Source organism: Oryzias latipes, chromosome 13, assembly GCF_002234675.1.
Source record: "Oryzias latipes chromosome 13, ASM223467v1".
Classification (NCBI taxonomy): Eukaryota; Metazoa; Chordata; class Actinopteri; order Beloniformes; family Adrianichthyidae; genus Oryzias; species Oryzias latipes.
In genome coordinates, this window is record NC_019871.2 from 25,229,809 (window position 1) to 25,371,306 (window position 141,498).

At 40.4% G+C, this 141,498-nt stretch overlaps 8 protein-coding genes and 1 long non-coding RNA gene across 23 annotated transcripts in view; 4 read left to right on the forward strand and 5 right to left on the reverse strand.

The window, feature by feature from the left end:
* The first annotated feature begins 7,223 nt into the window (after nt 1-7,223).
* On the forward strand, nt 7,224-9,052 carry LOC111948466. The gene is made up of 3 exons (XR_002874484.1): nt 7,224-7,381; nt 8,105-8,299; nt 8,391-9,052. It is a non-coding gene; the product is annotated as an uncharacterized LOC111948466 (long non-coding RNA).
* An 87-nt stretch (nt 9,053-9,139) lies between these two features.
* Nucleotides 9,140-10,576, reverse strand: LOC111948465. Its single transcript, XM_023961735.1, has 2 exons — nt 10,339-10,576; nt 9,140-10,067 (listed from the first exon to the last, which is right to left on the reverse strand). Exons 1-2 carry the CDS (start codon nt 10,483-10,485, stop codon nt 9,306-9,308), a joined length of 909 nt encoding a protein of 302 aa, XP_023817503.1. The 5' UTR covers nt 10,486-10,576; the 3' UTR covers nt 9,140-9,305.
* A 5,590-nt stretch (nt 10,577-16,166) lies between these two features.
* LOC101168065 (immunoglobulin superfamily member 5) lies at nt 16,167-37,431 on the reverse strand. Of its 5 annotated transcripts, none has more exons than XM_020708441.1 (11): nt 37,322-37,431; nt 34,387-34,479; nt 32,078-32,383; nt 24,730-24,857; nt 22,187-22,361; nt 21,574-21,705; nt 20,278-20,302; nt 19,672-19,771; nt 19,052-19,114; nt 17,570-17,634; nt 16,167-16,608 (listed from the first exon to the last, which is right to left on the reverse strand). In XM_020708441.1, the coding sequence occupies exons 2-11, from the start codon at nt 34,430-34,432 to the stop codon at nt 16,278-16,280; spliced, it is 1,371 nt and encodes a 456-aa protein (XP_020564100.1). In that variant the 5' UTR covers nt 34,433-34,479; nt 37,322-37,431; the 3' UTR covers nt 16,167-16,277. The 5 variants fall into 5 exon arrangements, 4 of the variants coding, with proteins under 4 accessions (XP_020564100.1, XP_011481169.2, XP_011481168.1 ...); XM_011482867.2 differs by having other exon boundaries at nt 34,387-34,491; nt 37,322-37,423; XR_002291570.1 differs by having other exon boundaries at nt 16,560-16,608; nt 19,052-19,145; nt 19,689-19,771.
* A 7,796-nt stretch (nt 37,432-45,227) lies between these two features.
* On the reverse strand, nt 45,228-60,404 carry LOC101175670 (SH3 domain-binding glutamic acid-rich-like protein). Of its 8 annotated transcripts, XM_020708445.2 has the most exons (11): nt 60,135-60,404; nt 57,537-57,722; nt 57,290-57,370; nt 54,760-54,822; nt 52,429-52,602; nt 51,953-51,982; nt 50,613-50,636; nt 50,308-50,334; nt 49,367-49,393; nt 46,598-46,657; nt 45,228-45,831 (listed from the first exon to the last, which is right to left on the reverse strand). In XM_020708445.2, exons 1-10 carry the CDS (start codon nt 60,177-60,179, stop codon nt 46,640-46,642), a joined length of 675 nt encoding a protein of 224 aa, XP_020564104.1. In that variant the 5' UTR covers nt 60,180-60,404; the 3' UTR covers nt 45,228-45,831; nt 46,598-46,639. The 8 variants fall into 8 exon arrangements, with proteins under 8 accessions (XP_020564104.1, XP_020564105.1, XP_020564106.1 ...); XM_020708446.2 differs by lacking the exon at nt 50,613-50,636; XM_020708447.2 differs by lacking the exon at nt 49,367-49,393.
* Nucleotides 60,405-63,549: 3,145 nt separating this feature from the next.
* Nucleotides 63,550-68,551, reverse strand: wrb (tryptophan rich basic protein). Of its 2 annotated transcripts, XM_020707955.2 has the most exons (6): nt 68,418-68,549; nt 68,222-68,349; nt 67,186-67,351; nt 66,746-66,813; nt 65,619-65,733; nt 63,553-63,856 (listed from the first exon to the last, which is right to left on the reverse strand). In XM_020707955.2, exons 2-6 carry the CDS (start codon nt 68,309-68,311, stop codon nt 63,768-63,770), a joined length of 528 nt encoding a protein of 175 aa, XP_020563614.1. In that variant the 5' UTR covers nt 68,312-68,349; nt 68,418-68,549; the 3' UTR covers nt 63,553-63,767.
* A 229-nt stretch (nt 68,552-68,780) lies between these two features.
* LOC101155623 (non-histone chromosomal protein HMG-14A) lies at nt 68,781-71,472 on the forward strand. The gene is made up of 6 exons (XM_004075845.4): nt 68,781-68,986; nt 69,870-69,899; nt 70,395-70,424; nt 70,535-70,573; nt 70,660-70,779; nt 70,870-71,472. The coding sequence occupies exons 1-6, from the start codon at nt 68,972-68,974 to the stop codon at nt 70,930-70,932; spliced, it is 297 nt and encodes a 98-aa protein (XP_004075893.1). The 5' UTR covers nt 68,781-68,971; the 3' UTR covers nt 70,933-71,472.
* A 2,650-nt stretch (nt 71,473-74,122) lies between these two features.
* LOC101168313 (bromodomain and WD repeat-containing protein 3) lies at nt 74,123-104,980 on the forward strand. Its single transcript, XM_011482869.3, has 44 exons — nt 74,123-74,365; nt 74,473-74,531; nt 74,645-74,674; nt 74,896-74,955; nt 75,526-75,676; nt 75,837-75,935; nt 77,292-77,452; nt 77,533-77,754; nt 79,683-79,783; nt 81,065-81,135; nt 81,213-81,313; nt 81,401-81,441; nt 81,567-81,668; nt 84,017-84,170; nt 84,260-84,394; nt 84,551-84,679; nt 84,767-84,915; nt 85,195-85,271; nt 85,351-85,575; nt 85,663-85,846; nt 86,287-86,377; nt 87,332-87,454; nt 87,535-87,605; nt 88,107-88,338; nt 88,462-88,578; nt 88,682-88,789; nt 89,781-89,905; nt 90,092-90,174; nt 90,343-90,454; nt 94,897-94,958; nt 95,047-95,202; nt 95,297-95,417; nt 96,060-96,185; nt 96,288-96,354; nt 97,173-97,223; nt 97,334-97,459; nt 97,538-97,690; nt 97,785-97,939; nt 99,048-99,214; nt 101,452-101,574; nt 101,657-101,806; nt 101,882-102,196; nt 102,268-102,411; nt 102,498-104,980. Exons 1-44 carry the CDS (start codon nt 74,329-74,331, stop codon nt 103,865-103,867), a joined length of 6,636 nt encoding a protein of 2,211 aa, XP_011481171.1. The 5' UTR covers nt 74,123-74,328; the 3' UTR covers nt 103,868-104,980.
* An 809-nt stretch (nt 104,981-105,789) lies between these two features.
* Nucleotides 105,790-136,112, forward strand: mipep (mitochondrial intermediate peptidase). Its single transcript, XM_004075846.4, has 19 exons — nt 105,790-106,391; nt 106,459-106,632; nt 108,347-108,435; nt 108,514-108,600; nt 109,007-109,070; nt 109,153-109,335; nt 110,159-110,315; nt 110,455-110,503; nt 111,007-111,067; nt 111,251-111,303; nt 112,206-112,359; nt 112,449-112,526; nt 113,268-113,475; nt 114,875-114,984; nt 115,085-115,159; nt 115,452-115,568; nt 120,330-120,451; nt 124,131-124,204; nt 135,858-136,112. Exons 1-19 carry the CDS (start codon nt 106,245-106,247, stop codon nt 135,956-135,958), a joined length of 2,103 nt encoding a protein of 700 aa, XP_004075894.1. The 5' UTR covers nt 105,790-106,244; the 3' UTR covers nt 135,959-136,112.
* Nucleotides 136,113-138,266: 2,154 nt separating this feature from the next.
* The window catches only part of tnfrsf19 (TNF receptor superfamily member 19), a 19,753-nt gene continuing 16,521 nt past the window's right edge, over nt 138,267-141,498 (reverse strand). For 2 of the 3 annotated variants that reach the window (XM_004075894.3, XM_011482871.2), the window contains exons 8-10: nt 141,105-141,207; nt 140,173-140,423; nt 138,267-138,826 (exon numbers count right to left, since the gene is read on the reverse strand). In XM_004075894.3, the coding sequence (XP_004075942.2) occupies nt 140,177-140,423; nt 141,105-141,207 (350 nt within the window). In that variant the 3' untranslated portion in view covers nt 138,267-138,826; nt 140,173-140,176. Of the gene's footprint in view, nt 138,909-140,172; nt 140,424-141,104; nt 141,208-141,498 lie in introns of all 3 variants that reach the window. The other variant, XM_011482870.3, reaches the window with a different exon arrangement.

The following is a 141,498-nucleotide window of genomic DNA, read 5'->3' on the forward strand; positions in this document are numbered from 1 at the left end:
CACCTTAGTATGCAGTGTAGTAATGGTATAAAACTGCAGATAACAGGCATTTCCAAGTAATAAAGCTTTGCATGTACCTTTTCTATTCACATTTAAATCTTTCTGTTGCGTTATCAGGATCTCTCCTTAGATTGGTATAACCGGCTGCAGATGAATTTACAGTACAGACAATTTCTTGCCTGTACAACTGCACAACAGCAGTGCAGACAAGAAACTGTAGGATCCATTTATTCAAAGAGGTTAAAGCAATGATTGTTGTGTTGTGCAGTGAAACGTGTCACAAAAATACCTCAACCTAAAGCTATTGTTGGCTAGTTGTAGGAACATTAAAGTGGAGATATGGGTGGGGGGTCTTTTTGTCCCTTGCCCAGGACATTTCATGTCAGCATGAATGTTAAACTGAAATACTTTTCTTCCTCTTGTCTCTAACCTGCTTTTGATTATTCACACAAACCATCAGGATTATCACTTCAGAAGATTTTATCATGCACATTGATAATCAGACTCTCTGGCCTCAAGTTTTTAAAACCGTTTAAATTGAATCAATTCAGTTCAACAAGTCAGTTTGCCCACGCACCACAGGAATCCCACTCTTAACCTCATCATCACTCACACTCTGTCTGCAGGTGTGACGTCTGCTGAGTGTGTGGGCAGATCAATCCTGTGCTTTTTTTTTGTTTTACAACTAAAGCTTTAATTCAACATGAATTAGAGAAAGCAAACACTATGAGATAAAAAACCTTAAATAACCAAAAAATGTCAGCCTTTTTGTGTTTTTTGTCATAATAACCCTCAATAGTCAATTATAGGAACTCTGAAAAAAGTTGCCGATTAAAACAGAATATTTATTTGGATATAAATGCATATGGTACACAAAAAAAGGATTTCTGATTTGAATTATTCCAAACAAGTAGTCTTACTTCTCCTAAAACTCAACAAGAAATGTGAACAAAACCAAAAATAAAACAATCCTCACATCGTCATCTGCAGAAGGTTATACTTAAAATAAGGAGAGATCTTGATAATCCAATTGAAAGATTTATATGTAAATAGAAAATGTACATATATAGGTATATCTTTGGCGAGTTTGGGCTTGTGAGGTCTTGCATGCAGGGTTATGACCTCTGACAATAATCAATAAACCCCCGAATCCAGACGCAGATGTTGGTTGAGGCCAGACAGAGGCAAGGCATCATGCCAGGTGGAGAAGGGCGGCAGAAAACATCTGGAAGGTGAAAAAACAAACATCTATGAATTTAAAGGCAAGAATATGATTTGGATTGGCTAAGAAGAAATGTGGGCACTCTAACTAAAGCTTAAGAGTGAAGACAGGTAGAGTGACGTAATCAACAATCCAGCATACCTGGAAAAGAGGTAAATCTTCCTTAGAGAAAATAGACCAAAGCTTCTGAACATGCTATCGCTCAGCTGGCACTGACCTTATGAAAGGTTGAAACATCAATAAGGTTCCTTTGATGAAACAGAGGTATGCAAAATCTATTCTGAGTTGCACTGAGAGTGCTCTTCAAAACTGATGAAGAAAAGCAACAAATGTCTTATAAAAATCCAGGAAAGCCCCTGGTACCACCCAATGCAACACTGCTGTAATACCCTAGTCATTTCACCAGGTAAAAACACAGTGGCTTGTTGCTAAAACAAGTCATTTACTCCAAACTAAAAATGTCATAAATTTACAACACAATCTAACAAACCTGCAGTCTTCATTGTTTGCTTTTTAGTTGGATGCCCATGCAAAACACTGGCCCCTTCTAACTTCTGTGGAAATAAATGGGCTTCAAAAGTAATTTTTTATTTTCTACTTTTGCATGAAGGCTCCTTTTCTGTTTGTAAATGATGGAGGCTTTTAAGTACAACCCAAGAGTTGTGGCAATCTCTCATCTGGTTTGATTTATGCTGTCTTTAGTTTGAAAATATAAGTTATTGAGAACAGGGGCTTCATTTAAAATATCGTCTCAAAATTCTCTGTTGCATGCCCTTTTTTATATTTGGGCATGCAAGCCTCTAAAAGCATTTTCTCCATCGTATTTTCTGTCTTCATTCTCTTCTCTATAATCAGATTTAATTCTAATCCAGTAATCCTCCTGCAGCTTAATCTGCATTTACGGTCATTTGTGGACTTTGTTTACTCAAGCACATCTGTTTTTTAGTATTACTTTAGCTTACGTTGATTGTAACAGTGGTGCCGAGTCAGGAACGCACTTTGTTTCTAGATTGCTTTGCTCAGCTAATGTAGAGGTTGTCAAATTGAGCAACGAGTAGGTACTGGATTTTACGATAGGTGGTTTCTATTAAAGGGAGGCTGGTCCATAATTCTTTTTACATACCCATTCAGTGACAGCTGAATATCATTTATCATGACGGTGCTATCAGGGGACGGGGTTTGCAGATGGACCAAACTGCTGAACTTCTGCCCACTCGCTGCAGGCTTTACTGCCATCTGAGCCTCCCCTGATCGATGGGCAGGTACTGTGGGGAATCGCTCAAAGTTTGAAAAGAGTTTCAGCCGCCTCCAAACCCCTGTGGGAGCCACACAGAGCCTCTGTGCGCTTTTCCCATCCTTATGTATCTGAGTATTCTGAATTTGGGGCCAGTAGGCATCGGAACAAGAAAAGGGGTGCAATCTGGATATCTTTTAGACTTTGAAGAAAGAGGTAAATTCAGACATGTTGTCTTTTCCCAACCCCAAAGCAAAAGCAAAAAAGGCAGCAAAAAAAATACATTTCTTGATTTTCATTAGAAACTTTTAAATCCCCAAACACAATAAAATGTATTAATGCTATTTTTGTATATTAACTCAACAAGGAGTGGAGTTTTTGGCCCGAGATCCTCATCAAAACAGCACATTCAGCCTTCTCAAAATTTGTTTCACTATTTAGGAATCCTCTCTTAAATCATTTTAACTCTTAATATATTTAAGACAATATCATCTGAATATGATGTCCCATTATGTCTCTCTTCACTTACATTGCATTTAGGTGCTAACTTTATTGCAGTCTGCTTCATGGTGGTGAAGCACTACACTGTGGTGTAGTGGTTAGCACCCTCGTGTCAAACCCCAGCTGGGTCCTTCCCTTTGTGGAATTTGTATGTGTTCCCCAGTCCTTAGCATGTGTGGCTTTTTTCTGGGAACCTTGGCTTCCTTCCACAGGTTAGCTTCATTAACAATTCTAAATTGTCCCTACACGTGAAGGTAAGCAGGGTTGTGTGGCCCAGGGACAGACTGATGACCTGCCCAGGGTGTACCCTGCCATCACCCTAAGGAAGCTGGGATAAACTCCATGACCTCTGAAAGGTTTCAGCAGATTTGCAGGATGGAGGGGTAATTAGAGGCATGGTCTGCAGAACTAATTTTGGGTCTTTGTTTTGGGCTGTTGCACCCCTTTGTCATTTATTTTAAAATGTTCTTTAAAGTAGACGGAATGTTTTTATGACGATAAAAATGAGTTTCTGAACCTTCCAATGTTAAACTGAATAAGAACAAGAACCAAGGCACCTTCTTCAAAATCAAACTTTAAAGATCCACTCCATTAAAAATGATTTTTTTTTGGTGTTTAACAAGTTCTTGTATCATTTTTCTCATGAAAAGCCTGTAGTTGTTACACACAAACAACAAGCAACAGGCCACAATCTCCCTGCTCCGTTCCATTCTGATGCATCCACTTGCAGAAAATTTGATCATAATGTTATGTTGGGAATGTGAGGGGCTGTAAACTAGCGGGAGAGAGTATAAACAAAGGCATGATGGGAAATGACCCCTCATTTCCCATCCACAAATCAGAAGTAATATTTCTAATGAACACCTGTCGCTCTGCAGAAGAAGTTTTTTTTTTTTTTATGTTGAATTAAAACAGCCTAATAATAACTAAAAGACCACTGAGAACGCTCTGAAAATAGATAAAAAAATGATCGGAGTGGCACTTGAATTAACTTAAAATGATGTCATTGTTTTAAAATTCCTATAAAATCTGTGTGTTGCGTACCAGTGCAGCTAACACAGGTTTTGTTGCAAGCCTGGGATGATACTCCCCATTAATCTGCTGCGATTAAGCTGCCGGATCACTTACTTACTTGGTTGCATTGACCTACAAAGATACAGGGTCCCGTCTGCTGAAAAGGTCAAGCAAAGGATTCTGGACTCAATAGGCTATATGCACACTCACTTCCGCATTCCAAGTCGGCCAGCCAGGTTACATACGGCGTCGACGGCGCACATAGCGTCAATAGACCTTTTTCACACTTCCGCATTTTTCGACCGGAAATACGTCAATGACGTGTAAAACAACTTCCTGTTAGCGTAGCAGCAGATATGAAGAATGGCAGAGTCGAAGAGTTGCAGTCTCTGTTGCGTTCCAGGCTGTTCGTCTTCCAACCAAAAACAGCCTTACCTTTCATTTCATTATTTTCCTGTGGATCCAAACCTGAAACCCAAATGGATATAGGCGATCCGAAGAGATGAAGGGCATAGTTTTAATGTAAACACAGGTAGCACCCTCTGCTGCCGGCACTTACTAACTTCGCTCCGGGATTGTGGTGCGGCTGCGTCGTTCGTCGCCTGAAGAGTGGTGTTGCCCCGAGTATTTTCCCTTGGAACAACTTTACTGATCCTTTGAGAAGGGAGTCAGAATATGACAGAACCTCAAACGTCAGGCTATGCAGCTAAGCTGTGAAGATACTAGCGACATGGTGGCTAAGCTAAGACAGTAAAGATGGATCACGACTACGTGACACACCCACCTGCAGGTAAGGTTGTTCATAATGTGTTTGGTTAACGTTAGTCAACTATGTGTACCGTTATTGGATACATGCATTTCTACCTGAACAAATTAATATTTATAATAAAAGATGTTCATGCTCTCACCTATTTTAATTACATGTATTTAATCACTTTTGAGCATTTTGTCATTTTGTAATTTCCTTAACAAAAATAAATGAAATGTATTTGTAATTAAATACTTAACATACTTTTCAAAACATGATTACTGTGTTGTGTTGAAAGGTAGCATTAATATATTAAGACTGATTTTTAATTTCTTTATCTTCACAGGTGCTCTGGATGAGGCTTTGGATTACATCCATGACTTAGAAGCCAAGTTCCTTTGCTGGAGCCAGGAGACAATGTCATGGCGGACAAAAGTTCCTCGTTCAAGACCTCCTTACTGACACTGGATCTAAGATCATTATTCCACCTTTTAAGCTTTCAGCTCAATTCAGCAAGGAGGAAACAGAACAAACCGCAGCCATCACCCGCCTCAGAATTATGGTGGAAAGAGTGATCAGTAGGATAAAGTCCTTTCACATCAGGAACTCTCTGTGCCGCTCACACTGATGGGCAGTGTGAATCAGATCTGGCTTAACCGCCGTGTTTTGGCAAATTATCATGGACTTTTTTGTTTTGAAGAGTGAATTAATGTTTGGTATGTAAATAATGTATAATGTGCAAATAGTATGGAAAAATTTAGTGTTTCCACATATTCTTAAAATCTAATTAAATATAATTGTTATATTCGTAATATTTTTCTGTTGAAATGTGACTGACTACACAAAAAAATTAGATGAACAAATAAAACAATTTTGGTCAAAATTGTGCCTCGTTTAATTTTTTGGTATGCAAATAACATCAAACATTTACAATAAAAAATAACATTACAGATCAACAGTAAGACAGAAGGCTGAACTGATTGTTAAAGACAAGATAAGTGTAATTTAAGGTATGCATTCATGCATTTGCCACAATATATATCCAAGTTCTCTTTCATTCCATCTCAGAAACCCATCCAACACAACCATGAGAGGTTGGGGCTGCACCTGGCATAATCTGCTTCCAGATGCCATCATATGGATCTGGCTGTGGTCCTACACAAGAGAAACACAACACACAAAAGTTAGACATAAGTGCATAACTACATTTCAATTTAATTCATTATATCTGCTGTAACCATAATTTGGTTAGTCATAAGATTAAAAAAAAAAAAACTTAACTTGCTCACAAAGCAACAAAAAGTTAATCACCTGTATGCCTTGTACAGTGTGGACCTCTGACCGTCCCTGCCAACTGTTTTGGGTTTTTGCACCATCAGCTCACTAACCGGTTCAGGATGGATTCCCTTATAAGTAAAAGGCAGAAAGCAATTAAAGTCTGTAGTAACTACTTGGGGTGTTTTTATAATAATTTAGAGTTGTTATGGATACACATACGTTCTTAAAAAATAATGACAATATGATCACAAACCCACCTGTGCCATCTTTGCAAGCCACTCGTGCAGGCCAGGGGGGTGGAGCAGCCTGCAGACCCAGCTGTGAATAATGTGCGGTCTGGAACAGGATGGCAACTATGTGATTGCAAAATCTTTTAGCAGCCACACAACTGCAGACGAAAGCTTTCAGGTTGGCACTTTATGCGTCCAGTGATATCTAGACACAATAAATTATATAGGTTAAAATTAGGACATACTTATGTTGCTACATCAATGTTCAGAATGACATGAAACTATAACTGCCAATAGGGTGACCAGATTTGAGTTTGTAAAAAAGAGGAGTGAAGTGAATTTGTGAGATATTTCATCGAGAGTAATTGGTGTGCAGAGCTGCATACATGAAGCAAATATAATTACATTTCATCTATGTTCAATGTTATTTTATTATATAAGTATCAAAAGAGAGGACATGTCCAGGAAAAGAGGACTTCTGCTCACCATACTTTCAGAAAAATAATACTAGTAAGTGAAGAAAGTGCCGCAACCGCAGCAAAATGAACACGCATACGGGCAACTTAACATTTCTTATTTACAGCTTCACCAAATTTTTGGGTGTTATGTTAATCTCATGCCTTTTCACTTAAACATACACACAACATATTCACTGCGATGCCTTATATTACAAATTAATAACACCAGGATTTACAGTTGACGTAAACACACAGAGTTACCGGTGATGCGGCTATGGCTAAAGCTAGCTGAAGCTTACCTTGGTAATGGTGGATAAACTCTTCGTGGACGAATTTATATCCCATGTCCAATTTGTTTCCTTTAGTGGACGATTGCATCTTCACACTCTTCATCACATCGGTGCTGGTGAACTTCGGAACACAACTCAGGCTCTTCGAAAACACTCTAGGCTCTGCCATTCCTCCGCCAGCGAAGCACAAACCGGAACTAGGTTTACACGTTGATGACGTACTTCCGGTTTTTGCGAAAAAGGTCTATAACAACTATGGCATTTTTCACTCGGTCCCTTCAAGATGTCCCAAAGGTAACGGTCAACGACGTGAGTCGAATCATACAAAAGTTATGTCACACTTCGACAACCAAGAAAGAGAAGGGCTTCAAATTGTATGTGTCAAGCTACATCCACAATTTTGAAGGTAAGATCTGGACGAGTTCTGTGTTTACATGCCCATAGCATGCATGCTATCTAGTGCTAGCGCAGCAGGTGCAGCGTAGGCTATGTTTACTATTATGTGTCAATCACAGCCAATTTTCCTAACGCCTTTGTCAATGTCAGTTTCAAACAAGGATTCAAGCACAGGAGAGGTAACGATTAGGGCTGAGTGCTACAGATCTATGAGGAAAAGCCAAAAGCCTCACAGCTTAAGAGTAAGAGAAAGTTATACTGCAGGTTCAGCGCAGATTGGTTCATGGTTCATGAGACAGGTTACGTTTGGCAGATCAAAGTTTCTGTGAATCATTGCATCTAATAATGCTAAAGGTTATTTTAAAGACAAATTTCATTTACCATACCATAAATAACACTGGTGTGTTGGAATATTTATCGATATTTAAATATGTACGCTAATCACTGGGATTCACAGAAACTGAGTTCCGTTTTGTCACTGCATTGACACACGTTCTGTGTCCACTGTTGGGGATGATGAGTAAAGTGAGATAAATAATAATATAAATAATATTGTGGCTACAATTTTAGCTCATACAAATTGTTTAGTAGTTATTAATTGTTTTAGTAGTTAATAATTATATGTCGATGGTTCAAATTTGTTTGTTTTGTTAAACATTCTCACTGTACTCATGTATTCTCTTTTTAAAAAACTGCACTTTTATTCTATTATAACAGATTTGTGTATTTTCAGATTGTGCTTGGGGATGCCCGTCCTGTGCAGCTACAAAGCTGCCAGTGTACCTGTGTGGCAGGTACAGCTGTGTGTAATCATGTGGCAGCACTGTTGTACCAGACTGCACATTATTGCCAGCTTAGCATCACCTCTGTTCCCCCAACACACAGCTGCACAGAGACTGAACAGAAGTGGCATAAGCCAAGATCCATGGTAACTAATGTTTTTAACAGGGTACTTTTCTACTTAATTTTCTATTTATGGATGTTTGTGTTTATTGGAAACCTTTTTTGTTCAAATGCAGGGTGTTAAACCTGGTCTTGATGGGGTCATCACCTGATGGCATTGTGTACGATCCAAAGGGGCAGACAGTGTTTGGCCTTGTTGAAATTAAATGCCCCAATGTTGCAAGCTATGTTGACTGCCCATATATTAAGATCAGTGAGGGCACACACACATTAAGGAAATCTCATTCCTACTTTTGGCAAATCCAGGGCCAGATGTTGATTTCTGGTTTAGACTGGTGTGACTTTGTTGTCTACACACAGGAGGACATGTTTATTCAGAGGATTCCCAGAGACAATGAAATCACCAAAACAATGAAAGTAAAAATTGATTTTTTTTATTTTTATTGTTACCTCTTTGCTTCCCTAAATAATTAGATTCTGATTGCCTGTCACACTTCTTTATAGAGTGCTGTTAATTTCTCTTTTCTCCATTTCTCTTACTGGCAGTAACTCTTATTAGTTCAATCCATTTCAAAATATTTGTACATATATATTGATTCAAGTTTTTATATTTTTTCTTAATTGTATTACTATGTTTCTTGTTGTATTAATACTAATCTATTATTAAATTACATGTTACATGTTCTTCCGATTAATTTTTTTGATAATTGGTTACCTAAAAATATTATTTTATAACTGTTGTTTGTAAATTGGGAGCCCTAAATAAATGTTATTCAGTAAATAATTCACTGTGCATGAAAGTATTATTCTTATATTACAGATGGCTTAAAAGCATTGGTGAGGTAAAGTACATATAACATGCAAATAATTCAGTAGTTCTTTATTCAAAGAGTATGTGCAATGTACAGCAGTGCATACATAACATTAATTATAAAATTCAATTTATACAAAGTAATTTACAAAGGTACATTTAAAGAAAGTAGTTATACAAATGGTCATAGGTTATTAATTTTTATTTTTTTCTACTGCTGCTACTCTGGCTTCTTTGCCCAAGCCTTTACAAGAGGCCCGTTTTCATAGTTCGTCAGAAGACATGCAACAGTATACAGCTGATTAATGTTGCCAAAAAGCCGAAGTGGAATCTCTGTGTCAAAGAACTTGTGTTTCTTAACACGCCGTATGAAGCGCTCAACATGCACCCTGAGGGGTGCAATTGCTTGGGTCTCCCTGACCTCACAGGCAGACATCTGGGATCTTCCAGAGAGAAATGCTGGCCTATAAATCTTGCAAGGTACAAGGTCATCAACCAGAAAACCTCGGTCGACCATGATGGCCATTCCAGGTCTCAAAAGGGAGAGAATTCCAGACTCACGCGTGATCTGTTTGTCACTGATGGAACCAGCGTACAGTTGAGAAATAAATGTGACCGCCCCATGAGGAGCCACTCCAAGCAGCCCTTTGAGAGTACAGTGGGACTTGTATGCTGAGAACATTTCACTTTGGAGAAGAGGTGATGAAGGGCACTGGCACCTTAGCTCTGTGCAGTCCAGGATGACTGTAGTGTCTGCATAGTCCTTAAACTCAGCTGGCAGATGTGCCCTTATTTTCTCCTCTGGTATCCAGATCCTCACAGACCCTAGCACAGTGTACAGAAAGTTGCTCCATGTTGTAATGATCCGACTGACTGTGGACTGGTGGACTCCATACCGGTCAGCAAGATCACGCTGTTTTGAACCCAGTGCCAGGTAATTGAGAAACATGAACATCTCATCAATGGGCTGCAGGAAACGAGTCTGTTCAAAAGAAAAACAATTTGCGTTATGTTTCTCTCAACCTCTATTAGCCCTGATCTTTGTTAAAGGGATAGTTCACTTCAAAATGAAAATCATATACTCAGTGAATTTCTTTCTTTCTTCAAAATATCTTCCTTTGTGTTCAGCAGAAGAAAGAAATTCATACAGGTTTGAAACAACTTGAGGGTGAGTATATGATGACAGAATTTTAATTTTGAAGTGAACTATCCCTTTAAGTTTTATTGTATGGGCCATGTAAATAACTACTTACTACAGTGGAACTTGGCTCTGTAAAGGTGCCTCTCTGTGCTTGTGTCACACTGACCATATTTGGCAGTGATGGCTCTATTAAGGCCCAGAATCTCATCAGCAGGTCATAGGATGCAAATCTAAATAAATACAATTCAGATATAATCATTTAAATATTATATCAGTGTATACTATGATATTACTTGGAAGCATTTCAAATATACAACTCTGTTAGCCTTCCTCTCTCCCTCTCTCTCTCACACACACACACACACACACACACACACACACAACTATATCTGTTGTTGCAAAAGTAACGTTACTACAGAACAATCTGATATCTTACCTTGTGTAAAAACGTATGTCCTTGTCTGAGGCAGCAAAACGATGAATTCCAAAGCGCTGATTCATTGTCAGCTTCTCGACGTGTTCCCTCAGCTTGAGAATCTCATCTCTGAGAGACATGTTGTCATCAAGGGCTAAATCAACAACTGCAGGATCTGAAGCCGAAGCGTAGTCGTGGTCCATAGGGATATCAGCTTTCTCGCCTGCGTCGCCGTCATCCTCCGTCATCGGAGGCGGACGCTCTCTCCTCTCCCACACCCCCGGTCGTGAAGTGGGAAGGGTGAAATTGTTCCACTCAAACAGTGCTGGGACAGCTCCCTTGTTTAATAGCCGCCTCCCCGTCTCTGATAAGGGCTCACGAACATCATCCTTGTTTAAATGTCGGCTACATACTCGGGTATGGGGAGTAACTGTGAATTTGTCCCTCCGGATAGCTACAAGCCATTTTCGCCTGATTTCCGCGTCAGATGGAAATGTATGAAAACTAAGTAAACTGTTGTACTTGCTCGAAGCTTGACACAGAGGCACACAGCAATGCTCGGCTGTACTATAGATGGTTCGCTGAAATTTGAACGTTTTCTTACTAGTCATATTGTAGTTGCTGTTATATCGCTTTGTAAACAATCGCCTCAGCGCGAGCGGAAATGGCTTAGCAGGCTGAGATTTTAGCGGAAGTACGTCATCACCTCCGTGTGCATATAGCCTATTGTCAGTAATGGCTTTGGACACATAATACAGTGGCCCCGAGTAACTTTTCAAGGCCTTTAAATTAGCAGCGCAGCCCCACGCCATGATTCTCTTAAAAGAATTGCCTTTCAATGATGAGTGGACATGTTAAGTTATTCATCAGTGCCGCCCCACCAGTGCTGGCCCACAACAGCCCCAACAAAGCACTGACCACTTAATTCGCCCCAGCCAGTGCCAAGAGCATTTACCTAATTCAAGTGAGTCAATAGTGGCTGTTTGAGAGCTTTCTTTCCTCGCGGTGCTGGAATTATTGCTGATAAAGCTCTACTAGTGTTTATGGTTTCATTGCATTGAGTTGTTTGAATAGAAAAACTTTTTTTAAACAATGAAGAAGGAGAGTAGACCTTGATTATTTTCTGTTTTCAGTGTCTTCATGGAACATACACTCTGATTTACGCCTAAAAAAAAACTTTGAGGAGGAAAAATGATTGAGGAAAGGCTTGATTTGATGGGTTTTGTTGATTGTTGATGTTCTTTCATGACTTTTGCTTACAACCTTTGTCATGGGTGGATACAGGCTGTCTGCAGGTAAAAATTTTGGAAACCTGTTTGGGGCATTCAGGTGGCCTGCATGAAATTTTAAGGTTGTAGAACACTGTGTACCCGTAGGGTGAAAATGTTCATGCACATGTGTTTTCTACGTAATATGCAGTGGGTGACAGGACATAGTGAACACTTAAACAACACCCAAGGTTAAGCAAAGGTGATGTAGGTGAGACTCAAGCTGATTTTTCCTGTGTTTGACCCCCTAAAATCATTCGCACTGCGCAAGGAGCCTAATAGTGCTGTTCAAGTGATAGGTGTGCACTCCTTGCCCGCTCCTAGCATACAACCTGACTGTTGGTTAGTAAGGAGCCAGTGGTCGTACCTCCCTAAAGAACCAGAGTGTAGCACAAGTGCACTGTACAACAGCATCACCCATACGCCATATCCACCCATACAGCCATCTATTTTTTTCCCCTTTTTTCCCTTATGGACTCTGGACAGGTCGCCAGTCTGTCACAGGGCCACCCGCACACTTTAAGTGTGTGCAATTACAAATACTTCCCCAAACGCTAACCACACATACGACAATAGTACGTTCCATTTTCATGAAGTCCTTTAAGAATGGTCGTACCACCCTCAAAGGAATTGCAAGAAAAACCTGCACTCCCCTGAAGCTGCTGCTGCTCCTCTCTACAACCCAACCATACAGTAGGTCAGCCCATATGGGTGCATGCGACAAAGGCCTAAAGAAAGCACACAAGTAGATGAAGGACTGGTGTATGCTCAGAATAACTGTCGTACTTAATGATGAAAGTCGTTTGGAAGGTAGTCTTTCAGCTAAGATCAGAAACCTTTGTAAATGTATCCAGTAAGAATTTATCAGAATTGTGGTGTTTTTGTCACGAACTTTCCATTGTAGAAGAGAGCCTCAGCTCTGCATCAACATACTCCTTCTCTGCTATGAACAAGGGAACTGCATTTAGACCCAACAGCCCACATCCTTTTTTTTTTTTTTTGCACCAGTATGAATAATCACTACTAAAGTGCCAAGTGTGTATGGATATCAGCAGCTAAAAATATTCCCAACAGATGCACAACTCACCCTTCCTTGTTTCTTAAAATTGCAGAATACATGAGATTGCTTTTTAGTAAGACAGACCACTTCAGATAGGACAAATAGTTGTGACATTTATAATCCAGATTCTTCACAAATGTGAACCCTGTATTTGTAAAAGTGTAGGTTTTATGTGCCCTGCTGTTCAAACAGCACTTTAGTGACTGAGCTCCAATTGGACCCTGAGCAACAGGAAGTGGAAAGAAGAACCTAACAAGCCACTGGAGATGTCACATTCTCCTCTAGGGAACCATTAAACAGTTTCCATTTATTTATCCACACACCAAAAAAAATAAAAACGGGTGCAGCTACTTCTTGTTAATTGCCTACAGAAAACTATTGAGGTAGTTATGGAGCGGCACCGTACCAGGAGACTTCCCTTTTGCCAGTCCCTGTGGTTCTGTTCTGTGATGCATGCAGAAAGAAGGAGGTACATGCAGCTCCAATAGGCTGCTACTCTCCACACTTAGTGTGTTAAGTTAGTGGCCTCGGGGACCGAGCATGTGCAGTGAAGCTGCAGTGTCACGCGACGAGATCAGCTTGTTGCAGCCGGGAGGAGTTGCGTGCATGTGGAAAAAATGACAGCGACATCTGCAGATGGAAAGTGAAATTCGGGGATGTTGTTCAGGCCAAGCTGCTCGAAGGCGGATGCTGAATGGCACTGGCTCAGACAGCGCTAGATGCCTCCAGGGGACTGAGGTACTCCATTTTGTGGGGCGTAACTGACACCCATCGAGTACCATAAGTAAGCCCCAGGGAAGGGTAAGGTTAAACTGCCAAACAAAACACTAAAGCAGGCCATGTAATAGGCTTCTCACCTTGCGGACATCTCTGTCAAGCACACTGGAAGAAACCTCATTTGTTTAATAGCCTGCCGCTTCAACACCAGACATTTTGGGGCGATAAAACAGAAGGCAGTGACGATGAAAGCATAGCGGGGAAGGCAGAGAGGAGACGAAACACTTTCCTCACATTTGCTGGCGAGATGTGATTTCCAAATTGAGGATCTGTGTCAGCCATCTGGTGATGGAGACGAGCGGGGAACTTTGTCAGCATGCTACTTTCAATAATGCAAGCATGCATGCTGTCACTACATAATTGATCATTCAAGGGGAGATTTCTCTGAAATGTCAACTTCACTGAGTTCATCTGACAGTGATGTAAAAAAGGGCTTCCTCTTAACCGGGTGATGCCCTGTTCATGTGCTTTCCCAAACAGTGAAATGAACATTTGCTCTTTTTCTTTTTTTTTACAGCAAATGGAAAAAGGTTTAAATTTTACATACAGATGTTCCTGCCCTCAAATTATAGAACAACCTCACAAGCTACTTGCTTGTAACTCAAGCCTTACACCATTATCTTGTCTAACAAAGACTAACATTGTATTAAATCATTTAAACTTGATCTGTTTAGTCTCATTTCCTACAGATGAGTTCTTCCAGTTATGTTGGATCATAAAGCCTTTTTATTACAATTTTATATGTACTTTTCTCAAAGTCGAGGTTACCTTTAATAGAAAAAACAAAGTTTAAACTCCTGCTTTCTTGGGATCAAAAACTGCAAAAGCTTGCTCTTTTTAGACAACATGTGCGCCATTGCATTTTTTTAAAAATGTAAACGTTTTTCACCATCATTTAAAAATGTAATAGTCAAATGGTCTGCAACTTGGGACCCCGGAGCCACATCCGGCACTTTTTCATGGGCCTCCATTGTGGCTCTTTGTTTAAAGAAATATAAAAAGGTTTTTATTTTCTAAAAGTAAAAAAGTAAGTAGGTAATAAAGTAAAAAAAGAAAAACGTAAGTAAACTAACTCAAACTTTTTGAACTTATTCACAAACAGTTGAAGGACAGTATGTATCAGTCTGTGAGGCTCCTGACTACAGTACCCATAATGCTCCAACAATCTATCAAGTGGTGCGGCGTCAAAGTTTCCCAAAGCCCTGCTTAGATATTATATATTGAAATATTTCTGTTCCGTTTAGCCAAAAAAATCACTTTGAAATCACCTAGCATAACCAGAATTCATTTATAAGGTGCACGGGATTAAGGTGAATTTTTTATTTTTTTATGAACTCAAGGATGTTAAGTGTGCTTCATGGTTAGGAAAAAATGGTAAGGGGTTCCTTCAATAGCTTTGTTTTAATTTGAGCTTGTTATATTTCTGCCTCAGATGCACCACAAACAGTAAAATGAACTGTTTTTAATGTTATTACCACTTACATAATACTACCTACTGCTGCATGGAGGAGGTGATCCTGTGTGACACTGGGTGTCTTTTATTTTGAAAGGAATTTATGTGAACCTCTGTCAAAAGTTATAAACTATTTCATATTTCGGAAAAAGGTTGTTTTTTTGTTGTTTCATTTATGTTGAAAAAACTGATTTATATTTATGATTTGGGTAACAATAATATGAACACAAATGAGTGCTTTATTGTGCTAAAAGGTGAAATAAGACTTTGTGCAAATGCTTATATTAAAAGCCTTAAACAGCATAATTTAATAAAAAAAACCTTCCTTCCATCAGCACAGGACGCAAACAATAATAAGGAACGTATCTAATTAACATAGAACGTTTTTGCGGTGGGATTTCCAAGGTGGGAAAAACTGTTATGGACAGGAAAAATGAAGCTGCCAGACGCATCGTAGTGGTCGGCAGATTCATGCACCTTCCTCTGCGACGCTGCCCTTTACCAGTCTGCTACTATTGGGAAATGCAAATATTATGCGAGCTGCAACGCATGGAGATCAATCCGTTACTGCACACTTTGTAAGAAAGCCTCACAGTCCTGCTCGCCATGAAATGTTAAAGGTAATTCAAATGTCCTTTACCACTTTGCTACTGTACCTCTCTTTTAGAACAAGGAACCCAGTTGAACATTTATAAAAATGTAACTAAAGTGCAAAAGAGAAAAGGATTAAGCAGGTTCAGTCTATTTTGATGGAATCTTAAAGTTTTTTAAAGAAAAACAATGTCAAACAATAATGTGGTATAATATAATGTTTTTGAAAAAATAAAAAGGGAAAACTAAAACAAGACCTCTAAGAAACTAAACCATTTTTTTACAAGGACTTCCTGGTTGAACGTTTACATTGGTTGTGTCCAAATTCACTAATTTCTCACTAGTTAGTGTACTTTATAGGACACACACTATGTTGTCAGGGTGTCAAAATCTTTAATTCCAAAATCCAGTAGAAATCATCAAGGTTTTCATTATCAGAACATCATGAAGTCTTAATAGAAATGTTCATATTTAGTGCATTTTTACTTCAACAAATGGGCGATGTAACATTTGGCATTAACATTTTTTTCTTTTCACAATTGTACTTTCTTCCCCAGATCAATTCCCCCACACTGACATAGAAACTTTTGGGTAAATAATATTCCAGGGAAAACATTATTTTGATCTCACAAGGTTTAAAAATAGGCATATAATCCGAGCATGTCCCAAACACATAGGTGCAAACATAGCAAAATAAAAACATTTTAAACTGTGGTAATGGCCCGGCTGCTATTGCTCCGGCTTTCCTGTTGCTGAAACTTTGTGGCATGCCTCTTGTATGGCGGGAACATGCTGCTGGCGTCCACAACATCCGGTATCTGAGGAATGACATCAGACATTTGATTGTTTTTTGATTGTTCCTCCTGCTGAATGAGTCACAGGAAGTGAGTAAACACAAGGGCTTGTGGGTTTTTGCAATTGATGTGACCCAAAATCAGCCACTGGAGCAGAAACCCCTCCTAGATAGTCGGCTTAACAGCCTCACTAGGATACATAAACAAAAAACAGAAAGATAACCTTTGACCTAAAACCATCCAAATACGGTAGGTGCTATCTTAGAAGATGAAGACCTAAAATAATCAGTTATTTCAGTCAAATCAGAAGAGAATGTGAGTTTTTCTATTTATTTGTGAAAGGCTGTGGCGCACTGACTGAAAGAAATACTCAACAGTATTGGCGGTTGTATACAATGAATGGAGTATTGGGGCAGTGTGACGAGGATAAAATCAGAAATAATTTTTGGGGGAAAGTCGCCATTTTACGACAAATGGGAATAAACTCATAAAACTGTGAGTAAAAAAAGACATTTTACGAGAATAAAGTTATAATTTAACAAGTTATAAATTGAGAATTTACAAGAATAAAGTCATACATTTCTGTGGGCAAAAGGCTGTTTACAAAAAGAAATAGAACTGACACAAAAAGAAGCGCCAAAATCCCTGTTTTAGTAATTTAAGTAATAGCGCATTCTAAGCTGTTACTTCAGTATTGGTTACACAAATAAGGAAATAAGTCAACATTTACTTATTAGAAGAATAAGGACATTGAAAAGAAGTTGCAGGAAGCTGGGCCTCTGCAGAAGAAGAGTCTTGACCCATAAGGAGTGGATTTCCGGCGGTTCACGCTGTAGGCAGTATACTTGCATTGGTCCAAATACATGATGACACATGGATTACTTACTACTCCTGTCAATTTAATTTTTTCTTTTGCTGCCCTAATACTCTGTCATAGTTGCAGTTAAAAAGCATCAGATCTTTTTTTTCTAATTTTCAGCCTTACGTGATGAAAACTGGCATAGCTTGATTGGCTGTGAGCTTCCATGTGACCCAGGCTGCCGTCCTCATCTGTGGAATAGAAAGACAAAAACACTTCAACCAGCAGACCTTGACTGTATAGCTTAGTTTTGTTTAGAAATCAACATCAGCAAAGTGGAAATCTTTACTTTTTTGTGTGGGAGAAACCAAACAAGTAAACTCAAAATCCTATTGAAACATTTAGGAGAACTTTTTTCTATGACCAGTCTGTAAAAAGGGTAAATTTAGGTGCAATGGCACATTGATAAAAGTTGATAACTAATTTATGGTGCACTGCTCCATCAAAAGTATCTCAAAATCTGCAGAAATATGTGTACACAAGGAAACAAACCAGAAATATGTCATACTGCACATAAGAACGTTTAAAAGCTATTGCAAATAAAAATAAAATTAAAAGAAACATGGAAAACACTTTGTTTGTATTTGACTTCATTATATTATTCTATTCAAAACCCTTGCAATGTCATGAAAACCAAAAAAAATGTGTGCTTTTTCTTTAACAAGGTCTAAAAATCAGATGATTATCCAAGTAATAAAAGAATAAAAAGAAAAATCAAATATCAAGAAAAGGAAAAAGAATGTGAAGGCTTTTGACCGTCCCTGAATTCCTTTGAGGTGGACTGTGTTGATGGGAACCTGTGTTGCATTTGAGCAGCAGCATGAAAGAGTTGGACAACCAAAATGAAGAAACTTTTTGTCTGGATTTTTAAAAAGATATTTCCAACTTTAGAAAGAAAGTGTCACCCACTGAAAACTATTTTTTGACATGAAAATAATTGGCAAGCACAAGGAGCTTAAATCCTGTAACAAACAGGGAAAAGACATCTTTCAAATCCTTGTATTGCAATTAAAGACGGCACCAGACATTACTTTGCCAAAAATGTTGGAATGCTTGCTGAACTGTTTGGATCCATGGTAGTATTTCGCTTTTCTAGTTTGAATTTAGAGTTGAAATAGAATGTTTAAAACTGAAGTCTTTCCACTTTTCCCCTGAAGATTCTGTGCATAGAAACTTTATTTGTCAATATTTATAAGTCTACTGATGGAAAAATTGATGCATTTTATTCAATGGGAAACTTTTTACAGTATTTTTCATAGCTTTTAAGTATTGAATTAGTAAATTCTTAATGCAAATAAAAATGAATGACAGAGTGCTTTTTTTTTTAAAGATAAAAATAAAACTGAACATTTAAAGGGAATTTTAACCAAAAGATTTCAGAAAGTCCTCAAAGAGTGATGTGTTTGAGAAAGAAAACCATGCTCTCATTTTCCTATCAGTTAATGTAATTGCAGTTGAACCAGTGGGATATTGTTTTTCATTGACATTGGAGCAGAATAGGGGTGTGACGATTCATTTTAACAACTGTTTGATTAATATCATAATTTGTGGTTGCCGATATGATTCATGGCGGATATTGGTTAATTTGAAACAATTCACTTCACTGACCTGCCGTGGATCCAGGGAGTCTGTAGTCAAAAACCAGTGTGACTCAGAGATAAATACCTGGTACTGAACAGTGAAGGAGAAGTTTTCCAAATTCCTTGTATTTGCAAAAATAATTAAGTTTAAATTAAATGTGCAAACAAAAAACAAGAAAACAAGAATTAATGACAAATCCATTCACATTTTAGTTTCCTAAAGTTCAGCCCACTGTTGTTTTTCCACATCTAAATAACCCAAAGGTAACATTTTTAGAACATTCTAGCACACTGTGTGGTCACATGACTTTGCTAAATTTAACCAGAACGATGGACTGATCCGTTTTTGCTGTCATCACGTATGTTGGAACTTGGTCGTTTTTACGTCATAGTAGAATAATCGGATCTCAATCCAAATGGTATTTTGAAAGATCAACAAAATTGATTTATTTCATTTTGAAACTATTTTTTTATGGTATGGGTCAATTTGATGAACAACTTGCCTCAGACAGATTGATCTGGTTGGATCGTATCAACATAAATCAATTACCGTAATCCATTAAATCGATTCATTGTTACACCCATAGAGCGGAAATGTTCTTATACAGTATACAAACTAACGAATATCATGTTGTAAATCATTGATACAATCCTCTGCCTCTTACTTGCTGTGCCTTCACTGGAGTACCCCAGGTTCAGCGTCCCTCCTGTCGCCCCAGTGATTCCCTCAGGTCCTGATTGGTCAAACCTCCAAGAACAGAGGGAGAACTTTTGGTGAAGAAACAAGATTGTCCGTGTTCATGCTGTTCAGCTTTGCTCTCCATCACATTGTTCTCATCTTAAGTCTTTTGACAAATAAAAATAAGCATCAACATTAGAATTAAACACGTTTAAAAATGACATGGAAAGAAGCAGAAGAAAAGAATGCAGACAAAGACATTTGATGACTCAGCCGACACCACTTTGATCTTAATGTAGCTGTATACCATAATGGATTTTCAAATGAATGTTTTTAATTATCCGTACTAATAATGATCGATAAAGACTAATTCATTCCCATGAACAAAGATTAATCCGGTGTCCTCATTATAAATGTTAATGCATTTAAAAAAGACAATGCTGTGAGGCTGTGATTACAGGGAAACTCATCCCTCCATAGGAAAAGTCGTTTTTATGATGTGAAGAGATTAAAGGGATTTCAGTGGTTTAAAAAAAATTCTAAATAAGTTTAATAAAAGAGCTTTTGATTCTTACCTAATCACTTCCTGCAAGTTGTCCTCTGAAAAGACGAGAAAGGAGTGAATAATTAAGAGCCATTTCTCCTCTAACCACAGGAACACACAGCACAAAGTCTCCATGCTTATTTGTTAGAGGCTCTGCACTAATAGCTTCCAGTATGGATGTAATTCAGCCGTGAGGCTTTGCAGAACCAAGACATCGCCACAACAACACTGATGGTGTTTTCCACTGGGAAGGAACATAAACACTTTCTTTTAACAGAGTAACAAGTAATGCACACCATTAAATCTGCTATCACTGTGGCAAAAGTCTTGTAGGGTTAATGTGCAGATTCTTTTGTTTTTTCCCCCACTAATTACAAGGCATCCATCATTCCCTGTAGGTTTACTGGGAGAGGGGCTCGGTGGCTGGAAGCCATCCTCGTGAAGTTCATCTAAACCCCTGAGGGATGTGGTTTTAAAGCTGAAAGCCTGGAGCAAGGAGAGTACTGCAGGAGGTATCAGACTTTGTAGGTAATGAAAGGTCACTCATGCTTTCCCAAGGATCCCCGAGTCCCGAACCAAAGCTGTGATTTGCTGTGGTCTAAACTCCTTCAAATGAGAAAAAAAGAGTGTTCTCATGGAGAACATGTATCAAGAAATTAAGATGTAAGCTAGGGGGATGAACAGATGGATAATGGGAAGGGGGGGCAGGCTTACTCCACGCCAACTAGTCCCACCAGAAACTCAGAGGTGAATTTTTAAAGAAGTACCGGCAATGCTGCTCTGCAGAAACTATGTCCGAGAAAACAACACAGGTTTTTTTTAAATTTTATATGCAAACAGAATTAATCAGAATTAATCAGAATTAAGACGAATGGAGTTGACTTTAATATAAGCTAAAAACCATCTACACTCGTGTTTGACTGCAAATAGAAAACTTCAAAGGTGTGTCTTTTAAAGAAAAACACTACGAAATCACATACATTTTTCCGTACCTCTTCTCCTGTTCTATTGGATTTTCAGCTTTAAGATTAGATTGCATATTTCATTTTCACATTTCTGTCCTCAGCACTCCTTTTTGCATCGCTGCACACTCCTCCCCTACTCGTTCTAAAGCAGTTACTGGACAATTTAAGCTCTCTCCTGATAGGTAATGTTCTGCTTTTGTCAGAAAAAAAAAATACTGTTTGCCCTTGTTGAAGCGCCCCACAGGGCAGTCACATCATATATCTCTTCATTATACTGTAATCACAGTTTCCAGGGTGGAAAATTGTGAACAGGAGCACAGTTTGCTGCCGAACAATGAAGGAAGAAGAAGAACAGCGCCTACTTGCTTGTGTCCTTCGTCTGTAGCAGAGGACAGTAGAAATGCAGACCAGCAGAAGCAGCAGCAGAGCAGCGAGACAGGCGGATAATATCATCAGGTCTGTGCGGTCCGCTGCTTCTCCCAGCACCTCAGCAACTAAAGGAAAAACGAACACATTTTGGTGCAGAACTGTTAAAGAAGAGTTGATGGAATGAATATGAGTAAATTGTCCCAGTTTGTACTCAAGAGTTTACAACCTTGCAAGTTCACACAATGTGTCCTTTTGCTTCCACTTACACATCTATGGCTTAAAAATTCAATTTCAATTCAATTTTATTTATATAGCCCAATATTACAACAAGTTGTCTCAACAATTATACAGGTAATTGTAAAAGAAAATGAAATCAGTCATAAAATTCAATAGGTAATTGCTAAACTAAACTAAACAGACTAAGCTAAACTAGCCATCCCTGCCTTTTCCTTCTCTATAAGGAAAAACCCCTTTAAAATAATGGATTCTGGTGAAAAAATACAACAAAACCATGTCAAGATGAACTTGATCAATATCCTTCACTGAAAACTTGCTTGAATTTGTTCTAGCTCACACAAACATGCTGTACTGTGTGCGTTTCCTCACCCACTGTCAGATTGACGCTGCTTTTCAGCGGTGCAGGAAGAGCCGAGACGGAGGCCAGGCAGTCTACACGAGTGCTCTTCACAGCCTTGACAGTGAGGTTGGTGGTCACAGTGAAGAGGCTACCCACCATCTCAACAGAGCTCCAACTGGATTCACTGTGTTGCTTTTGCTTCACCTTCACACAAGAAAAGAAAAGAAATATCGTTTACAGTTTATTCTGACACCAACCTGTCCTTGAGGTTTTTTTAATTGGAGCTAAACTGCAGAGAAAAGTAAAAATCCTTTTCACATGTCAGTTTCAGATGAGGTTCAGCTTTAGAGATAAGCTGAAGTCTAATGGTGGTGGTGACCCAACCCCAGTTTTAGAAACATCTGTTCAGAATTTAAAGTGACTTCTATTTAGAAGAACTGTCAGATTCAGAATTATAAACAACATGCTACATTCATTATTATCCATTTTTTTAATTTTAAATTATATATACATAATTATTGCCTATGTGTTGTTTATTTAAGCATTTATTGACTTTTTGAAATCAGCAATTTTTTAAATTAATTTAAAGCTTAAACCTTTGTAATAATGAGCACTTTCCATTTTCAAATTTAAATCTACTACATAAAAGTTAATTTTATAATTAGTCCTCCATCATACTATTATTTTTATATTTAATAATATGAGTGGTGGGATTCTGCTCTCACTAGCAAGGCAACATAAACGTATTTTCTTATTTAATTAGTTGGACATTAAAAAATGTCTAATAAAATGATCCTGATGTGTATATGAGTGCATATACTGTATATACAAGTGTGCGTGTGTGCATGTGCGGAGATGTACTGCATATCTGTTATTTTAACTATTTATACTTTTCTAACTTCCATTTTTTTATCTGCAATATATATTTGACTTAATCACTGGATGCACATAGGAAACATGTATATTTTTTGCACATATGATTTTGCACATAACAAAATGTTTAGTATTTTGTTAAATTTTTATTATATTAATATTATTCAATTTTTTGCAACGATATGGCGACAGCTTTTGATTTAATTGTACATGTGGACAGTGACAATAAAGCATATCTTACTCCATCTTATCTTATAAGGTAACTCTGAGGTGAAAAGTTGAAAGGACGTCCTTGAAATCTATCTTTGTCTCTTAATTGTCTTTCATCATCCTAATGAATACAAAAATCATGTGGGAAATATGAGGCCTTTGACCAAATTATTATTTTTATTATTATTATTATTATTATTATTATTATTATTATTATTATTATTATATTAAGTCATTTGTACAAGAATCCCCAAAACAAGGACAATTAAAAAACAGTCATAAGGTTTCAACCCCTTTTTTTAAATCTCCCATGTTGCAATTTGGCTGATTGGATAAGCTGCACTAAAGCAATGACAGCCTGATATCAAAATGTAAATATATAATTAAAACATTCCAATCTCTGACAAAACAAGTCTTATCTGAACCTTTTTTTTGTCAGAGTCTGCATTTAAAAAAAAGAGATGAAACGATGAAGGAATATCAAGCCACATATATAGAAATAGAAAACTATATTTTAGTATAGCCACTACATTTTTTTATGAACCAAATTGTTTTTTTGTGAAATGTTTTCTTAATCGATTTTAGCAATCAGATCATAATCAGACAGAAGGGTTTGAAATAGGGGGATTATTGTGAATTAAAAATGCAAGATAAATCCTTAATCATATCAGCTTTTTCAATTTTCTCTAAAAGCATTGTGGACGCCATGGCGTGCTGTTTCCTGCAGGGCTGCAGAACCTCTCGGTATTATGTGGTTGACTATAGCTGCAAACACGATTAAAAAAGGAGTTGGTTATCTTGTAGACTTAATGTATAATTAGCAGGATGGAGACAAAGCTTTTGTAACTACACAGCATGTCAATAACACTCTGAGGAAGCAGATGAAGATGCTTTCGTCCAAATAATTGATCAGGACCTCCGAGGCTTACCAGCAGGAAGCAAATCCCCTGAAACACTCCACCTAGGTGAAATAATTCAGGGGTCTTCAACAGTTTTTTACCAGAAGAAAAAAAAATATCCACACATACCAAAATAAGAAATGTTATATTTCAAAAGTAAAAATTATTTTCCATCCATCCATTTATTTTCAGAACCCATTTTGGGGTCATGGGGCTGCTGGAGGCAACCCAGCTACTGTGGGGCAAAGGCAGGTGCACTTGGAACAGGTCAGAGTCACACACTCACTTGTTCTCACATGCACACTCACATGCACACTTACAGGCAATTTAGAATCAACAATTAGCCAATGAGAAAAATACCCAGAAAAATCCCACACATGCATGAGGAAAACAGGCACATTTAACACAGAACGCCTTCAGCTGGGATTTGAACCAGGACCTTTTTTCCATGAGGCGAGTGTGCTAACCATTACACCATAAGATAACTGTTTGTTTGGGAAAAGGTACCTTTATTGTAATAATTTGTAAAAAGTAAATTCCTTTGTAACATCAAAGAAAAAGTGGAAATCTTCAACGTGACACATTATTACCTTTTTACCGTCCACTCGCCATTCCACAAAGGGTTGAGGGAACCATCCTGCTGCACGACACTGAAACCAGACTAGTGAGTCTATATAGGCCAACCGGCTATCTCCTTGGATTATCACATTGCCCTTTTCTGAAATGAGAAAATGTAGTGTTGATATAAAAGTGCACTTCATATTTATGCTGTAACCCTTGTGTTATCCTATAGGCACTTTAACATTGGGAGTTGGGTCATCTAGACCCACTAGACAGTGCTCTGAACCATTTTTCTTCAATGATTTGTGATCTTCACTGGTGTCCATGGATTACATGAAATCTTTCCACCTTTATCCACCTTTGTCATGGTAGGGAGAACACGTCAATGTAAGGGTGGGGTCATCTAAGATGGCACAAGGAAGGGTTAAGCCTTAGTCACAATGACCCTTGCGAGTGGATACAGACACGGGAAATTAGCAAAATTGGGTGCAGGAGGCTCGTACAAAATATCAAGGTTGTATCATGGTTGTAAACTCCTCGGTGAACCAGAAGAGCGAAATTGCAAATGTGCATTTTTTTCCTATGGGTACGCTGTGAGCAGAAGGTCGTGGGAAACACTAAGGCTAAATAAGGGTGAAGTGACGCTTGATGAAGACTTATCATTTTTAATCCCCCCAAATCCTGTGTACTGCACAAGGTGCCTTTTGGTTCTGTTGGTGTGCGCTCCTTGCGTGCGCCTAGTGTGCGCCTAGTGTGCAGCCCGACAGAAATTGGAAACAATACACTTGACACACACATGGCAATGGTATGTTCCATTTTCATAAAATCCATTGAGGTGGCCACAACACACCTTCGCCTTCTTCAAGATGCGGCTGCTCCTCTCTGTGACCCTCCACACACCCGGACAGCCCAAAAACTTGCAGCATCTGCATGGGTCAAACCCTCATACAGCTGCATGTGACTCAGGCTTTACATGCATTGGTTTATGGATGTTACAAAGCAGGAATATGCTCTTTGGGGGTTTGTTTGTACGTATCACCATCCACAAATAAGCACCTTCATTGGACTTTATTATTTTTGAAAGCTGACTTCATGCAGGGGTCACATCTATGAGAGAGAGCCTCAACTGAAGAATCAATCTTTTTTACTTCCTGTATTCATCCCTGTACCTTTATAGAGACAGAAATGCAGCAGTTTTTCTTGTTTGAAGTCCAGCAGAATGACGGGAGCAGGATGTAACTGACAATCGCTATAGACAGAAAAGAATTGCACAGGGTTTGGTGCTTTGTCAAAGTGAAGGATGTGTCTGTGTCGATTTGTAGTTCAGTCCTTTCAAGTTTTCCATGGATTATTGCTTCTTTTCTCTGCGGGGATGTTTCTTGGATGCCTGTTTTACCATCATGAACGCCACACTTTCCCATTTTTACAGTTACTACTTTTGAGAGTCATGCAGGTCTTAAAAAAATGTCAACATTGTCAAATTGAGGTTGGCAGAAAAACAACCGTTTTATTTTGGACTGAATGATGAGGCATTCTGGGTAATTATACCAGAATAATGCATCTAAAAAATGACCTTCGAGTTTTTACCCAATTCTCCAACAAACTAGGTTCTACCCAGAATAGTGTGGAATGCTACGAACACACCTGGCATGTGACACGCGTTCAAGAACCCACATTTAGCCCAAGGTGTTCACACTAGACAAGCAGGGAGGGGCCTCTTCTTCTTTCAATTTTTACTGTTTACTAGCGCATGTCCTCCCGCTACAGTTGGAGGATGACTTGAGTGAAACTTAGAAGTGGTGCAAATCTCATCAATATTTCTCCAGGCTTTTTCTTTCTCTTTCATGATCCATTTTCAAATTTTGGCCCTTCCGTAAATTCAAAGGGACGCCATCCATACTTCACTACCAAATCCAAGTCCCTGATTGGTCAAGTTTGACAGATTTTGACTTTCAATGCACATTCTATGGCCGTGCGTCCGAAAATGGTCTTACAAACGCGAAAGGGAGAGTTTTAAATGCTGACACCCGAAATGTGCGTCTACACAGACTTTTCATTGAGGGTGGCTGCATGACTGCGCATTTCGGAGAACGTAGCTTTAGGAAAACAAAAAATTCACAATAAAAGTTTTCCCCCTTGGACATCAACACATTTTTGCTGTAGTGATCGATATTTAGACCTGAGGTTATGGGACTTTTCTAATAGGGGCACAATAAAAATTGAGAAATTGTATTTAAACATACATTTTCTAGTTTGCAATACTGATGCTAAATTTTTTAAAACTGAAATCAAACATTTGTCTTAATAGGCTTCAATGCCTATATGCTATCATTTCAGGTATATTAACACCTAATGATCCAAAATAATCTAAAAGTGGATCCTAAATTTAAAAAATAGGTGACACTTGCTAATCATGGATAAATTTATTTACATGTAAAGTTCAACCTGTATTTCTATTGAACTTTAGGAAGCTGCTTTGCTGGTCTTTTAAGGGCACTTTTTGCTGTATTTATCCTATATGAAACGAGAGAATTGACAGGAAATTCTTTTATTTTTTTCAAAACACATGACTCTTCCAGACATGACTTCTTAGAGATGAAATTGTCCATTTAATTTGAGGAAATAAATAGTGCAGAACAAGCTCTCTGAATGCACTCATGTGGGTTTGACTGTGTGCCAGTGATGGTCAACGCAGTGCTTATAGCAAGTTCTTTGATTTATTTCAGCTTCTGCCTTTACTTCAGATCCATTTTAGTCAGCGACCGAGGCAGCTGTATTGACGTGCTTAAGGGATAAATTTGTGTTGATGTTCTGCATTTGTGAGCAGAGATGGAGCAGCCGGCGTGTGGTCACATCGACACCATCTTCATATGGGACAATTAAAGCAGGGAGTGGGTGATGGCATGCAGAGTCAAGCGTCCTCGCTGTAAATTTGTGGCTCCATTCTAACAGTATATTTGAGGCTGCAGCGCACAAATCACAGGCAGAGTTGCTGACTGTTAACCGGGCGTGCCAGGATGCGCAATTAATCCGAAGGCTGTGTCAAGCCACAGTGATCCTCTGCATCCACACTGGAGGGCCTACTTCAACATACACTACTGATAATTGGCTGCAGAGATTTGTGGGTAGAGCGGGGATATAAGTTAGGTTTGTGATGTTTGGTTTTTAGCAGAGCTCTAAATTTATGCCCAATCGCTGTAGAAGAAATCAAAAGAAGGTATGTTATAATACTCCCTGTTCACTACTACATTTGTTCAGTTTTTATTCAATTAAAAAGGTTTAACTATGATAAAAAATGGATGTTCACTTCTAATAATAAAGCTTCATTTTTATGTGGAAGTTTAAAAAAAATGTAATTAAGTTAGTAATTTTTTTAAGAGTTAAAGACCCACTCTGATCATGTTTTTAATCTATTTTAAAAGCATTCCCCAATTGTCTTTTAATTACGCTGCTTTTAGCCAAATATACTCTTTGTCGAACTGCATTTTTTTCGTCTGCTCCTGATTCACAACGATTTGAGAAAATAAATACACAGAAATGCAATTTTGAGCTTAATTTTCCTTATATATGTCTTCAATAGGATGCGCAGTGGCGCTGTCGTTAGCGCTCTTGCCTCACAGCAAGAAGGAGCCCCGGTTCAAATCCCGGCTGGGGGACCCAAAACAGAAGAGTGGAGTTTTGTCCGGGTCTCCAGCTTCCTCCCACCGTCCAAAACCATGCTTCATGGGTTAAATAGTTACTTTCAATTGTCCCTAGGTATGAATGTGAGTGTGCATCGGTGTGTGATTTCTGGCCCTGTGACAGACTGGTGACCTGTCCAGGGCGTTCCCTTGCCTTCGCCCTCGATTGGCCGGAATAGGCTCCAGCAGCCCTTTGACCCCGAAAGGGGGAAAAACGGATTTAGAAGATGAAGGAATTTCCTCCATCATCAGAAAAAGGCCACAATAATACATTAAAAACACCAAAAACACAATTATCATGAAAGTGGGTATTTAAGTCATTAGATGAGCTAAATAGGGCTTTTATTGAGAAAGTCTCTGCAGCTATGCTAAACATTATTTACACCAGAGTGTCTGTCTTATAGCTTCAGTTTGCATGGATGCACATTCTTTAAATTTTAATTTTGCCCCTCTCATGATGTAATCTTTCTCAAATACTGAAGACTTTACTGCAAAAGCCATCACTCTCCCTTTTGAATGTTTTCTGCTCATTTTGATCCTTAATGTCAAGATTTCAAGAATAATTTTTCAATTCCTTTATGCCTTTATTTTTAATTACATGAAATAATGTTCTTCATTGCTATCAAAGTGATACTAAATCAAGTGGAGTCCTGAATTAAATGATGCATTCAAAATTGGAGACATTTAGTATGAAGGGGTTGAAATTTGAGTTTATTCCAATAAAAATGAACAAATAGTAACCAATAACTTGAAATTTTAGCCCTTTGGGTGAAAATTTGGTAAGTTGGTAAGTTTTTTAAAAAAATTACTCATAAAGTGAAATTGCTGATGTGCTGAATCTTTTTGTGCTCCGGGTTTTTCAAAGCTCACTGTTTTCCAACCTCTGAGGTTTTCTGCTAAATGTGTGAGAGTTATCCTGCAGGTAAAAAAAAAATGAAATTCAAATTTGGGATGTGACTAGTGATTTTCAAGTCCTGAAGTGCAGAGGAGAGGAGATTGGTTGCAGCTGCAGCCCGTAAATCCTGCTATGCTGCCTGCTCTGACTGGCATGGAGTCCAGCCATTTTCAACTTGTATTTATATCTAGGGACCAATTAATTCCCATCCTCAACCTACCCTGCTATTAACCGTTGTCAGGGAGACCATCAAACATACCGGCTCAGCTTCCCTCCACCAGCTAGGCCCTAATGATTTCCCCACCCATGATGTACAGTGTGATTAATCACTCGAGCACCACTTCAGCAGCTTTCATCGAAAGCGTTCACTCTGAAGTCTCCCACTTTAAGGGGCAATAAAACAAAGAGAATAAGAAGTGGGATGCTTGAAGGAGATGTACCATTTTGCAGGCAGTGTGTGGGTGAGAAAAATCCAAAGCTTTTCTAACTAAGTCGCCTGATTTTACTTTTTTCTGTCTTCAAAACGTGCTGCTTTTTGCTTCATCAAGGTTAAACTCATTGTGTTGCATGCGCTCCCGTATACAGCAGCATTTCCTAGAAACCTCTGTTGCCATCTGCTTGTTTCCAATGGCTGGTTAACATGTGTGCATGAAACCTTTTCATCTGGCAAAGATGTGAGTCCTTGAACGCGGCAACAAAACCCTCTGAAAATCTCAACTACAGAAATGAGTGTTGCTGATCCAAGCGTGTTTATGATTTTTATGCATGTTTTTTTTTTATGATAGAAGGACAAAAGGACAGTTTGAAAAGATTTCCCCCTCTTGGTGCATTTCTGATTGTTTTCCAGACAGAGGTGGACAAACCATTAACCCTTGTGCTATCTTAGATGACCCCACCCTTGCATTGACGTGTTCTCCCTACCATGACAAAGGTGGATAAAGGTGGAAAGATTTCAGGTAATCCATGGACACCAGTGAAGATCACAAATCATTGAAGAAAAAAGGTTCAGAGCACTGTCTAGTGGGTCTAGATGACCCAACTCCCAACATTAACGTGCCTAGGATAGCACAAGGGTTAAGCAAAGGATCGCCTGAGGCCCCCAATTCTTTAAGGGCCCCGAGCTGAACACTTAATTAAAATGTCTGAAATTATTAATTTTACGTCCATCATTATTTAACTCTGTCATCAAAAAAATACAGCCTAAATCACTGAACTGGCATAAGAATAATCACGTAAAAGGGTTTGGTCCTCCCCTGTCTTTCTGCAGCAATGGTATATTCCAATAAACAGCAAGTTAGCCAGCAGAGGCAGAATTGCCAGTCTGGGTTGAGTAGGGGCAAAAATTGCTTTAGGTGGATGGACATTATTTGGGCTGGTTTGGGATCAGTTTGAGAACTTTTAGTTCCTGCGAATGTGCGGTCTGGGGAGAGGCAGGTGACAAACTCAAACTTTATTTATGTAGCACCTTTCATTTCAGTTAAAAAGACAAAGTGCCTAACATAAAATCAGATGAAATAATCATAAAAAATGAAAATTATTAAAAACAGAGACCACAGGACAATCACATACAGGTGGGACCCCTCCCTCACCAGGAGGCGTTGCTTCTTTTTTTTTCCCAGAAACCGTTTTTTTTAGGAGTTTTTCCTTACCGAGATGGAGGCAGGAATGCCCGGTTAAGCTTAGTCTGTTTAGTTTAGCCATCACCAGTTGAATTCTATGACTTCATGTTCTTTATGATTTCATTTTATTATTCAGTGACCGGTATGAAGCCCATTTAGATGATTATTGTTGTAATATATATCAATAAAATTGGATCGAATTTTCATTCATTCATTCATGAAAAGTAAAAATACAAGAAACATTTCCACTTTAGTTCATGATAGGCTAATAAGTTAAACAAAAATTTAAATTTTTTTTTTTTTTTTTTTACTTTCTTTTTTGTATTGTTCTTAATATTTGAGCAAAACATTAGTGGTTGTTTGTAAAGTTCAATAGTAGTCCATTATTGCATGTTTTTTCTCTGACTGACTGTAAAAATGGTGGATTTAATATCATTTAAAAGTGGCAAAGTTTAACTTTCAACAAAAGCAGGAAGTAAAAACTAATGGATGATTAATTACCGTTCATTAATCTCTGATTCATATTTTGGGTGTTTTTTTGTTGGGTGTGGTGGTTTTTGGATGACTTTTAGGCTTGAAAACCACGACTATCTGGGAACACTGGCAGATATTAAATGATGAATTAAAGCAATTTTTAAAAAGTGGTCAAAGGACGCTTAGAGATCTGAGGGACTGTGAAAAGAAGAAAAAGCAAAGAGAAAGCAAAACATTTGTTACCAAACTTCCAAAATGGCTGGAAGACAGTTAAATTAGGGAAAAAAGAACAACATTTAAGAAAACTCTGTTTCTTTTGCCCTCTTTAGTAAAACCTGATAAAAAAAATAGAAAAGACCGAAAATCATCATTTGTTCCTTCTTGGAAGTGGAGGATTAACAAATTAGTGCATTTAATAAACGTAATGTTTTTCAAGTAAAAATAATGTATATAATATAAAATAAATTTCTTTAACATTTAAATATGATTTCAGTTTTCAAATTCCTATCAAAACATTTGGATTCTTGACATAGACATTGTCTAAAAGGGGACCAGTGAGTTAACTTTTTGACATTTTACTATAGATAAGGATTTTTTATTTAAATAACTAATACAATTGCTGCAGAAGGCGCCATGTTATGGTTTGCCTGGGGCCCCGAAACTGTGAAATCCGCCACTGATACCAGCTTTCTCACACAGGTGCACACACCTTGTACAAACAGGAATGTTGTTTGAATTTCGACGTGCTGGACATCACAGGTCACCTGACCCTGGTTCTCCTTCTCCGTGCTCTTCAGGACTAACACCCAGCTGTCCTCCTTTGACTTCTGCGCTGTCACATTTGGGTTGAGGGAAGGCAGAACACCTAAGTTCTTGGAAATGGTGGCCACCGATCCGCCGTTCATCATCCAGGTCATAACAGTCCACTGTGTGTTTTGGACCGTGCAGGTGAAACGGGCCTCGTCCCCTCGCACCACCGTCAGGTTTGTGGGCGAAAGCGTCACACGAGCTCGAGCTGGTGAACAACAGCACAAGCTGGTTTAGGATGCTCTTAAAATTGTCTTAAGTTTTTTTTTTTTTATTCAAAAATTTCATCTAAAAAAAAGTCTGATGTTGAGCTCTGCCCTCACTAAATCCAACTAAATAATTGTTGATTAGAAACAAGTATAAGTGTTTGGTCATTTGAGATGCAACGATATGCTTTCAATTCGGTTTAAACCTTGGTTTTGTGTCAGTTACATACATGACATGTGTATCACGAAACAACAACAACAAAAATTCAGAGAATCCCCTTTTTTATTTTTCTAATTAGCAAGTAACGATGAAGTTAAACCTTTTAGTTGGCTCATACTAAGACTGGTGTAATGTACTAAAACAATAAACAATTAATCATTTTTAACTTTAGCACACCACCTGTTTTAAACTGAGAATTGTTTGTTCTATTATGGAATAGTCAAGTATTTATCTTTCTCATTACATGAGCGTTCAATGAACTTCTAAAACTGTGGGGCTTCATGGGATATTTGACTGCTCCCATGGTGATGCAGAGAGCATAGAAGATCCTGGTTAAAAAGTAAAAGTCTAAAAGGAGGTTGGGTTAAGTTTAAGGCATTAATGGCATCAGGAATATACTGCACAAAACACATCTGCATTAATGCAATTTTTTTCTAATAAAGAAACTGGAGATGCATTTGTCTTTTTCCAATATAACAGATTATCGACTAGCCTGACCTCAAGCTTTTTGTTTTCCTGTTTAACAACGTATTCACTGGAATTTTTAGTTGAAAAGACTGATTGTGGATTTTTGTTTTTTTTTATTCAGCTTCCTTTGCCCAAAATGTACTTCAAAATAAAAGCTTTTCTGTACTGTATAACAGGCTCAGAGGCAAAAATGTGGACAGTGTCCCACATGTGCCAGAAACTTAGACCCTCACAGTACAAATGCAAATGAAAATACATTAGTCTGCAGTAATAGATCTTTAAGCAATATGTGGGTATACACACATTTGCTATGATAGGCAATGTTGATTAGAGCCAGACCAATCACCTTCCTGCAACGAGGTTGGGGGTTCGCTTCCTGGCGATTTACATGTTTGTCACTGGGCTGAATGCTGCCAATATTGGGTTGTTAGCAGACATAGCCGCTCCATCATCAGTGTGTATATGTCTGCAAGTTTGCATTAATGGCAAAATAGAAAGCAGAGCAAAACCAGTAAAAAAAAATTAAAAAAACTCTTTTACTACAGGCACGTTCTAATGTTAATTATTATTTCTTTTTGCAGATTTCCTGAGATGTTTTCTAGTTTTCTTGTTTCAGATATTTTTGGTTTTCTGTGAGAGAAGAAAAAATAGCAGCAGTGCACAGATGGGAGGGTCTCAATGCATCACAGTTCAGGCGCTAGCTGCAGCTTGAACACTCTCAAAGAGCAAACAATCTGAACAAATGGAGATGAAATAAGTGGATAAAGTAAAAAAAAAAAAACTTTCTTCCAAGGAAAACATAATTGACCCAGTGTTCTTTGAACGATAGTGCATTTTCCCCAGCCAAGCAGGCTCTGTTCACGGGGGCCCATAAATGCTGAGTTTAAATACTGGCATACATTTGCAGCCCTCTGTGGTTGACAAATGAGAGCGAAAGGAAATGTAATCAATAGCCAGACTTGAAACGTCTGCTAGCAGGTTCGTGGCGCAGTACTCAGGGTGATGTAGCTCTAACTTGTTTGTGGTGAGCTGAACGCATTACCTTCTCCAGCCAGCTTGCAGAGTTGTAAATTATGCATCCGTTTAGGAAATTAGGTCTGAGAAATATCTAGGCCAGCACATGCTTTCAGAAAACTAATGAGCACAACCAGTGTCTCCTCCTATGAAATGGTCACTTTAAAGCCTAAGAAGTGGATACATCCATCCGGGAGAAGCTTCTTCAAAGCTTACTTCGAGATCAAAAGTGTCCTGGCTGACGGACAACGTTATCATACATGATTACAACTAGAGACGGGTTTGTTCTGATCAGAATTGTACCTTCAGTCGTGCAGAAAAGTAGGACGACCAGAGGAAGGATGTCCATGTTTAACACATCTGTTCAGTCAATCCATTCTTCAACGCTGAAGGGTCCTGAAAAAAAAGCTTAAAGTGCAGTTTAAGGTTTTCTCAAACTGTTGCTTTATACATGACATGTTAAAAAACTTACAGATGTCACCTTAGAGGTTTTTTATCAGGTCTGAAAAACACTAGTTCTAGATTATTTATATACAAGACATTCCTGCTAAACTTAAAATCTTTTCTTTGCTTCTTTATTTCGTTGTTATTCACTATGGGTTGACTGTCAGCTGTCAGGAACGTTATGAACATTGTCTCAACCTCCAGTGCTGGGAACGTATCTCCTTTATGCTCATATTTAAATTACACCTCATCCCAGCTCACAGTCAGCTCTAATCTTTGTGGTACTTAAGTGGTTTTTTTTTTTTTGCAGAACTCTGGCAACATGAGCTCACACTGCAGACACACTGTGCTCCAGGCGGGTTCATTACAAATCTTTCATCTATAGAAATCCTAGCTCTTCTACTTCCAAAACACATTTCAGTAAAGTCATAAATCCAGCCTTTTGTTTCATTAATACACCAAAGGAGTGATTGTCAGCTGCCTCATTCTAATAATTTGAGACCAAAATGTGCAGAACAACTGGAATGATAATCTCAAAATGCATCTTAAAGACCTACTTTGATGAACAGTGCATGTTTGTGGTGTTTTTAACATGTTCTTGTAACATTTTTCTGATGATGGAGGACATATATAAAGACATTTCAGCTCAAACTTGCATTTCTGAGAATTTCTTCGGTCAAATGGTTCAAGAGCAAAAGAAAAATTATTATTTGAAAAAGCCTATAGTTGTGATGTAGAAGCTACAGTCGTCAGACCATAATCTCTCTGCTCCACTCCATTCTGATTCATCCATTTGTGGAAAAATAGATCCATGAACGTCTTTGTTTTCCTCATCGTGGAATTTGGATCAAAAACTGTACGACTGGATAGCTCCAACATCGCCCACCATTTTTGTTACACCGATATTGTCAGGTTGACGGTTTCAGGGGCTGTAAGCTAGCAGGAAAGCATGTAAACAGAGAGCTCTCAGTTATGGGTGACAGGAAGGGAGTTTTGCATAACAACAGTTCCGCTAACAACTCAGAGGTGATTTTCTAAAGAACTACTGCTGCTCTGCCGAAATATGTCCTCGAAAATGACAGTTTTCTTTCTTTAATTTTGACTAAAAACAGCATCATTATTAAAAGACCACTGGGAACGCTTGGAACATAGATGAATAGATGATCGTAGTGGGGCTTCAAGCTGATCCTAATTTGACCCCATAAGCCTTGTCCTTAACCCTTGTGCTATCCTAGGCACTTTAACGTTAGGAGTTGGGTCATCTAGACCCACTAGACAGTGCTCTGAACCTTTTTTCTTCAATGATTTGTGATCTTCACTGGTGTCCATGGATTACATGAAATCTTTCCACCTTTATCCACCTTTGTCATGGTAGGGAGAACACGTCAATGTAAGGGTGGGGTCATCTGAGATAACACAAGGGTTAAGAGAAACCAGGGTCACCAGGTCAACAGACAGCCTAAAGCGTCACCACACCACCAACTTAGATCAGAAACACAAAACTATACCCTCACTCTGATGCCCTACATGAAGACTAACCTTTGACAACATTATTTGCTAAGAAACCAAGACAAAAGACACCGGCCCTTTCTGAGTGGGTCTCAAAAGCAGACATTTGATCAACAAAATGGAATCACAAAAATGGAGCACAGAAGTGTAAAATTTCTGCCAGACAGATCATTTCAAAATTTAAAAGATCCATCTGATTGCTAAATGAACACTATCTGAATATTTCCTCCATATTCCTCTGTGATCTGTTGTCTTTGCCTTTAACCAATATGAGCATGGCACACTCAGTGAGCGGCTATGAATATGGCTGCAGAAGAAATGGGTCTCCATTTCTGAACACTTAGAGCGCAGATATACAAATCCTAAACGGATCTGTCCAAATAGATTGATATATTTAAAAAGAAATCAAATGCAGGTCAACATCTTTAGTTTTGGTGTGTTACTGGAATTTCTGTGATGGGCTATAACTATTTAAGGTCTTTAAAATCTAATTTCATTTAAACCCTTTTTCCTCGATGCATTTTTCACGTCCTCAGAGATAAAAAGTCCAAACTGCTACATTTTATAGATTTACGCTGATGTTAAATATAAATCAGCCAACAGAATGCAAAATACCATAACATCAAGGATTCACCGTCCAGCAGTGAAGTCAATAATTCCAGTTCTGACTGCAACATTAAAGTGATGCACACATCAGAGAATCAATAAATTCCTCCGTCCATTCGTTTTCTCCACCTGGCCCATTTTTTTGGAGGGCGGGAGACGATCCCATGAGTGGAAACTCATCTCAGGGCAGAGAAAAGTCAACTGTGCAGGCTCACGTTCCGGGTGTCATGTGGTCAGCTAAAAGCAGTGAATTTACCAAACAAAGAAAAGTTTAAACAATGTAATATTCACAAACAAGTTGAACAAATTATGTTTTAACGTTTAGCTGCAAGGAAAATAATGTCATCCAATTTAACCCACTTGAGCATCGCCTTGAACCAAAAAAATCAAAGAAAAAATAAATAATTTTTTTATTATTGGACATAAATTCATCTACTGTGTTCGTCTCTATTTCCTTTTCTTGCCATTTCCTGATACCTTTTTTATGTTTATCTTACCACAACAATACAAGCTGTCATCCAACAGTTATCCCACTTTAAAAAGGAAGATCCCATGAGTCAACTATGCCATGCAGCTGTTATGTATTTCACTTTGGGTTGAAAGCTGAACAAACGCATTTCAAACTAAGAAAACTGCTGGTTACATTCACAGTAAATCTTCAGAATCGTTGTGAACTCACCTCTGCCTGTTGTTTGAGTGAATTTGAAGCAAACGTCAGGAACCGTGGATGCATTTCCACCGTGCAGCTTCCTCATGCCAGATATTCAGCCATCAAATCCCCAAATCTCCTGTTAATTATTACCAAACTCTGTGGGAACTTTGTCCCAAGCTGGCCTCACACCAATGTAGTGACTAAAACAGCAAACACTGTCTCCAATAGGACTGCAGGGGACATTCCCAAAGAGCTTCTTTCTATAAACTTCTTCTTTCTATAAACAGTTTTGGTAAATTGATATTGGGGTGGTTGTAAACAGGATTTGCCAAAACAATCCTATATATTTTAATATCTATGAATGTGTTTCGCAAGTCTTAAAGAACTAACTTTGGTTTGTTTTGAATGGAAAAAAATAAAATGTTCATTTATTCATTCATCTTCTTCCATTTTGTCCCTTTCACGGGTCACGGGGCTGCTGGAGCCTATCCCGGCAGCCTACAGGCGAAGGCAGGGGACATCCTGGACAGGTCGCCAGTCTGCTGAGGGGCCACATATCACACACTCATTCACTCTCACACCTACGGACAATTTAGAGTTGCCAATTGACCTATGAAGCATGTTTTTGGATGGTGGGAGGAAGCCGGAGAGAACCCACGGAGAGAACATGCAAACTCCACACAGAAAGGTCCCCCATTGATGTTCTGAAATGTAAAATATCAACATTATGATCACTTTCCAAAAAACGAATTAAATCTTGAAAGGTGCAGTCTCACGCCCGTTTTAGGCTGGTGTGAAAAAATGGTGCTAACAAAGAACGCTTTCAGAAAGGGAAAGATTTGACATTTATTTTTGTCAGTTTACAAAATGCACAGTGAGCGAACAAAAGAAAAATTGAAATCAATCAACACTTGTGGTTTCTGCCTTTTGCCTTAAACCAGCATTTCTTGTTATGTTCCCTTCACTCTGGGCATGTGACGCACGTTGGGCATACAGTGTTCGCAATGGACTTTCGCTCCCTGATACTGGTGCATGTCCACCACCTACAGTTGGTAGAGGCTTAGTGAAAAATGTCAAAGTGGGGCAAATCTTCTGAATCTTGCTCAGGCTTTTTCCTTCACAGCTCTATCTCTACATATGAGAGACTTGGTGTCATGGAATTTTGTCAGGGCACAAGCAGCAATTGTTCATTTCTCCTTCATGACACATTTTCAACTGGTTGGTACCACAGGAAATGACAAGGGTTGCCATCCATGCATCACTACCAAATCAGAGTCCCACCAATGCGTGTTAAATGGGCGCATTTTGTACGTAGTCCAAAAAAAGTTGTAGAAACTTGCATGGCCACATGTGAGCCTGAGAGTTTTGAACACAGAACAATGTGCATTTAAGCTTGTTTATATGGACTTATCTTTGCAAGGGGTCCCTTGAACGGGCATTGCAGAAAATGGTGTGAAGGTATATTTATAGGTGCGCTTGCTCAAAGTCATGGATTTAGTATGGTGTACTAATTTTGGTGTACCAATTTTAGCAAGCAAGTGATAATGATCAGTAATCTGACTGGTGGGTTAAAACCCAGTCATGAACTGAAACAGGTACAGGTGTGTAGGAAGTTTAAAACTGGGTGAGGAAGATTGAGCCTTTAGCGCAGGCGATTCGTCAAGATGACCAGATCGAGGAAATTAAATACGGGGGAGGGAGGATACGTAAAATATCTCTTCTTGCGGACGATATATTACTGTTTTTGAAAAATCCTCAAACCCCAATTCCAAAACTTGTGCAGTGTCTAAATAATTATGGTAATAATTCTGGACATAAGATTAACCAAAATAAATCAGAAGCAATGATGACATCTGGATGGTGGCCCTCCCAACTTGATGAAGCAGTACTTTTCCATTGGTCAAAACAAGGTTTCAAATATTTGGGAGTTATTTTGACACCCCAACCCACACAACTTTATGACGCCAACTATACAAAACTACTAAACCAGATAAAGAACGACTTGACCCGCTGGGAAATTTTACCTTTGTCTTTATTGGGCAAAGTAGAAATGGTGAGGATGAATGTGCTTCCTCGTCTTCTGTTTTTGTTTCAATCTCTTCTAGTAAACATTCCTGTATTAACTTTCAGCATGTTGAACAAAACGATTTCTCAATTTTTACGGCAGAGAAAAAGACCTAGAATTAAAATGACAACATTATTTTCACCAAAAAATAAAGGCGGCTGGCTCTACCAGATCTAAAATTATACTCCTGTGGTCCTCTGCAGCCAAAGCAGTAATCCTGGTAGAGCTCACAATCCCTTGGGAGGGAAGAATGGATGCTGCATATGAAAGGAAGAAGGACAAATACACAGAGCTGGTAGCTGAGTGCCGAGATGCTGGGTGGTCAACCATCATCTGCCCGGTGGAGGTCGGCTGCAGGGGCTTTGTTGGAACATCCACCCAGCTCCTCCTTAGGAAGATGGGAGTGACTGGGTCGAAATGGAAGAAGGCATCCAAGGACTTGGCGGAGGAGGCTGAAAAAGCCTGTTTCTGGCTATGGTTGAGGAGGAAGGACAGTTCGTGGGGAAAAGATGGGTCCTAAGGGCTGCTGCGGGGGGCGGCAGGGAGACGTCTCTGCCGTTGCTCCACCACCGTGAGATGTTCCGGGATTCCGGGGAGACTAAAGGGGTGCAGTTGTCTACTCTTCCATTTATTGACATAAAATCTGTCAACAAAGGTAGAATTGGAAATGATTGGATCAAACATACTCTAAAGACGTGGAATGTACTGTAGTTAAAAAATGTTACTTGACACAGGGTCAATTTCCAGAGCAATGCCTATTGTCGGTTATATGGACTTTCCGCCTTCAACACGGGACCCCGGTTTTAGGACATGGGCCACTAAATTCCTTATTATTCTTAACCAGCTGTTCGATGGAGCAGAATTTAAGTCTTTTTCATAGCTTCAGTGACAGTAGGTCACTGAAGCTGACCTACAGAAGCTGACAGTGGGTAAAAATAAAATAAAAATAAATGTTTTAAATAAAAATAAAATAAAACTTTAAAAATAAAATTCAATTCAATTCAATCAATTGGGGTCCACTTCACAGCCGTGAAGCTGCAAAGTTAGACTCCAGCCGCCCCAGCAAGGGCGACAACTGCAGCAACAACCAACAACCAAGCCGGCAAGCCCTGGAGGAAAAGATCCCCACAAGAAACACTGGGGCTAAAATCATGATAAGATACTAAAATTAAAGACATAAGATGTAAATAAAAACATAAAACTGAGAATAGGATGCATAAAATGAAATTAAATACATAAAATAGCCTATACTAAAACTAATAGAATAAATTAGCATTTAAAATCAACTAAAAGCTAAATTAAAAAGGGGTGTCTTGAGCCTCTTCTTAAACACATGTCTTTGAACGTAGATGGCACACTGTTAAACTTTACCTGGGGTTGTAACTGTAATTTGTGCCTTATAAGTACCTGTTTAACTGAGCTACATGTCTCATCTTGCCTCAATGCAACTTTTTGTTTTAACTTGAAAAAATATTATGGTACACCTTATTTTGGATGTGGACTTATGGTCAAATGTATCTCAGGAAATTGTTGTTTGTTATTTGTTGTGATGAGAAAGCAAAAATAAAAAGTTCAACAAAAAAAAAGGGTGAGGAACAGCCAAAACCTGCTACCAAGCAGAGGTTGGCAGCAGGTTTTTATAGAGTACAATTTTAAAATAAGGTACTGAAAGATACCTGCTCAGCTATGTGATCTGTGTAGGGAAAAGTGCACAATTGTCATTTTTAATGTAAACAAGTAATTGTCAAAATGACTCTTCACTTTTTTATAGACTTGGAAGACATCAAAGCAATGAAACACTGGAAGATATTTATATTGGTACAATGTGCTGCAGGCGTAATCAACAAGAATCAAGTTTAATACAGATAGTAATATCCCACAACTTTCATTACCAGAGTGCTGAATTTAGTAACCCTTGTGCTATCCTAGGCACTTTAACGTTGGGAGTTGGGTCATCTAGACCCACTAGACAGTGCTCTGAACCTTTTTTCTTCAATGATTTGTGATCTTCACTGGTGTCCATGGATTACATGAAATCTTTCCACCTTTATCCACCTTTGTCATGGTAGGGAGAACACGTCAATGTAAGGGTGGAGTCATCTGAGATAGCACAAGGGTTTTAAATTAATAACATTGAATGTTGTCATCCTGTTGCTGTGAGGATTCTGCAGTTTAGTTTGGTTTTTAGTGGTGTTTTTGGTCATGTTCTGTCCTCTGTCAGTCACTCAGGTTCATGTCAATCATCCACAACTCTCTTCTATTCTGTTAATTGTCTTCAGTTGGTAGAAGTGTCTGGTTTTCAGATCTACATTGTCAGCTCATCTGCTTTTTGTGTCTCCATGGTTTTTGTCCAGTTTAGGTTTATTTCTTAAATGTTTCTGCCACCAAGCCCAGTTTCCTGCATTTTGGCTCTTACACCTTCAGTTCCTGACATCTGTATCCATTGTGATTCTTGTTTTCTATGTTTTTTTAAGGACTATTATTATTATCTTCATGTTTTTAATATTCTACTCTGTTTATTGTTGTTATTATACTCATATATTATTTTATTTTTATTGTTGTTATTTTATTATCATTTTTATTCTGATGTTTTTTACTCCAGTGTTTCCTCTTGGGGATCCATTGTTCTGGTTACTACCGGCTTGACCTGTAGGGGGTGCTGTTGCTTCAGTGCCCGTTCTCATTGGGCGGGCTGGGGTCCCGCTCTATGCTCTGACAGCCATGGAGTGGGCCCTGGGCTGCTCTGTGTTGGGCGGGCGCTGTGGTAATGACCCCCGTGGTCGGGCTGGGCCTTGGAATGAATGGATCCCCATGATATCGTTTCCTTCACAGCAGAACCAAGCCAGACCTTCTTTTAGCTGCAGTTCTTTGTTTGTTCAGGGTTCTACTGGGGGAACTTGGTGGGTGGAGAGAGTAGGAATCTGGTGAGGGTGGGGTGCTATCTGTGTGTGATTGTCCTGTATTTTCTGTTTTTAATCATTTTCATTTTTTTGTGATTATTTTATCTGTGTTTATGTCAAGCGCTCTGTGTTTTTCACTGAAATGAAAGGCGCTAGATAAATAAATAAAGTTTGAATTTGAGTTTGTGATTCACAGTCAGCTAAATTCTCTTATCCTCTAAACACAGCTTTTTTCTGTGTTTGGCAAGATTTAAATACAAAAAGATGGTAAATCTGAATAATACAGTTTTTAAAGAAGGCAATTCTAATCAGAAAATATTACAATGAACAGATATATTTAGTGTTAGACATAATTTATTAATGTTAATACAAAAAAAACAGAGGGCACTAGGACACTTTTTAATATGAGGCCTAAAAAGGCAGGTGCTCTAGCCCCCCTAGGGTCCTATGTGTGCACGTGCCTGATGTAGAATGTTGGGAAAACCCAGTGATGAGCCTTCATTCATCCAACCACATTTCAATGAGTCGCTGTCTCATCATTGTTCCACGTTTTTTTGCTGCTCATGCTTGCTTACTTCCTAATCTGTTTACATCCCATAATGCGCAGCTCCGGTGGATGTTTTGGTCTAGTTGTACTGAGCCTTTTCAGACTCAGGAAAGTCAGAGGGAATCGGAGCTCAGTCCAATTGGAAACAAACCGAGACCACCTCAAAAGACGGGTCCGAGATCTGTTCCTGGTCCCGGACCAGGGTCCGCCTGGGTGCATTCAGACTGAAAATGTGTTCTGGATTATTGGGGGAAACAAACTATGGTTCACTTTAAGGAAACCAAACGTGTCCAGTCTGACTACAACCTTGCATTCTTATATTGTCCATTCACTGCACTTTGTTGAATGATGATAATAAACGATTAACAAATATATTTTTAGAGAACATTCTTTGCTCAAAACACTTTTTTACTCCTGTCCAAAACCTCTGGGTAAACTGTTGGTAAATAGGAATGGGACTGCTTTGAAAACCCTCTGTGATTCATCACACTGCACGTCTGCATTTGTTTGTGTGCCGTGAAAACCCTGAGCTCTTTAGGTAAAACCATACCTCAGACGGAGTTAAGGATGCTGAACATCCTCCAAGGACAGACAGCTGAACATTTATGTAAATAGATGCTATTCTTTGTAAAAACTTTTAAATAGGTATATAAATGGACACATAAAGTGTGGTGTGAAGACTACTGTCTGTGTAAAAGTATTTTATACTATCTTCACTGACAGGCTGCACTTGGCTGATCAGCTCACACTGCCATTAAAAATTGATGATGCATCATAAAGTGAAAAATGATGCAATAATGCCTGTACAGCAGCCTAAAGCCAGCATGTAGCAAAAACATGATAGGTTTATTTAAAAGCTGGTGTGACGCAACTGTAAATATCCCACATTCCTCTTATAAACTTGAATTATTTTATAGTGAGTCTTATAATAATTCAGTTTTTGTTAAATTATAGTTGGGGTTTGAACTCCTTGGTAATTGGAGAAAAAAAACATTCATTATTCTACTTTTGATAGACTTTGTCTGTTTTCTTCCTTCACTTCTGAAATGCTCTGTTTTTTCCCTTTTAAGTGTTTACTTCTCAGTTGAGTCCCCCAATATTTGTTTACCGGCCTCAGTGCTAACAATGGAGAAAATAAGTATTTGATCCTTTGGGGCCAGTTGTTGAAAAAGTTTAATCTGGATCAAAATGATCCGGATTTGGAAATCACATTTTTTCCTATGCAGGATCAGGTAATCCGTCTTACTTTTATGCCGGTTTTTCAAAGCAACATTGGACTGGATCACCCTGATCCAGATACACAGTTTTCAAGATTACCAAATCCAGATTACCTGTGCTCTAAATGGGAGAACATATCACAAGACGGGCTACCAGCTATGTAAAGAACAGGTAGAAGAGCCAACATGGGGTCACTGTAAGAGTTTGTTATTCTGAGACAAAACACAAAAATAACATCCACTTCCATTCATAATTTCTTTTATGACCCCTCATCTGAGTCACAAAAAATAAAAAATAAAAAATACATTAACAAATACATTGTGGATATTTTGAAAACGTCTTAGATAAAATGGCTAAATGTCCAATAGTTAACAAAATAAAGAATGTTTAGGGAGTTTTTTAATCTGAGGAGGAGAGACCAGCATTTCCAAGCTCTGCTTTTAGGAGGCTGATCTGCAGTTCTACTTTGGTTGTTTTTACTGAATAGCTTAACTGGTAGCCTATGTCTACTGTATCTACTTCATCACTGTTACAAAGGTTACACAAGTCAAGTGCAAAATATAAATAAAAGTATAAACACTACATGAAACAAATGTATTATTTGACCAATTTTAAAGTTTTTCTACATTTTCCTCCTGGAATCCACCTTTAAATCCTACCCCCTGTTGGGATCAGGATAATCCAGTTTTTTTGGATCAAAGTTATCCAAATCCTACTGACAAGTTTTGAACAACACAAACTGAAGGTTTGATCCAGATTAGAACTAGGATTGGATTCTGTGATCTAATCTGATTTCAGATTCCTTCTTTCCCTTTTGAACAACCCATTTTCAAGATTTGATCCAATCCGATCACCAAAATCCGATCAGCTTACCTTTGAACAATTGGCCCTTGCTGATTTTCTAAGCTTGCCCACACCTGTCTCCTAATGGTGGGTTCATTTACAGAGTGAGAGTTAGAAAATCACATAGAAATATAAAAAAATAATTGTTTTAACTGTATTTGCATTTTAATTGAGGGAAATAAGTATTTGAACCATCTTGCCAGCAAGACGTAGTACTTGGTGGCAAAACCCTATTTAGGCTTTTTAGGTGGGCAAACCTACAAAATCAGAAGGGGATCAATTATTCCGTCTACTGTAAATACCACAGAATCACTTAAAAATACACAATCAGTATGAGCTTAAAATAAAAACCATTTGGAATCTGTTTTTATGTCTGCTTTATTTCAGTTACAGCCCTGTTTCAGTCTTTGTTCAACAAAGTGCAATTTTTCAGACAGCAGCACTGGACTTGTAGTAAGGTAGTTCTCAATATCACAGCAAGAGCTTCTCTCCTTTCTCCAGAGGCTGTTATAGTTGGCATTTCTACATTCAGCTGATAAAAGGAGTCCGCGAGGCACCACGGTGGTGTAAAACAGCAGAACTGTAACCAGAGCGAGTACTGTAGTCAGGAGCCACAGGCTAAGCTATTTCAGTGCATGACTTTTTTTTTTTTTTTGAAAAGGTCACTCCCTCTTTGTGTTAGAAAACTAGGTTTTCTAGAAGAGAAAAACCCTGCAAGATGTGTTTAAATGCGACTGTGCCTTTTTACAAAAAACTACGCTACACCATTTTTGGATCAGGTCCTAAAGCATACAATATAAAAATAGTCAAAAAGGGGACAGTGGTGGGTCAAATTAGGACTTCAAGCACATGGCCAGCGGTTTCCAGACGTGTCCAGCGCAGCATCAGGGCGGAGCTGTCCATTGGTTTGGGGGGGGTCACGAGGCTGGGGTTATGAAGAGGTGGAGCGGGGAGATGCTTCAAGCTGCAAAACAAGACAAGCAGATGAAACAAAAAAAAAAAAAAAAGATGTCACATATTTTCCAGCTGTCTGAGGCAGCCACTACCACCACCTCAGTGCCTGCGCCACCAAGCGCGCCCACTCCTCCTCAGGCACATCTGAAAGCTCACTTAGCAGCTTCTTCTAACCAGCCGTGACAGGAATTTGCCGGGGCCAGAAGAAAGATAACAGAAAAGGACAGTGGCTTTGCCATCGCCTCAAATCCGGTGTCCTAAGTTGTCCTGCAGCAGGACTGGGATGCCATGACACACTGGGATGAACTAAAGGACAGGCTTTCTACAGGGGGAGCCAGAGGAACTGTAAATGTGATGCATTATTTGTACCTCTACTGTTGCACCTAAAAGGGTAAGTCAGCAGTAAACAAAATGCCCATTCAAACACTAAGGTGAAGCAAGGTGAGTTTGAGTATGGGCACCTAAATATAATCCTAAGGTAGAGTCTCTTTAATGCAACCAAAGAATAGCCCTTCCTCTCAGGTAATTTGTGAATCCAGCTGTTCTGACAGGATAAGTAATTGTGCTTTTTTTGCACTTGTTTTTGATTTGACAGTAAGGTCAAGCAGGGAAATGAAAGGGACACAACAGAACAGTGAAAACAGATTTACCTCTGAAAGGAACCTGGTTGCATGAATTATAAAATGCACTGAAAGTTGGCCTACAAAATGTTTTACTGCCCTCTAGTGGTAAAACAGCAGCACTGCTGAACGAAAAGTCCCTTTCATGGGTTTTACCTGGACAGTAGTCAGTTTTCATCTTCAACCAAGATTCTTAAACTACTCCGCCTCGTCCTCCTGTAAAAAAATAATAATAATAATAATGTGAAATGTAAATAATATAATAATGATACAGTGGGGAAAAATGCAGAATGCACAGATGCTGTTATCATTTTTCAACACAACTTTCACAAATGGTTTTGTCTTCAAGTCAGTTTGTTAAGTCCACTGCAGAAAACTAACTGTGTTTAACAGAAGGAGGTACAGTCGTCTCCTTGGAGTCTGTAGACTGAAGCAATGAGAGAAAGCTGAGATTTCTCCACATATGACAATTTGGACACACAAACCGAGGTTTCCATGTACTGTACCAAACACTGAAGTGCTATTTTTCTTTCTCCTCCATTGAAAGAAGAAAGGCGTGAGCTGGTGTAAAGGAGGCTGTTGGTGTGTGAGGAGGGAGATGGTTAAAAATGGCAAAGGAGTAATGTGAGAAAGGGGAGGCTTTGGCTGTGGGAGCAGGGTTACAACTAATGACGGGCAGCTCTTTCAGATGATGTGTGCGCTTTAGATGGTGAGAGAAAAACTAGGTTTCCCTAGAAAGTTTTTATGAAATGCATCTAGGAATCAGATAGACATGATAAGACAACTTTAATATTAACCTTTTTCATTAACTCACTTAGCTGAAAATTGTGTTTTTAGTGTTCTTATCATGTTCTTGTGGCATTTTCCTGATGATGGAGCACACATACAGTGAAGGAAATAAACATTTGAGCTCTTGCCGATTATATACGGTAAGTTTGCCCACTTAAGAAGAAACTGACTGTCACCTTAATGGTTTTTTTGAACAGTGAGAAAAGACAATACTTTTACATAAATGTATTTGCATTTCATTGAGGGAGTATTTGATCCTTCTTGCCGGATAAATGTAGTACTTAGTGGCAAACACCTTTACTAGCAAGCACAGAAGTCAGATATTTCTTGTGGTTAATGAGCAAGTTTCTGCACATATCAGGCAGAATTTCAGTCCATTCTTTTTGCAAATGACTTCTAAATCACGGCAACTCTGAGTTTTAGATTTCTCCACAAGTTTTCTATGGGATTGAGGTCCAGAGACTGGCTGCAGCACTCTATGACCTGGATGTGCCTGTTCTTCAGCCGTTCCTTGGTTGTCTTGGCTGTTGGTTTTGGGTCATTGTTCTGTTGGCAGACCTACACACCATCCATTTTAAGCCTCCGTTCAGAAGGAAGGAGGTTCTCACACAGGATGTACATGGCTCCACACGGTGAAGTAGCCCTATGCAACCCCCATCCCAAAAGCATAATACCTCCACCTCCATGCTTGATGGTGGGGATGGTGTTCTTAGGGTCTTAACCAGAATTTCTCTGTTTTGGAGCCTCAGACCTGAAGGGGGTGAAGCAGACACCACCAGTTGTCTCCTTCACCCCCAGCTTCACCCCCAGCTTCTTACTGATGGTTTTTTAGTCCATTCTGGTCTTGTGCAGGTCTACAATCTTCTCCCTTATATCACCTGAAAGTCTTTAGTCTTTTCCATGTTGAAGAGTTTGGAGTTTGACTGATGGACTGATTCTGTGGACAGGTGTCTTTTTCTACATGTAATAAGTTTAAACAGGTGTCTTCAGTTCATTTGACGGGTAATTATGAGAGTCTCTGGTCTGTGTGAAGCAGAACACTTAGTGGTTACTATGGGATCAAATTTCCCTCAATGAAATGCAAATAAACGTTTATACATTCTTTAAAGTTGATTTCCTGATTCTCTTTGTGATTTTCTCTCACTGTTTAAACGAATCTGCCATTAAGATGACAGGGAGACTGTCAATTTCTTTTTATGTGGGTAAACTTATAAAATCAGCAATAGATCAAATATTTCCTCCCCTGTATTAAGAAATTTAAGCTCAAAATTACATTTCTGATTTTTTTTTTTTATTCAAATTGTACATCAGACAAAAAAATGCTGTAAAAAAAAAAGCAATTTGTGATGTAGATTAGAACATACGCTGGGAGGACCACAAACTCCCTGCTCTGAGGTCTCAGCAATGGGATGGGGAAGGGGGCGGTGTTGCTCTACGCCAACAGTCCCATCCACAACTCAGAGGTGAAAAACTACTGCTGGCATAATCATATTTAAAAGACCACTGGGAAGACTTAAAAAATAGATCAAAAGATGATTAGAGTGGAACTTTAAGTTATACCACAACAACTTAGAAGCACAAAATACAGCTTTTATGAACAAACACTCATAGCATCACACCTATAAGTGTCACTTCCTGAGACATTTCCAAATATAAAAACTGTTCTTTGTCCACATGTTGCGCAATAAAATGATGTGCTTCCTCCTTCAAACCTTGTCACATCAATTTCCATTCCCCTTCGCTCCTAGTGCTCTCGGCAAAGACAAACACAAGCGCCGACTTTTTACTAAAATAAGAAAAAGACAAGGCGCCCATGTCAAGTCCAGTGAACCTACATGCCCTTCCATGCAACATAGCGGAACAAACCAACTCCAAGTTCTGTTCATGTCCTCCAAGTACATGAACAAAGTTTTCCCCCTGCTCCAGTGGCAGCAGAACAGTGAAAATGTCTTGGCAGATGTGGAAAACGTCCATGTGCTTAAAGTTCACTTCAGTGCTGAACGATCACAATGTGCATGGGACGGCATGACATGTGGCGACCAGTATCATGTTTTGTCATCATGCTCAAAATCCCAGTCCTAGTAGGGGTCACACCATTCCAAAGACAGACAGAGCTCGTCCAGTCCGAACATATACCTCTTGCTCCTCTGCGTCCTCCTCTTCCTGAATGGGAAATAAAGTCAGGGGGGTGTTGGGTTCAGGTTTATCTTCACAGCTGCTATCATTGCTGTCACCATTCTAATTCCAGCATTTAATTCAAATGTAGTCATCATGCTGCACACCATTAGGCACCTTGGAAAAAACTGAAACGTAGCATGCAGCACAAGGAAAGAGAAAGGAAAGGGAAGAACATCTGATGTCTACGGAGCCTAAAAGATTGAAGAGGCCACAAACAAAGCAGCTACCTCACTGCCTTGGTCCTGGAAAAAAAGAGGGTGCAAAGACAAAACAACGGTGGGGGGCAAAGCCAGCGGCAGAAGCTCAGGCAGAGGTTGGAATGTGTCAAAGAGATGAAAGCCCTTTCACAGAGCTCTTACAAAGCTGCTCTCTTCTGTGAACTGACGATGGTTTGGACTTAATAGATTTCATTCTGTGTTTTGGTGGAATTTCTTGTTTTGTTTTGGGAATGCCGTGTGAAAAGCCGGCCGAGCGAAATCTGCAACCCTGGAAATTCTTTGGAGAGCACATCTTGTTTCCTGATAGGCAAAACTCTGGGTAAACAGAAGCTTCAAAAGCTCTCTGTTGTTGCTGTAGGGCCGGCAGAGAAAACGAAATGAAATGAGTTAACATTACAGGGATGCACTATCATGTGAGCACTGTCATTACAAGAAAATATCAAAATTCGGGAGGTCAAATTTGGCAATTACTGGAGTTATATAAGGCGGCTAGATGTCAGATTTGTTCCACAAATACTGCAGACCGTCATGTGCAGATGGCTATGAAACAATCTAAAGGAATGCTTCACAATAGGTTGCAAACATTCCAAAATATGATAACTGCAAGGGATAGATAACTGGAGAAAAGCAGGCAAACTCAGAGGGCTTGAGGCAAGAATAAAAATACCACAAATCTACTACCTCAAGCTGCTGAAGCTCTTCCTCCTCCTAGAAGCAAAAACAAATAGCCGGTCAGCAGGCTGCAATGGGGAGCAAAAGAGCACCACAAGCATGGGCTACACCGCTACATATCCAGCAAATACGTGAGGATGTCGTGAGGCTGTTACAGCTGGGAAGGAATGAAGATGTTAGCTGAAAAAGAGGGAATTAAAGAGAGCTGATGGGGAGGGTGAGAATGGCTGAATGAAGAGATTTGACATGAGAACAGCAGACCAAAGCCTCCATCAAACTCTCAATGCTGTTTAGGAGCTGGAGATGACCGTTACCTCGGACTGCAAATCCTCTCGTTCCTGGAGGGAGCAAAGCAACAAGACATGGACAACAGCGCTAAGAAAAAGGGTTCGAAACCCACGAAATGTGTGCATGTTGGAAAGAACAGACGATGACACTGATGGGCGCAGTGAAACACAAACAAGGCCAGTTCGGGGGGCTAAATAAAACATTTCATTGAGCAGAAAGTCAATTCTTTTTGTGACTTTCTCATCTGAAACATGTGACCCCTCATACGATAAAACCACAGGATTCTGCACAAATTAAAACACTACCTGACAGCTCTTAGGAGGCATGAACAGCATCAAAGATAAAATAGGTCCCCACTTGGGTTAAAGCGTGATTCACTGTGGTGTATTTTTACTGTTGAGAAATACCTTCAGTGAGGTTTTTCATACCCGTATAGAGCTACAGTATCTCAGCAGGCCATGAACTTTGAATGCAACGCTTTTAAAATAGAGACTATGTCTTATATTTAAGGGGAATGTTTTAAATTTAGCATATGTTTTGTGCAAAAATGATTTAACCCCGGAGAACCCAAGAACGATTTAACAACTTTTTTTTCTTCATTTTGGGTTGCAGTAAGTACAGCAGCCAATAAAAAAATAAAATACAACAAAATACAGCAACCAAATTTGACACAGTGGGTCCTACAGGGTTATAAAGCATGTTTCATTAAAAATGTGATCATAATGTTCCGGTAGGTGCAAATAAATGCTGATGTTAGCTGTGGGTTGCTTTTGTCAAAGACATGATGTAATGCTGGAGGATTTCCTTTATTTATTTGTCTATATTGACAAGATTTTCTGCTTTTTGAAATAACTGAATAGAATTGTATTACAGAATTGAGGTTCAAATGTCAACAACATAAGAATAACAACATAAAACATGCAGAGGAATTAAAATACCAATAAAACATTTATTACAAACCTCTGCAAAATAGGTTTGCAAAATTTTAAAACTAAATTAGGAAATAAGGTCAGGATTTCCTTCTTGCAACAAGGTCAGCTTTCTACGGTGGACCAGGCCCCACATTTGCATGGTTTGAAAAAAGGAAAGGGTAGCTGCTTGACATCCCATAATATCTGGCTATTCAGCTGATTTGACTTTAGGGAGTTCGGTGGCCTAAAGGGGGATGGGTGCTAACATTCAAGTTTGAATACAAAAGGCAACACAACGTTTTTTTACACTAAATTCAATGATACATAACGGTTCTCTAAACAGAGCATGCATAGCTGTTATGTGACACTTTTAGTTTACCAAAAGAAAAAGAACAAATAATGGAACATTTAGTGAATGAACAAAGTCTGGAACCTTAAATGAATGAAGTGCTTACCTGATCTTCCTCCTCCTCTGCTTGTGCCTCCTAACAGACGAGAAAAGGTCCAATTAGAAAGAGTAGATGTTCATGAGCCATAGACCCATCCACACAGAATTCCAGGACAGTTCAAGGTTAAATGTGGTTTATTGCATCAGAAAGAGATATTATTGTAAAAAGAAAAAGAAACTGAACATTTGTAATAAAACCAGAACAGTCCATGTTCATGCAGTCATAGAAAGCAATAAAGAAATGGAAATATCTGAAAACTGTTTGGAAACAGTAAAAAGGTTTGTTAGTCATTCCAGCACGAGAGTCTAGGAAAGGTGACCTGGAAACAGCAAAACCTTTAAAAGAAAATGTTAAAGTGAAATTGGAAATGTGTTAAAGAAAAGAAAAGAAAGAGTGCTATGTAAGTCCAAAAAAGAAAAACATTTGACGTTTCTCATGAAGTTAGGCCGTCGTTATGCTGTAAAAACGGCGTCTTCTGTGACCTCATTATGGTCTTCTTCCCCCTCAGCCTCTTCCTCATCCTCCTCTTCTGCAGGGGGCGTGTCTCCTTCCGTCTCCTCATCATCTGCCTGACCACTCTCACCTTCTGCCTGTCCTTCCTCCTCCTCCTCCTCCTCTCTGTGTGAACCCCCGTTCCGCTCCTCCACAGGAACCTCCTTGTGAGGTGGAAACAACAACGTGCCATCAAAAAAGACCAGCATTGCACCTTAAATAAAAACGTGATGTGTTGGCAGCTGAAAGATGGTCAGCTCAGCTGTTAGATGACGTTAGGAACATGGAAGAGAAGGAGTTAGTCTTGAAGTCGTCCATTTGAGTCAAATGAAGAACCTTAAAGAACAGATGGAGACGGTTTCCTAAATAAACCAGGAGTTTGGCGTGACATGATGAAAACAAAAATTACATTTCATTTCCACTATGGGATTTATTGAAATTTACTGTATGTACAATAAAACAGATGTTTCTCATATGGAACTAGTCTACTTGACAGATTATTACAAAAAGCAGGGATTTACGGAGCCCGAGACCTGACAAGGCTAAAAAAATAAAGTAATTCGTTCTGACTAAATAATTGTGACCTTTCACACACCCCGTGTTTTTAACCAGAAATAAACGTAAATGCTTCTGGTTATGGTCCAGGGAGGCAGCCAGCTCAGGCCTCCTAAATCGTATGATATTTTTCCTATTTTTATCATGACAAAAATAAATGGATCCCCTAGTTTGATTCTTGTTTTCATTTTTCCCCCTCGTTAATGTGGGTCACAGAGACACAGGAGTATCGACCCAAAGCGGCTTTTGCAACAGGACGGCGTGAGTACCCGGGTGTGAATGAACCTAGACATGGAGAAGTGATTACCGATGCTTTTGTAGAGCTTTTTAAAATACAAAAATCCGACCTTTAAACATCCTCCGTGTCTTCCATGCATTGTCATGAGACATACACAGACAGAAATGTGAAAGAATCTGCTGTAAATCCAAGTATTGCTCATATCGGTGTTTATGAATGACTTGAATTAAATAATAATAACGTGAATTATTATGTCGTGGGAATAAATTAATTATTATTTTACTAATGTCAGGTCAAGGGCCCTGTAGAGATGTGTTAATAGTTAGAGGAAAGATACTGAAAATGAGGAAAAGTAACACATTTATGAGGTGTAACCTTAAGGGTAAAAACAGTGCATCGTATTTAAATTTTACCGTAAAGGCCCGTACACACCGGGACGAATATTCGCCAGGCGTTATTCGCCAGCGTTTTTCGCCACGTCTTTTGTGTTCACACCCAGGCGATTTTCGCTGACGATGAGCCGAGCGAACATGCAATTTCCTTCCCTGACATTAGATGGCGCTTAATGTAAACAGAAATACTCCTGTACACAAGGTGGCGCTGCGCAACTTTACGATTCTTAAAGTCGCTTTTCACTCAGAAGAAGAGAGCAAGTATTTACGCGCTTGTCAGAATCATACAATGAAAACATGAATATTTCAAGCATCAGTAGCTCCGACTGGTACTTGGTAAGGGGATATTTAAGAATGTAGACGCTACTTGGCGTCTATCTTCTTCGCTGGTATGTGTGCTCAGCAAGGCAGTTTTGTGTTTGAGCACCCCCAAGTTGTGTTTTACTGTAACTTCAGAAGCTCCAGACACGTGTGCAAAAGCGCCATTCTCATTGGTCGAATAGATTTCGACGCGACGCGTCGAAAAAAAAAAACGAACCCGGGGCGTTTTTTTTTTTTGACGCTTTGGCGTTTTTTCGCCTCGGTGTGCACACTCACATTGGTGCCCTTTGTTTAGTCACGAGGCGTTAAACGTTGGCGAAAATCGCCGGCGAAATTCGTCCCGGTGTGAACAGGCCTTTAGTCAGTGAGACTTTTTGCTAAAAATTCTTTTTTTTTTACTGAATATTTTGCTACTAGCTATAACATCTAACGCAGAAAAAGCTTTTTTGAGTTTTGCAGCAAATATAAAGTGTTCACAGTGGTTAAGCAGGTCTTGTTGAGAATCTTTTAAAAGAAAAGCAAAAAAGTGTGTCAAATCAGAAAGTAAATAAATAATCTCTAGAACAGTCGCTGATAAAGGAATGTTAGTTCAGACAAAAAGCAAACCAGAGGTTCATCTGAGGTGAAGTTTTTATGCAGAGACAAGATTAGTGAGGGGAGGATGTTTGGCCACCATATGGAGAAATTAAGAGTTTGATTCAAGCCACCAGTTTAGGATGAACGAGTGAGGAGGCCAGGGGATGAGAAAGAAAAGAGGTAGAGGAGAAGTTAAAAGAATAAAGCATGATGGGAGATAAAAGGGACATTGGCATTACTGCTGCGTCGTCTGGATGTTCTTCCAGAGTTCCGTTGAGCTCCTTGTCAGCCTGCTCTGCTTCCTGCATCGAGGAAACCATGAAGCTTAACACACATTAAAATAAATACACTTTCAGAAAACATGAAATGCTGCTAATCCTTTGTAATGCTGTGTTTTACAGAATAAAATAACAAACAGAAGTGTGTACTATTGTATTTAACACAGAGAAAAACTACAAAAACGTTTATGTGAATTTTTTGGCCCAGAGAAAGAAACCCTGTTGAATATTCCAGTTTTAAAAAATGATCCAAACGTTGATATTTGTTCATCCTCCTAATGAAAATACATCCAAAAATGTGCTCCTTTTTTCAGGGAATCAATAAATATTTTTGGAATTCTTGTGATGATCTGAGTCTTCTCTGGGTTTAAGAGCCAGTGAAGATAACTGTTGATTTTGAAAACCACAGCAGTATAAAGAGGTGATGAAATGGTACAGTCCAGCCAGCTGTTACAGTGCATGTAAAATCCATTGACTGGACATAAGAACTGGACATCACCCATGGCAAATGGCTCACTTCTGGTACCACCCAAATGAAGTCAATTCAGCTGCCATCTTTTGCAATACAGACCCCGCCGCCATGTTGGAGCCAGATGTTGTCAGTAAGGAGCGGCAGGTCCAAGTGGGTCTGAGTCTACGTTTCTATGGCATCACAAGATTGAGCATTTTGGAAGGCCACGCCCCCACCATTTGAAAGTGGTCCAAACGAAATCTGTCTCTCAAACATTTTAAATGTCCAAGATGAGTCCACATACTTTTATTGAGGCAGTTTTTAACTTGAATAACTTTAACTACAGGAAAAAATATATCATCAAAATATAATAAAATCGGCAAGAACATGTTTTAAATAACAATGTCAGAGCAAAAATGTTTATTCTGACAAGCACAATAGATGTTTGTTCTCAATAGAAGTCTGTGGCTGTGTCCAAATTCCTGCCCTAACCCCTAACTACAAAATAATTATATAGTGCTGGACTATCTAGTGCCCTGGATTTATAAAGCACTTTGGACTCCATGCTTACTACCTTTTTTTTCTTTCTAAAGGGCGATTATGACGTCATCGATTTCACAAAGTTAAAATCTAATTGATTGCGATGATCATTTATGAATCCACTGAGTTCTGAAGAGGAAAACGTTGATGGTTTATTAAGAAATACATTTAAATACAATTCTTTGGCAAAAAGTGTTGAGACGCAATGCACTGTGGTCCATATTCGCCAATCTAGTGAGCATCGATGCACACTGGTTTTTTGCAGGAACTTCTGGGAAATTTCTAGGGCACTCATTTTGGAATTGTGATTCGCACAGCACTGCAAAATGGTGAACGCAGTAGTAGAGGAATTCGGACATAGCCTATGAAATTTTGGCTTTTTGGATCCAGCGAGCACTTCCTGTTTGGAACACAAGGGGGGAGGGGTCACTCAGTCCAGGTCTCATATGCAGTCTATGGCAAAATCTAATACAGCAGCTGTGCCACAACTCAAACAGGGTCATGGCTTAATTGTTTTTTATCATTAAAACAACGATATGTGAAGATGACATCATTTATTTTATCTACTGCTGAAAACATGGCAGATTCAGAGTCATTAGGGGGTTCATTATGCTATAAAAGGGGGTTGTTGTTTTTTGTTTTACAAAAAATGCACTGATTCTTTAAATAATTAGGATCACCTTTCAATGTCTTGCAACATTCCTCCAAAAAAACACTCTTTGTAAATAAATGGTACATTTATCCATTTTCTCAATATTTTACCCCAAAAAAATAATAAATAATTAAGAACTAATTTTATATCTAACTTTAGAAGCCCTGGGTTTACTTTGCTTTGAAAATGGGTTCAGTTCAGTTTTACACATTGGTCTGTGCAGAGAGGTACAGGTGTTCCCAATTTATGATGACCCTTCTCTTTATTAGCAATAATGAAAAAACTACAACAGCTATCATTTAAAAGGCCTATATCTTGCTTTTCTTAAGCCTTTCAGAGTAAACTAAATCCATTTTTTAGTTCTTTCTTATTTTTGTGTTTTTTTTAACATGTTAGCCATTCCGTTTGTGTGTTTAGGTTTTAATCATGGACACCAGGATTCAGACAGATTTGTTATAGGGCAGAAAAATTAGTTTTTGATGTATATTTCTCTATTTTTTACTTTTCTTCGTGAACATCTTAGTTCTTACAAAGGACTTCTTACTTTTTAATAAAAGCATGGGAGTTACATTCTTTTAGATACTATTTCTGCAGGTGTAGCACTTAACGCACAGACAAAATCATGTTTTGCATGTAAAAAAATAACTCTGATGAGTATCTTAAAATTATTTCTACAGGCTTACAAAAACATGCTGGTTTGCTTAAATACTCAAAATTTAACCAACAAAATATGATCTATGACAAACTAAAGACACATTAGTTATCAAACCACAACTGAAAAACGGCAATTTATTAAAAGTACTTTTTTATGTGTTTCTTTTTTTTTACAAGAAGAAATTAACTCCAACCTTTGACCCAGGTGGGGGAGGCAGGCCTAGAAAGGTGTACACTGCGTTGTCTTCTTTAGCATCAAAGAAGGTGTCATAATCCTGCATCAAACAGAAAGGAGCCACCTTCAAAAACAAACTTCTGCAGATGATTCACCATCAAGAACATTTGCCTCTGAAGCCAAATCCTCTGGAATGGTTTGATGACCCCGGAGCAGATCACGGGCCAATAAAAGCAGCCGCTTGTTATGCCTGCATCCATGCTCACCCCACAGTAGCTCTCTTCATTAAAAATTTGAGGAGGGAGGGGGATGCCGTTGGGAGGCTTTTTCTCCTCTGGGACATTTTGCCTCATCCACATGCGGTTCTGTTCATTGCAGGCGATGTCCAGCTCTGTGTAATCCACCTTCAGAGCGTCCAAGAATGAAACCACATCTTGCTGTTTCTTCTTGATCTGTTGGACAGTATGCAGGTATTATATCTCACGTGCATAGTATAATATGCAGTAAAATGTAATGCACGATTGTACAGGCCTAACAGCAGTTAAGAATGAAAAATAATGAGAGTCAGACATTTTAATGACATATGTAATTTAAGGTCACAATTCTACTTTCTTAGTCTTTTCCAAATGGCCTATTCACTTTAACATTGACCTTTTCATGTTTTTATATATTTTTTATTTAATTGTGTATTTATTGAAATTGTTGTTGTTGTTTTAACTGTTTATTGTATTTTATACTGTATACATGCTGTGCAGCAACCTTGAGTGCCCAGAAAGGCGCCTTATAAATAAAATGTATTATTATTATTATTATTATTTCCCTAATGTTTAAAGGGCCTATATCATGCTATTCTTAAGCCTTCCATACTAAACAATATCTATGTACATGATGAATACATCAATTTAATTCATTTTATTTATATAGCCCAATATTACAACAAAAGTTGTCTCAATGGGCTTTATGACGGTAATTGTATAATAAACATGAACTCATAAAGAACATGAAGTCTAAGAATTCAAAAGGTAATTGCTAAAAGAAAATACAGACTAAGCTAAACTGGGCATCCCTGCCCATTACCTTTGACACACAAAAGAACACATTTTTTATTCAATCTTAGTTATTTTCCTGAGTTCTTTTCCAACCCAAAAAAAGACGCCTTGATCTCTGAGGCACCGGCTTTCACTCTGTGTGGGTGACGCCCATTTCATGAAGTCAACCTAGAGGAAAACGAACAACATCCGAACTTTTGCAAAGATGGACGTTCGTATCATGCGTGTAAAAGGAAAGCGTTTTCGCCAAATGCCGCTAGCTCCATGGAGAAGAGCGCAGACTCTTCCTGGAAGGGGCGGTTCCTCACTTATCTATGTCACAGTGTGAGAACCCGCTCGTTTGTGTGGATTGGGAGGGGCTGGGGCTCAGACAGCAGGTTTTTAGAGGAATAATCAGAAATTCATGAACGGATCAAAATACCGATTTAGGATTGTTTATAGTGAGGAATGAACATTATAAAAGACTTAAAAGCTTAAAAAATGATTTTGCATGATATAGATCCTTTATGGACAACAACAAAGTATTTTTGCCATCCTTTTCCAACTTTGAACACCTCCCCTTCTAAAATCCTAAAACAACACTGCTGTACTTCACCAATGTCACACACAACCTGCATTTGTAAGATTTTTTTAATTTTAATTTTAGGCAATTTAATATTTTGGAGTCTAGATTAACGTAATAGCTCTTTGATTCACTTGATTTAAATTTATTTTAAAATTAAATTTACTTTTTAATCTTTGTAGTTGTTTTTTTTGTTTGTTTCCCCCCAACATTAACCAAATTATTTTCAAGCGTAAAATACTAACTATAATTTAGAAGATAACCCAGCCAAATGGGTCCAGTTTAAGTAGTGATCACAAAAGTAATTTGTTTATTTTATTTATCTTGCGGTTAAAATTTTAGACAAAATAATATGTTGTCAATTTTATAAGAGAACAATAAAACTGTGAAAAGTTACAAAAGTTTAGAAATACTTTCCAGTATTAGTGTAAAGCTGAAAAATCACATTTTTAAGTAGAGTGCTATGCACAGGCGTAAAGACCTTTTAAAAATGACATCCTATTGTTGAATTACTTTTAAAGAATAAAATCTGACCTTAATTTTAAAATAGTTTAAAAAAAAACTGTCAGCTCCTTTTAGACACATGTTTTCTTATTTCTTTGATTTGGGGTTTAAACATAAGCCACATAATGTATGTTCAACGCAAATAGGATGTTTTGGTGCAGATCATAATTAAAAGAAACCGCACAGCAATAATGAGTAATGAGACTGTTAATTGAATCCAACGTTATTAGTCGTGACTAGAGTTCATTTATCTGGACAGATTGTGTTAAGGACCAGAATGCAAACAAGTCTAGTCTATTGGTGGTGAAACAGGCCTGTGAGCTGGGCCAACAAGCCAGCTCTGCTGACCAGCGGGGTTTGCCTAAAGTAGATCCGGGGGGTGGCTTTACCCTCCCCTGTGCAGCAGATCCCCATACGCACGGTCAGGAACTTGCCTTAACATAAATGAAATTGAAATTCCATGTTCCCTGTGAGAGTAAAACGTTGTGTACTACCATTTCTGTCTGGGACCCCCTAAGTGGAATTCCTTTGTTTGGAAAAGTTGAGGAGCCCCCTGTTCAGGAAAGCTCCACTCAATCGGATTGATTGATCCGAGACGTGAATAAACAGAGCGATTACGCACAGGTAACGATCCAAAAAGCCTTTGCGCGTCACTTTAGCACGAATTTAAGTTTAACCTGAAATAACAGAACAGAACTAACAGAAAGTTCGCTCTAAAGGTCGATTTCCATCAGTGACCGAAAGCTTACCGCCGTGGATCCAGAGGAGGAGGCGAGGAAAACTTTGATGACCATTTCGTTACGATATGTGGTTAAAAATGCAACAAAAGGGGGTCTTATGGGCGCGGGCGGTTTCCTCTATTATTAGAGCGCTCCCAGGACGAACTCGAAGACATGGCCCGAGATCACGCACACACGCGCGCACGCCGCTGCGGTTATTTTTGGTAAGGGGTGCAGCCATGCGCAGATTGGCAACTTCAGCTGCATGCAGAGAAGCTGCTCCATCTCCTTCCCGGGAGGACAGAAATAGCACCAGGACTGTGCAGCAGGGACGTGCAGAGACCTGTGGAGGAGCGGGGGCTGAAATTAAAAAAAAAAGGGGGCACGGGGAACACAAATGTAATTACTTACCAAAACAAATTTTAGGATAACAGACTGTTATATAGCAGCTGTGGTGGTGAACAGGGGTTCCATAATATTTTCTATGTTCTTGTTATTATGAATTTAATGGATTCTATATTTGCATGTATATTGTATTGCAGAAATATGCTTGATTCCTGCCTATAGTAGCAGATAATATGTGCCAAGGTCACCAGTAGGCCTGTTTTTGACTTGTGGTCTCTGTTTTCTTTCTGTACTGACTTTTTGACTTGTGGTCTCTGTTTTCTTTCTGTACTGTAGTGTTTATGGAGCCACAACACCTGCAATGTAGACTAGACAAAAACACACCATTCTAATGACGTATTTTGTAAAAAAAAAAAAGCCTTTTTGCCTTGAGGACGGAGAGAGCGGACAGCCACAAAGCCTAACAGGTCGTGTTTCTCCACCTCTCCCCTTTTGCAAAAGGTCTAAAAAATTCATGCAAACTCTTGTGTCTTTTCGTTTCCCAACTGCACATTTCATTTTTGGACGTCCTGAACCATCCGAATCTGCGAAGGTTGGAGAAGACGGCAAGACAACCCATATTCATAAAACTTTGCAGTACTTCTTCAAGGTTGCCAAAGTTTGGTCACTTGAAGCTAGTGTGGCAAAAAGCTTTAATCTGGCTGTCCCTTTCCTTCTTCTGGTTTGTTCTGGAACCCCGATACCCCAGCAGGGGGAGGGGGCTGATGCAGCTTTCTCTGTGGCCTGTTCACACAGCTTCATAAACTCTTCTAGTTCTGCAAAACAACATCAACAAGTTTAAATCCTGCTGCTGCTGCTGCCAAGTCTACATCTTTCTACTGTTGAGCATCAGATGCAATCACACTCTCCTTAAAAATGGGACAGGTCATCTCCAATAACACAGGACAAATTCAAAGCTGATGCTTTTGACAAGATTATTGCAACGGCTGCTGAAGGGTCTGGAGGATCTTGCAGTCCTTTCATCAAAAAAACTGCATAACCTTACTTAAAGTCCCACTTCATCTTTTGATCTATTTTTAAAGCGTTCCCAGATGTCTTTTTAATTGTGATTATACCGTTTTTAGGTAAAGTCCAAAAACCTGTGTTTGTAAAGCGCGGCAGGAGTTAGGAGCAGAGCTCCATCCTGGACTCTGAAATCCTTCATCTTACTCTGCAGTGTGAGGAGGCTAAACCATGGGTTCAGCACTTCCACGAGGTCACCACTGACCTCCAGGGACGGAAACAGACCAACTCTAAATTCATGGAAAACAGGACCACCTTAAAAAAAAAAAAAAAAAAAAAGAATATCTTGAAGTAAAAGCTCCTAATTTGGAAAAACAAAAAGAAAACCTTTGCCAAAGAAACCAAAAAGCTTCAGGAAAATCTGAAAAAAAGAGCAGGGACAATTTTTCCAAATGGAAAAGAAATATCTTAAAGAAAAATCTAAAGTTCTGAAATTGGAACAGCAAAATGAAAACATTATCAGTATTGTAAAACGGAGAAATCTGGCTGTACTAAAAGACACATTTGCTGTAATAAAAGCCAATCGGAAAACTGCCAACGACCAAAACCAAACCCTCACCTCCAAGCTAATTAAAATTTAAATTAAAAAAAAGAAGGAAAAAAAAAGTGAAAAGACATCTCTAAAAAAAAAACTTAGTCTGTCTGGGGTCTGGTTAGATCCCATGAGAGACAGGTCCTAGGTGACGAGCCAGACTAAGAGCGGTTCAAAACTCCCTTATGAGTGTGCAACAGCAAGATTCCACTAGAAAAGTTGCATTTCCTGTCTTGAAGTGAGATTGGCCAGGGCCACTGAGGAGCTGAGGGAGGAGGACATGAAGATAAAGGTGAGGAGGAGGAGGAGGAGGAGGAGGAGGGGGAGGAGTATCATTTGGAATGACACTTTTGATGCTGAACTAATTCATGAATTCATGTAGAAACAAAATAGTTTCACAAAAACAAAAAGCTATCAGGGTCAAAAATAGTATCAGCCCCCCTGATGCTAGCAGTCAGTTGTGGAGGATTTTTCCAGGATACCAGCCTGCAGTCGTTTGTTGTAGTCTTCATCAAGTCTCTGACACATCTCCTGAGGAATCCTAGCCCAATCTTCTTAGGCGAATCTTCCTGGATCCTCCAGATTTGGACTGTGGACTTCAGTTCACCCCACAAATGTTCAAGTCAGGGCTTGTGCAGGCCAGTCAACAAGGTTCACTTTGGTCTTCTGAAGGTAGCTCCCTGTGCTCTGGGTCGATGCAGTGACGGTAGACAAAGTGACTAACCTCACCCAGGTTTGCTGCTTAATGCTTGAGGTGTTCTTTCAAAATCTTGACAGATCCTCTTCTCTTCGGGATTCCCTTCACCTCGATGAGATTCCTACTGAAGCATCCCCACAGCATCACACTTCCACCACCATATTTCACAGAGGGGACGGTGCTCTTTGGGTTGTATACCTACGTCTTCTTTCTCCAGACATAATCAAACCAAAGAGCTCTGATTTGCTCTACGCCGACCAAAGGACATGCTTGTTTCTCCAGGTTGTCCTTCGCGGACTTCAGTCTGGCTTGACGGTGTCTTTTCTGCAGAAGGAGTTTTTCTTGGTCTGTAACCTCACAGTCCATTCCTGTGCAGAGCTCTAGTGGTTGTCTTCTTTGAGACTCCAACCTGGATAACTCATTCACTGGGGTCTTTAGACACATCTCTCACTAGTCGTCTTTCTCCCTCTGTCAGGCTTGTTCTGTACTGTGTGGCTCTCGTTGCATTTCTTGACCATTCTTCTCACTCCAGTTCCTGACTCCTGGAAAGACTGCGATGACTTTGTACACCATCTCCTGGTTTGAGAGCATCAATAATCATTGTTCTTAAGTCTAAACTGATTTCTTTTTGTCATGATGATTAGTTGTTAAGGGGGGTAATCATTTTGACCCTAGTAGTTTTTTATTTTGAGGGAACTAATAATTTTGCCTTTGAGTGTGTATTAAATCAGTTAAATAAAAAAGTGTGTTTGTGTTGTTTAAGGAAGGCTGGAATTTATTGGATTTAAAAAAAAAAACATACAAAATTCTACCTTTTTCATTTTTTATTAAACAGCTTTAACATTTTGAAACATTTGTATACAAATGAAAATATGAAATAATATGCAAACACATAATTTAAAACAAACACTTTTAAAACCAACATTCAACATGTGAGTCTTGCACTTAAAAAGTGCTAAATTGGGCCACATTTTTAAGTTTTCTGGTAATTCAGCTCCAGTTGTGAAAATCCATATTTTGCACATTTTTACAGCTGAGATCTTTGGTTAAAGACATTAAATCCTAGCGTGACGACTTTGTTGCAGACCACGAGCCAACAGGTGATTCCCACTCCACCTGAAAAGAAAGAGCTCCGTTATGAACGCTCTAGGAGACCAAGAAGGGTTCAAAGTGCACAGTGAAAAGGAAAGTTCAGTAAGTTAAACATACTCTCTGCTACGGGTTCAAACATTTGCATCAATAAATATAGAATTAGAAGAATTCTATCCTCAAATGGCTGCAATGTTGGCAAAGTATTTTAGGTTTTAGAGCTTCCAGCATCTGTTCCTAAATGCACAAATCACTTAAATGAACATCTGGATAGTTATTGACTCAGAAACTAAAACACAACAAAACATTAAATTGTTTATCCCTCTCTGAGATCTCCATTTTTGATACGTGTTCCATTTTAACAGTAAAAACAAGAGATTTGGTTTATTGGATCAAGATTTTAATAAATACAAACACAAGTTAGCTATAACTTGGAGCCATTGTAACTGATGGTCTGCTGTGTTTCAGACCAGAAAAAATTAAACATGAAATAAAATAAAAATATGGGGAGAGAACAATATGAGCTATGGTAACAAATCAATTTATTGATCAATTTCAACTGTAATCTATATAAACTCTCTTTTATTTGGGTGAAATCCTAATTTTAATAGACTCTCTTACAAGGCTTTTTCACCACACAACCAAAACAACTGACAGATAAATAATCTATGGGGAAAAACGATCCCCACTCCAGACCATTCATTTGTATAAAATGCCAGGATTTGAACTCTCAACCTCCCAGAATCAGTGGACTGGTCATGCAATGCAAAATCACTTCAGCATCTACCGTATTTTCAGGACCAGACTCAGCTATGGGGCCTTTTTCTGTATTTAACACATACAAAGGTCCGCCGGGATTTAGGGCGCGGGCACCTGAACACATACTGGAAAAACATGCATGCTAGTGTGCGTTTTAAAAAAGACGGGGGGAGTAAAACTGAGTTGGTTGTGATTGTTTTTTTTTCTTCCAGTCATCAATAATAAGCATCCAAGAATCCATCAAAGTCCTCATCTTCTGTATGTGAAATGAACGGCTGGGCTAAATTTCTATCAAACACGCCGGCTTCCCTTTCGTCATCGTCAGAGTCCGTCTCGTTTGTGTGCGGCTCCTTTTGCAAAAGCTTGAAAAAACAGTGCAAGCAGACACGTTAGCCCAAGCAACTACAATTCATTCACTAATTGTGGTTTCACTCGCCCGGCGCTGCCTCCAAGTCTTAGTGAAAGTTTTTCGGTCACCCATCGCTCCCACGCCATTCGCTACCTTACTTTGAACGCCCTGTTTACACCGATGTCTGGCGGTTGGAGTTCCTTCGTCCAAAATGACAGACAGCTCCAAGTTCATTTGCTTCACTTGTCTTTTCCCAGCGGCTGTGAGATGTGCGCGCATGGAGTCACAGACTAACACGGACGATGACGCGTGGAAAAAAAATAAACCATCTGGTCTCATTACGTACACCTCACTCAGCCACTCTTTCATTTTCTCCTCATCCATCCAGCCCTTCTCATTGGCCTTAACGACGACTCCGGCTGGAAAACTCTTTAGGTAGAGTCTTCTTTCACGCCCACACTTCCCTCCTTACCGTTCTCATGCTGTCCTCTCCTACGTCCTCTTTACTGAAGTCACACAACAACACATTAGGCGCACCGCACCACATTTTGGAGAAAATGTAAGACTTTTAAGTGCTACCTATGGTCGTGGAAATACTGTAAGCAAATAGTAGTGCACACCTCCAGTATTAAAAAGTAGCCCAACAAACGTGTTCTGAATGTAGCTGGTGGTAGTTTCTACCTGGAACTCCTGTTGGGAAAGCCACAAGTCGTTCCACCGGTGCGATCCATCGACTCGGGACCACAGTCACTGGATCGGAGTAATACTTCCAAATCAACGACACCATCAGAGCGGCCTACAACACAAGACCTGAACTTTGAGTCCTCAGATGCCTGGAAATAAAACTAACAATGTCATCCCTTTCTTTGTTCCTAAAATCCTCAGGAGCAAGTTTTCCCATCAGCATTAGCTCGTGGCTGAAAACTAGGCGTCTAACGAATAACTGACTTTATCGATGCAGCGATTTTTATTCCTATGATCCAACCAGATCCATCTGAGGCAAAGTTGTTAATGGAATCGCCCTATATAATCAGTTATAGGGTGGGAAGTGTGAAAGGAGTGGGGGTGATGTATGGGTACGGGGAGGGGGGGACACTATATTTTTTTTGGTGCTTGTTTATTTTAATTTTCATGCTTGTTTTTACATTATTTATTTTGTTTTGTTTAATGTAAAGCACTTTGTGTTACGCTATCATATGAAAAGTGCTTTATAAATAAAGTTTGATAATAATGTTCCCTTTGGATTATTTGGATGTGGATAAACAACAGTAGGCTGAACTTTAGGAAAGTAAAATGTGAAGGGATTTGACATTAATAATTGTTTACTTGTTTGTTTGTACACATATTAAATTTACACTTTATTTTCTTGCAAGAAATTCAAGGAATCTGGAAAATTTCGCCTGCTCCGTTTGGTTTGACCCAGGTATTGACCTCTGAGTCACACAGGTTAAATTTTGGCTAAAGATGTGTTGGATCGATTTCAGGTCAATAAATCCAAATGTTCAAATTAGGGCTGGGCGATATGGCCTAAAAATAAAATATCCGATTTTCTTTTTTTTTTAATTCCCCCCGCTCGATTTAGTTTTTTTTTTTTTTTTAAATCGCCCGTAACAAAAAATTCGAATTAATTCAATCAATCGATTTTTCGCCCAGGCCTGGTTCAAATGAACAAATATCAACTATGAATCAGTGACCACAAATTATGATATGAATTGAATTGTTGTTCAAATGGATCGTTAGACCCCGACTGAAAATCAAAAGAGAAAATGTTTGGCTCAACATCAGGATACTTTGAAGTTGGCACTTACCTGTGCTATGTAGAAAACAATGTTCACGACCCATTTCACCTTTGCCTGTTGAGCAGTTCTCGATTTCACTGAAAAAGTAAGAAAACGTTTAAATATCACAACAATAAACCTTGAATTGTCAACATTTGAATATATTTAACTACTGCTTGTCATGATTTAAATACACATCTTATGAGCTGAAGGGAGTCGATAACGTCAAAATATTGAATAACTTGTTAATTTATGCAGATGTTTCTTACTGAGACTGAAGAAATATTATTTAATGCAAACAAATATCTTTTAAAACTGTAATAAATGACAAACTTAATGAAAACAGGTAAATAACGGGAACAAATGACAGCTGTTCACAATCAAACATGTATCACAAATGTGCAACATGTAAAAACGAGGCTCCGCACCAGCGCGGATTTGGCTATCCCGTACACCCATTTGCATCTCACCGTGTGTTTTTAGCTTGTCTGTTGTTTTGTTGATTTTGCGCTCCAGTCTGGCGTATTTAGCAAACTCGTCCATCATACTGATGGAAGACTGCTCCATCTTCATTCCCTGGATTTCAGTCCTCATCTCACTCTCCTGCTCAGCATCTTTTTGGATCATTTTAGAGAGCTGGGAAGAGTTTAAAACAACAACAACACAGAGGTTAACGAAAATACAAACAATAGATAAGAAATTGTGAGATGAAAGATTAAATTATCACGAATTAATATTGTTTAGCTGCCTTTCTTCTCTCGCACGCCTCATTTGCTTAAGTTTAGCTGTAAATCCAAATAGTTAAACAGTCCCAGCGTTAATAAAACAAACATAAATAAAAAAACGGCACTAAAAGTAAGTTGATGTGTAGACTCAACATTTTATCCCCATGTTGCGTTTTTGTTATTTTAACTACTTTTTAAAAGGTGACACATTAAGCAACAGCAGATCCTGGCATGCCAGTTGCGGCCATGAAAAACTTGCTGATTGTAGTTTGGTGGAGGCAGTGTGATGGTATGGGGCTGCAGACTCCATGAATGAAGAAAAATATTAAGATGCGGCTCTAGTGGCAATGCCACATCTAATCTGACCCGGACTGGACTCTCTTCCAAGAAGAAGACAACAAAAACCTTCACATGGACGTCCTACAGAATTGCACAATTGGGAAGATCACAAATGCACTGTGAGGTCAGTGTGATAGCCCTGACCTCAGTGCATTTTCTTTGCAAACATTGAAATCAAGATTATTTACGACATAAAAATATATTTCCAACAAGCTCCGCGAAATCACATAGCTATATAGACACATCCCTACTCTAAGTGTGGTTTAAGCGCACGCGGAAGATGCCTAATTAAATACAGCACTATTTATTTACTTTAGCGTTAGCTAACCTGGATGCTAAGCTAATCTGCAGCTATTCGAGGGATAGTATTAAATTTAAGCCACAATGTTGAGGAAAAACGTTACCGAAATTCATGTTTCTAAGGTTTTACATTCCTACTTACGAGAGACGACAGTGTAGACAAGAAGGTTTTCATGAGGTTGCAAAGAAAAACTGAGCCGAGCACCAGAAACCAGGCGTAGCCGGCCGCCATCTTTCCTCCTCTTTGCTGCAGCTAGGAAGCTCCTCGGCGGAGGGGAGGGTCTATTAGACTTGTTTCATAAATATAAATCAGTATTTTAATAGTTTTCATTTTTACCTGACAAAAAATAATGTGCATTATTTAAATAATTCGCTAAAACATAGATACAGCGTTTATGGAAGAGCGGGGCTTTCTTTTCTGCTACTGAAACAAACAAGTTTCACAATAATGTGTGGTTTCGTCCGCTTTTTAATGCGTTTCTTCGCAGATTCTTATGTATTACTTTGTAAGGAACACGCCCTGCGAGCCATTACAATCATGATTGAACAGTGAGAGTGCGCTGATTGGCACGCCGTCCTGCCCACACAGGTAAGATGTTTTCTTTTGAAAAATCTGCTGCCCCGAGCTCGGAGCCAATCAGCGAGGCCGGGGGGCGGGGCTTCGTTTTCCCCGGTTGCTTGGTAGGATAAGGAATCAAATATGCCGAGCCGGGGATCCAATCCGGAATGAGCTGGTTCTGGCACTGCTCGATCGTTGATGCAAACGTGCCACTCTGTTCTGGAGGTGTGGGAAGAAGGTGTACGCCTGACCTGAATTTCTTTGCTGACTAAAATAAAAAGAAAAAAGTTTTTTTTCCTCCTTTGTGCCTTTTGTCGCACAATCTCATCGACAATGGGAAGAAAGAAGGTAAGTAGGAAGGTGCATGTCAAATATGACTTGACATTCACGTGGAAATTGAAATGTCCTCCTTTTTAAATGGCGTCAAAAAATGGCTTTTAGGAAGAGTCGAATTAAAACAGTTGAAGGGGACGCAGATTTACTGTCGTTCGGCCAGTGGACGCGCTGATTCCACGCGCTCGTGTTGATATAGGGAAGTGGCGCCTTTTTTCCTCCGTCCTCGGTTCAGAGGAGGGAAAATGCCTTTTTTTTTCGTTCCTCCTTTTTTCGATCGAGTGGGTTCCCGCGTTACACAACCAGCCTGGCGTGACTTCATCATGTTGCTAAAACACTCCGCGCATCATGTATGTCGCGTTTGCTTAACTTGATGTGCAGACACCAAACAAAGGGGTGTAGCCTCAGGTGGCTTCCTTGAAATTACCTTTTTTCAGGGAATGTGGATTTCATGCACTGCTGGAGCCAAAAAATTGCCGCTCCCTAGCTCTGCAAAGTAGGGTTTTTTATTTCGATTATTTATTGTTATGCACCACTCCAGTGCAATAAATATGCAGTTGCTCTCGTGCAAAAAGAAAGCGGTCTGGTAATGCCAGATTTGAAAGAATAGCCACAAAAGGAGGACCGTGTTTTCATTTCCTGTAGGTAAAAGTTGGCGCATACCAATAATGTCTGAACAGAGGGTGGGAGGGGGGGAACTGCCCGTTGTCTGTACACTAAACCCCACTCGCGACGGAGCCCACAGATTGCATAATTTCTTTGTGATTTAAGGGGAGGAGAGGTGCCCATCCCCCCACCCCCGTATAATCTACACACCCACTTTTTGCTCACCCGTGAACGGTTATGGTTCATTCCAATAAAAAGTCTAATTGCTCTGCTGTTTTCTTTATGTTCCCAGGCTGTAGCTGATGGTGATGCGAGTGCAGAGGTTTGTAGCGAAATATTCATTACGTCACATTAAAGAAAAATGTAGAAAATGGATGCATTTGGGTTCTTCTAACCTTTCTGTAAAGTTTAATCATTGATTTAGGATGGGAGTGTAATTCGGTTTTATAAATGCTCAGATTTAGCACATCGTGCCTTGTACGCCTTTGTCCACTAGGGGGCGCCAAGATACACAGTAAAAGTACATTCTGGTAGCTGCTTAGCATGTTTTTATATTTTGTCAATTATCTTAAATAAGACTTTTATTTGGCATCTATGTATAAATGTATTCCATTTTTGTTCTTCATATCTGTGTGTATATATATATAAATATTTATTTATCATTTGACAATAAAGAGGTAAATCTCATGTTACCTTCTTGTAACTGTAGTGAATTTTAAAGGGAAAGCATTTCTAGATTACACCTGAGGTGTTTCTGTCGACCTGTCAGTACTTGATTGCAATCAACTTTTTCCTTTTTTCTTTTCTTTTCTTTTAGCCAAGGCGAAAGTCCCAACGGTTGTCAGAGGTACGTTTGGCAAAATCCACCCGGTTTAAGCCGTCCAAGAAAATTAAATGGCACTTCTTTTTTTTTTTAAAGAAATACTGATCAATGCAATGAATGGCTTTGTGTTACAGAAAGAGACGCCACAGAAACCACAGCCAGAAAAGACAAAGGTAAGAAATATGTAGATAGCTAAAGCTTGAACCAATCTAGGTGTGTTTAGAAATTGTATTTGACTCATTTCTGGGGTGTTTTTAAGGCAGCCCCAAAAGCCAAAAAGGTAAAGGAGGCAAAAAAGGGAAAAGAAGAGAAGAAAGAAGAACCTCAGGCTGATGACCAGGAAGTCCTTGCTGAAAACGGAGAAGCCAAATCTGAGGAGGTATATTCTTCTTTGTTTTCAGAGAAATATTTGAAGTAACCAACAAATTATTACAATAAGGAAAAAACCTTTTTTTTTTCTGTATTCCAGGCTGCAGCAGAAGAGGAAAAAAAGGAAGATGATGCCGACAAAGACAAGAAAGCAGCAGAGTAGTGCTCCCACTACCTCATGTTGTTGTAAAATGCAGAGAATATTTTTATCAGCTATTTTCTTAAGTCAACATTGTTTTTAGGAACGTGATTGCTTTTTTTTTTGTTTGTTTTTAAATATAGCTTTCTTTTTTTTCACCTAAAGTTTTTTGTTGTTGTCGGGATTGGCGAGCAGATTGTAGCCTCACATGCAATCATGCCTTATTAGAAACGTGCAAGCTTATCCCAAGAGATTTTCTGAGCATTGCTTACCTGTATAAGTGAGGATGAACACCTTAAAGTACAGCGTGTGATTAAAGCCTCATAATTGCAGGGTTGGTTTTTTAATTTTTTGTGTTTCCACAGGCAGAGGTAGGGTTTACTTTATTTCACGGTACAGCTGAAAATCACTGATGTCATTGGTGCTCCAGATGTGTATTACAGCTTTTACCCGGATAGGGCGTGTGGTTTGGGGGTTTCTTTACCAATGTACAGTTTTCTTCTTTTAACATACCTTTTTGTGGATGGTATAAAATGCCAAATAAAATGGGATTTCTTTATAGACTCCATTTATTTTTTTTCTGCATTTCTCCTGTTCAAGGATTAGCATGGGACATATTTATGAAGATTATATGTAAAGGTATGAAAGCAATTAGTATACATGTGATAAAATACTGAGGTTTTTAAACCTGTGTGACTTTAACCTTCAACCCTAAATGAGCCTGTTTCCAGTAGGAAATGCAAAACCCTACTTTACTCAATAGAAAAATAAATAATATAGTAAAATTCCCTGTTCTTTTAATCAATAAAAGCTTTAAATGTGATTATGAAAGTAGCATTTTTCTCTCAATATAATTGTGTTTTTAGACTTAAAAGTAGGTTGCATACATTTATTTTAATCCTGTGCCTCGGGTTCATCGACCTGAAGAAAAACTCCCAATTAAAGATATCAACATTAAGCAAAAACTAGCATTTCTCTATTTAGTACTGCTGGTACCTTGAATGTGAACATGATTTCTTTGGTTAATTATCTAATGGATTTTGTTTGTAAAAAATAATAATGAATCAGATTTAACTGCGCTTTTCCAGACAATGTGCTTACAATGTGTTCATTTTTCGTTCATACTTGGTGAGAACAGAGGTGTGGCTGCCAGTTCGTACCTGCGGTCCCACTGACCATCACCGGGACATTCACACACCAGTGGAGCCGCGCAAATATAACATTTTAGCCTGTGACCATTAATATTGTGGTACACTTATATAGGCCAAAACCGCTTTCCAGTCACATTCACACTGATGGCGGCTCTGCTGGCGCCAACCTTCCACCAAGGCTGGAATTGAACCTGAATCTTGAATCAGAGGTCGAACGCCCTTCTACTGCTCTTTGTGCAGGAAAAGATTTGTGCTTAGAAGTAATCATAAGAAAAATGAGAAAGAAAGAAAATGAAACCGACCTTTTCTCATTATTTATTCCTATTATCTTAATTTATTGTAAAGGGGTACAAAAGATTGGTGGTTCATTTTACTGGTATAACTGTGCTTCAGTCATAAATTAAACTAAGATAAATTAAGGCAACCTTAGAAATGTTCTATTTGGACAAAAACCACGTGTAGCTCTGGAGCCCCAAATTGCAGACCAAATGTTACAGTGCTTTTTCATGAAGGGACAGTGTTTAAATTGTTTTCTATGTTTAAATAAGATCACTTTTGATGGCCTTTGCACTTTACATGGAAGTTGACTCATTTTGTTCAGTTGACAGTCAAAATTTGAGTTCATCTGTGTTGCAAAACCGAGTTCTGCCTTAAGAAAATGAATTCACATTGGGAGGTTTCTATACTTCTATGAATAAAAAACATAAACAAGATGCCAGCACTGTAATGATTTACTAAAAACGAACAAACGTCATTATTTAATGTTTTTAGTGTACGTGGAATATAGATTTAGAATTTTAGAAGAACCTTAAATGTCAGTATTATGGGCAAAAGCAAAAAGCTGAAGTCAAGAAATACATTTTATTTATTATTGCTTAATTTGGACACGTGGTTAATTTTACATATATTTAATATACAGATATTATTTATTTATTTTTCAGGCTAAAATATTCTTCAAATCCTTCAGTAACTTTTTGTGTATTTAAAAAAAAAATACTTTTTCTGTCAGAGGACTTTGGAACAAAATCAGTAACGTGAACGTCAAACCACATTTAACTTTAATATTGTTCTAAAAGAACAAAGAAACAAACTACTCCTGTTTTTTTTTTATTGTTTTATTGCATTTTATAAAGTTTTATAAAATAACAACAAAACATTTACAGGTGAAGAAAACATCATAAGAAGATGAGGGGTCAAAACCAATTCTAACTGATAAAAGTTTGCATATTTGCTCAATGTGAGGAACACTTCTGTGTCAGTCTGCCCCCAAATACCCTATTTTCAGAATACTGATCATGTTTTTGATAACATCTGGGGAAGGGAGTAATTCAATCATGGGCAAAGAATTAGAAATTGGACGATATCTTTTTAAAAGTTGAATATCAGGATATTCTTTTGTCATAAACAACAATAAACAGAATGTTGTTGTTTTGCAGAATATTTTCATCCATTTCTCCACCTGCAAAATAATATTGGAGGAGAAAAATAGGGGGAAAATGATTCTTGTTAAATGGTGAACTTAGAGGAATAGGAATTTAAAATGGTTTACTTTTCTTTATGTACAATAACACATTTGGAAGTAATTCATCCGGCTGTGTTACTGTAAACCACTGTCATAAGGGAAATCCATGCAAAATTTCCAACAAAGTGAGTCTCTTTCGATAGAAAAAGTTATTTCTAGTTCGCTCATTTTATTTAATTTCCCGTACAAATTGATTAGTAGCTTCGCATACATTATAAAACGTTTAAACAGCTGTTTTAATCCACCAGAATGCCAACAAAAGCCCTTCAATGCCCTACAACAAATGTAAAATGTTGAGTGACAAAGATCTATGACGTGATGCGCGCCCTCGCAACTTGTTCGTAAACGCGGGGGGGGGATCCACTGCATTAGCGCTGCGCAGACGTTACGTTTAAATGCAATTTGCCCACATAGGGCTTAAATATACTTTGATAAATACAAAATGCGTGATTTTCGATGGAAACGGGCGGCTGCTAGCTAGCGGTGTTTTTGCGTCTTTTGTTGGGCGCGCTCCTCCCTCCCCCACCCCCTTTTTCCTGTGTTCCTCCGCTGTGGCGGAAGTAAGTCGTACAGCCGAGGCCTCATACTTCCAATGGCGGCTGCAGACAGGCTGAATAGAAAGCGGGAGCTGCCGTGGAGGGGGTCAAGAGCTGTGTAACTGAAATTAAATAAATATTTCACATTTTTGTATAGCCATAAAAGACCGCACGAAATTCGTCCCAACTCATCCAAATCACGGCCGGTCCCATGGCCAATAATCGAAACATTTCGCTCCTTGAGTCGGGTAAGCCGCACACAAGTAAACCCAACTGATAGCTTGATTTACATCGATGCCGCTCGTGCTAATTGTTTTCCCAACTGCATTTCTGTGCCTCCGGTGTGTCGTTTCAGAGCTTTATTTCTTGATTTCTCGTTTCTTAACCACGGGTCCATGTCGGAGAGCTGCCGAGGTGAGCTGGCGTGCGGCGACTGCCAGTGTTTTTCAACCTAGTTTCAAAGCGACTCGATAAAGAATTATAATAAGTAGTAGTCTGATCTGATTCGGTGTTCTAATTCCCCGCAGGTCCTGATCGACGAACTAGAGGAATATCAGGTGTGTATCCTCGCTGTCTTTTTTTATGCTAGTCCGCTGCTAGCCAACTGCTACCCCGTCGGTGACTGTTCTCAGTCCGGGCATAGAACTTGCTAAACTCGGTCGACTTTTTCAACCCCGCCGGACGTCTCACTCACTTGACACGAGACTGTTTTAAATTACTTAGATGTACCGATATTTTTGGCCACTCATTTCTCTCTTTAAACTGTTTTATCACGCAGCTCTTGCCGGGGAGATTGGACTGGCTTGGAAACGAGCACCCAAGAACATACGAAGATGTGGTAGGATGGAACTTCATTTCTGCTAAAGTTCATTGTTATTGTTTTGTGACAGGGGATTACGTGGTTGTACCCCGCGCGCGTGTCTTTGTTCTTCAGCGCTCTCGGCTACTACATCATGACGCAACTGCTGGGTTTCAAATAAATAAAAAAGTCAAATATGGCCCACTGGTTATTCATGTAAAGAATATGCTTGAATGGCTCTGGAAAACCGGTGTTTTGGATGAGTCGGTAATGTTATTTTGTCCCGACTGTGGTGCTGCAGAAAGGGTGGGTTAGTTTGGCTTCTCCCTTTCTCGGCACAGCTTCACTAGCCAATCAGCGCGCAAGATTCTCCGTCTCTGCGTTATTTTGCATGTGACCTGCCCTTTGATTGGCCCATGAGCAGAAGGGACTATTTGCATAAGAAGCCACGCCCCACAGAGAAAAACACTAAGAAAATGTGTCAAAAAGCCACTTTGTTGAGAATTTATGTAATTTTACTAGATAAGAGGCGTCAGAGTTTGTATTCAGTGTTCATAAAACAATATTGGTGTTTTTGCTCTGCTCTATTCTGTTGTTTTCCCCTAACAGGTTGCAGCCAACAGACATATTGCACCTGACCATTTGCTACAGATCTGTAAGCAACTTGGACCGGTTCTTGACAAAGAGGTGCCATCATGTGTCCCGGGCGTACACTCTCTCCTGGGTTGTGGAAAACAGTCCATGCTGCGGAGTGCAAAAGGTACAGTCTTCATTGCTCTTTGTTTGTTTTTTTTTGCACCTCTTTAGCTAAAATGTTGTCAACAATGGCAATACAGTGAGATTTTCAAAATAAAATTGCAAAATAATTCTGTACAAAATTTCCAATAAGGTTATCATTGTGTGCACTTGATGACCTTCAGATTGCGATGGCGTGCGGTTTAAAGCTTCATCATATGCAGCCCTTCACCGGGGCAGACCACCGGAGCGGCCTTCCAACTACAAGAAACCTCAACATCTCGGTAGGCCTCGTGTCTCTGGCATCCGTTTTGTTTGGTAGAGCATGAAAGAGGGCACAAAATGGACTTGGAAAAGTTGTTTCTTTGCAAGTAAAAAACCTCAGGATTCTTTTTTGTGTATGTTGTGTTGAAGTCATTGAAGCAAAAGACTATGCTGCTTCCTTTTTTATGCTGATTTGCTTGTAACAGATATCTGTATACATCATCTCGGTATACAAAGATTTAGGGACATTGATTTGACCTGCATGATGTTGCATCACTTCTTTTTCAATCTATAGAGCCATCGATCATCATAGGACTCCTGTTTTGTCTGTTTACTAAATTGTCCCATGGAAAGTGTATATAACAGTCTTTGTCCTGCTCAGCATTTTGAAGAGGAACGTTGTTATTTTGGGTTTTTTTCTCACGGAAATTTCACAAAAGTGAAAAGAATGAAACCATCCTTGTAGGATTCCCCATTCAGCAGATCAATGGCGGCCCTTCAGATGGAGTAGAAAATAAGTACGACCATCTGAAGACGTCTTAGTCTTGTAAACATTGTTCAGCCTTGGTTCATAGGTACCAATCTCTCTGGAATTATTCTGTCATTTCACCATGAATCTTTTCAAAACCAGCTAAGAATTTGGTCCTTAGACTGATAGGAAAAAAATGACTCTTTCCTTTAATCAAGCAATATAGACCCTCGAACATCTAATAAAACCAAAATCCTCTGCTGCATCAGCGGGTATCTTATGACTAATGTGTCCGTTCTGGACTTAGGTTATCAGGACTCCGCCTGGTTGCAGATGATCAGTTACACAATAGTCGAATAGATGTGAGCTTCTATGGTCAAGTTTCTGCGTTTTTTAAAGCATCTTTTCTTTAAAGCAAAGGCAACTATTTTGGAGACTTTCTTTAGCTAAAGTTCAGTAGGAAATGGATGGATTATTTATGTTCCGTTTGCTTTACCGTGTCATAGAGCAGTTTGTGGAAATCAGAGGGGCTTTGTCTATGTGAAGTTTTTCTGAGCTGCATGCAGCCTGATGCATGACTGGTTAATGTTACCATCACAACACAGGTGACAGAGCTGCTGTCTGCTCAGCCACTCCATCAGGATTTCTCGCCATTCCTGTTTATCAAACACTGAATCTTATCCGTATACAAACTAGAACATAATAGGGTTAAAGAAAATAAGGAAGGGTCTGGATCAACAGAGATTGGGCGAGTTTGTCTTGAAGTTTTAAGTTTAAGTTTTAAGTTAACTTGTCTGTCAGAGCTACTTAAGTAAAATAAAAAATAACACAGGCGTCAAGCAGCTTTTTGCTGATTTGTAATTTTATCATCTTCCTACTTACTTTGTTTTTGTTTTTAAATCCACAGTGAAGGTGCACAGAGGGAGAGAGCTAACAGGAGTGCAGCGCTTCAGCTCCATCAGCCCTGTCAGCAACTATGAGCACATGCGTCTGCACCGGCGGATCCTGGGGCACCTGTCTGCAGTTTACTGTATCGCATTCGATCGCACCGGTCTCAGGATCTTTACGGTAAGACGGAACATGTTTGCTTGTTTTCCGACTGTCTGCCTCCGGCTCTCTCCTAAACCAGATCGGTTGTTTTGCCGTAGGGTTCTGACGACTGTTTGGTGAAGATCTGGTCTTCCTTCGATGGACGCCTTCATTCAACGCTGCGAGGACACTCTGCAGAGATCACAGACCTGGCTGTCAACTATGAAAACACGCTAATCGCTGCAGGAAGTTGCGACAAGACCATTCGTGTGTGGTGCCTTCGTACCTGTGCTCCCGTGGCCGTGCTGCAGGGGCACAGTGGATCCATTACCTCCCTCCAGGTAAAGGGATCCAATCCAATCTTTGAAATGCATGCATCCTTGCATTGATCAATCCTTATTCCTCAGCTTTTAAAAAACATTTCTCACTTCGTTATGTTTGTAGTTTCTGTCATTGTGAAATCCAGGATGGATTCTGGCGGGAATGTGATGGAATAATTTTAATCCTGTTGACTGACAGGAATACCGTTCAACCATTGCTGGGAGCTTTTCAAAAGAGTTGGTTCAGTTGAGAAAGCTATGCCAGAAAATACGAAGTAATCCAGTTAACCCGAAGTAACAAAACTCAAATATTTCAGTCGTAACTAGCTTGAATATTAAATGGGACTTTGGAAGTTTGTCTCTAACAGAATAAAAAAAAAAAAAAAAACCTTCTTTACATTTTTTTTTTCATCTTGGACTGCACAGTTTACCTACCGGTACTGCTTTTCTATAATCATATGTTGATCAACTGTTTCCATGATTTAAAAGAAGCCTCATCTTATTTACTCTGCATTCATACGATTGTCAAATTTATTTTGAAATATTTTCTCTTGAGTAAAAGCCCTTTGGTTTCTCCAGGATGCATGAGGTGAACAGACGAGTCCCATCTCATACCATCCATACTCTTTTAAAATCTTATTTTATTTAAATCATTTCAATCTAAAATGTCTTCCAGATGGATTTATGGGATTGCATCTCTGGTCCAGAGTAGTCCTGCACAAAAAATCGCAAATTATTCGTTCTGGCAATATCAATTCGTGCAATATGCATATCGCAAAAGTTGGTTTAAATTGACGTTAGATGGTAACCTTAAACGTGCGGAAAGAATCTTATGGCAGCTTGAATTTTTTAATGAATTCCTTTATGCATTTGACCAATCAGATGGACTCCTTTTATGTTGGATGCTGGCCTCCTATATAGACGGGGGTCATTTAAAGTGTAATTGAAGTTCTGTTGACTCTTTTTTAAATGAAACGGTTGCAGTGAAATGATGTTTTTGGTTGTTTTGCTATTTGTTCTTGTATCGCAAGTTACAGCGTCATCGCAATATTGATCACTGATATTGGAAATTCTGAGTTTTTCTTCATATTGTGCAGGCGTAGTCCAGAACATACAGTTTTAGACTTGAGAAGAATTATTCACGTTTTAATCCGTTTTTTCTCTTTGCGTTTGTCTGAAAAGCAAAATATATTTCCTTATGAGTGCTAAAAATAGTTTAATGTATTTATAGAAAGTTCTACAAGTTAGTTAACTCGAGTCTGGAAAAATGACTTGTTGAAACATGGAGGATGGTATCGGTTTACCCGTGTGTCGTTCTGGATGCATTCATATGCACACGCACATGCACAGATGGGTATGTGTACGTGCATGGAGGGATTCCCACAGCCATCTTTTCTATATGTGGGAAAATCAGATGTAAAACGGCAGTAATCTCCTCTACCTGGTGCTCCCACCACGACTTCAGCTGGTTCAGTCTGAATCCTGTGAACGTCTTCATTCTGCCTTTTTAGTGTCTTCACAGCAGTGAAAGTCCTCAAAGTGCACTTCAGGTTAAACTAATCCACATAAATCAGTTTTGTTGGAATAATCTGAAAGATGCCGCTTTTTTTTTTCGACATCCCCTTTTATGAAGGTTTGTATATCTCAATCTGGAAAATTGGTGAGACTTTTTAAATGTTTATATTCTAAAAGAGAGAAAAACAACATTTGATTAAAAAATTTGAAAGATGAGTTATTGATCTTTCATTTTTGAATATAATCCATGACTTTTTTTTTTTTAACTCATTATGCTTTCATATTGAAATGAAATGCAATAAAAGAACTAATTTTGCCTGACGATTGTTACTCTTATGCATCTGTAAGTGATGTCGAAGCCTAACCCTCCATTCCTTCTGTATAGTTTGTGTGAGTTGTGTATTTATGATGTGAAATGGTTTGTGTGTTTTCAGTTTTCACCTTTTGCCAAGGGCTCTAAGCGTTACATGCTGTCCACTGGAACTGATGCCACCGTCTGCTTCTGGCAGTGGGACGTCGACAACATCAACTTTAGGTGAACACGAGAATCTATCATAGTTCCGTTCAGGGCATTAGGAATGAACAAATGGTGTTTCGTGGAGGAATTAAAGTCAGTTTGCATGGAACAACATGTCATAAGATCCCAACATGAAACTTCCTTTAAATCCATTTAATGTGTCCTAAAATGACAGTTTTTGTTCATCGGTTGAGTTGATAGGAGCCTCAGAGTTTCAATGATGTTGTATTTATTTAAAAACGTTCTCAATTGTGACACTCTTAAGTGTGAACGTAGATGTAGTGTGTATTAAGATCTCCTCAGTGGGTTTGTTGATGTCGCTCTCAAACGCTCCCTGCTGATCCGAGTGCGCTCCACAGTTTGTACACAAGACTTTGACCCGGAAGTAATGGTACAGTCCAGTGAGGACAGAGAGCTCCTGTCTGTAAAGATACTTCCTCACTTTTTCACTTTTCCACCATCTCCTGTCTAACAGTAGCTGCGTTTCCATTCTCTATGACATTTTTCAAACTGGATTTGCGATAATAACATCGCCTAATGGAAACATGACCGTTTTGCAAACTCACATTAATCCAAAAGGAGTTTCTGCGCTTGGAGGAGGTGGTTTTTGTGGCGTATTGAGATTGACATATTTCGCAAGACTGCAATGGAAAGACTTTTTCAAATTAATTGAGTCAGATGGAGATGCGCTTCTTGGTAGGAACTGTCGGCCGCGGGCGCCACCAGAGGTCCTGCAGCGTCCCACAGCTCATCAAAAGTTGAGCGTGTCATGTGGAATAGTTGGATCCACAGCTCCCTTTGTAAAATCCCCAACCAGGATTTCCCAAAATGGCTTCAATGACATGCGAGGAGCTCGCCGCTCCACGGCCTGAAGGAGACGACATCGTTGACATCGTCTCCTTTGATGGATGATGATGAGCGCTGGTGCTGTGGCAGAAATGTCAATGTATCTGCTGTAGATCAAAGTATTGTTCACATGCATTACAGTGTTTTTAAATTACTAATTGTTTGTGTTTATTTGCATAATTATGATTTAATGGAAACAGTTTTTTTTTGACATTTCTAGAATTTTGATCAAATTGTGAGCATGTGTGTAATGGAAACACAGCTGCAGACAACCTTCACAAAAGCGTTAAACACAGTGTGGTTTGTAAATTAAATCTTCCAACTAAAACAGACGAGTGGAGTTCTTCATCGTCAAAGCTAATGATGATGACAGGCTGAACGCAGAGAAAAAGGGCCGTCAAGTCCGTTGCTGTTCGCGTGGAGACGCACTAACGGTTTCCTCTTTGTCTGCAGCGATCGGCCTCACAAATTCACAGAGCGACCGAGGCCAGGAGTCCAGACCGTCTGCTCCTCCTTCAGCCCAGGTAACTAGAAGACTCTTCTCATTCATGCTTTTTGCCTGATTTGAACTGGTAGGTTGAACCCAATGTTTTCCCCCTAGGTGGGATGTTCTTAGCAACAGGAAGTACTGATGATGTCATTAGAATATATTACCTTGGAAGTGGGAGTCCAGAGAAGACGTCAGAGCTCCATGAGCACACGGTGAGCAAACCTACAGAAGCGGTCGGCCACTTCAAGCCGTTCTTTCTATTGAATGAAAGTTTTTTTTTTGCTCGTTTTCTCCTGTAGGACAAGGTTGATAGCATTCAATTTTGCCACTCGAGTGAAAGGTAGGACGGATTGAAAGCTTTTTTTCTGGTAGTTTTCACTGCGCATGGGGTGTTGGTTAAGGTGGAATTCTCTGAAGTAGTCCATAAAGCCATGTTGCCCTTTGCTCGTCTCCATCCTCGCTCAGGTTTGTGAGCGGAAGTCGAGATGGAACGGCCCGAATCTGGAAGCTTCATCAGCGACAGCAGTGGAGGTGCATTTTACTCAACATGTCGGCTAACCTTCCAGGGTAAGAAATGATCATTGTTGATCAGTTTTCGTGTTATTTTGCTTTTATGGATAGTATGCAATGAGAGGATGCAAAGTAGAGTTATGAACAAAATGGAGCATGCTGATTAAAACGCGTATTTGAGTGCAGAGAAATGTACTTGTCGTCTTGTTTTATCTCCTTTCAGTCTTTGGTAGCTAGTTTTGGTTTATAACAGGACTTAAAACAGTAAGGTTAGCAACTATTTAAATATATATTTTTACTCACTACTTTATTAGATACACCTTACTAGTACTTGGTTGGACCCCCTTTGCCTGTTTTTTAGAACTTTTTTTCACAAAGTTTTGACCTTGTCTTTGCTTTCCCTTCTCTTGCACTTCATTGTTTTTGGATTTTTTTCTCTCTAAACATTTGATCCTAGTTATAAAACAGAAAATAAACAGTTTGATCCCAATTTTTGTGATTTCTTTTTTTTTTTTTTTTTTTTTTTTGTTTTAAAATAAAATAATAGACAAAATTTCCTGCTTGAAGTTCAAATTTTTTGGGACCATTTAAGGTTCATTGTCGAATAAACACTCAATGGCCACTTTATTGGCTGCACCTTGCTAGTACCGGGTTGGACCCCCTTTTGTCTTCAGAACTGTCTAAACCTTTGGTGTCATACATTCGACAAGGTACTGGAAACATTCCTCAGAGTCTGGTCCATATGGACATGACCGCATCACACAGTTGCTGCAGATCTGTCGGCTGCTCGTCCATGATGCCAATCTCCTGTTCCACCACATCCCAAAGATTCTCTATTGGGTTAAAATCTAGAGACTGTGGAGTCCAGAGAACTCATTGTCATGTTCAAAAAACCAGTCTGACATGATTCCAGCTTTATGACATGGCGCCTTATCCTGCTGGAAGTAGCCTGCAGAAGACGGTACACTGTGGTCAGAAAGGGATGGACATGGTCAGCAACAATACTCAGGTAGGCTGTGGGGTTGGAACCATGCTCAACTGGAACTAAGGGGTCCAAAGTGTTCCAAGAAAATATCCCCCACACCATGACACCCCCACCACCAGCCTGAACCGTTGATACAAGGCAGGATGGATCCATGATTTCATGTTGTTGATGCCAAATTCTGACCCTACGTCAGATTGTAGCAGCAGAAATGGAGACTTTTTCCAATTTTCTATTGTCCCGTATTGGTGAGACTGTGTGAATTGTAGCCTCAGTTTCCATCTGCCTCAAGGTTAGAGGTGTTGTGCGTTCAGAGATGCTCTTCTGCAGACCTCGGTTGTAACCGGTGGTTATTTGAGTTACTGTTGTCTTTTTATCAGCTAGAACCAGTCTGGTCATTTTCCTCTGACATCAACAAGGCATTTCTGTCCATAGAACTGCCGCTCTCTGGATATTTTCTCTTTTTTTGTAAACCATAGAGATGGTTGTGGGTGAAAATCCCTTTAGATCAGCACTTTCTGAACTACTCAGATCAGTCCGTCTGGCACCAACAACGTTCAAAGTCACTTAAATCACCATATTTCTCTATTCTGATGCTCGGTTTGAACTGTTGCTGCCGTGTTATTGGCTGATTAGAAATTGATCTTAACAAGCAGTTGGAGAGGTGGGTCTAATAAAGTGGCCAGTAAGTCTATGTATATATTTTCTTCTGAATAGTTTCTATTTGGATTTCTCTAAAGTGCCGTTTGTATGGGAAGCATGAAGAAATGTACATGTTTTAGAAAGAAATGAGCATTTCTGGCTTTTCCAATTAAAGTCGAGGAAAATGTCAACAGCAGAAAAGCCTGTTTGAGCTTTAGTAAAGTAAAAATGCTGCTATGAAACGGAACATGCTGCAACAAGCTAGGGACGCCACAATTCTCTGTTTAAAACTGAACCCAATGTTACACCATTGAACTGAACGGTGGGGGAAAGTGAATCATCCCTACTGCAAACCAGTAATCTATTAAATATTATTTTATTACATTACAACAGGTTTAGTATAAGCCAGCTGGAAGGTTTGCCTTCATTTTTACTTGCTTATTAAAAAAAGAATCGCAATCAGCTTTATTGGCCAAATACAGCGCATGTACAAGGAGTTTGGCTTCGGTGTCTTGTGCTCTCATGCAAACTAGAAAGATATAAAAATAAAGTTTAAAAAGGGGGATTTTTCGAAATTTTTATTTTTTTGCCGTTGTTTTTTTAATAAACTGAACCAAAACAAAACAGTGACCCAAAAACGGAGGTTTGAACAGAGTCGTGGGGAAAGTGAATTGTTGCATCTCTACAGCAAAATGAAGCTGGTAACCAAAGTGTTATAGGCAGAAATAATGCCACGCATCTGGAACAGTGTTCTGATCAAAAGTTGTTCTTTTCTCTTCAGTGCTGAGGCTTCGAGTGAAGAAGAGAGTTACATCAAACCCAAAGTCACAATGGTGGCGTGGGATCGCCATGACAATGCAGTCATCACTGCTGTGAACAACCATCTCCTCAAAGTGTGGAACTCCTACACAGGGCAGCTGCTTCATATCCTTAAAGTAATCCTCCACAGTACTCTGACTTCTTTTACTCTTTTTGACTAAAGCGACGGTCCACGGTTTCAAACCAGCGGTGATGGTGTTTTCAGGGCCACGAGGCGGAGGTGTTTGTCCTCGAGCCGCACCCGTTCGATCCCAGAATCATCCTGTCTGCCGGCCACGATGGGAACGTCTTCATTTGGGATCTGCTGAAAGGAACAAGAACGAAGCACTACTTCAACATGGTACGCAAATGCTTTCCAGCACCACAACTAGCTGTTTCTGCTGCACCCATCCACAATGAAACCAGATTGGGAAGACATTTGTACACCTCAAGAGAACAAAAGAAAATAAAACAAAAAGCCTCTTCCTTTCATTTCTGCTTTTTTTCCTCCATCCAGATTGAAGGTCAGGGTCACGGAGCTGTGTTCGATTGCAAATTCACTCCGGATGGCCAGCGCTTTGCCTGCACAGATTCTCACGGCCATCTGCTCATCTTCGGCTTTGGCAGCTCCAAGCCATACGAAAAGGCAAGAATAAAAACTGAGAACACGCTCTTAGAGTCGTTCTTTGAACGCTCGTAGGATTAAATCCCACGTTTCTTCTGGTCTCCTCAGCTTCCAGACCAGGTGTTCTTCCACACAGACTACCGGCCGCTGATCAGGGATTCCAACGGCTTCGTGCTGGACGAACAGACACAGCAGGCGCCCCATCTCATGCCCCCACCGTTCCTGGTGGACGTGGACGGCAACCCACATCCCCCGAGGTTCCTATAACATTCACAGTCTCTGTTTTCAAAGCACCACAGCGGCTCGAAGGCGCACTCTTTAGTTGATCGTCCCCTTCTGGCAGGCTGTAGAGATGTGAGATGAAGGGGTGGAACCAGCCAGTGATTGACGTTTTTTGTTTTAAGTGTTGACTTAAATCAGAAATCTGGGGGAAAAAACAACTATTAAACCATAGTTTTCTTTTGTCTGCTTGTTTTTAAAAGTAAGTTTTACATTTGAGATTTGATAAGGTTTTGGTTTTTTTTACCTCTTACTAGCTACCAGCGTCTCGTCCCGGGCCGTGAGAACGTCGCTGCTGAACACCTGGTCCCTCAGTTGGGATATGTGGCCACAAGTAAGGCCGGAGATCCAGGAAAAGGAGTTTATAGATGGGAGTTTGGATTTTGTCCTCACTTGGTCCCGTCTCCTCCCAGGTGACGGTGAAGTGGTGGAGCAGGTGATCAGCCAGCAGACGGCAGAGCACGAACAGATCACGGTGAGGCGCAGCAGTCTGCTGGACGAGGCCATCCGACAGCTTCAACAGCAGCAGGACCGGCAGAACCCGCCCGGCTCAGAGGCGGCACCTGGTTCTGGAGCAGACGGGCAAGCGGAAGCGCACGGGCCGGCGCTGGCCCCAGCACCAAGCACGCCTCGCAGGGGTATGAGCTCGCCTCCAGCTTTTCAGAATAACAGTACTGTGCCCCTAACCCTGTTGAGGGTAACGGCGATCATTCCCTCGCCAACAGTGTCTGTAAATGAGCGAGCAGATGTGCAGTCGCCCCCCAACGTGGGCTTGCGTCGCAGCGGACAGGTGGAGGGGGTCAGGCAGATGCACCAAAACGCTCCACGCAGCCAGATGGCCACTGAGAGAGACCTGCAGGCGTGGAGGAGGAGGGTGGTGGTACCTGAGATGGCATCCAGCAGCTACAGGTGAAACTTCTAGCTCGGGCTTGTCGATGTTTTTATTTTTTTAACGTCCCGTCAGAGGACTTTAAAATGACAACTATTTTAGGGTTTTCGCTTTCAGTTATCTTTACCAATGATTAGGTAAAGATAACTTTTTGATTGATTGTTAGACGGTTAAATCCAAAGAGACGTGAAGCTTCTAAAACTGAAAGACCTTATAGAGTTAACCCAGTGTCTCTCAAGCTTAGGATTTGAACCCCCAACTCACTGAGCTATAGCACTCAAACTACCATCTACTAACACTGTCATCCTCTTTCATTTGCACTTTCATTCTTTCATTTAGACTAGTACAAGTCAGGATTACATGCTTTTATTTTGAAAATCCTTTGGTATTTGTGTCCCCTTTGATTCCTCCTGAAGGAAGAGCATTCGTAACGATGGAACGTGTCTTTACAAATTTTCAGGGACCAGGAGGCGACGCGTTTATCCAGAGGAGATGAGGAGGTCCTCCTGTACAACACAAAGAGGAGGCGTATTGTTTACAGCAGCTGTCGGGTTGGTTTTGTGTACAGCCTTCTTTTATTTTTTTAGCTTCCAGTTTCCGTTAATCTTTGAGGGTTAAAGTTTATCTTCATTATTTGTGGCTGCTCTAACCTTTATTTTAAAAATCATGTGAATTCATGTTTCCAATAGTGTCCAGATAAAATTGAGGCTGATGTTGTTCCCGTATATTTATGTTCAGTCAAGATGCACATTGCGGCATTGACCGCGTGGATTTTAACTGCATCCACGGCTAAATGTTGTTGTCTTCACGCATTAGCCTAACCCTAACCCTTTTCCGGCTCTGTTCCCCCTAGAAAAAAGCACCGGCCGCACGGATTAAAATAATATACAAGCGATCACGTACTTAATAATAATCATAAAAATAAAAGCACGTTTAGAAGATCATCTCGCTCTATGCTGCAGCTTTGTTTACAGTGGAACTCGCTATTTCTTCTTCTGCGGTCGTTTGCAGTATTTTAGAGAGTTCTGCGCATGTCAAAATGAATTATTCCGGCCGAAAGTGTGGCATATGTAAACGTTTGTTATAATCTGATAACGTTTTTTTTGGCCCATGTACACCGTTCAATTCTTATTTCTTTTAGAAATATTTTGCACATATAACCGCAGCTATTGACCACAGCCAATCAAGATCCACAACAGTACACTTAAAAAATTAAAAAACATGCAAAAATGCACTGAAAAATCAGGTCAACCATGATAATGGCGAGGGAACACTGATTAGCTTTCAGTAGCATTTTTTAAAATGTATTCCATATGTATTAGAAATATTAAACCACTAAAATGAGAAAGGAACAGAAAAATAACAAATCAAACCGCTTTTTTCCGATTAACATAATAAAAGTGTTGAATATTAAAGTTCGATATATCATAGTAGTGATAAACAATAAGCAGAACATTTTATCACACAAGAACAAACACTGATTGACTTTTCCTTTCGTCCTCCAGGATGATTCAGATGAAGAAGCCCCGTCTGTCAAGAGAAGCCACGCCCACAGAAGTTCACTGGAATTCATTGAACTGTCATGTGAAGAAGGGGAGGAGACTGCAAGTTCAGTCGCACATTCTGAGGTAAAGAAAATACCGTTTGTGCATTGATTTCTCAAGTTACTTATTTTGATTTAAGCTTTTTCTTTCTTTTTTTTACCCAGGACAATGATCTGGAAGGCAGTGACCTGGATTCCTCCAATGATGAAGAGGAGTGGAATAGCGACAGCTCGAGGTATAAGAGCTGGCAGAAAAGTAGATTAGAGAGCAGTCCTGCATAATTAATCACAAATTTATCGTTATTGCGATATCAAGCTGCGCAATACGCATATCGCAAAAGTCTGCGAAGATTCAGATAAATGGTTACCTTCAATGAGCTAAAACAATCTTAAGGCAACTTGAAGTGTTTAACAAATCAAATAAATCTTTTTGTGCATTCGACCAATCGGATGGAGCCTTTTTGTTAGGTTCACACCTCATAGCTATACGAGGGTCATTTGTGGTATAATTTAAGTTAACTTGACTCTAATTAAAATCTGTTGCAGTGAAATGAAAATAGTGTATTTAGTTGTTTTTCTATTTGTTTATGTATTGCTAGTTATATCGTCATCGCAATATTGATCACTAATATCGCAAATTGCGAGTTTTCCTCATATGGTGCGGCCCTTTTAGAGATGGTTTTGTTCACAGGTTTGGTCTTTGTTTGTGAAAATGGATGCTGGTTTTGACCCCACAGTAATACATCCAGCGAGTACTCGGACTGGACGGCGGACGCCGGGATCAACCTGCAGCCTTCAACGCCTTTGTCGTCACGGAAACGGGCGAGGTTCCGGCTCAGCAGCTCCGAAGAGGAGGAGGAAGACAACGAGAATGAAGAGGAGGAAGAAAAGCCGCAGAGCGACGAGGAGGAAAAGCCTGTGAAGAAAAGCAAAGAGAAGTCCAAGAAGGCAAAGACCAAGTCACCCAGGGTAATTATCGTTTTTATGGTCCCGCTTCGACTGTTTTTGTAGATTCTGCCCCAGACAAACGTCTATTAAAAATTCTAGCCGTTGCTTATGTTCTGATCATTTATTTCCTGCTGCTTCTCCCAGCGTCCAAAGCCCAGACCTTCAATCAACAGAGAAGTCTCAAATGAGTTCAGGCCCTCGCCTTGGATCACAGACGTCATTCCCAGGAAGTCTCCGTTCGTTCCTCAAATGGGCGACGAGGTTTGTGATGCTAGGAGAGGCTCTTGACAAAATAACCAAACAAAATAGATAACAAATCTTAAATAAGAGGCCTTTTTTTCCTCAATTCTTTTGTGTTGTCCAGGTGATCTACTTTCGGCAGGGACATGAGGCGTACATCGAGGCAGTGAGTCGGAGCAACCTCTACCTCATCAACCTGGAGAAGCAACCATGGAAAAAAATGGAACTGCGGGTGAGACCCCAGACAAACGCACAATAAACACCATTGACGGTAAACGAGAACTGGACTGAGTGACTCCTCCCCCCTCACGTTCCAAACAGGAAGTACCCGCTGGTTCCAAGAAGCCAAAATCCCGTAGACTTCTATAGAGAAATGGACAGCTATTACTCAATCAGAATAACCATTTTTGCAATGCTATCTTTTTTTTAGCTTGTTTTTAATAATCTTGTTTTGTTTTCATGATATTTTTTTCTTTATTGCAAGTTACAAACTGGCCAATCAGATGCCTTGATTAAAAGTAGGTGGTGCCTGCTTTGGCCCCAAGTCCAGTATTTTGTGTAGCCCACTTTCAGCTCACCCCTGATTGGTATATAGAACTATACTATAGAAATGTTGGCTCAGACCAGTTCGGACCAATCACTGCTTAATGACATCTGGCTCCAACATGGTGGCGTCCGTATTACAAACAGTGAAATTATGGTAATTTAATTGGAGGCGGAAGTCAAGCGTTTTCTATGGGTGATGTCACACCCACTCTGTGCAGTTCTCGTATACATTCAATGACGCACCTGTGAGGGCAGCAGAGCATCATGGTCTCACAGCTTTGAACTACAAATCACAGGAGTTGAGCAAGCAGATGAGAGCTGAAGGTCTCTTGTCTTGGGCAGAATTTACTTTTACAAAAGGGCTTTATGGATCTTTAGACACAGAAGGTGTATATAATTGTATAAACCCCTTTTGTATTTGAGGCTAAGCTTTATTTGCCTTGCCTTGTTGGACCGGACACGTACACACAAGATTTGCAATGCCAATAATCTTGAAGAGGGGTGTAAAAACAGGACCTGTGCCCATATTTGTGCTTAAACGAATAAGCAGGTGGGTTGAATGAATGTGTGCTTCTTAGTGTCCCTTGATCACATTGAATGCTCCAGCAAAGGCAGGAGGCCCCCTACTTTCTAGGGAGGGGCAGACATTGCAGCGAGTTTATGTTCTTGTTTCTCAGGACCAAGAGTTTGTGAAAATCACTGGAATCAAATACGAGGTCTGCCCCCCGACGCTCTGCTGCCTGAAGCTGACCCTCATCGATCACGGCACCGGCAGGATTACGGACAAATCGTTTTCCATCAAGTGAGCAGCTTTTTTTCTTTGAACGTTTTGTTTTTGGCCTGTACTGTTCTTACAGAGTCACCGTGATTCCCACTTCTCTGGTCTACTTCAAAGAAAATGCAGATCTTGTCATTTTTTAGTGCTTTCCCTTGTCCTCTTTCCGCCCACTTTTGACTCTTCATGGTCTCCTGTGGTTTTTTTCTGCAGGTACCACGATATGCCAGACGTGATCGATTTCCTGGTGCTGAGGCAAAGTTATGACGAGGCTCTACGTCGAAACTGGCAACCAAGTGAGCGCGAGCTTCTTTAGATTTATTTCAACCGTTTAGTGGATGACTGTTTTTCAATCATCCAAATCTTGGAGTCTAAGAGAAGCCGTTGCAGAAAGTACTGATGTTCTGCATTAGATGTCTGCCCCATGACTTGGCAGACGTTTGGACTTACGAGTTTGATTCCAGATGACAGGTTCCGCTCAGTGATAGATGATGCCTGGTGGTTTGGGACCATTGTCTGTCAGGAACCGTACCAGGCCGAGTACCCAGACAGCCTCTTCCAGTGCTTCCAAGTCAGGTAGGAAGAAGTCTGCTGTCCTGGCAGAGACATTTCCCTGTACCACCTTATGAACATAAAGTCTCCTCTGCTGAAAGTGTTGATGTATAGCAAACCCTTGTTTTTCGCGGGGGTACGTTCCAAAAAGAACCCGTGATAGGCAAAATCCGTGAAGTAGAAACCTTTATTTTTTTTTTAACAATTATTATACAATTAAATCCTCTATTATACATTGATAAGAAAGAACAAACTATTTTACAGGCTCAAGCATTTGTTTCACAAATAAAGGTACTTTAGAAACGTTGTTTTTTCAACAAATAACGTCTGTACTGTACTGTCAAATAATAATTTTAATCATCAATGTGAACAGAAGGCTTCAAATTGCGGAGATTAGCCCCGCCCACCACGACCCGAGTAATTGGATTAAACGGGAGAAAATGTAAAATGATTATGAAAGAAATACAAAGTAAAGTCAGACAAATAGTGACTCAGCTGTATTTCACTGCTCTTCAGACTGAGCCGTTGCATCCTGACTCCGCTCTGCAGTGTTTTCTTCCTTTGAAGCCCGCTGTGCAGGTGTGTTTGTTCGGGAGAAGAACATAGTGATAGGCAGTTGTTGTCGCTCTTTTTTCTATGGGTTTTGGAGAAACTCGAAATTGCAAGACAATTTGCACGTACGTAATGTAAATTTGGCAAGCTGTTTTACGTACGTGTACATATTAAACTGCAACGTTATTGACGCACAGGTAGAGAAGAAGCGGAGTGACTTTTTAACCAATCAGAATGCAGAACACAATGCACTTTGCAAATCCGTGAAGTAGCGAAACCGTGAAAAGTAAACAGCGTTATAGCGAGGGATCACTGTATAACAATTACCTGTCATAACTTCAGGTTAGTTATAGTAATTTTAGTATATAAACTTAAGTAGATAGCCGGAAATACAGCTGTGGATCAGTACTTGGGCGCTGATCCGATTCAATTCACAAATCAAGATCAACTAGTCGAACACCAATTCTTACAGTTCAGTATATTGATTTCCAAATGGTTGCTATATGCATGTCTTTTGACTGGATGTATGGAAATTAAAATATGCATTTAATTACCATCATTTATATTTTTATGTAGAACAGGAGAACAGAATCAAGAAAAGGTTAAAGCACAGAGATTGTGAAAGAAAGACGCTATATTTGTCACTTTAAACAACGTCACCCTCGAAGGTTTTTCTGTCAACTTCCGGGTTAACTTCAGCAATAAGCAAAACACAAACATCCCCGTTGTCATTTCAATTAAAAACAAATCCAAAAAAATATTCTGCACCTCTTTAATCCTGAAAGTTCAGTAGATGGATGACAAGAAGGTAAATGAACAGCAACACCCAACAATAAAAATGATTCTAACACTAACAGTCCATTCATCTAAACTGACAGCATCTGCTGTGTCCAAATGCCCCCACCACTCCCTGACCCTGATATAGAGTGGGTCTATCTAGTGCCCTGGATTTTATTGCTATTCGGACACATTCTCACTGCGGCAAATATGACATCATCCATTGCTAAAGTAGCAACCTAATAGATCTGGGCATACCTGGGGGGTATTCCAGAAAGCAGGTTATGCTAGCTCCCAAGGTAAATTTGAGGCTAAGGAGGTGGATAACTGCAGCTTTCAGTTCCAAAAAAAAGAGGTATGTTTCAGGGAATGTCAAGTCAATGTGAAGAAGGTTAGTTTGTTTTCAGAGAGGTGAAGCAGCATGGCGTGTCCATTTGAAGATGATTTAGTGGATGAAGAAGCTCAGATAATACTTTTTCCACCGTGAGAGGGTGATAAGACCACGTATGGATGTTTGAAAGATAAACCTTTTTACTTTGATCTAACTTAATTATTTGCTTCAGTTGAGATAAATCATTTTTTGAGTTCAGTCAACTTAAAAATAACATAGCAATCAGACATTTATTTTACTTTCATTTAAATTAATTCAATTAAGTAGGTGTAACTTTGGTGCTGCTGTTAGATCGGCACCACAAGGAATTGTGGGATACCATTCCCTTTGCCTTTCTGGACGGATTTGGGTTCAAGTGTGGGTTTTTGACCAAATGTGTTTTGTCATTTAGCTGTTTTACTGTGTTTTGCCGAGTTATTTGTCCTGTTATACTTAATTCTTTCTGCACCATGAGTGAGAGGGATGGAGAGGATGATGAGTTTATATAACACCACTACTGCAATAGTGTGTTATGTAAGGGTTAATGGCCGACGAAGTGTGCGGTTATTACTTCTTAACGTGCGTTTAATAGTAATAACCGCACACTTCGAAGGCCATTTACCCGCTTATACCATGGTCAGTTACAAAAGCAATACATACATATAGTCCGCGTCGCGCAGCACCACCGCTGCAGTCAAGATTTGACGATATAAATAAGCTGATCGTCCTGATGGGTTGAATAAAGCAGTGTTTTTCAACCAGTGTGCCGTGGCACACTAGTGTGCCGTGGGAGATGGTCAAGTGTGCCGTGGAAAATTGTCCTCATTAACTGATCTAAAAACATTAACCATCTCCAGGATTTCAGCTCTCTGTTCATCCAAACAGGCCCTGATAAAACACTGAGGAGTTAGGAATATAAAAGATCGTAAAATACTTTTTCTTTGCGTTTATTTTATTTTATTCAAGACATTTTGATAAGAATGACGTACCGCGATTCAGCTGCACCTTCGGCTGTATTTGGGAAAAGTCCCGTCCCTTTGACTGTCTCCGCCAATCATTCTTGAGGGGCTTAATCACATGTCATCAGTCTGACCAATCAGAAGTGGTTAAAGTCTTCACTTCCTTGTCCCGATTTAGCTCGTAAAGTCGCTCAGTTCTAAAAAAAATACCAGCTAAAGCTCGTCTTTAGCGGTGTAGCTTTCCACAGAATCCGGTATCAGACCGTGGAACAAGTGAACAAAACAATGAAGCTCCGAAAACCGATCTCTGGCCGTTTTATGCACTACATCTCCCATGATGCATTGGGTTGTGAGAGTGACAGGGCACAAGGAGATCTGTCGTTAGACGTCTTGAAACCAACGAACACAAATCAAACTATTTTTAAATCTTCTAACTTAACTTTTATTGAATCTTTTAGAAAAAAACAGCTGCAGTTTCCAGCTTTTTCTGCAACAATTATCTCAAAAATGCATGTGAGATTGTGGAGGGAGGGGCTGTAGATCAATACAGACTATGAGTTTATCCTTCTTTTTTAAATTTTTGGATGCTGGTGTGCCGCGGGATTTTTTTTAAGGTTAAAGTGTGCCGTGGCTCAGAAAAGGTTGAAAAACACTGGAATAAAGCATCAGTTCAGAGAGAAAGTTCATCTCTTACCGCTTGTTTTTGTCCAGATGATGAAGCAAAAGGTTGTTTTAAAGAAGCCGGCGCAATGATACAAAACATTTAAGCTAGGTGACCGGAACTTCTTTTTTCACCGTGCGGTTATGAGATTTTAATGCACACCCAGCAGCCAATAAGAATCGAGCATTCAGCCGGACCATGGGATAAAAAAACTGAAGTTAAAGTCATGGCAGAGTCATGATAACTAAATGCATGGTATATATTGTAAATCCACACTGTATCGTTTATTTTAATTTTATAAAAATAAGAAAATCTGCGGCCTCAAACTTAGACATATGAGAGTTCAAGAGGTACAATAAATTAAGAGTGGTATAACATTTAATTGAATTGGAGTAATGTGACATTTAGTTAGATAAATATGTAAATTTGAGTTGTATTAACAATTATTGAGTTGGTTAAAAAAGTTAGGTTGAATAAATTTAACTCAATTACTTGTTACCAATTGAATTAATTCATTTAAGTTTTATAAGTTGTGTGTATATATATATATATATATATATATATATATATATATATATATATATATATATATATATATATATATACACACACACACACACACACACACATGTGTGTCACAATGTAATTGGAAATAAGATCAGAAACTGCGTTTACATTGTCAGTTCTTTTAAGTAAGCACGAGTAAGCAAGTTTAGGTGGACTTCAGCCAGAGTTCAGGGTTAAAGTCAGGGTAGTTTAATCTTGCTTTCTGGAATACCCCCCAGGGCACCCCGATTTTTCCATTGTTGCTCATAGCAACTAGAGCCTAATCCTCAGGCTCACCATCCCCTGGCCCTGTCTGGGACCTCTGCTGGTCGCCGGGTCCGCCATCTCAGTCAGGAAGTTGGTTTCTTTACTTTGAAAATGACGACCTTTACAGACACTTTACTTTGAAAATGTATTTACTTCCGGTGACAGCAGCGCATTTTTTGTTTGTTTATTATATATATTTAAAAATGAAACACCATTCTACAATTTTACAGCTATAGTTATTACTATATTATCTTGAATGTATTTCTACTACAGTCAACTATGTTTATAAAGATTGTAAATCTTCCTCCTCTTGTTGTTTCTGTTCCCCCAACAGGTGGGACAATAATGAAACGGAGAAGCTGAGTCCTTGGGATGTGGAACCCCTTCAGGATGATGGTAAACAAAGACACACCTGTAAAGATAAAGCCTTCATTTATTTATTTATTGTTTTGGCGGCACATTTGAAAGTGTCTCTGCTGTGCAGACTGTCTGCCTGACGCCGAGGGAGGAGGCATTCCTGTGACGCCAGAGGAGATGAAAGAGCTGATGTACAAGCCTCTACCGGGCGAGTGGGGCGTCAGGAATAGGGATGAAGAGTGTGAGCGCATCGTCGCCGGTATCAGTCAGCTCATCAGTCTCGGTGCGTGTACAGCAACGCGTCCATACGTGCGTTTGGAAGCTGCAGGTGTCTCCGGTTCTGCTCACCCACATTACTGCACGTTTCTCCCCCAAAGAGATTGCAGCTCCGTTCTCTGGTCCCGTGGACTTGGTCCAGTATCCCACCTACTGCACTGTGATCGCCTATCCCACAGATCTGGGCACCATTAGACTGCGACTAATGAACCGCTTCTACAGGTGGGCGAATCCTCGTCTTCTTTATGGCTTCAATGAAAAGATTTGGTTGAAATATCTAAACTGGTGCCATGTGGGCCGTTGACTTTATATGAGGACTGGACCGAGTGTGACATCGCCCATTGAAAATGACTCCAACCAAACAAAGTCAATTTTAGTCCCACTTTTTTTGGCGATGCAGACACCGCCCTGTTGGAGCCAGACGTTGACAGTTTCTATGGTAACCACTCTCTCCGGCCAGGAGTGAGCTTGTTGGAAGGCCACACCCCTACCACTTGAAAGCGGGCTACATGAAATATGTCAATCAAATGTTTCTAATGCTGGACATAGGGGCCAGTAGGCCCCTTTTTTCTTTTTTTTCTTTTTTTTGAGTCATCTGATTGGCCAGTTTATAACTTGAATAACGTGAACTACAAAAAAATGGGAAAAAAATCGGATGAGGAAGTATAGAGCAAGAATAACAATTGTGACAAACATAATAACTGAGCAATAGCAGCTTATTTATCAATAAAACAAATAAAACTTTGGGGTTTCGGCTTCTTGGAGCCAGCGAACACTTCCTATGGTGGAGGGAGGGGGGGTCACTCAGTCCACTTCTCATATGCAGTCATTGTGTTAGATACAACCTGTCTTTGTGCTTTACAGGCGCCTTTCCGCATTAATTTGGGATGCCAGGTATATTGCACATAACGCTCGCACTTTCAATGAGCCGAGGAGCAAGATCGCCCACTCTGCAAAAATCATCTCCAATGTCCTCCAGAAATTTGTCAAGTATGCAAACTTGGATCGTGTCTCATCGATAGGAAATGTATTTATTTAAAAAAAAAGGAGTTTTAGATTAAAATGAGGTGTTATTTTTCTGTTTTATTTCAGTAATCCAAACTGCACAGATATCATGGAGATTTACAATGCAGTGGAGGAAATGGACGAGGAAGACGAGGCAAGTCTGTTTGAACGGCTACACTGCATAGTTTTTTATAACTCTCATTTTACAGCATTTTTTAACCCCCACAAACATCCCAGTAAAAATCCAGTGAGGGAAAAGAGAAAATGTTGTTCCGATTCACTTAAAACAGTGAAGTGGCAGAAAAAAACATATTGCTCAATCAGTTATATATTTGGAGAATTAACTTGTCTAATAAAGCTATTATTTTTTGCTAAAAATAGGTTTTATTAAACCATGTCCTGATTAAGACCGCAGCTTAAAAATGGTGACATAATGGGATATTTAATGTGCTCGTCACCTCCAGCCTGTCTTCCTCTGAATGGTTTGATGTTTTTGTTAAATGGCAGATGAGTCTGTGCTTTCCTGAGCCAGGGGAGGTTTTTTAAATCCTTCATGCTGTAAAGTCCATTGGAAATATTTTCAGGGTCACTAGAAATCGTAATTACTTTGATAAGAGCCAATTTTTTAAATGTGTTTTTTCTGGACTTTTGTTGTTAAGTTATTCCGTATTTTAAAAGCTTAGAAAATAAGTGTTTGTCATCCAAGCGTGGTTGTTTAGAAAATCCCTTTTTAATTGTTGGACTAGATTATATGTTACAGAGTTAACCCTGAAGAATACATGGAGGCAAAATCGGTTACAGTTTTATTAATTTCGTTATTTTGACTTCTGTTGTCCAAAGTGAACGAACAAAAAAACATTGGAATTAACTTTAGACGCCTAGAAGAAAACTGCTCTTGTTGTTGCCTTCACTGACTGAGGTTTTGAAGAATTTGTGGATTGCGCACTAACGATCAGTGACTTGTGCACCCAGGATGAGGACGCTGAAGCTCCGGGGACGTCTTCTGGACACCGACTGCGTCAGGTAAACGGCTGAAGAGGGAAGGATGCACGTCCAGAGCTCCGCTTGTGCAATCATTTTGTAATGAAGCTGAGAGTTTACCTCTGAGGGTGACGGTTTTTGGATGTGCGCAGCGCTCCGTGGAGGTCCTGCCCGACAGGGACGCCTGGAAGGAGCAGTGCAAGAATCTGCTGAACTATATATTTGAATGTGAAGACTCTGAACCTTTCAGACAACCTGTGGATCCTCAGAACTATCCGGTAAGCTGAACGCCAGCCTGCTGCGGCAGCTCCAGGCTTTCTAGGGCCTAGTGCAAAAACCGTCTGGTTGGTTTCCAGGACTACCACGATATCATTGATACTCCGATGGACTTTGCCACAATCAGAAGGAACCTGGAAGAAGATGGCTACGAAAACCCCGTGGAGCTGTGCAAAGACACACGCTTGATATTCGCCAACGCTAAAGCTTACACACCCAACAAGCGCTCTAAGGTGAGGATTCGTTTCATCGACGCCCTGAAATCAGAAAACGATTTTGGTGACATGTTGCATCATTTATTCCCCCCCCCCCCCCCCCCCCATGTAGATTTACAGCATGACCTTGCGGCTCTCTGCCTTCTTCGAGGAGCAGATCCGAACAATCATCTCAGAGTACAAAACTGCCATCAAAAGCAGTGACCGGCTTCGCCGCAGTCAGAGGTTTCGCAAGAAAACACAGCAGGATCAGCCCAACGCCACAGGGTTTGTATGCTCGGCCTCAGTCCTGGTCCCGCACTGGCACTTTTAAAACTCGTTTGGTGCCTAAACAGAGCTTGAATCAGTGCATGAAAATAAAAAAGAAAACTTTATTTTCTTTCCCTGACCAAAAAAGTATGACGAAGCAGTGTAACAGGCTGAAGGAGAAATGCTTTTTTGTTCTTTCTGACAGTCTCTCTTTTTACACACATTGTCCAAACTGGAAGGCTTCGTTATTCCTGGGCTGCATTTTTACGCTGCTTACGTCACAGCGCAGCGACAAGTACAGTCTAAAGTCAATGACTGCCTCAAATGCGGCCAAAGAATACGGCCGTCTTTTCCCCCGATTTAAAGGATTGGTCTGGTGTATCCTTCTAAGCTGTCCATATCCCAAGATGCACTGCAGCCGAACCCGGAGATTTTTCACTACTTCTCTCTGTTTGGGGCTCAAGGTTGCTAGGCGACAGGACATTCGCCGATGTAATGACTGGAATTATCCAAAGGTTAGACTGGTCCAAATTCACAGCCGTCCACATCCGGCCGACCTGCTCGACGAACGACCCGACCAACGTCGCTCGGCAAGGCCGCGGCCATTGAAAAGTGTACCCTTCCTATTTGGACACAACAACTGAAGTGAACACGGCTTTCACTGCTCATCGCCATGACAACAGCCTTTTCTGAGCATTATCCATGTCACTCTTGTCCTTCAGGTCGCCTTATTAGAACCTTTTGCCAAACCTTCGTTTCGCTTCACCTTTTGGCAATTTGACTGAAGCCTCATGGCCCCACCCATTCTTTTATAAGCCCGCCCACAATCAGGGGAAGGGAAAATGGTTGGCTAGAATTGTACAGCAAAATGATTAGAATAGAAGTGAGTGACATGTCCAAAGCGACGCACCAAAATCCATGTTTTTCATATGACACTTGTGGTACCATACTCAATGGCATCTGTACCAACTTCGCACCCATACCTCTACTACCTGTGTGTTTACAAAGAACCCGGCTGCTCAACCCTGTGGCCCCCGTCTATGACCCCTCTCTGGATCCCTGCTGTTGCATCACAGAAGGTTATAATTTACCTACGCTCTTTTGTTTTGCTTCTTCTTCCCTCAAGCTCAAAGGGTGCTGCCGTTAAAACTCAGGAAAAATCCGAGTCCGCAACCAAATCTACCTCAACCAAAGTGTCTGTTCCTGAGAGGACCAGGCGGAGTCGAGGCAGCAGCTCGGGCCGCAGCTCCTCCGAGGACGAGTCCGGCTCCAAAGCCGCCTCATCAACACCAGGTACCAGAAATAACCAGTTACCTTATTCCGCTTATCTCCAGTAAATAAGTACATCTTTATTTATACATCACGTTTCACGGAATAAAATCAAAGTGCTTTACAAAAATAAGAGCATAAGACCAAAACCCCAAAGACAGAAGGATTAAAACTGGCTGTCCAAACGTTTTGTAAAGAGGGTCACATTTGGTGAGGTGAAAATGTATGAGGGCAGCTTGGCCTGCATTCTGTGAACTAGGGCTGGGCGATAGAACAATAATTGAATATATCGCGATACAACTTTTTCTCAATAAAAGAATGAGTATATGGTGAAAGACTTTTATTTTGAAAGGTCCTAAATTAACCACCATTTTCTTCTCTTTGCCCAGGTAACTGTTTTTCCCTCCAGTTTATTAAAATGCAATTTTAATGTAACCTCACAAAAACCAAATAAATTGAATATTTTTTGAAACTATAATTTATTTAAAAATATTTTTTAATCTTTGTGCAAAAGCAGGTTTTGACAAACATGCAATCACATTTTGCATTATTACATTTTAGACAAAAAAAGAGCAACATTTTATTCATGTTAAATTGTGTAATTGTAACTACAAACAAAATGTAACTTTAACAAAAAGGTTATTTGAGGCTGATTAAATGGTTTCAGTTTAGTTTTAATGCGTTTGTTGGACACTTCACCTTAATCCTGTTTCTTTTATTTTGTTATGACTTATATTTAAACTTCAGGTTTTTCAAAATGGAATAAAGTCTGAAATGTCATCCAGACATTATTAGGAGCTAATTTTTTTTATAAATGTACGTTGGACTAAACTCACTGGAATCTCTGACTTTAATTCCTTTGTTTTCAACTCAAACTTGAAACAGAACTAAACTGTTTCTCTCTGATTTCATCAAGATTTGCAAACTGTTTGAACAGATGTTTACACTTGTTTATCTTCATGACGGGTAACAGCAGCGCAGTAAGAGACGCCGTCACATTAACCCAATGCATCATGGGAGTTGTAGTGAATGCAGTGGTGCTGATGCTGGACAGACTTTGGTCTCTGAGCTTCATTCTTTTATTGACTTTTCTCTGATACTGGATCCCACGGGAAGCTACTACAGCTGCACGGATGATCCGTGGTCCGTACGGATCACTAACTCCGGTTCTAAACAGACGTGTGCCGCCACGGATTTCCCCACCTCCCTCCGCGCGCTTCATTTAAATGAATTGTCCGTTCATGTTCATGTGATTCGCGCATCAAACTGCTGTCCTCCGCTTCTGTTCGGCTTCGTCAAAATTGCTGCTGGTTGTTTGTTTCTAAAAGTACGTTTAGAAACCTGAAGCTCCCGCCGCGGGTGGGAGGAGCTACCGACAAATGTTTTTCTTGCTCTTATGAAAGACAGATGCTGAGGGATCCGGTGCATTTATGTGGAAGAGCTCCACAAAGAAAATAAAGATGTGTTCATACCTTTAATAAATTACTTCTATACATTTTCATTTTCTTAAAAAAAATCAGCAGGTAGAAGGTTTTTCTGTGTCAAATAGTGTCATAATTTGGCCGATAGATTTTTTTTTTTATCTACTTACCCGGTGACTCAAAAATTAAATTTTAGCCCCTGTGTGGAGGTATTAGTTATTTCAAATCTGACAAAAACAGCATAACGTGCGCTTCACATTATGCAGAAGGCGCGTTCCTTCTAAAACTGGTCATTTCACCAACCTGGATCCCAAAAACAAATAAATCTGTTTTTCTCGTTTGGCCCTTAAGGCTCTGGAGGTCAAGTAGCCCCAACGGCTTACAGCATCATTTAGTCAATCCCAGTCTTAGAAAGTGCTGGCGGCTGCAGATCATTGGCCTGCAGCCCAGTGGAAATCGGAATCCAGGGACTCTTTTGGCCCAGGTGCCGGACTTTGGACGTGCCTGGATTAAAACATCAAACACTGGCAGGACCCTCTAAAAGTGAAAGTAAAAGTTAATATCATTAGGGTAGGATCTGCTCGTAGCTTTTCTGAATAGAAACATCTTGACCTTGGTTTTAAAACAGAGTCGATGTGACGTAGCGACAAAGGAGGAACCTCCAAACACGAGGAGCGTCAGTTTGAAAGGCCAGATCTTCTTGTTTTGTTGAATTGTTTGTAGACCTCAAGGATTGAGATGTTATGGGGGGATTAAAAGGCCGGTAATAGCTGTCGGAGGTGTTCCGTGCAAAGTTCTAAAATTAAAATTCTAAATCCTTAGAACTTGTTTGTTTTTCAGGGTCTGAGAGCGAGAGTGAACTAAGCGAGTCTGAGGAAGAGGAGCATTCAGGTCTTTCAAGGCATCTCCAAAAACAGAAAGTGAGAGTCACGAGAAGCAGCCATCGCAAGCAGAAGAGAAAAGGTACGACTTTCCGCGTGACGCTGCAAACTCTTCGCTCTGACTGGTCTAAGACATGTCTCTTGGCATATTTTGCAACCACTAGCTGCTGAAAGTGACGGTGAAGAGGAGGAGGAAGGAGATGAAGAGTCTGAGAGTGGGGGAGAGGTGTCCTCAAAGTCTTCGGATCGGCGATATCCCAGCCGGAGAATGCGGCTGACCAGAACCGGTGCTGCGGGAGACAGAAAGAAGAAAGGTGAGCGTTGACGTCGGGCTCGAGGCCAGCTGACTCAGAAACCCGGCAGCCGGTGTGACCACGCCTCCTTTTCAGAGCTCAGACGGGAAGTGAACGGTCACGGCAGCAGGCCGTCTCGCCGGGAGAGGCGGCATCGCCAGGACTCTGACGGAGCCACCTCCCCGGGCTCCGACAGGGACGAGGGGGTCACGGTCCGCAGATCGCTCAAAAGGAAGACTGCCAGGGCTGCTGTGAACAAGATGAAACTTCTGGAAGCTTCGGAGGAGGAGGAGGAGGATGAAGATGAGAAAAAACCGACAAGGAGCAGCAGCCGCCTTCAGCACACAGCCCGTGTCAGCAAACGCACAGCTGTGATCCAGAGCTCCTCAGACTCTGATGGAGACGCTGGAGGTAGGCCGACGCCCAGGAAGTCTTACGGAGAAATCTGGGATTGGAGGGTTTATGCTGTTTTGTTTGCTCAGCTTCTCAGGAAAGCAAGGAGTTGTGCTCTGAATCCAAGGATGAAGATGGAAACCAGAGTTCCTCCTCATCTCTGGCCAAACAGAACGGAGAAACGGAGAGGGTCAAGAGCAAATCCAGGCGAGCCGCCAGGAAGAAAGGAAGTGGTGAGGATTCACCGGAACCGTCTAAATGTCTTTACTGCTCTGTTTAACATCTTCTGATGATTTGAACCTTTATTTCTTTTTTAAAGATCCTTTATGTCGTGTGAACGGCTACAGTAAAAGCGGCAGCAAGTCTGACAGCATCTCTGAACAAGAGGAGAGCACAGCGGTCAGTTCTCAGGAAGCTGAGGATGAGGACAAGGAAGAAGATGCAAACCCAACAAAGAAACCTCCCAGAGGCAGAGCAGCCTCACACGCAAGGAAACGTACAAGTGAGGAGGAAGAGGACGCCAAACTCCGACCCTCTGAAACCTCAGATGAAGACGACAGGGACGTCCGCTCCCTGAAACACCATAATGGAAGAGGCGCGGACGAACCGCTCCAAAGGGAAGCGAGGAGAAAAAGCAAAGTTTCGCCATTGAAAAGCCAAGACAAACAGAAACCTGCCTCAGCGACGAAGCTGGAGGGCGCGGGATCGGGGGAACTGGGCCCGTCTCCGAAGAGATCCAGCCAACGTAAGAAAAGACTCATGAAAGATGAACCAGAAAACGACCGCTCAAGCGACGGATCGGACTTTGAAGCAAAAAGGCCAGTGAGGAGTGCGAGGAAAAGGCCGCACGGGAAGACCTCCTCCGCTTCGGAAAGCTCTGGACTGGAGTACAAACCCAACAGGAAGTCCAGGAGGAAAAGCTCCTCGGACGAAGAGTCCGATCATTCCAATCACATGTCAAACAGACGACGGAACCTTCGGGCGCTGCCCAAAAAGAAATACGCCAGTGAGAATTCCCACTCTGAGGAGGAGGAGGAGGAGGAGGAGCGGGCCCCCGGAGGACAGAGGACACTGAGAAACGGTAACAAAAGAACCCCCGAGTCCAGAGAGGAGCGCTGTAACAGCAGGACACTTCCCAGTGAAACGAGGAATCAGGTAGTTTCCAAGAGGAAAAGGATTTACACCTCAGACTCTGAGGAGGAGGAGGAGGAGGAGGAGCCAGTACACAAAAATAATGGCAACAGCAGATCAGGCCCTTCCAAAAGGGAATCCAAACGAGCAGCTGATGTCCACGAAGACAGAAACACTTCCAAGTCCGACTCCAGCCAGGAGGAGGAGGACCAGGAGGAAGATGTGGGCCGTGCAAGGACGAAGAGGAAAAGCGTGCGACAGCCGAAGCCCAACAGAAAGGAAGGCCGCCGGCGCAGCAGCAGCAGCTCTGACTTGGAAAGCGAGCGGTCGTCTTCAGCCTCCGAAAGCTCATCAGTTCGCTCAGGGCCCCACAGCAGTCCAAAGACGAGCGGCACCCGGGCCGGGGACAGGACTTCCAGCCGCCAGCTGAGGCAGCGCCGCCAGCGGGCGCCTTCAGAGGAGGACAGCGACGAGTCGTACAGCAAACCGCAGAGAAAGAGGCGCGTGAACACCCGCAACCGCGGGAAACGGACGATCAACTATCACGACAGCGAATAAACTGACGAATCGGCCGAAACGTGAGGCTCGGCTGGATTCTATGCTAACGGGGAGACGGGCCACGCCATGGTAGTAGCACTGGAGTCCTGGAGAATTAAATGCTGTGAATCTGTCTCATTCAGGGATATTTATATTTTCTATGAAAAAAAACAAACATGTTTATAGATGTTATTTGAGCTTTTACCTGCTGGGTCATCACAAGGACACAGAGCGAAACCCCGCCTCCCATGATGCTTGCTGGGATTTGGCCGGCAGTGGAAACGTTCTTGGGAATCTCGTCAGCTTTTTTGGGTGCTATCTAAAAAATATAAATAAATTAAAAAAAAAATACCTCTGTTTAATCGAGCATATTGCCGGCTTGCACTAAGAAACACTGTAATGAGGTATTTCATACACTAGTTTTGCATTAGAAACTCAGGGGTCAACTAAGTTTACTGTAGTCTCAGACGCGCAGTCGTTTACGATTCCAGATGGGGAGATGTGGAAGCACATGGACTGACTGGGACGAGCAGACTTTTGACTACAGCACTCCTTTGTAAATCCACACACCTAACGCTCGACTGTATTGTGAGTAGACATGAGCCAAATGAGCAAAACAGAATCACTTTTCCCCCACCAGTTTTGTTTTGTTCCGCATTAGCCCTTGTTTTGTAGAGAATAGATGTACATATGTGATTTGAGAAAACAGCAGATCGGTTGTTCAGACGGCATTTATTTAAATCTTAGGGTTTTTTTTCTCTAAACATTTAACTGCATTGTCTTGCCATAAGTCACAAATTGGTCCCTTTTTTTTTTTTTTGCTTTTGCCAAGAACAAATAACCAAAAGTACTCGATGCAAAAATGCTGTGATTTCTCATATTGGGAAGACAGATTTATTGTTTCCTGTGTTACCTTGTTTCAGTATTAAATTCTTTTTTTGGGAGTTGAACGAGACGCGTTGCAAGTCATGTTTTTTTGTTTGTTTGTTTATGGTTCTAAATACAGCAGTTTGATGAATCATGTTTTTCATACGACACATTTAATAAACTGATTTCACAGGAAAAACTCATTGTGGTCGTGGAGTGCAATGAACAAGTTATTCTTCCTGTCAATAAAGAAATGATTGAACTTGACTTTCAGACTGTTTATCACATTTATGCTACCCAAAGGTTCTTCTCTTGCTTTTGTGTTTAGGAACCGTTAAATGTCTATTTTCTATTTCTAAGAACTTACAGGAAAAATGAAAACTATGGTTGGTGTTTATGTTTAGGGAAAAAGCCCCAGAGTGACATTATAATGTATGTCTGGTTCCTAATTTCTTTAAAAAATATCTTGGAACTGCTAGAAGGGAAAAACATATTCATTTACTTTAGAGGTTATTGACAAGATTGTGAAGAAATAGCTTAAGATGATTCAAATTAAACATTGTATTTCTGGGTGCTTCTTTTATCAATCTGTTTCTCTTGATTTATATTAAAGATTGATTTGATGTGGACTTCCGGCGGAGTTGTTTGACATTGCTCTTAATTACGGGTCAAATTTTGATTTATGATCAATTAAATTAGTTTCCAAACAAAAAAATTTTTTTTTTCTTTGGAAACTAATTTGATTGATTAGACGTTAAATAGCATTAAATAAAACGTTAAATAGCATGTTTACGGGTTTCTATTTTTAACCTACCATCGTTTTTTATATTATTTTTAAAAAGAAATTACAATTTCAACAGTTTAGTTTTAGCTCAAAATCATTTCTGCTTCTCTATCTTAATAGTACTTATAATAAATACACGTTAAAATATATAACCTCGTATAAATAAAATAAGAAGTTCTAAAGATTACTGCTGGAAATGTGCAGAACAGGTGCAGCTCCCTGCATCTTTGGGCTTTTATTTTTAAAGAGCAAAGAAACGTATCGTCACTTCCGTGCGCACACACGACAGATTTCTAAAGCTTTTCGCTCTTTCGACAGATTTCTTCTTTTTAACACATACAATAATACAATTCTGTTTTCGTTGTGGCTTTTAAAAAATATAATTATATTTAGATAAGTAAATTCACTAAAATTATACTCTTGTAAAATTAACGTGAATGGTGTTTTGTAGCAATTGTCTTCACGAAAATGTCTGTACGTGATCCCTAATAGATTCGCCTTGATTAGCCAGGTAGCTAACATGTGAGGAACACTTGTGTTTATTCGTAGAGCAGTTTCTTCAATAATAATAACAACAACAACAAAGGACGTGTCTTGTTGTCTGAGTAAAAAAGCTTCTTGTGTGTTGACTATGTTTAACGAGTATTAGCGTTCGTAGACGAGATGACCTCAACTCAAGTCTAAATAAATCTCTTAGCATGCCCTCTGTCAGACTTAACAGACTTTAGACAGCTTAGTTAAATAAAAATGTCTGCGTGTAAAAGGCTTGTTTGTCTCGTCAAGCAAAGGAGCCTGTGGGCTCCCACACGCAGAAATGTTTCCACGTGGTCCCCGGTTGGAACCGCTTTTAATGCCAGAGCCCACAAGAGGCAGGATTTCTTTGAGAAGAGCGTGGTAAGTCTGACAGAACTTCCAACGCGGTTGAAAGGGGAAACACGCAGGTGGTGCCTTTTGGTTGCAGGGTTTGTTCGGAGTGCCCGAGCTCAGCTCCCCCGAGGGGTTCCAGGTCGCCGCGAAGACGGCGTTGAGGAACACGGAGCGCCTGGTGGGGCAGGCTTGCTCCTCTCCTGCGGGCGTTGGGACGGTGGAGTGCTTTGACCAGCTGTCAGACGAGCTGTGCAAAGTGGCGGATCTGGTGAGTCCAACACCAACAAAAGGAACTTTGCAGCAAAGCTGGAACAAATCAGATGTGCTACTATGATATTTCAAAAAACAAAACATAGTTTATTCAGTGACTATTAATCCATCAATTTTATATTCCTGCAATCCAAGCAGATGGATCTGTCTCTTAAGCAAGTTGTTAATTGCATCGACCTATATATACTATTGTAAAATCGTTTCAAAATGAGATAAATAAAATATATCGATATTGGTAAACACCATTTGGATTGAGTATGTTTATTTTACTAAAACATAGGCCTTCACAATAAATCGCAGATTTATCTTTTATCACTATATCAAGTTGTGCAATATGCATATCGCAAAAGTTGGTAACATTTGCGATAAATTGTAACCTTAAATGTGCTAAAACAATCTTATGTCAGCTTGATGTGTTTAACGAACCCAATAAATCCAGTAATGTGTCTGACCAATCGGATGGAGCCCTTCTCATGTAGACAAGGGTCATTTGGAGAGTAATTTAAGATATCTTGACTTTTATTTAAATTAAACGGTTGCAGTGAAATGAAAATTACGTATTTGGTCGTTTTGCTATTTGTTCATTTATCGCAAGTTATATCGTCATTGCAATATTGGGCACTAATACTGGGTGTTTTTCTCATATCGTGGAGCCCGACTATAACATAAAAAAGACTTTGTGCCATCACAGCGGACAACAGACAAACAAATGACCGAACCATCGTTATGTTGCTGTTTTGAACCAAAATCAAACAAAGCTGTGTCGCTTTGCAGGACATAGTTTCTGCAGAGCGGCAGGAGTTCATTAGAAATTCACCTCTGAGTTTGGTCGGGGCCGTTGGCGCAGAGCAACCCCCCTTACCCAATCTGTCTACATGCTTTCCCACTAGCTTACAGTCCCTCACAACCCCAATCTGACATTACCGGTGCAACAAAAATGGTGAGCAGTATTGGAGCTTTCCAGCCGTCCAGTTTTGATCCAGATTCTTGCTCAGCTAAGTAAAACAAAGGTGGAAGCATAAGAATAGAGCAGAGCAGGAAGCATGTGGCCCACCCATTGTGTTTTCTACGTCACATATAAGCTGCTTTTCAAACTGCATTTTTTCAGCTGCTCCTGATTCACAAAGATTAGAAAAAAAAAGAAACTCAGAAATGCAATTTTGAGTTTAATTTTCTTTATACGTGTCCTTCATCAGAGAAAAGCCACAAAAGCATGTTAAAAACACCCAAAATGTTCCTTAGAATGGGCCTTTAAACATTTTTGGTGGTTGTTCTGGGCTCTTTAGCATCACGGCCGTTTTTGGTCTGACATCGGTTTTCCTCTTTGAAGATCATTGGGAACATCCAGCTGCTGGGAGATTGTCTCATAGCCTTTAACGAAAATGTCTGGCTTTTCTTCTTATCTCCATCTCATCTGTGGTTCATGTTTAGACATCATGTCACCAGACAGCAGCGTATACTGTTGTCATGTTTCACAGAGGCAGACTGACCCATTCTAATTCTAATGACCCCTGTCATTAGAAGACATATCTTCATTTAACATGTTCTTGTGATCAAACCATTTTCGCTCAGTTCTGCTTCATTAGTTTGTAAAGCAAAGAAAGCAGAGGTTAAGTCTGCTTTTTAATTGGTGATTCCAGTGTGTTTTAGTCTAATCTTCCAGTTCTTGAAGCCTTTCTAATTTGAGATTTTCCCACTTTCTTAACACGCAGGCGGACTTCATAAAAGTTGCCCATCCAGATCCAGAGTACCGGGAAGCTGCAGAGAAGACCTGCATCGAAATTGGCACCGTTGTGGAGAAGTGAGACTCGATCCTCAGCAACCCTGAAAAAAAAAAGGTTTTGTCAGAACTGGAGGGGGAATGTTTCCTGTTTTTCAGACTGAACACTAATGTGGAGCTATGCCAGAGCCTGAAGAAGTTGCTGGACGACCCAAAGATTGTGGCTCAGCTGGACCCTGACACAAGGTGATTGTTCTGCTGTATCTGTGTGGTTCTGGTCCACACAGCCGTCTGTTTAAAAAGGGGGATGTAAGAGACGTAAGGGGAGTAAACAATCATTGATGTGTACTCATTTTTTAAACATTTCTACCATATTTGAGTGCTTTCTATGTTTGTTTCTTGTAATTTTGTAAGATTACTGTTTGTATCAATTTAAGTTTGAACAGTTGGGGGAAACAAAGAGCTTGGACTTGAAAAGAAGTTAATCTTCCTTTTTGATCTTTTCATATTCATTGTTAAACTTCTATTTATTATGTTTAGGTTTTATTTGATCTTTTTGAAATGAGTAAAAAAAGAAAAATGGGTAAATAGGCAGGAAATAATTTGAAATTGTACATCTAGAGGTTATATTTTTTTTCGTTCCCTCTTTTAGGCGAGTGGCAGAGTTGTTCATGTTTGACTTTGAAATCAGTGGAATTCATCTGGATGAAAAACTGGTGAGTCGGACACAATCGAACGTCTTGTCGACAATACAAATGCGTATTTTTATCTGAGCCATCCTGTCCTCTTTCGCTGCAGAGGAAAGAAGCCGTCGGCCTTCACGTCAAGTTGTTGGATCTGAACAACGCGTTTCTGATCGGTTCTCACACGCCCAACAGAATAGCTAAAGCCGCCATCCCCCAACACCTGCACATGCACTTTGGAAGTGAGGGCAGCTTCATTCAAGTCGGGGGGCTGCACGCGGACTCGCCTGATGACTTGGTGCGTGAGCGGTCTGAATAAATTATTCAAGTTTTCCTCATCAGAACAGAGCGGATGCATAAAAAGTCTTTGTGAAATTTTCATATTTATTAGGTTTTTACTTTGTAAAATCATATTCAGCGTTTAAAAATAAATAAATAAATAAAATAGTGTGCATGTGTCTGAATTGCATTAAAAATCCAGGACACTAGATAGTTTTTTTTTTCAGGGGTTGGGAGCATTGAGGTAATTTGAACAGTGTCCACTTTTTCCCAGCAGGTGGCGCCTTTGTCTCATTCAAGGCTTTGGGTGTCATAATGCTTCTTTGATCCTACATTTTTGTTTGGCATCTAAATGACTCTTTCATAGTTACTAACTATCATTAGGCTGTCTGAGCTGATGGACTGAACTGTTAATCATTTATGTTTACGGGAGGACTCACTCTGACACAAAAAGTGTTAAAAGCAGTAAGACAGGATTTTTAGAAAACAATCAGCACAATTGAATGAACCCTTGTGCTATCCTAGGCATGTTAACGTTGGGAGTGGGGTCATCTAGACCCACTAGACGGTGCTCTGAACCTTTTTTCTTCAATGATTTGTGATCTTCACTGGTGTCCATGGATTACATGAAATCTTTCCACCTTTATCCACCTTTGTCATGGTAGGGAGAACACGTCAGAGTAAGGGTGGGGTCATCTAAGATAGCACAAGGGTTATAGCCGACATTCAAACAGTCAGGAAAGGGTTTTAGAAATAAAGCAATTAGAAGTACAGATGGTTTTCAATGCAGATTTGTTTGTAAAAGCCTTTTAATGTATCTCTGTCCCATCTCCACTTTGCAGCTGCGAGAGATTGCCTACAGGGTTTATCTCTACCCAAATGCAGACCTGCTGGACTGCTTGGAGGAGCTTCTGAGGTGCAGATACAAGCTGGCCAAGCTGGTGGGCTACAAGTCCTACGGACACAGAGCCCTAAAGGGAACCATGGCCAAATCCCCAGGTTTTCAGAAATAAATACATATTTTGTCTTTATTATATTGTCACACATAAGCTCTTGTATTATTTTTTGTTTTGACCAAAATTCCTAATTTTTCAAAGTTTGTTTTTAGTTTGAAATGATTTTTGCTTTTTTGTTGCAGAAACGGTCATGAGCTTTCTTCAGCTGCTAACTGACAAGCTGTCGGACAGGTACCACAACCTTCGGCTTTCTGCAGAGCTCCCTATCCCGTCTGTAAAACCATCAGATGTTTTCTTAAATGGATTTAGATGCGTTTTAACAAGGAAATGGGCAATAAAAGGCGTTTTCTGGCGAGCTGCTTGGATGGATAAAAACACGACTTCTTCACTTGTGTGATCAGCCCAACTGTTTTCGGCGTCTCATCCAGTGATCGATTGACACAGAGTCTCTGCATTTGACCTTCCAAGAGCAATTCAATGTTTGACACGTTACAAACGGCAAAAAAGACAAAAATATTAGGGTAGACCAGGAGACGGAGCCCGTTTCTCAGGCTCGATTGCAGGCGTGTTAGTCTGGCAGCCCGTCCAGGGTGTTTTCCATCTGCCTTCAGCCAAAGGCATGCTGGGATAGGCCGTGGCCCCCATTGACCCTGAGCAAAGTGAGGTGCGCGCAGGCAGGAATGAATGCCTGCAGTCAGGTAGCTCCTAACTTGTTCTTCCCTTTTATCTCTCAGAACCAAAAAGGACTTTCAGATGATGAGAGACATGAAGAAGAAACTCAACCCTCGTAACCCAGTGAGCTTTTGAACAAATCTTTTTATTTCAGCATTGTAGTCGATACAGGTGAGGGTGTGTCCGTCAGCGACACAACATGATCCTGTTTCTCACTGGTCAAACACAATAGCCCCAGAATATTTGAGTTGGTCAGTTTTTTAATTGACAGGTTTAAACTAAAATAATCCTCCGTTGTCCCCGCAGGAGCTGATGGCGTGGGATCACCCTTTCCTCAGTGGCGTGCTGCGAGCTGAAAGGCAAGCTTTGTTTTTCAGCCTTCAGTCATTTGATAAAGTCAGCCCCGTTTGTGTCCTTGTGGCGGCTTTTCCATCTTTTCCAGCTCAACATTGTTGTGGCGAGCGAGTTGTTACTGTATCCCTGGCGATTGTCATCTACTACAAAGGCGCGTTAAAGGAGAAGCATGGGAGCTCGGGAACCAACTTTGTCTGAGATGAACAGATCAGTCTGGAATATGGACAGAATTTCTTTTAATGTTTGGGTTCTCTCTCTCTCTTTTTTAGTTTCCTTTAAACCTAATTTTGAGATGTTTTGGTGCATTTTTTTTAAATTGTAGAGTTAAAGATCCACAGAAAACACAACTTTCCATCTGGACACAATAAAGCTACCCACTCCATTTGTTTTCAGCAAATATGCTTTAGTGATTTACCCCCAGCCAGAGACGGATTTGTTCTTTTGGGTCTTTTAAGGTGGAATTTTAGTCTTGTGCCTCTGTTCAGTATAGTCTGGTGCTTTTCCCCTCTGAAAAAACATATTTTGAGTTTTTCCCACCACCAGTTTGTGCTGATCTTTCTGATCTTAAACTTCACAAAAATACAGACTTGTATTTATGTATGTGCTGTTATTTATTGCTTACAATGGTATAAAGCTTAAAAACTGTGAATATGTGATGTATTTTGGGCTCCATAAGGAGATCTATTTTAGGCTTTTGTGGCTCCATGAGGAGACAGCAGATGGAAACTAGTTTAAAGCTACAATCTGGCATATTTGCAGTAGTTTTGTTTCCAAGTATACAATGTCCGCTTCCTTCTAATATATACTATTGTAAACCACAACCTTAAATGATGCATCGAGGCTAAAAAATTCTCCTGAGGAGATCTGTCATTGCTAGATTATTGCTGAAAATTTTGGCTTGTTTCAGGTTTAACATTGAGCCCAGTCTGTACAGCCCCTACTTGTCTCTTGGGGGCTGCATGGAGGGCCTGAACAGCCTTTTCTCCCAGCTGTATGGCGTCTCCCTCATGTCAGAACATCCCAGCGCTGGAGAAGTGTGGAGCGAGGATGTCCGCAAGCTGGTACAGCCTTCAGTGACCGCACCATACCCCGTTGGGCCTATTTTATTTTGAAGGGCTTAGACCAATGACTCGTCTGTGTGTGTCCTCAGGCTGTGGTGCATGAGACGGAGGGATTGTTGGGACATATTTACTGTGACTTTTTCCAGCGATCAGATAAACCTCACCAGGTAAATGCAATGGAAACTGCATACATTAACCTTCTTTTTGTGTGTTTTATCAGTACACGTCCTTCATTTGATAAAGCCTGAGAAATCGATTTGATTTGACCTCATTTTTACTAATTGAAGCTGTTTTGTTGCACATGTTCACTCGACACATGCTATGTGTTCGTATATGGATAATCTAAAACTTCTAATCCTAGATCTTTAAGCCAAAACAGAAGCAAAGGTCCAAATCTGAGGAGTTTCAACGAAATGATCAATTTAAGCCTCACCTGAGGCGTCTTCATGCGTTATTATCCACGGATCAATAAAACCGAAACACAGATTTTCTGCCTTAAAAGTTCCAAAGTTTTGGAAGAAACGGGATTGGATTGATATTTTTGTCACTTTCTTGTTACTTTTCAGCCCTCACAACTTTGTTTTTTTCTGTCGTTTTTATTTATTTCCCCTTTATTATTTAAAAGCTACAAAAAGCCAGGACTTGATGCACATTTACATGAAAACTGAACATTTTTCATGGCAACCTTAGACAAATGCATCCTTGGAAATATGTGCGTTTTAATGAATAGATCTTTACTGAGTTTATTACAAATGCAAATGATTATCCTAAATGAATGAATGAATCTTTGGGTTTTTCCGTCTGGCGCTCCCCGCCCACTATAGAAATGTTTTTTGTTTTTTTTTACGGTCAATCAGTTTTTGTTTCATCCCTCACTACCCTCTCCTCCCCCCCCCCCCTGCATCCAGGACTGTCACTTCACCATCCGGGGGGGGCGCTGGTGCCAGGACGCGGGCCGATACCAGCTGCCAGTTGTGGTGTTGATGCTAAGTCTGCCCCACCCCACCAAGAGCGCCCCCACCCTGCTGACTCCTGGCATGATGGAGAACCTCTTCCACGAGATGGGACACGCCATGCACTCCATGCTGGGACGCACTCGCTACCAGCATGTGACAGGTGGGGCTGGAAACCGAAATCTTTCCTTTTACCGGTATTTATGGAATTATTAGCAAAGAAGATTTAGCGAAGGAAGACGGCTGTCAGTGTGGGAGATGACTTTATTTGAGTTCTCTTTAGAAAAGCGATGGCAGTGCTCTAAAGATATGGATTTCACAGTTTAAATATTTTAAATTTAAGCCTAAATGTAATCAAAAATTAGAGGACTTGTGATCAAATGAGTCCTAATGAACAGTTTAACATCTTTAGTATATTTTTTATTGTGGCCTTATTGTTGTATAAGTGAGCACAATTTAAAGTTCCACTCTGAGCATCTTGGGATCTATTTTCAGAGCGTTCCCATCGGTCTTTTATTTATGGTTATGACTTTTGGGCTCAAATTAAAAAAAAAACAGTGTCGTTTTCCAGGACAGTTTCTGCAGAGCAGCAATCCTTTATTTGAAATTTACATCTACATCACACAATTTACAGCTGCGTTTATATGGACAAAAGTAATTGGAAAGAACGCCTGATCGGAAGAAAAATGCATCAGGTAAACACGCCGTTCGGAAAAGTCTGCCCCATCAGACTCGTTCGGATCAAAATTTCTTTCCGATGGAGATAGGTGGTTATGCCGATTGTTGATCGTTGTGCATGTAAAGGGTTCATTCTGATTGTGTGTCACTACTGCTCTGGTTTACGTCATGCATAGACTGTGCGGTGCTACAGAGAAAGCTTTGGAGCTCAAACAGGACCGACAGGCTGCTCTGCGAAGGCCCAAAGCGAAGCGCCGCTCCGCTCTCTTACACCCCTCACGGGGGGGTTGGGGGGAGGAGCGGGGAGGGATGTTGTTAGCGCGTGTTAGCCTCTCCTGGGAGCTCCGTTCTTCTTCCACGAAAAAAGCACTGACCACACGGATTAAAAACGAAATGATGAGCGAACAGGCGCTTCATAGTATTCAGAACATTAATAAAAGCACGTTTAGAAGATCATCTCGTATGTTACATAAATGTATGTGACAGCTAGGTTTGTTTACAACGGGACTCATTTCCAGTTCCGGTATTTTCAACACTACTGCGCATGCCCAAATGATTTATTCAGACCGAAAGTGTGACCCATGTGAACATTTGTTATAATCGGAAGTTTTTCTGGGCCCATGTACACGGTTGAATTTTAATCCGACCATTGATCCGATCAAGATATTTTGCGCATGTAACCGCGGCTAGTGTGTGAAGGACCGTTGACACAGCAACTCCACCCCCTATTCCCCTCAAGTCCCTAAGATCTTGGAGCAGGCAGGCTTGTTGGTGTGTGTTCTACATCCCAAAAATAAGCTTATTTTTTTCATCTGCTCCTGATTCACAATGTTTTGAATAGAGAAATACTCAGAGGTGTGCTGTGTGCCTCTGCTCTCTTCCAGGAACCAGGTGTGCCACGGATTTTGCAGAAGTTCCTTCCATTCTTATGGAGTACTTTGCCACAGACTACAGAGTCCTCAGCCAGTTTGCTCGCCACTATCAAACGGGACAGGTACCCCCCCCCCCCCCCCAAGTGTTTCAATCTGCAGAATCACAGATTTTCCGTCGTAGGCGAGCGTTGTGCTGATCGCAGCCTCCCTCTGTCTCTTCAGCCTCTGCCAGAGAGTATGGTGGCTCGTCTGAGTGAGTCCAAAAAGGTGTGTGGAGCTGCCGACACACAGCTGCAGGTAAAACTACACACCTCTAGAAATAATCTTTTGAAAGATTGACTCTGCTGCTTTTCTGCGCTCTCCTTACTTGAAAGTATCAGAAAAACAGTTGGGAATAAAGTTTACAATGAGAGGATTTGACAGAAAAAAGCTTCACATATCTGATTTTGAAGATGCTATTTCCCAATAAAGGTCCAGGAAGACAGAGTTCAGTTTGTAGTTTGTAGTTTTAGGTCAAAGTGCGTCTGTTTCATGTCAATAAAGGTTTCTGCAGAATTAGGAAAAAAAAGTTGTTTGTTGCTTCTTCCAGATCTTCTATGCAGTCTTGGACCAGATTTACCACAGCAAACCGCAGAACCGCTCCACCACAGAAATCCTGAAGGACATGCAGCAGAAGTTCTACGGCCTGCCGTATACCCCCAACACGGTAATTCAGATTTTGAGTGTAAATCTTCATCCCACCGTCATTCTTGAGAATCTGCTGTTCTGTTTGATTCCAGTCTTATTATTATTTTTAAATGTAGCGCTTTAATTCAAAGTCTTAGCTTTGCTTCAGGTTAAATTCTTTTAGCTGTGTGAAGAACCAAAGCTCGTTGTTTCTGCTCTTTTAAAGCCCAGCTTCAATAACAAACCTGTGGGAGGTTTCCCTCAGGAAGCTTTGAAACTCTTCCTCCTCACACAGGGGTGGAAGCTATGAAGCCAGGAGGCAGAATGGAGCCAAACCAGCCATATTTCACCTGGCACTGGCTGCCCATACATCATTTATTCAGGGCTATAATTATGCAGGTTGACATCAGGAAGGGAGATTAAAGAAGCCCTGCATTTGACTCACAAATATTGGTATCCCAGCATGCCGTTCTCCTCACAGCAGTCCACCCACGCTCTCCTGCTTCGGCGTCTTTATGGGTCCCTCTTGGAAGATTAAAGTTTATGTTATTCAGTTTCTCACAGCTGCAGAGATTTCTCTGTGAGCTTTTAAGCTGTGTGCTCAGTCACTCGGCCTTTGCAGAGCCGCCATCTCAGTGCAGATGGTCGCACCGGTGGAGGTGTTTGTTTGGAGAGAAATTTCTGTTCATTTCATGAACTCGATCACAAGAGAAGTTTTAAATTTTTTGGAAGTGTGAATGAAAAATAAAACAAATTGGCAGTGGGCTGTTTACACTGGGCCAGAGAGGGAAAGCCTTTTGGAGACTGAAAGGGGGGGGGTTGAATTCCAATGATCCATTTTCACATGATTGCTTCCCGAAGCTCGTGGGAATGTGACGAGCCTGGAGGAGCTTTCTTTTTTTCCCGACTGACCTGTTAAAGTAGAGCTTTCTGAGCAAATCCACTCAATGTGAATGGCCTCATCACAACAGTTCTAGGGCAAACAGCTCCTATATTTGGGCCAAGATGTAAAGATAATGAACGTAGATGGAGATTAGGAGCAGCATCACGTTTCCATACAGCAGCAGCTGCTCTGTAATGTTATGCTTTCAAATGATTTTCCTTTTAAAATGAACAGTTTTCTCCTATTTTCAGCAAATAAAAGAGATGCCTTACTGTTTACACGTTTTGATTTGGTGTATTTTTGCTTTCAAGCTTTAGTATTCAGTAAAATAAAAAAATCACAGTCATATCAAACTAAGGAGATGATGAAACGCATAAATAAATAAAAACAGCCAAATAAAAAAAACATGCAACTCACATTTGCTTATAGTGATCATTAACTAAAGTCGGGTAGAGTTTGATTTATTGCTTGAAAAGCAGTGGGAAGAAGCAAACTAACAATCTCAACCCTACTGAGTTCATTCATTTGATAGTTTTTTGTAGTTTTGGTAATCCGGTTGTAATCCAATAGATTTGTTTTCAAGTAATAAAATCAAGTGGTTAATAATGATTGATTATCGACAGAAAACATTTATTCAGGATTTCAGTAAACAGTAACATGAATCGCATCAGATATGTAATCCTCATTGATTATAATTACAATACAATTTCAATAAATCCAGGTATAATCCAGATATCATTGCAGATCAAGTTATCAGGTAACAAAATGGAGTTCTTATTGATTATCCTCAAAGAATTCTTTAATCTTTTCAGTAAACATTAATGATTCACACTCTATGTATATGTAATAATCATTGATTATCATTGGATCACATTAAACCACTGATTATTGCCACACATTGCAGATCAAGTATTTTGGAGTTTTACATAATCCAACAGTGAGGAAATTTCCCACTCTGATCATCTTTTTATCTATTTTAAGAGTTTTAGCTACGATTGTACCATTTTTAGGCATAGTATTTAAAAACGGTCTTGTTTAATTGGACATGGTTTCTGCAGAGCAACAGGAGACAATAATTCTTTTCTGAGATGTGGGTGGGACCTTTGGCTCGGACTAAGCCCGCCCCCTTCCCATCATCCATCTGTTTACAAGCTCTCCCGCGATCTTAGTTCCTCTGACACCACCAACCTAACTTTACCGCAACAACAAATATGGCGAACGATATTAGAGCTTTCTAGCCGTACAGTTTAGATCCAGATTCCAGCTCAGACGAGGAAAGCAAAGGCATACTTGGATCCACTTGTCTGCAGGTGGATGGATCGGAATGGAGCGGAGCAGGGAGCTTGTGGCTTGCCTTAGTAGTTTCTACGAAACACCTACAAGCTTTTTTCCAACTGCATTTTTTTTGTCTGCTCCCATTTCGCAATGATTTGAATAAAAAATACTCAGAAATGCAATTTTGAGCTTAGTTTTCGTTACACATGTCCTCCATCATCAGAAAAATGCTTTAAGGACATGTTAAAAACACCAAACGCATGATTTTCATAGGAGTTGGTCTTGTAAAACTGCGAAAAACGTCCTCAAACAAATTGTGATGAGGACGCCCCAAAACCCGACTTTTGTTTGTAAAGCAACAAAAGCTCTTTGATGTGGAAGAGTGGCGGGAAAAAGCCTTTGAATGCAAGGATCAAAAGGATATTTTACTGACTTGTGACCCACTTGTGCTGTTTAGAAATGATGACACGTCAGCTAAAAGGATTAAAAAGTCTGAAAATCATTTTAGCGGCACATTGTTACAGCTGCCTAAAACATCAAGGCATCGTAACAAACTGTCTACAATCCTTTTCTTTTGTTTGCAGTATAAATATTAGCCACAAAATGCACGACGATAAAAGACTACCTAATGCAAATATTTGACTCCCACCAAAAAGCAGCTGTGCTATTTGTTTGTTGCAGTTTCCAAACTTGTGATCCGTGCTTACCTTTCTCTATTGGGGACTAAGAAACTAAACGAGGAACAAGTCCCAGCACTCCTACCACTTTTATTTTAAAGTATTCATAGTTTAACTGTTTCTGTGGGATCCATCTCAGCTAAATTGCTCTGCAGCTGCAGATGGATGGACCCCCCCCCAAACACAAGAGTACTGAAACTTCCTGAAACTTACAGCAATTCACTTTCATTGCTTCTCAAATTTTACCTCGAGACAAAAACCTGGAAAAATAAAAATGAAAACAAGTTTTACCTGTTGGCATGATCCAGATCCAAAATCTCTGTTTTTAAATTTACCCCTGTAGGGTCAAAAGGTTTTTGTGAGATTCTTTAGAATTGGAAGCTCCATAATCAACCTTCTAAGAATGAGCAATGTCGGGAGAAGAGAAATATTTTTTGGAGACTTTAATAAGCAAACGAATAATCTTAACCTCATCTAGTCCGTGTCCCGAGGACATGGTATGAACTCGTGTTGAGGTCTCAACTGACTTTTCATCCATGCTGTGCACATTTACTTTAAAATAATGAAGCAAAACAACAATATTTTGAAGGAATTCTTCTAATAAATTGGGTTTACTATTAAAAAGGGAAAAAAACGGAATGCTAGGTATTAAAGTGACCATACAAAGCATTCAGGATTTTTGATTTATTCCAATCCCAGTCTAACTCACAGCAGTGAACCATAGCCTGATGGAGCTGCTGCGGCTTCAGAGGAAGTCTGTAACATTTCAAAAGAAGTTCATCTCCTCCTAATGAACTCAGCGCTTTGGTTTATTTGCTGCCACAGAAGTTAGAAGTTATGGGAGAAGACATTAAATGGTTGAGGAAATGACTTCCCTGTGCTGTTCAGCTCTGAACTCTGCTTCTAAACTCAGTAATCATTTGTGAGCAAATACAGCTCAAAATACCTTTGAGATGCTTCAGGATTCTCCCTTTCTGGTGCGCTAGGAGTTGAATTCTGACATTTTTCTTTGGTTGGAGGTGTCTGCAGTCTTCTATGGTTAGCTTAAGTATAGCTGAATTTACCCACAATCCATCATTAGAACTCCTAGACCCCTCCACTTCTTTCCTGGTGCTTTTAGTCTTGTAAGAATTTCTTGGAAAAGGCTTTCCTTTGTACCATTAGATAACATTTCTGGAAGCTGGAACAGGGCTCTAGACTAGAATTGATGGCTGTATTTTCTTTAGCAAAAAATGTTCAATTTTTCAGTTTTACTTTGTAGATAATGACATTTGCATCTGCAAATTCAGTTTGTCTCGTAGGTTCAGCCATTTCTGGAGTCTTTTATAAAGAAAAAAAACAATAAAGTTGCATAAATTACTTGTGAAAAAGGTTCTTGTCTGCATAGAACTTACATAAACATCATAAAAACCTAGTTTTTCTTCAACCAACTGTCTTATAACTAGTAGAGCAAAACACACATGGCCTCTTTGCCTTGATGCAGCATGGAACAGCTATCGCCTAAAATGATTCATGCAAATTACTTTTGATATTCCATCATATTGGAGTCAATGACTCCCCCAGATGCTGCAAAAGCCTTTCAGGTTTCCACTGTGGATGCAATTTTTAGTCCGGTTTTGGACCAGTCCAAAGCCACATTTAAGAAACCAGCTGCGACTAACTTTTATGTTTTTTTTTTTATACTTTCAACTTCTAATACACTTTTATTCTCACTAATATGCATATACATGTGAAAAAAAATATGCATATACATACATCAATCTGGGCCTGTTCTCTCAATTTGTTTTATTCAAAAACCACATCAAGCTTTAGCAGGATTTTGAGCCCAATTCTACATTTAGCAGAGCAGAAAAAACTGCAGCTCTTCATCATCATCTGTGGTTGTAAAGTCACAGTGTTGTCATGTAAACAGTGCTTAACCTGCTTCCTGAAGGCTTTTTTTTTCCACTTGTGTTTCTCTGTTTAGGCCTGGCAGTTGAGATTCAGCCATCTGATTGGCTACGGAGCCAAGTATTACTCATACCTCATGTCTCGGGCGGTGGCCTCCATGGTGTGGAAGCAGTGCTTCATTCAGGACCCTTTAAACAGGTCAGAGATCATTTTAAATACTCTGCGACATGTATTTATGCAGGACAGGCCTGAAGCGCTCAGAAGAGGAGCAGTTTGATTGTCCTAGCAGATATTTGTTTGGTGAGATGGAAAAGCAGTTCGTCTGTTTACAACAGGTAACTCGAAAGGCTTAAAAGGAAAAGAAAAACTTAAAAGCACAAAGACTCAAATAATGTAATTAAAAACACACATTTGGAGACAGCTCTTGTTCTTTTTGTCTAAACAGAGTTTGTGATGCCGTGGAGGGTCCAAAATGACCCCCATAATGGCAGCAGATGTCAACAAACTCAATTGAATAATGAGAAAACGTGCTGGTCTACAACTTCCTCAAATTCAACATATTGTGATAAAATCATGTGAGCTCAAATGAACACGGTGAAAGCAGGGCAGGAGGCCAGGAGACAGCAGGGAAGCTCAGCTTATGAAAATGTCTTTTGGACAGATACATTTCAACATAAAAGCCCCTTAATGAATTCATCTAAGTTAAAAATATACGGACAATACGAGTGTTAAAGTGTTGACAATTGTCAAATATGAGCTACAGTGTTATGAACGTGGGTGATGTGGAAGTACCCAGGCGCAGAGAGAAGGAGGAGGAGGCATGAGGTTCCAGGGAAGCAGGATATTTAATAAAGTCCATAAAACTTCAAACAAAAGAACACTGCTTAAGCAGGCTAACCAAAACTCGAAACTAGAAACTTGAAACTCTCAAAACGGGACTAACATAATATGGACCAGCCCAGGAGGAAGGGAATGACGAGACTTAAATACATACAGGACTGACGAGACACAGGTGAACACAATCAGCAAAGATGGGGACCAAAGTGAAACTCGAAACCAAAGTACAAAACAGGAACTTTTCAAAATAAAACAGGAAGTGAACTGAAAACACGCCAGAACAAAAAGAGAATCAAAACACAAAGGCAAAGAAACTGCAACCATTACATACAGTGCTGTATTAAGCCATTTTTGGGGTCACTTTATGAGTTATTAGTGTATTAAAGCAGTGCAACATATTAGTCAGTATGTTGGTGAGGGTTTTTTCTAGAAAAATTGACTTAATTCTGGCAAAATTGTACATTGTGGGGGTTTCCTACCTTGAAAAAGTTGTTACAGGATTATATGGATGGATGGATGGATGGATAAATGCATTGTATTTTTTGTCATCACTGCTACAACAAATATGGAAATGGTGCTCTTTGGTCAGCGCATCATTCATACATTAAAACAATCATTTACAGTGGTAACATTTTACATCTAAAAACAATAAAAAGTTCATCGTTCGGTCATTGAAAACAAGAAATTATAACCAATAATTTGAAGATAAATAAAGTGCATCAGTCATTTAACAACAAGGATATACAATATCAGTAGTAAAATGGTTCAAACCAGAATAACTAGACAGAAATGATCACATGACCACAGTTACAGTGAGTTTTAAAAACATTCCCCTTTGCACAGTTGCAGCAGGTGCAGATTAAGACGCAGGTGTGCTGCATTCGAGGGATTCTACCAAGATGGTCCAAGATGGTTGGTGTTTATGGGTTATTACATTTATATGGCGCTTTAAAATTACCTCAGTCAAACAAGGCGCTGTACGAATAAAGCTCAAGCGACAATAAAAATGACAAAACAATGAAAGATAAAAAAGTGACATAAAAATGTAAAAACACCAAATAAAACAGTGAAACAGAGCAATCCAATCCACTTAATTTATATGGCGCATTTCCCAAACAGTTTCCAACGCGCTGTACAGTGACTAAAATTAGATAAAAATCATTAAACAAAATAAAAACGAGGAAAATCCAACAATAAAATGAATAAAAATAAAAACAAGATAAAACAACAGTTGAAATACAGATAAAAGCACAGACAAAAACACATGACCACACAACTCACGCGGTGTTAAAAGCCAGAGAATAAAAAAAGTGTTTTAAGACGGAATGGGAAGGATGTAGCCCCTCTGTCTTTAGCTCCATGGTCTAAACTTATAAAAGGTCTCCTATCGAACTCAGGAGTTGGTTCTAGGTATTTTGGTTCCATAATTTGCCAGACTATCCCGTTTGGAACGTGTCCCAACTCTTAAATGAACTTAAAAACTGTCCGATCTAAAAACAAAAACGAAGCACCAGACTAAAATCCGAATGTTTCATTGAAGTACCCTTTAATGACCAATGTTGGAGAAGACGAGTAGAACAGAGATGATTTTAACTTTAATACCAATAATAGTTAGTCAAACAAAAAAAGAAATCCACACTTTCCTTTAGGCTCAACCTGCTGTAGCTCCTTTTACCCATGACCACCCTGGGAACTTGGAATCTAAATGGAGAAGGTCTGTTTTTAAACGTTCCTCTTTGTCAAGGTAACCCCAGAACGCTTCTTGTTGAAGTCTCCTCACTGGTTTTCATGCATTCTGCAGCCACAACCTACTTTCTGACTCCTGTTTCCACACGTCTTTGTATGCTAAACAGCAACATGCCTGTTCATTCCTTGAGAAATCCCTCTAATCTCTGATTGATGCGCGACATTTTACAGTCAATTTGCTTAATCCTCTGTAACTTTCTTTAAATTGAAAATTCTTCAACTGCTGGAATGGCCCCAACGTGTCGGAAACGGGGATTAACGATGCAACAAGCAACTCTTACAATGTTTAAAAATCGTTCCATTAAAACCTCATTCCTAGACGAGGAGAACAATGATGGAAAATGATGGCATTTGGTTTTCATGAAGTATTTGTCAACTGTCTGAAAGACTGTAAATGAGTCTAACAAGGATGAAAGGAATAAAAAATATCTGGAAAAGGCCTTTTCTTTCCATTTCACACCTGAGCAAAAGTACAGAATTACAGTGGAACACAAATTAGACGTGGGGTTTACACCGCAAAGACTCAATCTGAAGAAAGACTTTTTTAAGAAAAATTGTTTTGTTTTTTCTGTCTTGCAAAAAAAAACTCATTTTACTAGTAAAATAATCTTAGCTTGAGATAACCTGTTTTAGTGACTTGGATCTTCTTACTTAATTGGCAGATTATTTTGCTTATTTGGAGAAAATCTTTCAAATGACTTTTTCCTGATGGTCCTGTCTTTGTAGTTTATTCAGTGTCCCTTTATATTTATATATATCTATATATATCTATATATATATAGATATATATATAAAGTCCTTTGTGCTACAGGGTGCAGAGAGTCCAGGATCAACCAGTGTGATCCTGATCAAATAAATCTGTGGTCGTTTAGAATTTTCTTTTTGTCCAAAACGTATTTATGTTAAGACAAAACTGGCTGCAGGTTTTAAGCTCAGTCAGGTTTGTCTGATGTACTACACACCTCAAGCAGACAAGCTGTCACCCTGCTTTCGTTTGTATCATAAAGAGATAAAACCTGCAGAAACAAAACCAGGATACTTGGAAATATCTCTCTTGTCGTTAGCAATGTTTGTGTTAAAAGAAAAGAAAATCCTCCAAAATTCTCTAACTTGTCAACCGAGAACAGCTGACGTACTCTTTCCTGAGCTGACATTTTCTGTGTGCACACTTTGCCCTCCCCCTGTAAGTTTTCACAGCTGTGTCTGTTCACCTGTCTGCTGGGGGCGGTAGTGGGGTTCAGGCCCTGGGCTGTGGCAGTATGTCTGGATGTGACCGGATCTGTGTGTTCTGTAGGGCCATGGGTGAGCGGTACCGCCGGGAGATGTTGGCCCACGGAGGAGCCAAGGAGCCCATGTTGATGGTAGAAGGCAAGTTACCTCTTAGTCCTAAATACTGTATGAATCTCTTAGTATCCTAAAAAAAAGTACAAGCTTGGACTTTTAAGCCTCATTACTGTACTGGGGATCAACAACAAAAACGCCTTCTGGGCAGATTTTGAATAGTTTCAGGATTTCGCCCAGTTTGGTTTTCTTTCAGATCAGGAATTATAGTTTCATTCCAGCATCTTCCCGGGGCACCAATGAAGTTGAGGTGTGTCCAATACTTTTCACGGCACATCACTGACTTTGTTTTGACATGCATGACGGCCTGAAGGGTCCACGTCTCGTTGGGATGTTTAGCCTCCTCTGGTATGAAGGAGAGCAGCATCCTTGAAACGCGGAGACAATCCGCCCTTTTCCTCTGTTCGTCAGCTGTTGTGGTTCGACCCGGTCTGTGCTTGAGCTCTTAAGTTACCTGTTAACAACACATCAAAGGTTTCTTTTCTGTGTTTATAAAAGCCAGAAACAAAACTAGGCCTATGTGGCTTTAAATAAAAAAGAAGGTAGAGGTGGCTAACAAACCAGCATTTGTGCCAAGCTTCATCTGATCTGAGCGTTTCTGCAAAGCGTCAGAATGACCTGTTACCTCGGTTGGGACATGGGCCGCATTCAAGAGCTCTCCAGGCAGACCGGTACTGTTCTTCCAGCTGTCCCCACGCTTTCCCCATGCTGTTGAACCTTACTCCCAGATCTCTGCGCCACGTGTTCCTAGGTCTCCCCCCTTTTCTTTTTCCTTGGGGATTCCATGTCAGCTCCCACCTAGTAGTGCTGGATGCAGGTTTTCTTAGGGTGTGGCCAATCCATCGCCATCGTCTTGTGGAGACGTCTTCCTCTACTGGTTGCTGCTCCGTCTTCTCCCGTAACTCTAGGTTGCTGATGATGTTGGGCCAGCGCACCTTCATGATTCCTCTGAGGCAGGTGTTGATGAAGGTCTGGAGTTCCTTCATCAGCTCAGCTGTAGTCCTCCATGTCTCAGCAGTATGGGGTTTTACCATGGTGTTTTGGCAAAGGGACGGTCCTAAATAAAAAGCTTTTCTGTATCCAGTCACACAAGACTGTAAGAAGGAAACTATTTCAGGTTTTAATGTGTTTAACTCTGCGCTTAACCTCCTCATCTTTACTTGACTTCATTCTTCAGGTGAGTTTACTAAAGATGTTCTCTGTTGCATTGACCGTACAGAGTCACGATTTCCTCACCTTTCAGCTGAAAATCACCAACAAATTCTCAAACATGTCATTTTCACGAAAAATCTTTCCTCAGATTTACAGAGAAAACAAATGAATGATCCAAATTTGTGTTATTTTCTGGGACATAGTTTTCAGCAGAAGTTCGCTAGAAATTCCTGTCGGAGTTGTGGACAGAACAGAACAAATAAATACTCAGAAATGCAGTTTTAATGTTAATTTCTTGTATATATGTTTCCATCATGAAAAAATGTTCCAAGAACATGTAAAAAAAAAAACACACCAAATACACGATTTTCATTGGGGTGGGTCTTTAGGGTTTGAGAATTCAACAAAGGTCCGTTAACAAGCCGCAATGCTTTTATGCTAAATATTGAAATGTTCTTAAAAATATAAACTTAACCGTTGTGGATATTAAATGTGTTGTGCTTCTGTTGTTAAACCTGGTTATTTTAATTTAGCCGCCTAGTGGTAACCTGGTAAACTGTTCTGGTTTTAGTTCATTTTATTCTCAAATGTGCTTCAAACAGGAAGTCGCTTTGACGGGAAAGGTTTTATAAGAATCTTTCTTATTCATCAGTAAAAGTAAAATGACACCCCCCCCCAGTATAAGGCATTTTTTTGTGTTTTCCCCCCCTAAGGACAAACATTTGCATCCTTATTATGAGGTTTATAATTTAAGTAGACCTGAGGTCTCATTGGCACCTGCTGCTCACGACCCCCGCCCACCAGCAGCCTCTAGGGCTTGTTGGGACAGGATAACATTAGGGAAAGTGGGATGGCAGAGTGGGTTGGAATATCCGATGACATTTGGAAGTGTACAGTAAATCTCCCCCTCAGGGTCAGCCCTCCCTCCCTCCCTCCTCCATCAGATTGTCCTCGGACAGCTCCAAACATGGCTGCACCCAAACTTCTAAAAATTACAACCAGCGAGCGATCAGACCTCTTCTTTTAAAATTTACTGTCTAATTCACTGGCGTGGAACCGGCAGCCTTTGGTTCTTAACGCTTTCCTTCAGAGGTGGATGTTCCTGGAAAGTGCAGAATAGTTCCGGCGTCGTTTTTTGATCGATGGTCGTCTTCTCTCCCCATCAGTCTTTGCAGAATCTTGAGCCTAAAAGTCCATCCCCATGAAGTGGTATGTTTATGAAACGCCAAAAAATAATTCTAGATGAAGCTTTAAGAGGCTTGAAACTGCAGAAATTGACTCTCATCTAAGGATTTATGGTTTATTTTTACTTTTTATATTGCTTCTGGAAATCTTTTACAGTAACTGGAAAATTTCAATAAAAACAAACTCGAATTTCTTCAGCTTTTAGCCGATAGTGTTTGAAGTGGCCGATTTGAAATATATTAACGCTTTTTGTCCCACTGATTTAAAAATTATTAAATATTTTTTTAGGATTTCAGTTTTAGTGACCACTGCTTACAATCTTTAATGTTTTTCATAAAAATGATGCCCGACCAGGATCTCTCCGGGTTTCATTAAATTTCACTGGAGAGAGCAGAAAAGCATTTTTTTAAACGCAGAGGAGGATTGTTTTTTTTTTTTTTTTTTTGTTTTAGTTACTTTTTTTTCTATAAAACAGACTTTTACCTCTCCTCAAATTCAGGTTAAGACCCCCCCACCCACCCACCCCCACCCCCACCCATTGTACATGATCCTTTCCTACAAAGACCCCGGTAAATGACGGTGTGTAACAATTCCCCAGCATTGAGGTGATGGAGGGGGCACAGGGGCTCACAGGGAACTGGAGCAGACCTGGTGGGGCTAAACCCAGGCCAGGCTTTATGCGGACACCTCCCTGCCCGCTCCTGGATGCTCCCCAGGAAAGTCGGGGTTGAAATATAAACCCATTTGTTGAATCCGGTGCAGAGGCTTTACAACAGACTGGCTGAAAGGGGACTGGAAAAATAAAAGGAGTAAAGAGATCGACTGGCTGAGCTGGACCTCAGGTTCAGAAGGCTTTCAAAGCTCTGATCGTTCCAGTAGCCTGGACTGCTGAGCACCGAAAATGGATCCAATTGGGCTTGATAGCCGAGGAGTTCTTATTACCGCTTGCATACTCACTAACAAATGCCAAGAGCGCGGCGTTCCGGCCCGCCAGACTTCTGTGTTTCGGTCTGGAGCTTCACAGCTGAAATGCACTGAGGCAGGAACTGAAAACTACCTTGAAAAACACTTGAAATCAATTCCTGCCAATCAATTCACCTGCAGGCTTTCCATCATCTCCAAGCGTCTGCATAAAGACTTTGGAGTTTCGGAAGGATGGGCTTAAGCCCCTTTCCAAAAATTATTGTGTTTCTGGTGTATTTAACCTGGTCTTGTGGCATTTTTCTGATGATTGAGGGCATATGTGAAAGAATTAGATTTAAACTGACTTTCTGAGTACTTCTATGTTTAAATTGTGATGGATCAAGAGCAGCTCATTTGAAATGCTGGGAGCATTTGAAAAGCTCTCAGCCGTGACGCTGCACCTGATTCGGGTGCACCAAGTTCTCCTTGCTCCGCTCCATTCTGATTCATCCACCTGCAAACAAATAGATCGATGAGCGTCTTTGTTTTCCTCGTCTAAAGCTGGCATCTGGCTCTAAACTGTACGGCTGGATAATTCTGATATAGCTCACTGTTTTTGTTGCACCGCTAATGTTGACTTGGGCTTGTAAGGGGCTCTACACTGGCGGGAGACAGTGTTAACAAAGGGATCATGGGATATCAGCAGAGGGTTACATCAGCGCCAACAGTCCTGCCCACATCTCAGAGCAATTTCTACTTTCTTTTTGGCTAAAAACAGCACTTTTACTACTGAAAAGACCACTGGAAATGCTTTTACAATACATAAGAATATAGTTGGAGTGGGACTTTAAACATTTCCTTCAGAAGAATTGACAAATTTATCATAATCCTGTCACATTTTGGCTCTAACAGGCAACTTTGAACATGCAGCAGTGAGTTTGTAGATGCTGGATAACACGGTTCTTTTAGTTCCAGCTGATCATTTGAGTTTTGGGTCTGTGAAAAAACGAGTCCAGGTTTTTTGTTCTTGCAGAGCTCGACTGTCTCCAATTTGTTTCCTTCTTTTTGTGAAAGTTCGACAGAGTACAACAAAGCTGTCCGTGCTGTGGTGTTTGTCATCACCCTGGTCTTACTTGTTTTTGGGTCTGTCTGAAGTGCGCTTTGAAGAAAACACTTCCTGAGCTTCAAAGGTGTAATTATGCTGAGGCACCGAAGCCCCTGCTTTGCCTGCAGGCTTGGCAGAGGTAACGACTTTCTTTGACATGTTTCAAATGGCAGCAGCTGAGCGGCAAGAGAAGTGACTGCACGTCTGTTTTGAAGTGTGGGATCATAGACTCATGTCAAGCCTGAGTTAAAAAAATAAAGTAAAATAATTGCACTGAAGGGCAAACATGAAGCCCCAGCGAGGGCAGGTAAAGGCTTAGTTTTCTACATATCCCTTGAGCAAACGTTTCACTCCTCCTTCCATGCTGAGCCAGTTTAAATGAGCTTTAGTTTTTGGCACATTCAGCTTGAAGCATTTCAGAAAGCTCTGCAGAGTTTTATAAATGTGTGCTGCTACCGTTCTGTTACTTAAAGTAAGGATAAACGACTAAATAATAAGTTGAACAACGTTCAATGTCGTAATCCAGAAAGGAAAACCGTAAACAGCTAGGCGGATGTTTGATAGATGCAGAAAAAGTGGAGTGCAGTTTCAAAGTTGTGCTCCCCAGAGGTGTCATTACCAAGCACTGCTGGCGGGCGCACTGATGTTCATTTTGCAGATACCCATCATCCCTCCCCTGTCAAAAATAAACACGCAGACATGTGACAGATAAAGGGAGTCTTGAAAGTGAGCAGAAGAGCTGCAGCCACCCAACATTTTCTGCAGTTGGATTTCTAAGCCTTTTAGCGTAATCGGAACAAGTCCATGAGCTTAATGCTGTCAGTACTACTTAGAAATGATTCTGTGTAATAACCTCAGTTCCTGTTAGAGCATCTCTTTACTGTTACGACCTGCTGCAATCATGCTGCCTGGCTAAACGGCAGCATCTCTCCTGAGGACTCTGCACATTCTTCACGGACAATTGCTTCCAGTTTGCTCATTTTCTTGGGTGTGCGTGTTGCACTCTCCTTTAAAGGCCGCCCGAGGTTTGCCACAGGGTTCAGGTCAGGTGACTGATAGCGACTAGGGTATCTTTCAGGACAGTTTCTGTAACCAGGACTTGGTGGATATTAAGGGAGGCTCTACACCAGGGCTGCTCATTCCTGGTCCTTGAGATCTACCACCCTGCTTGTTTTCCAGCTCTCCCTGCACTGCTTACTGCTGATTATCTGGACCAGGTGTGTTCATTCAATCAGAATCTGGAGACATCTCATTGAGCTAATAGGCAGCAAGCAGGACTTGGAGATCTGGTCAGATCAGGGTGGTAGATCTCGAGGACCAGAAATGAGCAGCCCTGCTCTAGACCCACTCCTATCATCTTTCGATCTATTTTCAAAGCGATCCCAGTGGTCTTTTAATCATGATTATGCCATTTTTCGCCAAATCCTGTGTCGTCTTCTGCAGAGCGGCAGGAGTTCATCAGAAACTTACCTCGGAATGGCGAGCGATAATGTTGGCACGCAGTAAGCCCACCCCCCACTTCCCATCACCCATCTGTTTACACTCGCTCCTGCTATCTTACAACCCGCCCCCCCCCCAACATAACGTTATTAGTGCCACAATAGTATCAAGCAATATCAGCGCCATCCAGACGTACAGTTTCGAGCCAGATGTCGGCTCAGACGTGGAAAATGAAGACTTCCATGGATCTAGTCGGAGCAGGGAGCTTGTGGATCGCCCCTGATTTACAACACTTTGAAGTAAAGAAATACTCAAAAATACAACTTTGAGCTTAATTTTCTTTATATATTTCCTCCATCATTAGAAAAATTCAACAAGAACATGGAAAAAAAACACGTTTATGAAGACTCATTCATCCAGGTTGATTCCATCATAGTAGTAGGTTTAAAGGTTGTCATCTGGACTTGGTTTTTAAAGTTGAAGACGTTTAACCTCTTGTCTATTCTGAAATAGCTGGTAAAAGAGCTGGTATATATGCGCTCATGGGGGAGGAGTCAGACCTGAAACTGGATGGGATCGTCTACTTAGACCAGTGTTTTTCAACCTTTTTTGAGCCACGGCACACTTTAACTTTGACAAAAATCCCGCAGCACACCAGCATCCAAAAAAAATAAAAAAGGAGAAACTCATAGTCTGAATTGATCTACAGCCCCTCTGCAATTTCATGCATTTTTTGATAATTGTGGGAGAAAAAGCTGGAAGTTGCAGCTGTTTTTTCATAGACATACTGTATTTCTTCTAATTTTGGGAACGATACCCTTCAGTTGGTACGTGAATTGGAGAAGACAGCCAGGAAAATGGCGGACTACAAGAACCACCTCAGGTTCAACAGACAAAGCAACGTGATCCCCAAGAGCCTACAGATGGGCAAATGGGTTTAAAGGACTCCGAGCTGAGAACATCATGGACAGAGCCCGAACCCGACTTTAAAGGACAGGATCAGACAGACGCATTTCATCATCAACAACCTAAAGAGGAAAATGAAGAATCTACAGGACTGTTTGGCCACAACTGTTACTGAAGTTTTTCAGAAGATTGTCGGTTTCACCCAGACGGCATAACTGGCTAAACATAATAAAAGCAAGCAAAGGCAGATCAAGAAATTTCAGATTCTCACCAGTCAACAACAGGTCCTCAAGGACAGTCTCAACAGGAGGAATAGAGAAAACAAGCACACAACGCATTCTGAAGTCTGTTCAGGTTTTGTCTAGTTGAGCACAGGTGATTTCTGTCCCCTTGAAGCTCTTTGTAAACTTAATAGCTCCTTTTTTAGGGTCATTAAAGTTCAGCACAAACACTTTCAGCAGTTTTTATAATTAAGCTGATTCATATTTGAAAATAAACTTTCTTGTAAATGTGACTGATGTTAAGCTGCAGACACAAATTTCTCAAGTTGCAATCTGTTCCAAAGGTAAAACCTTTTCTTTATTGCATATATATTTTTTTTTAATGATCCAATAACTAAATGAACCATGATTTGCCTTTGCTCTGATCAACAGAGAGAGTTGGATTAAAAATATTTCCGACCCCGAGCTGACTCAAACTGTGAAAGAGGTACTATCCAAGGGGCTGAATTTCTCGGTTACACCTAATCAGATCCCTGTGGTAGACCTCATCACAGCCACAGAAACGGCCATAAAGAGGAACAATTTGACTGGACCTCAAGCTGAAGAATTACGGCTTAAAACTTCAGCTGCACTGTCCAGTGCCAAACCACAACCTTCCAATCTAACCCCAGATGAAAGAAAGGCCTTAACAGCTCTGGAGAAGGACCACAATATCATCATTTTACTAGCACTGTGATCCTGAATGCAGTGGACTATGAAGCCAAAATCAACAACCTACTCAGTGACACCACCACATATGAAGCACTGAGAAGAGACTCAACCAGCGGCTACAAGAAGAAGGTCATAAACTACCTACAAAGGCTGGAGAGAGATCAAGTCATCGACAAGCCACTATATTACAGACTGTACCCGGGTGATACTATTCCCTGCATCTATGGCCTCCCAAAAATCTACAAGACCCATTGTCAGCAGCATTGACTGAATAACTTACAACATGACTAAACACCTGGCTACTATCCTGGCCCCTCTGGTTGGCAACACAGAGCATCATGTCAGGAATTCGCAAGATTTTGCGAACAAAGTCAAACATCTTCAGCTGGAATCTGACGAGACTATTGTGTCTTATGATGTAACTAACCTCTTCACCTGCATTCCCACCCCCGTTTCAGTGATTGCAGTGAGGAAGAGATTACTGCAGGACCCTAAGTTACAAGACAGAACAAATCTGACACCAGACCACATCTGCAAACCGCTGGAAGTGTGCCTCAACTCCACATATTTCCAATTCAGGGGAAACTTCTACAGGCAGAGGCACGGCTGTGCTATGTGCTCGCCAATCTCGCCCATTGTGGCCAACTTGTACACGGAAGAAGTAGAGAGAAGAGCCCTGGACTCGTTCCCAGGTACTACTCCAAGTTACTTATTCAGATACGTGGACGACACTTGGGTCAAGATCAAAATCCAGGAAGTGGAGGCGTTCACAGATAATATCAACGCGGTCTACAAGAACATCAAGTTCACCAGGGAAGACGCAAAGGAGAACACCCTAGCCTTTCTAGACTGTGCAGTGATCATTGGAGATGACAGACAGCTCCAGGTTGAAGTGTACAGGAAGCCTACTCACACTGATCAGTACCTGTTATTTGATTCAAATCACCCTTTACAGCAAAAACGAGGTGTTATCAGGATATTACAACACAGAGCCCAGGAGGTGCCCACAAGCTCTGACGGAAAGAAGAAAGAAGAGAAACATATCCGTCAAGCCCTCCGAACCTGTGGATATACCAAGTGGGCATTCACCAGATCCCAACATACAGGAAAACAAGACAAAAGGAACAAAAGCCTAAAGGGAACAGTATTTGCATTCCTTATATCTCAGGCCTGTCTGAAAAACTAAAAAGGGTGTTCAGACAACATGACATCCCAGTTCATCTCAAACCAGTTAATACTCTCAGACAAAAACTGGTTCATCCAAAGGACAAAATTCCCAGCTACAAACAGAGTAATGTTGTGTACTCTATCCACTGCAAAGAGAACTGCAATGAACAGTATATAGGAGAAACCAAACAACCGCTACACAAGCGGCTTTACCAACATCGCAGAGGCAACTGAAGTGGACCTGAGTCTGCAGTACACCTCCACCAAAAGACCACAAACCACTCGTTCAAGGAGAGTGAAGTCCGAATTCTAGCCAGAGAGTAAGGATGGTTTGAGCGAGGAGTGAAAGAAGCCATCTTTCTAAGAAGGTTAAGCCTTCTCTTAATAAGAATGGTGGTCTCAGGTTCATCCATCATAGTAGTAGGTTTAGGGGTTGTCTTCTGGACTTAGTTTTTAAAGTTAGAAGACGTTTCACCTCTTATCCAAAAGGCTTTGTCAATTCTGAATTAGCTGGTAAAAGAGCTGGTATACATGCAGTCATGGGGGAGGAGTCAGACCTGAAACTGGATGGTATTGTCAACTTAGCCTACATGGTTTCTACGGCAGTGTTCTGAAACCCAAACAAACCGAACCGGTTTCACCGAGGTCATGAACAGCTGAAAGAGATGACCAGGTTGGGGAGGGTACCCACTGTCTCCCCACCCCCAGCTGAGGACAAAGAACTCCTAACGACCCAAAACCATGTAGTCTGGTAAACCCCACAACAACAGCTAGAGCTGAAATGAATATTTATGTATCTGATGAATAAACATGTCTTTCCCATCCTTATTTGGACAAGAAGGTCAAAACAAAACTGGGTTTAAAAAGAATAAACTGTTTGATTTGAGCGTTTACTGTTTCCCATCATTACTAGATTTCAGCTTTTTCTCTTGAAGTTCTGGCAGAACTGCTAAGCTTAGCTGCTAGCAGCTGCACAGGATCATTTGCACTTCTGCCTAACAGATGAAGGGGTTTTAAGCCTCAGATCAGGATTTTCTGCCCATGGCTGCACAGTGAAAGGAGCCAAATGCACAAACGACACAGATGTAAAAGCCATGTGCTTTGAATTTTCTGCATCTTTGGAGGAATGTGTTGGAAAACCATAGAGGTAAAAGTTGAAGTAAACGCATTTAAATACAAGGGTTGCCATTTGCAAAACCTTTTCTCTAGAGCAGATATGTTTGCATTCATCTCTGCTGAGATGTTTTATCGTTTAAAACTATGTTTTCATCTTTTCTCTGAAACAAAATAGATGTCCTTTTGTTTATTGAAAAAAAGCAATTATAAGGTGGAAACACTTTTCAGACGTTAGAATCCACCAAGAAAAAGAAGGTTAGCATGCTGAAAAAAAGGAAGGAAATCCACTTATGGATATATTTTGTTGTTATTTTTCATTCTCTTCAGTCAAATGTTGGTCTTTTATCATCCGCTTCTGTTTAAATTCCTATAGATGAAGTATGTTTAAGCCATTTGAAAGCACTCGGTCTATGTTTAAGGATCAGTCATGTGACGTTGCTGGGGTGGTCTGGAATATCTCGCATGGCCAAGTGAACTCCAGGACTTTCCCTTTTTCTTTTCTTTTTCTGTACCTTTGAGACGGAGACGTGATCTCAGGTGTGTGAGCGCGCTTATCAGGTGCGATCACAGCAGAAACGTCTCTCCGCTGTGTAATTAAAGACCATCGCAGCTTTCATGTGGCTGTCTCTCAGGGATCCACGGGGCCTTGAGGTTCCAGAGTGTTATGGACCCCTCGGTGTCGTTTTGTAGCCAGGGGGCCGGGTGTGATAGGTGGGTTAGAGGTGATGGTAAATCCCCCTCTCTCTGCTGCTTGCATGCAAGGCGACACAGTGCTGCCTGCAGCGTGCAGTTTAGTTTTTCCACGCCGCCTCAGGGCGGCAGGAGGGGGAATCGCCTGGGCTCAGTGTGTGCGCGTCAGGAGGTCCCGTCGAATGTGTGTGTCCATTGAAGGTGACCCATGCAAGAAAGAAGGGATGGGGGGGAGGGGGGAGTTGCCTATTTACATTGGCAGCCACACAAGGGGAAATGAAGTGACTTCAAAGCGGCTGTGCAGCTGAATTGTAAAGGGAGCAGGGAGTCTTCCATGCATGAGCTGGCAGGCGGGCTCTGGAAACAAACACATTCCCACAAGCCGCTCTCTGCAGCCTATCGTAGCATTTTCACGCACTAAACGCTAGAAAAAAAGGACAGCTTTCAAACTTCAATCTGTGACTGGATGGTAATATTTCCACCTTAAAGACAATGAAAATGGTGTTTTGAACATGCTGTTGTGGCAGTTTTTTGATGATGGAGAACAGACATATAGAAAATCGAACTTAAAATTGCATTTCTGAGTATTTCTTTATTCAAATTGTCAGACAAATAGATCCATGAACATCTGATCTGGCAACTGGATAAAAACTGTACACCTGGATAGGATTTGTTTCACTGGTAATGTAGGTTAAGGAGCTGTAAGCTAGCTGGAGAGCGTTCAAACAGAAGGATGTCGGGAAGCGGGGTTGGGCTTACTCTGCTGTAAGTCCCGCCCACAACAGGAGAGGTGAATTTCTAATGAACTACTGCTGCTCTGCAGGAAGTATGTCCTGAAAAACAACAGGTTTTTACTTCATCCTAATTACAACTAATTACCACTTTAAAAACAGATCAGAAGATCATCAGAGTGGGACTTTGAGGTCATTACATGTTTTGTTTTGTGACTATAAAGGAATCTTGTCAGAACAGAAGATTAGACCTTTTTGGAGCAGAATTTCAGCTCCATTTCAAAACGAAACGCTTGATTTGAATGAAGTGAAGAAGAGATGGAATTAACTTTTTGTTTTGTTTTTTGGGACAGGTATGTTGCAGAGACGACCCACAACAGAAGACTTTGTGGAAGCTCTGGTTTCTGAACTCGACCCAAACTTTGACACCTTCATCATGGATTCTGAAAGTTAAGAGGAGCCAAGAGACCACCGCATCTTTTCTCTGTCTGAAAATAAAATTCCTTAGTTGTTTTTAAACGACTCTTGATGTCAGTAATTTGATATATGTGCTTGTTTGTTTCTTTCTTCTGTTGATATAATTTAATATGAATAAAAGATTTGCTATAGAAACTCTTGATTTCACTCTCTCCTTTTTACTTCAGCAATCAAAACTTCTATTCTTTTTCCTTCCTTTTCTATATTTTTTGTTGTTGTCTGCTCTGAGAATGAGCTTTCTGCTCCCACACCAGCAGAGTCTTGTTTTTTCCGGCTCAGATCATCAAGAGGAACAATACTTAATCTGTTCTTCCTGTCATGTGCTCATTGTTGAGGCTTTGAATTAATACTGCTCCATCTGTTTTGTCTGTGAGGAGTTTCAGGGAAGGGGGGGGGGGGGGGATTGTCCTTGTGGCTTTTCACTACATTATTCATGTATCATTTCATACACAATGTTCTAGGTAAACACTGCACACGGTGTACCCATAAGGACACATGCTTTTTTTATTTTAGATTTTCTTTTTTTTACCTATAATGTGAAGGGTGTGGAGATGAAAGCTGCAGACTGGAAAGTCGTCCCGTTTGACTCTGACCCTACAAAGCAACGCAGCTGTTTGCATCTGTTTCAGACACTGCAGCTGCTCTGGAGCCGTGCCTCTGCTTGCATGCCTCTGAGCTCAGGCAGCGACTCACGATTGATTCATGAGGTAGAGCGGTCAACCTGTGATCGGAAGATTGCAGGTTCAGTTCCCGCCCATGTGTCAGTGTCCTTGGGCAAGACACTGAACCCCCCCACATTGCCTCTGGTGCACATAGGTTGGCACCAGCGTGTGAATGTGTGGTTGAACGGGACGGTGGCTAAAGCCAGGCAGAAAGCATTATATACACTACTCAGCATAAATGACTACACCCCCTTTAAAAAGTACTAATTTAATCAGTTGATCAATGAACAAAAGAAGAATTTCCAAACTTTACACAAGGCTGAGTTTTATTGAACACTTTCTTAGCTGCACAACATGAAATTAAGGTTAATGATCTAACTTGGATCACAGAATCTTCAGTCTTACTTAAATTGGTTAAAGCAGTAATGAAAACATCCTGCAACAGAAACAACTACATCTAGTATTTTGTATGAGCACAGTGATTTTTAAGGACGGCAGTAAGTCTTCTAGGTGTGGAATGAACATGTTGGGGACATATTTCAACATCGATCTTTGTCCATTCGTCAAGAAAACCTCTTTTAGAGCCTGGAGGCTGGATGGAGAGTGATGCTCAACGTGTCACTCCACACAGGTGTTGGATTGGGTTCAGATCAGGACACGCACTCGGCCATTGGATCCCCTCACCCCATTCTTCTTCAGAAATGCAGCAGTAGCTTTAGAATAGTGTTTTGGATCTTTTGTCGTGTTGGAAAAGTGCTCAACGACCAAGTGCACAAAGTGATGGCAGTATGGAGCAGTACACTGTTGAGTTCATGATACCATCAATGACATGCAGGTCCTCCACACCAGCAGCACACATGCAATCCCACATCAGGACACTGCCACCACCATGTTTCACTGTAGGCAACCAAGCCTCACCTTTACGGTGCCACACAGTTCTAAAACCATTAGTTCCAAAAACGGTGATCTTTGTCTCATCACTCCAGAGTATTGGGTTCCAGTAGTCTTCATCTTTTTTTTTAGCCCTAGCAAATTCTAGGCCTGCTTTTTTGTGCACAGGCTGTAGGACAGGCTTCCATGGTGGACGACAACCATGCATGCCATTCCTCTGCGGCGTGCGCCATGTGTTGTCACGGGAAACAGTCACTCCAGTTTGGCTTTCTACTGCTTTAGCTAACTTCAGTGACTTTCATGGTGATTTTCTTCCACCCTTCTTAACAGAAGACACTCCTCTCGAGATGTTAGCTTCTGTGGACGGCCTGGATGTCTCTGTAACCCTTGTGCTATCCTAGGCACTTTAACGTTGGGAGTTGGGTCATCTAGACCCACTAGACAGTGCTCTGAACCTTTATTCTTCAATGATTTGTGATCCTCACTGGTGTCCATGGATTACATGAAATCTTTCCACCTTTATCCACCTTTGTCATGGTAGGGAGAACACGTCAATGTAAGGGTGGGGTCATCTAAGATAGCACAAGGGTTAATGGAAGTTGAAATCCGTTGACGTCTACTTCCTCATAGAGCTCAACATGAGTATGCTATTAAATGGAATCCAACCGCTGTCAAATCTTCTACAACACTAAATGGAGCCAATTTGAAAGCAAACCCAAAATGATGCAGAAATGTGTTATCAAATACATCATATTTTATTTACAGCAGAAACTCGCATCCAACAAACATGAGGTCTCTACAGTCGTTACAAAAATATTGACCTATTTACTAATGTACATTATCTACAGCAGACTCTTCACTTAAGACGTTCCTCAACTTTACTTGTTCTGTCTCCAGATTGTCTTTAATATGCAACTTTGTCCCTTGTGACCTTGTTTTCTTTTTGTCTTCACACTTCAAAAGCAGCACACATCGCTTCTACACACGAAAGAAAGCTTCATTATCACCAGCTGCTGGAGGAGCAGGGGGGGGGTCCTACATTCTGGAAGCAGAGCTTCACCTCGCTCCACGCTTCAGCTTCATTTGATTCCACCCTTTGGGGTTCACATTCTCCGCCTCACGTTGGCGTGTGTGCACTTGTTCTCCGAGGTCGGCGTGGAGGTATGTCGAAGCGAGAGCGCTGCTGACCCGTGTGTTGGCGAGGAGGGGCTGGGAGGGGGTAATCCAGAGGCTGCAGTCAAGTCCAGTAGGTTCAAGATGGGGAAATGCAGGCCACAGATATTCAGTTCATCCTGGGAAGAGGAAGGCACACATGGAGCCATCAGCAACAAGAGAAGAGCAGACTGAACACCAGAGTCTTCCTCACAGATGGGTCTAAAAAAAAAAAGAAGCAGCTGATGAATAACCCTTACAGAACCCCCCATAGGGGGTTGACCCGTACAGGTGCTGTGGGCATTTGGTTCATCCGGGCCTATTGAGGGTCATGAAGAGGAATGGCTGGGTCTTACGGAGAGCGCAGGCGAGTCTTGCATTTCCCATAAGGCTCATTAAAGGATGCCATGAAAATGGAACGTACCATTGCCGTGTGTGTGGTGAGTGTGCGTAGTTGTAATGTTCATGTGAGACACACACACGTCTGACGGAAGGCTGATGCTGTTACATGACGCCCTTTCGTCATGCTCTAGCTGTTAGGGAGGTGTGCACACTGTCCCTTTACCGACCGCATGCAGATGCAGGTGATACATGAACGCCTGTTGGAGGTCCACACAAGCTACACGCCAATTTCCTCATTTCTAACCGTCAGGCTGCACGCAGGTATGTGCACTTTCCCGTGAACAGCACTAACGAGCCCCTAGCCCATGAGAGGGGGGCTGAGAAAATGTCAAATCTGTACGACACGCCTGCGTCTTTCTTACTTCAGCCGTACATGTTGTATAGGTGTTTGCTTTGACTTTTCACTCACACCATGTCGATAGAAAAAAAAAAGTGCATGACTGTTTTCTCTCCAATGTTGCGGTGTTCACACTGGACTGTTGGTACCCAATAGTAGTGCATGTACTCGCAGTTGGAGGAGGCTTGGTGTGAAATGTCAAAGTGGTGCAGATCTCATGTATCTGGCTCCAGACTGTTTCTTTCACGGCTCTATCCCGATACATGAAAGACTTGGTGTCATGGAATAGCAGTCGGGAACAAACTGTAATTATTCATTTCTCCTACATGATTGACTTTCAAACGGCTGTCGCTTCTGTGAATGAAAGGGGGCGTCATCCCTACGTCACTATCAAATCTGAGTCCCTGGTTAAACTGTTAACGAGCGCTCAATGGCCGGGCGTTTTGTTTGTCAAGCCCGAAAATGTTCGTAGAAACGTGTGTAGCGACAGTTTTGAACGCAGAAGCCATTGAGGCGCATTTACATCGACTTTCTTATTGGAATTGGTGGTCGCCAGGGGCGGCGTGAAGGTAGCTCCAACTTTGATATTTCTGCATGCCCTGCACAGGTTTGCCCATTTTTTTGCAAGCAAGACACCTGTATCCACCTGTAAGTACAGTTGTGACTACAGCTTTAATGTTAAAAATCCCCAAATAAAAGGATGATTTGAGTTTGTGCTATAGCTGCAGTAGCAACATCTCCACTAACCTTCTTAGCTTAGTACCAGCTGTTGGGCCAGAAATGCATCAGTCCCAGCGTCTGAACAAGGACTTGCCCCTGGCCTTTCTTGAACTTCCTCCTCTTCTTCATCTCTGTCCATCTGTTCAGGATAGTTCTGGGGAATCCCAGAATATTCCAGAGAAGCCGAGCTCTTCTTCATCCCAGCAGCTTCCCAGCAGGCATGCTCCGAATGCCCCTGCAGCTGCAGGAGAGCGCCCTCCTCATTCAGGTTTGGATTTCTGCAGCGCATCGGAGACAAATCCATAATTACTACGGGAGAGAATCCCTAAAGATGGCAACACCCTGTTGTGTGTGTTTTTTCCAGCACTTCAAAAGGGTGAATTACCCACTTCAGCTTATGTCTATAGAACCCAGAGGGGAAAAAGACTGATTCCTGTACTGACTTGTTGATGTTTACCACATAAAACAGCAACTATCCCATTTTAAGTTTGACTTTATTGCTCGAGGAGCACAATGTTGTATATAAAACACACACTGCCTGTAATTCAACGTTTCCTAAATAATTGTAGGACATTATTTTAATTCTGAAGAAGACTTTGTATTTTTAAAATTTCATAAACAGCATATTGTTCAATATCTCCATTAAATACAAAAACTTAGCCTCATAAATTAGTGTGCGATGAACAGGTTGCAGGTAGTGTTGGCAAAACTACATTTTTCCATAAGACTAAAGAAAGTTTAGTTCTTAAAGAAAGTGGCCATAAAATAAATAAATAAATGGATGGATGGATAAATAAATGGATGGATGGATAAATAAATGGATGGATGGATAAATAAATGGATGGATGGATAAATAAATGGATGGATGGATGGATAAATAAATGGATGGATGGATAGATAAATAAATGGATGGATGGATGGTCACAGACTGACGTCCAGCTTCAGTATCAGGCTCTCACCCGTCCCTGAGGCTCATCTGGGACTGGAAGGGACTGATGTCCCGGTTGTGGTCTAGACTGCAGCTCTCATCACAGCACAAAGAAGGAATCAGATGGACTGGGCCTACAAAAAGGAACACCCAGAGTAATAGGTTGATTTTCCAGTCATTTGTACCCCTTTAACGCCAGAGATTTCACCAGCGATGTGTAAATATTACACGTTCTTTGAACTACTGTAAATGTTTACGCAACTGACGTAATTTCTGACAGATTTTGACGTGGAGAAAGTCACTAGTAAAGTGATGAAAATAGCACAAAAACACTTTTCTACACTGCAGAATCCTTTGAAATTGCGGTAATTTAATCGGTTAGTTCAAAAGGGGCCCACATCCAAGAGGTTTGTTTTTCCAGGAAA

Coding starts and splice junctions, on each gene's coding strand:
- LOC111948465 (XM_023961735.1), bottom strand. CDS start 10,485: ATGATTATATCTGAATTGTATTTATTTAGATTTGCATCCTATGACCTG. Junction 10,068..10,338: donor CAGAGCCAAGTTCCACTGTA/GTAAGTAGTTAT, acceptor TCTTTTGAACAG/ACTCGTTTCCTGCAGCCCAT.
- mipep (XM_004075846.4), top strand. CDS start 106,245: ATGTCTGCGTGTAAAAGGCTTGTTTGTCTCGTCAAGCAAAGGAGCCTG. Junction 106,633..108,346: donor TGTGCAAAGTGGCGGATCTG/GTGAGTCCAACA, acceptor CTTAACACGCAG/GCGGACTTCATAAAAGTTGC. Junction 113,476..114,874: donor TCGCTACCAGCATGTGACAG/GTGGGGCTGGAA, acceptor GCTCTCTTCCAG/GAACCAGGTGTGCCACGGAT.
- LOC101168065 (XM_020708441.1), bottom strand. CDS start 34,432: ATGGACATCCTTCCTCTGGTCGTCCTACTTTTCTGCACGACTGAAG. Junction 32,384..34,386: donor ACTTTTCTGCACGACTGAAG/GTACAATTCTGA, acceptor GTTGTTCACCAG/CTCGAGCTCGTGTGACGCTT. Junction 19,115..19,671: donor CAAGTAAGAGGCAGAGGATT/GTATCAATGATT, acceptor TTCACTGTTCAG/TACCAGGTATTTATCTCTGA.
- wrb (XM_020707955.2), bottom strand. CDS start 68,311: ATGGCGGCCGGCTACGCCTGGTTTCTGGTGCTCGGCTCAGTTTTTCTT. Junction 66,814..67,185: donor AGACAAGCTAAAAACACACG/GTGAGATGCAAA, acceptor TTACTTTTTCAG/TGAAATCGAGAACTGCTCAA. Junction 63,857..65,618: donor TTTCCCAACAGGAGTTCCAG/GTAGAAACTACC, acceptor CTTTCTTTTCAG/GTGGAGTGGGAATCACCTGT.
- LOC101175670 (XM_020708443.2), bottom strand. CDS start 60,179: ATGGTCATCAAAGTTTTCCTCGCCTCCTCCTCTGGATCCACGGCG. Junction 57,723..60,134: donor CCTCCTCTGGATCCACGGCG/GTAAGCTTTCGG, acceptor ACTGTCCAACAG/ATCAAGAAGAAACAGCAAGA. Junction 54,823..57,289: donor CTCCCCCACCTGGGTCAAAG/GTTGGAGTTAAT, acceptor TCCTCGATGCAG/GAAGCAGAGCAGGCTGACAA.
- LOC101155623 (XM_004075845.4), top strand. Junction 70,425..70,534: donor AGTCCCAACGGTTGTCAGAG/GTACGTTTGGCA, acceptor TTTGTGTTACAG/AAAGAGACGCCACAGAAACC. Junction 70,780..70,869: donor GAGAAGCCAAATCTGAGGAG/GTATATTCTTCT, acceptor TCTGTATTCCAG/GCTGCAGCAGAAGAGGAAAA.
- LOC101168313 (XM_011482869.3), top strand. CDS start 74,329: ATGGCCAATAATCGAAACATTTCGCTCCTTGAGTCGG. Junction 88,339..88,461: donor CAAAGACCAAGTCACCCAGG/GTAATTATCGTT, acceptor TGCTTCTCCCAG/CGTCCAAAGCCCAGACCTTC. Junction 97,691..97,784: donor CACCCAACAAGCGCTCTAAG/GTGAGGATTCGT, acceptor CCCCCCATGTAG/ATTTACAGCATGACCTTGCG.